At 49.6% G+C, this 129652-nt stretch overlaps 2 protein-coding genes across 4 annotated transcripts; one reads left to right on the forward strand and one right to left on the reverse strand.

The window, feature by feature from the left end:
• Positions 1-15072: 15072 nt before the first annotated feature.
• FAM151A (family with sequence similarity 151 member A) lies at positions 15073-28633 on the forward strand (the record flags this gene model as incomplete). Its single annotated transcript, XM_081306894.1, has 8 exons — positions 15073-15199; positions 16846-16989; positions 22377-22529; positions 23544-23703; positions 25579-25803; positions 26561-26700; positions 27359-27502; positions 27960-28633. 8 exons carry the CDS (start codon positions 15073-15075, stop codon positions 28631-28633), a joined length of 1767 nt encoding a protein of 588 aa, XP_081163020.1.
• ACOT11 (acyl-CoA thioesterase 11) lies at positions 28619-73371 on the reverse strand. 3 transcript variants are annotated; one of them, XM_081306889.1, is made up of 17 exons: positions 67248-67269; positions 66437-66570; positions 49586-49793; positions 48547-48616; positions 42841-42901; positions 41810-41908; positions 41305-41440; positions 38796-38952; positions 37541-37660; positions 36764-36908; positions 35589-35644; positions 34029-34095; positions 33631-33714; positions 32877-33010; positions 30473-30604; positions 29756-29882; positions 28619-28911 (listed from the first exon to the last, which is right to left on the reverse strand). In XM_081306889.1, exons 1-17 carry the CDS (start codon positions 67252-67254, stop codon positions 28756-28758), a joined length of 1893 nt encoding a protein of 630 aa, XP_081163015.1. In that variant the 5' UTR covers positions 67255-67269; the 3' UTR covers positions 28619-28755. The 3 variants fall into 3 exon arrangements, with proteins under 3 accessions (XP_081163015.1, XP_081163016.1, XP_081163017.1); XM_081306890.1 differs by lacking the exons at positions 66437-66570; positions 67248-67269 and adding an exon at positions 72952-73371; XM_081306891.1 differs by lacking the exons at positions 66437-66570; positions 67248-67269 and adding an exon at positions 72553-72573.
• Positions 73372-129652: the final 56281 nt, after the last annotated feature.

Here is a 129652-nt window from a genome sequence, read left to right on the forward strand (position 1 = left end):
TCACAAGTTCAAAGCCAGTCTAAACAAATTAGAAAGATCCTCAGCAGCTTAGTGAGACCTGATCTCAAACTAAAAAATAAAAAGGACTTGAGACATAGGTCAATGGTAAAACACCCCTGGATTCAATCCTCAGGACAAAAAAAAGGTAAAAATATTTGTACATCAAAAGGCACTGTCCACAAGTGAAAAGACAATCTACACATGGTAGAAAATGTTAGTAAATTATATATATGATAAGGGTATAGTATTCAGAATATATAAGGAATTATTACAATGCAATAACATAAAAACCGACAACCCACTTAAAAATTCGACTAACAGGGCTAAGGATACAGCTCAGTAGCAGAGCTCTGGCTTGCATGTGCAATGTGCTATTTCCAATCTCCAGCACTGGATAAAAAAGAGAGAGAGAGATATACACAGGGAGAGAGAGAGAGAGAGAGAGAGAGAGAGAGAAACAGAGAAAGAAAGCAAGCAAGAGCGATTGAGCAAACAATTTAAATAGCCATTTCTACAGAGATGAACAAATGACTCATATGCACATGAAAATATGTTCAAAATCATGAGTCATTAGAAAAATGCTACTCAAAATGATATGGAGCTGCATGCAATGGTGCATACCTGTAATCCCAATGATTTAGGAGGCTGAGGCAGGAGGATCACAAGATCAAGATCAGCCCCAGGGGCTGGAGTTGTGGTTCAGTGGGCAGCGTGCTTGCCTAGCATGCATGAGGCACGGAGTTCGATCCCCGTCACCACATAAAAATATGCAAATAAAATAAAGGTATTTAAAAAAAAAAGATCAGCCCCAGCAACTTAGTGAGTCCCTAAGCAACTTAGAAAGACCTTGTCTCAAAATAAAAAATAAAAAGGGATGGGAATGTGGCTCAGTGGTTAAGCACTCTTAAGTTAAATCCCCAGTACCAACAACACACACACAAAAAAAAAACTATAATGAGATACTATTTCACATCCACTAGGATGGTTATAAATTTTTTAACAGAAAATAACAAGGGTTGATGAGGATGTGGAGAAATTAGAACACTCATACATTGCTGGTGGGGTTGTAAATTGGCACAGCCTCTATTAAAAATCAACTTGGTGATTCCTCAAAAAGTTGATCCAAAATTTCCATTCTGAGGTATATAATCAAAAGAATTAAAAATCTGTGTTCCAAATATATACAAGTGTTCATAGCAGCAGCAATATCCACAAAAGCCAAAGGTGGAAATAACCCAAATACCCATCAACTGATGAACGGATAAACAAATATGGTATGTACACACAATGGATTATCAGCCATAAGGAGGAATGAATTCCAAGTGCATGCTAAACAGGGATGAATTTTGAAAACATGCTAAGTGAAAGAAGCCCATCACAAAAGACCACATATTATGTGACTCCATTTGTAGGAAGTATCCAGAATAGTCAAATCTATAGAGACAGAAAGCAGATTCAAGCCGTCAGAAAGAACTGCCAGGGCCCAAGGAAGGAGAGAGCAGAAGTGACTGCAGAATGGGTATGGGGTTTCCTTTCCCGAGCGCAGATACGTTCAGGAACTAGGCAGTGGCGATGGTTGCGCGACTCTGTCAACACACTGCATGTCACTAATGGTAACTCCTATGCTGTGTGTTGTACTGAAGTGCACCCCCTTTCTCCACAGAAAAACCCTCTTCACCACGGCTGATTTTAGACTGTCAGCAAAAGAGTCTCTGCAAAAGAGTCCAGTGTAGATAAACTTCCTATTTTCGTGTCACCCTGTTTACTTGGCCACTGGCCGAGAAGATACCAGCACTCCAGGTGCTGGACACCCCCTTACTAGTTTTCACAAACGTATCCAGTATAGTACTTTGAAGAAATGTGCAAACAAGGCCTCTGGCCTTGAGCTGGGCTTCACAGAGATGTCTACATTTTTAAGATAAGTTACAATTGGGCTCCATGGTAACAGCTGGCAGGGGGAGGAAAGAAAGGGGAGAAGAAGCTCTCCCCTTCTCAGGTGTTGTCCTTGAAGGGTTAACTTGCCCAGAGCAATGAAAGAAAAAGCTGCTTTTATGTGAACTTCTGCAGACTGTGAACTTCTGAGTCCCTCCTCTTACATGCTGGATATAAAATTCTGAAACTCCCTGAACTCGGGGTTCAGGGGATTAATTGATTACAGCAAAAGCTGTGCCCTCTGAACCTGGCTGCAGCCAAATAAAACTGTTTCCTGTTACCTTCGGTGCCTTGCCTGGTTTGTCCCTACTACAGTACCACGTTTTAAAAATTACATGTAGTAGACAAGAGGGTGTAGAGTCGCTTTTCTCTGCTTCTCCCTTCTAAAGACAACTAAATATTCAGGAAATAGTAAAACAGACAACCATTAAAAACAACAACAACAAAAAAAAAAAACTTTAGGGGCTGGGCCTGGGGCTCAGTGGCAGCACACTTGCCTGGCATGTGTGAGGCCCTAGATTCGATTCTCAGAACCACATATAAATAAATAAAATAAAGGTCTATCAACAATTTAAAAAAAAAAAAAACTTTAAAAGCTGAAAAGAATACAAAGGATTGAGTTGGAGGATGACACTATGGTGCGTTCCTTGGGGTTTTGTTGTTTTGGTTTTTTTTGTCTCGAATATATCCCAACTGGACACCAGAGAGGTCTGCAACATGGACCTGCCAAGAGCATAAACAGACGTGTTTTTGTTTAAGTCTCCAGACAAAGAACAAGGAAAGGGGAAACCCAACAGGGCATGCACCGCTCTGGTCCCCAATCCCTACTCCATACCTGGAGCAGTGGCAGGCCATGTCAACAGAGCTCCACCCTGTGGCAGGGAACTTACCACACTCCACAGCCCCTGGCCCTCCCAGTGGCAATGGATGGCCCAGGGGAAGTGACTTCGGTCCCTGCGTGCAGCATCCCCAAGAATGATCAAGAGCCACAGCAGTGCTCCCCAAATTAAGCAAACCAGGGCGCTATATACTATCATTGAAATCTCAGTCCACAAAAGTAAACACTAAACCTTTACAGGTTGACTGTCTACTAAAATAGAGGATTAAAGTAGGAGCAAGAGTATCTTAATATAGTCAACAACAAGTGCTGGCGAGGATGTGGGGAAAAGGGTACACTTGTTCATTGTTGGTGGGACTGCAAATTGGTGCAGCCAATTTGGAAAGCAGTATGGAGATTTCTTGGAAAGCTGGGAATGGAACCACCATTTGACCCAGCTATTCCCCCTTCTCGGTCTATTCCCTAAAGACCTAAAAAGAGCATGCTACAAGGACACTGCTACATCGATGTTCATAGCAGCACAATTCACAATAGCAAGACTGTGGAACCAACCTAGATGCCCTTCAATAGACGAATGGATAAAAAAAATGTGGCATTTATACACAATGGAGTATTACTCTGCATTAAAAAATGACAAAATCATAGGATTTGGAGGGAAATGGATGGCATTAGAGCAGATTATGCTAAGTGAAGCTAGCCAATCCCTAAAAAACAAATGCCAAATGTCTTCTTTGATATAAGGAGAGTACTAAGAACAGAGTAGGGACGAAGAGCATGAGAAGAAGATTAACATTAAACAGGGATGAGAGGTGGGAGGGAAAGCGAGAGGGAAGGGAAATTGCATGGAAATGGAAGGAGACCCTCAGGGTTATACAAAATTACATACAAGAGGAAGTGAGGGGAAAGGAAAAAATAATACAAGGGGGAGAAATGAATTACAGTAGAGGGGGTAGAGAGAGAAGAGGGGAGGGGAGGGGAGGGGAGGGGGGATAGTAGAGGATAGGAAAGGCAGCAGAATACAACAGACACTAGTATGGCAATATGTAAATCAATGGAAGTGTAACTGATGTGATTCTGCAATCTGTATACGGGGTAAAAATGGGAGTTCATAACCCACTTGAATCAAAGTGTGAAATATGATATATCAAGAACTATGTAATGTTTTGAACAACCAACAATAAAAAAAGAAAAAAAAAGAGTATCTTAATATGATATTCTAAAATGTCCAGGATACAGTTAAAAAAAAAAAACACTACCAAAAACAAGGAAAGTCTCATCTTGAGGAAAGACTATTAACTAACATTAACACTGAGATGAATCAGATGTTGGAGTCTGTGACAAGGATTTTAAAACAGTCATCATAAAAATACTTCAAGAAGCAATTACAAATCCTCTTAAAACAAATAAAAAAATAGAAAATCTCAACAAAGAAATAGGAGTTGTGAAAAAGAACAATCAGTACTATTTGAGAGGCTGAGATAGGAGGATCACAAGTTCAAGGCCAACCTCAGCAATTTAGTGATGCCCTAAAACACTTAGTGAGATCCTCTCTTAAAAAATAAAAAGGGCTAGGGGTATAGCTCAATGGTAAAGAACCTCTCTCTGGGTTCAATCCCCAGTACTCAAAAACATAAAATAAAATAAATTATATTAAAAAAAATTAAAATATTTTAAAAGGATGGGGGACGTAGCTCACTGACAGAGCACTTGCCTAACATGCACAAGGCCCTGAGTTCAACACCAGACTGAAAAAAAAAATAACTGAAACTAAAATAGAAATTATTTTAAAATACAATAACTGAATTTTTTTTTTTGGCTTTTTTGAGATATAATTGGGCCAGGCATAGTAGCACACGACTGAGGAGGCTGAGGCAGAAGGATCTCGAGTTCAAGGCCAGCATCAGTAATATAGCAAGACCCTGTCTCAAAATTATAGCTCAGTGATACAGCACTCCTGGGCTCAATCCCCAGTACAAACAACAAAAATGAAAGAGGTATAATTGCTATACAAAAACTTGTACATACTTAATATGTATATTTTAAAGAATTTAGGTATATACATATATCCATGCTACCATCATCACAACTAAAGTATGAAATATTGTTTCCAATTTTTTTTCTTGTGTTGTTTTATAAGTACTTGAGAACACTTTACCTAGATCTATTCTCTTGACATATTTTACATCACAAATTATCACAGTGTTAACTCTAGCCACTGTGTTATACAGATCTCCAGAACTTACCTATCTTTTCGTAAGTGAAATTTTATACCCATTGAACAACAGCTTCTTACTTCCTCCTCTCAGGAATAACTGAATCTTTTTAAACTTGCTGGATGGGCTCAATAGCAGAGTGGAAGACAGTGAACTTGAGAAAAGATCAATAAAGATTATTTAAGCTAAACAACGGAGAAAACAAAAAATGAACAGAACCTCAAGGATCTGTGGGGCAATTACAAAATATCTACAATTTTATATCATCGGAATCCCCAAAGGGTAGTACAGATACACAATGAAATATTATTAAGCCATATAGAAGAATGAAATTACGGCCTTTGACAGTATGGCACCACCTGGATGGAACTGGAGGCTATCATGCTAAGTGAAATAAGCCAATCCCCAAAACCAAAGGTCAAATGTTCTCTCTGGTATGCAAATGCTGACTCAAAATGTGTGTGCATGTGGGAGATGGATGTTCACCAGATTGGGACAGAGGGGAATGAGGGGAAAGAAGGGAAAGAAGGGGGGATGGGAATGGGAATCAGACATCACTTCCCTACGTTCATATATGAATATCATGTACAACCACATACATCATGTGTACATCATGTTCACATCATGTACAACCATAAGAATGGGAAGTTATATTCCATGTATTATGATATGCAAAAAATACAATCTACCATCATGTATAACTAAAAAGAAAAAAAAATTTTAAATGCAATTTAAAAAAAAAAAAAAACAGAGTCCCAGCATGGTAGTGCATGCCCGTAATCCCAGCAGCTCAGGAGGCTGAGGCAAGAGGATCTCAGTTCAAAGCCAGCCTCAGCAAAAGCAAGGCACTAAGCCACTGAGTGAGACCCTGTCTCTAAATAAAATACAAAATAGGTCTGGGGATGTGGCTCAGTGGTCGAGTGCCCCTGAGTTCAATCCCTGATACAAAAAACAAAACAAAAATCCCAGAGGGAGAAGAGAAAGGGTGCTGGAAAAATATTCAAAATACCAATAGCTGAAAACACCCCAAATTTAGTGAAATACATAGATTCAGAAAATTGAGTAAACTGATAATGGATAAATGTAAAGAAATACATGCCAAAACACATCATGATTAAACTTCTAAAAACTGAACACATCAACAAAAATATCTGAAAAGTAACCAAAGAGCAATACATACAGGCAAAGAGCAACTCAAAGGACAGCCGATTTCTTATGTGAAGCCATGGAGAGCAGAAGGAAGTGGCCCACGTTTTTGAGCACTCAGAGAAATGAAGTGTCAATCACACATTCTAGATCTGGGAAACCATGCTTCAGGAATGAAGAGGAAATAAAGAGACCCTCAGATGGAGGGAAAACGCATATAAATCCAACAATCACTTTCCCCCATGATAACCCCCCTGCGAGGACTCAGGAGTTCTCAAATTGCGGGGCGCAGGTGGAGCTGATATTTTTAAAAAGCTTGATCCCAATCATCATGCTCAGACTCCTTTGGGTAGCTCAGGACCAACTTTTTATCAAACTCTCCTCCCTCTTTCTCCAAAATGATTATTACGGAGCTGGTAGACCAGCCATGAGCGGGGACACCGGGGTCTGTAGGCAGATGTCTCTGTTTCTTTGACTCCAGTCCTCAGCCCACAGCACTGTCCCCTCCATCTCTCCAGCTGCATCCATCCCTGTTCCTGGCCTTGCACCCCATACCTGAACCACTCTTTCTCCCAGCTCCACCTCTTGCCTCAGGGCCTCTGCTAGGACTCTTTGATCTTCCTGTAAACTTCCCCAAGACCACCGATCCACACTTCAAATGTTTCCTCTCACATCAAACCTAGTCACATTTCAGCACTATGTTAGATGTCCCCACCTCTGGGAAGTCTTCCTGGGACCCCCAAGTGAGGCGCCTCTCCATGTGATTACTTGATTTACTTGTATGTTTCCACTCTAGAAAAATAGGCCTGGTGAGTGTCTGACTGCCTTGTTATCTGTTTTTCCAAGACATAGCACAGTGCCTGGCATAAAAGGGAAGCTCAGAAAACATTCGTGGAAGGAATGAGTGAATGAATGACAATTCCCCAAGGTAAATATCATTCTCCTCATTGACTAGCATGTTAATTTAGACTGCTCATAGCTCTAAACTGATTTTTGTCAAGTCCCCAGCAAGTGGCAGAAGCAGGATTCAAACCCAGCTCCACTCAACCCAGATTTCCCCATGATACCTAAGAGGTTCCCAAGACATAAATCACAAAGGAAGGGCTGGGGATGTGGCTCAACTGGTAGCGCGCTCGCCTGGAATGCGTGCGGCCCGGGTTCGATCCTCAGCACCACATACCAACAAAGATGTTGTGTCTGCCAAGAACTAAAAAATAAATATTAAAAATAAAATTCTCTAAAAAAAAAAAATCACAAAGGAAGCACATCTTCTTATTTCTCATTTCCCATCCCCTCTGCCACCCTTAGGTCCTCAGAGAAAACAGTCAATGAAAACAAGCCAAATTGCCTAAATCCCTGCTATAATACAAAACTCCAGAGATTTGGAATCAGAACTGAATTGGAAACCGATCCTGTCTCTCTCCAGCTATGTGGGGCCTGGACAGGCCACCTTGTACTCTAAGGACCCATCTCAGGTCCATAAATGGGATCAGGCACATGAAATGATGACCACAGAGCTTGGCCCACAAAAGTCCCCCACCAAGTGTCCACCTCCACCATCCCTCCCTGCCTCTGAATGGAGATGGTGGGGGACTGGGAGAAAAGAACAAAGTCGGTTTCTAGGTTCTCTGCCTTCTCCTTCCCTCCCCCTGGGTCTTCTCACCTCCTTCCCCCTCCCCCAGCTCCCACCCTCCCTACTCAGAGGATGCACTAGCCTACACTCTGTGAGCCTCAAGCTGTTGATGTCAAGTTCAATGTGTTACCTCCACCTGGGGCATCCACATGGTAACAGAACATTCAGCTTTAAGCCAAAGGTATGAAGTTCTAACTGGGGAATTTCAGCCAGAGGGGGAAGTTTTACCCAGGGGGGTGGGGTCTAGGTGGTAACTGCCTTGTGGAGGCTTTGGAGGCTGACCCCACCCCTGGGACTTTCTCTAAGCTTCCCCTCAGCTTACCTAGGCTCCCCCAAGCCCAGGCTGGTCTGCGGTCTTTGTGAGGTCACCATGATCTGGAAGCTGTCCAGCCAATAAGACCTCTGCCTACACAGTGGGGAGAACCAAAGGAATGTCCTTTCAAAAAAAGGCATGTCATTGGGCATGGTGGTGCATGCCTGTAAACCCAGCAAGTCAGGAGGCTGAGGCAGGAGTATCCCAAGTTCAAAGCCAGCCCCAGAAACTTAGCAAGGTCCTAAGCAACTCAGCAAGATCCTAAGCAACTAAGCAAGAACCTGTCTAAAAATAAAATATCAAAAGTGCTGGTGATGTGGCTCAGTGGTCAAGTGCTCTGGGTTCAACCTCTAGTACCAAAAAAAAAGAAGGACCTGTCTTCAGGCTCCCCACAGTTACTGGGAAAGGATCTCACTTATGAAGACTTGTAACAGTGGTCTGCTTTATGCTTTGAATATAGCCCTTGCTGCTCTGTTACTGTGACTTCTTTTAAAATGGACCTGTTTCTCTTCCTGTGTCTCAAATCCTCCCTAATCTTTCCCCCTCCCTAATCTCAGGGGGAAACAGGATTGTCTTTCTTCCCTATCCTAGGCAGAATTATCTGTCCTTGAGTGCACACCCACCACAAGACGGAAGTAATTCAGATGGCACCAGAAAACCTAAGAAATGATTATCTCCCAAATGAACAAGTGAATCACAACTCTGAGTAGCCATTGAGTCACCTCTTTAAAAATACCGTCTCCCCACCATGGGCAAAATCACAGCCTCTGAGACAGGACTGTGTTTCTCCTTTATTAGCAAAGCAATAAACCTTCTTTTTCCTTTGTCTCAAAACCGTGTCCTTGTTATTGGATTGGCATCGAGGACAAGGATTTCAATAGCAAACTCAGCTTCCCATGGGCATCGAAGAGTCTCCATAAAAACCCCTCACCGTCTGATCTCATGTCTCTGTTTATCTTGGGGGAAAAAAGGTCTTTTGAACTAGGTAGCTCGTGGTAAGGAAATTAAGACTCTTAGAGGAAAAGTACTGGCTCAAGGTCAGAAGCCAGGAGGACTGCCAGTGCAAGTCCTTGATCTTTGCCCTACTCCACCCTGCCTCCTCTGCCAGGTGCAGATAACAGTGTGGAGCAGGGTGAGTAGGGCCAAGCCAGGCCTCGAGGTGCAGAACTGCAACACCTAGATTCTTGGATAAGGAAAGGACCTGCAGCTATCTCCCTAAAGAACATCATTTAATGATAAGCAATAACTAAGATAAGAAAATTATAGTAACTAGATGGAAAAACTGCACCATTTACAAAAGGAGAATGAAGCTGTCCGGATTCTTGTTTTTCACCCAGATCAGTCAATCTTGGGATATTCTCAGATATGAAAAGTAACATGTTCTGAGACATGCCGCCTAGAAATCCTCAGACTCACTCCTGACCCCAGACAGCCTGATAGCCCTTGAGAGTGACCTCACACAGCAGCTGGTGATGGGCAGAATCATGAATTCCCTCCCATCCACCTTGAATCTCGCCTTTCCTGCCTCCACCCCTTGGTCCTTCATCACTCCAATGCATTCTTGGTCCCTGCCTACCAACGCCGCCTACAAACACTGCCAAGTTCTCTCTCCTAGCAAAACTCCTTCCTACAAACTTGCCTCTTCCCCCAGCAGCCCCTCACTATTTCTTGAGCTATAACAAGCCATGACAAGTGACTCTCGAGGACCCTTTGATTCTTCCCTCTCCTCCCAGGTAAATAACAACCAAGTCCTTCCAATTTTACTCCCAAGTCTGCCCTGTCCCTCCAACCTCATTGGGATCCTATTATGGGAGCCCCAGATATTGGCCAAGTCTTCTAGGAAATGTCCTCCAGGGCAGGTGCAGCCAGCCTTCTGCATCCCCCCCATGAAGGGAGCTCCCTGCAACTCACTTCCTCTAACACCTTCAACATTTCCCCACTGTCTGCGAAGGCACAGCCCAGTCCCTGGGTCCCTTGGCATTGAGGCTGCTTCACAGTCTGCCCGTCTACCTTATCTCTGCTCCCATCTCGGATTTTTTAATTTGCATGGAAGATCATATATATGCAGAAATTTGCACGTGCATTAATTCTCACCAAGAGAGCACACCCATGTAACCAGCGCCTAGATCTAAAACATTACCACAACCCCAGAATCCTCCTCCCCCTGCAATCACTGTCCCCCACAAAGGTAACCACTACCCTGACTTCCAGCACCATGGTTTAGATTGACTCGTCTCTGCACTACATAGAAATGGCATTAGCACACAATCTTGTTTCTGTTACCTTTGGTTCAAATTTGACCTAGTTTACACCTGGTAACTGTTCCTCCTCTTCCTCCTTTTTCTTATCACCAGTCCTTTTTATTTATTTAGAGACAGAGACTCACAAAGTCACACAGGGTTACTCAAACCATTTTAACATTCATACTCCAGTTATCAAAGTCTAAAGTTAATACTGTTATCTTCCTTTAAACAAGCAAACATATAAAAAAAAAAAACCCACAGGGACCTTATAAGATTTTAAATCCAATCAGCCACCTCCAATTTCTATGCTGCTGTTTTTCCTTATTTTAGTTCTCCTCTGTTTTTATTTCATTTGCCTATTAGACTTTATTATTTTTCTTTTTTTTTTTCAGTAATAAAAAGAAAAAAAAGTATTGCTAGGCCCAGTAAGTGTGTGTTATATGTTCATGAGCTGGATTCTGGAACAATCAATCATTTTTTCTGACTACAGTGACTCCGGCTGCATTTCCTAACTGTGATGGGCTTCCTTCAGGGAGAAGGGCAGGTGGGGACACTGTCTCACAGAGGCAGAGCCTCTTACATTAGCAGCTTGTTTTGATTGTTTTATTTTGTTTGGGGGATCATGGATTGAACCAAAGGGTACTTGACCACTGAGCCACATCCCCAGTTTTTTTCATTTTTTTATTTGGAGACAGGGTCTCACTAAGTCATTTAGGGCCTCGCTAATTTGCTGAGACTGGTTTTGAACTTGCAATCCTCCTGCCTCAGTTTCCCAAGTCATACCTAGCCTCCAGCCTTTTTAGATTTTAATTATTTTGAGACAGGATCTCACTAAATTGCTAAATTGCTGAGGCTGATCTCAAACTTGAGATCCTCCTGCCTCAGCCTCTCAAGTAACTGGGACCACAGGCATGTCCCATCATGCCCAGGCAGCAGCAGTGATTAAACAGCTAGCTGCTCCACATCTGCAGTGCTGGAGCCTCCCAAGCACCTGCCTTCTCCTCTATTTGTCATGGGGTAAGAGTAGGAGAGTATCAAAGCAACCCAGGTAACAAAGCCTGAGGCTCAAATTTCCATAGGTCTTTGGCTGTTCTGGGTGTTGTAATGTGTGACAACACGTTGCTTTGTGGCAGTGCTAAACCTGGATGCCTGGGTACTAGGGACATCTGGCCTTCTCCAGCCATTTCTCATACCAGCTTTAAGAATCACCCTCTCAGATAGAGCTGAGCACCCTCCTGCTCACCCCACAGGTGAAGGACCCATCCTCCACACTGAAAATAAGTTTTTTGTTTTGTTTTGTTTTGTTTTGGGGGGAACCAGGGATTGAACCCAGGAGTGCTTAACCACTGAGCCACATCCCCAGCCCTTTTTATTTTTTCTTTTGAGACAGAGTCTCACTAAGTTGCTTAGTGCCTCTCTAAATTGCTGAGGCTGGCTTTGAACTCAAGATCCTCCTGCCTCACCTTCACCACCACACCCAGCTGAAGTGTAGCTCTTTACCAGGGGCACCAGGCCCTGCCCACCTCCCCAGCCTCATCTCCCAAACTCTTCCCCCATGTCCCACCTGGTGCTCAGGCCAAGCTGCACTGCACATATCCTCCAAGATTTTTTTTTTTTTTACAGGGTACATAATTGTTATCTATAGTCCCTACTGTGCAAAGCACACCAGAACTTCTTGCTCCTGTCAAATTGTAACCCAGTATCTATCCATCAGTGTTCCCTCTCCTTCTCTCTCCTGTACTCTCCCCAACTCCTGGTCCCCACCTTTCTACTCTCAACTTCTGTGAGATCAGCCTCTCCAGATGCCACTTATGCGTGACGTCATGTAGTATTATCTTTCTGTGCCTGGCTTATTTCATTTAATATAATGATCTCCAGTCCCATCCATGTTGTCACAATGATGGGTTTTTATTCTTGTTATGGCTGTATATTTATTTATTTATTTTTATTTTTTTTTATTGGTTGTTCACAACATTACAAAGCTCTTGACATATCATATTTCATACATTAGATTGAAGTGGCTGGCTTCACCCACACACTGCTCACTGTGCCTGAACATCCCTCCTGGTTATCCCAGCCAGCTTGGGCAGTGATTCTTCCCATAGGGTCATGGCCCATGAAGGAAGTTGGGGCTCTTCCCCTATCTCCTGCATCTCCAGATCCCACACATCCAGTCCCATGCCCACTGCCACTTTCCATGCCTAACATCCTTACGGTGGTTTGTGTGCCCCCTCCTGCACACCAGCCCTAAAACAGCTGCTCCACACCTGAAATGCCCAAATCTGCAGACATTTCCTCTGCTACAAAACGCTGTGAGTGGGTCCCAGAGCCTAGTATGAGGCCCGGCACTGAATGCACACTCAGTGACTTCAAGTTGTTACTTAATCTCACAAGAGATAATCACAGACAGCAGAGGAGTCCTTTGAAGCTTCTTCCTCCTGCAAAAGCCAGAGCTGGATGAAGCCCCTCTCCACCCAGATGCAGCCTGCAGAGCCCCCAGGTGGAGAAGCAGCCAGGCCCAGGGCCTCCGAGCTCACTGCCTGCTTCTCAGGGAGGGTGGGATGGGCCGCATGGCCTGCTGCAAGGGGTTCACACCCCAGCCTCGGAGCCCTGGATTAAAAGAGGAATGATGAGGCTTCCCCCATGGATGTCACTGTTATGCTCAAGTTCAGGACCCCCAAAAGACCACCAGAGACCAAGATCAATGTAAGCAGCTAGCTTGGTCCTCCACGCACACAGCAACTAGTGACACTGAGAGGCCCCAAGCCCAGAGTTTGCAGCAGTTTTATACACTCTTTGGGGAAGGCAGGGACTTCACATACATCATAGCATCTCTTAGCAAATCATCACACACCGCAGGAAAATCATAAAACAACTCTAATACGTGATTAGCACATTTCCTGGCGGGAACAAGTTGGGTAAGGGTGATTGGTTAGTACAAGAGGGGGATTTGTTTGAACTGATTGGTTTAAGCCACAAGGGGTGTACGTGCTGAACTACATGGTTTCCCAACATGTTACCAACCACCATAAGCTACTGGGAGGGTCATCTGGCATCCTAGGTATTTCCCCTATATCATGCTGATGGGTGATGAGGTGACTTGGGACAAGTACTGAGCTCTCTGAGGTTCAATATCTTCTCCTGTATCGTGGGGACACAAGAACCATTTAGCAATGTTGTGACTGTTAGAAATACTGGGGTGCCACAAGAAATCAAAGGCGAGCTCAAAAGTAGTTCTGCAAGGCAAACTTACTTCTACAGAAGTGCATACTACCCAACCTGGCAAGCAAGCACACCTGGGCCACACATGGGCCACACATGGGCCAGCAATCCCCCTACTAGCAGGGGATTGATAGCAGGAGCTTGGGGTTGCAATCTATGTGATTGGCTCATTGTAAAAATAGGGCGGGTGAAGGGAAGGGCTGTAGTCAAAATGGTTACAATTGGATTTCAAAATAGCTATGATTAGATCTTACATCCCAATTAAAGCTAAACACTATATTCTGAAAATGGATCACTGAACTTTCCATTTCTTACACAATTAGTATATGAAATAAAGATGTGACCTGGGTGCAGCAGCGCACGCCTATAATCCCAGTGGCTTGGGAGGCTGAGGCAGGAGAATTGAGAGTTCAAAGCCAGCCTCAGCAAAAGCAAGACGCTGAGCAACTCAGTAAGACCCTGTCTCTAAATAAAACATAAAATAGGGCTGGGGATGTGGCTCAGTGGTCGAGTGCCCCTGAGTTCAATCCCCTGTACCCAATAAATAAATAAATAAATAAATAATAAAGATGTGAAATACTTTATAGGATATCAATGAATAATATATTTTGTTACTGTTTGTAGTAATGAAAGCAGAAAAAATGGGAACCAAACCAGCTCAGACTCCTTGCTCCTAACCTACTCACTAATCAGTCACCAACTGCCCCCTGCTGGATTTCTTTATCAGCCTCTGCACTCTGAAGCCTGTGCATGCTCATTACAGGTAACTCCTGGATTCATTTAAGTTCCAGCGTCCCTGAAATAGGGGCAGTCTCTAAATTTGCTTCGCATCCTGGAGCCCCTAGAGCTCCCTCTGCAAGAGAAGGGGACCCAGCCCACTGCCCATGGACTTCCATGCAGGAAGGTGCAGGAGTGTCCTGCAGAACTATCAGTTTTGATCCCAGTTCAATCTACCAGCTGTACTCTTAGATAAAAGGAAAATTTATGTCACTCGGGCAGATTTAATCTCTCCTTGTCACAAACCCTTCCCTGACCCAGGGATTTTCTGGGGCAGGGCAGAAAGTCCTAGAGTAAGAAGAGAAAAGGCCATTACGAATCACCACAGGGACAGAATGAGGCCAGGAGCAGGACAGATGTTTGCCCTAAACCACCAGGAAAACTAGGTTGAGCTGGACTAGATCTCTGGCCTTCCAACCCCTAGGCAGGAGCCACAGGCAGGGGTGAGGGCCCAGGCCATGTCCTTCATTACCTATTATTGTGCTCAAAGTTCATTTGGGGGATGGCAGGATTTTCTGCTTGACCTGTTAAGATGCAGGGAGGGTGAGGGGAAGAGGAGTAGGGCGGGGAGGGAGGAGGGATTTAAGGAGCTGTCTCCAGGCTGGGATATCCAGGACTGCAGGAGCCGGCCAAGTCTGGAGGAGCATTAGGTGCTGTTGGATCTCCTGCCTCCCACCCAATCTCAGCGGTGGGGAGTCTCAGGGACTCTGGGCTGTGAGGAGTAGGGAAGGGAACACTCTCTAGAAAGGGTCAGCATGGCCTGCAGGAAGAGCTGCTCCGAGCATCCGACCAAGTGGGTCCTTGCCGGCAGTGCCAGTGTGGCTCTGCTGTTCACCATTGGGATGGTCCTGGGCTTCACCCTGCAGCGGGGCACTCGGTCAGGTAAGAGTCATCCTGCAGCCACACAGTTGGTCTCCCCATTGCTGTCCTTCCTTGTTCCCACCAAGGCTGTCCTACCAACGGCTGATCAGATCTTTTCCTGTCCCTTATTCCAACTAAACTCACCCCCACCCACAGCTCTAGCTGCCTCTTCCATACCCCAGCCCTACCAAGACTTCAACCCTGGTGGAGGGTCCCACTGATTTTCTTTCCCCTGAAGACCACCAAACCTCAGCCTTCAGCCCAGACCTCCCTCCTTTGCCCTCAGATGTGTATTCCCTCTTGGGAATTTTGTGGGCTCCTCAAACTCAACAGTCTGGGCTGAACTCAGCCTCTCCCTGCCTCCCTCCCTCTCCTTATCCCTTTCTTGGTGAACCTGGGGGAGCCTCCACATTCTCTGAGCCTGGTGCCCATGCCCGGCTCCTGAACCTTGAGGGCTCTGCCTTCCACCCTCTACCCTCCCCGCAGCCCCGCCTCTGAGACCTCTGATCTCCTGGACCCTGCAGTGGCCTCCCCTTCCTACGAAGTCCCTCTGCCACTAGCTTGCTCTTGCCAGTACCTGTCCCTCTCTGCAGCCAGCAAGCTTTTTCTTTTTTCTTTTTTTAATTTATATATGACAGCAGAATGCATTTCAACTCTTATTACACATATAGAGCTCAATTTTTCATATCTCTGGTTGTATACATAGTATATTCACACCAATTCATATCTTCATACATGTACTTTGGATAAATAATGATCATCACATTCCACCATCATTAATTACCCCTGACCCCTCCCTTCCCCTCCCACCCCTCTGCCCTATCTAGAGTTTGTCTATTCCTTCCATGCTCCTGCTCTCTATCCCACTATGAATCAGCCTCCTTATATCAAAGAAAACATTCTGCATTTGGGTTTTTGGGATTGGCTAACTTCACTTAGCATTATCTTCTCTAACTGCATCCATTTACCTGCAAATGCCATGATTTTATTCTCTTTTATTGCTGAGTAGTATTCCATTGTGTATATAGGCCACATTTTTTTATCCATTCATCTATTGAAGGGCATCTGGGTTGGTTCCACAATTTAGCTATTGTGAATTGTGCTGCTATAAACATTGGTGTGGCTGTGTCCCTGTAGTATGCTGTTTTAAGTCCTTTGGTTATAGACCCAGGAGAGGGATTGAGCCAGCGACCTTGTTCTAAACAACCCACTCACTCCCTGCCCCCCAGGACCCACCCCACTCCTTTGCTGGCATCTAAGACCTTTCACCACCTGCCTGTAGCCCTCTTCTCCAGCCTTCCTGGCCTGTCTCCATCTGTAGTAGGCCAGTGGCCATTCCTTTAAACAACCATGCTTTCCCATGGCCGAGCCTTCATGTCTGTTGTTCTTTCTGTCTGTTCTTTCCCCATTTTCTGTCAAACATACATCCATCCTTCAAGGCCCCTTGAATGTCCCCTTCTCTGTGAACTCCCTCTCTCTCTGCCCCAGGCAGCACCAGAGCCTCCATGGCCCCAGAATCCTGTGCCTTTCCCTCTCTGGCAGCACCAGGGACTGTGTGCCTCACAGTCCCCTGCAGCACATGGTGGGAGTCCAGGGAGGGTTGGGGGTGACAGGTGTGTTGGGCTGAGGCTAGGATAGACAGTAACAGCTCCTGGCATTCACTCCAGGCTGTGAGCAGGACGTCTGCCGCCCCGACGCGGACATGCTGGAGTACCTGCTGAGCCTGGGGCAGATCAGTCACCTGGATGGCCTGTCAGTCACCTGGTACCACGCAGCCAACAGCCAGGAAGAGATGAAGGCTGCCCTGAGCAGTAAGTCCAGTTGCCAGAACTAGGGCAGGCCAGGGGGGGCACGGTGGAGGAAAGGGAGGAGGGCAGAGGGGAGGCTGAGAAGCCATGGTCACTGCGGCCTTAGAATGGCCATCTTTGTGTTCTTGTCATACTCCACCTGGGGAAGTGGGGCCCTGGACACTGAGGAACTGGCTCCAACTAGTGCAGCTCCAAGCCTGGGATTCGGAGCAGATGTCTGATTCCAAAGTCTCCACTGTACTGCCCTCTGTCCCTTGGCCTGTCAGATGCCCCCTCCTAAGGAGGCCTTTGCCCTCAAGTCTAAGGAAGCCAGAGATCTGAATTGGAATCCTGGAGCTACTAAAATGAATGGTGAACACCTGAGCAGCTTATGTGACTCCTCTGAGTCTCAGATGCAAAATGATTATGGGTGACCAGTCAGCTGCCACTCAGGTGGGACCCACATATCCACATCACACAGGGGTTCTCCAGGGAACACTGTGCAGCCCTCTTCATGGGCACCATTTTATAGAAGAAAAATGGAGACTCAGAGAAGTCCCATGACTTACTCTAGTAAGTCCCATGACTTACTCTAGGCTGTGCTGTCAGAAAGTGGTTAGGGAGTGGAGGAGCCTGGGGCGGCAGCCCCACAGGGCATGCCCAAGCCACTGTACTTGATCCCTGAGTCAACGAGGAAACACTCTCTGTCCTTCAGGACATTTTGGGAAGCTCAATAGAAAATGTTGTCAAAGTGCTGGTGCTTTAAGCTGTAAGAGATGAAGTCTTCAGAAGACACAGGGTACTGACCCGACCCCCAGGGTTTCTGACTCAGTGGTTCTAGGGTGGGGCCCGAGAAGTTGCCTCTCCCACAAGTTTCTAGGTGAGGTTTTTGCTGTTGGATGCAGGACTGCACTTTGAGAACTGTGGCCCAAGAAAAACCTTCCAATTTCAGATGAGGAAACAGGTGTGGAGTGGGAGAAGGTCTTGTCCAAGGTCACACAGTGGGTCTGAAGCAGAGTGAGGCCTGGAGCCAGCCTCTAATGCCTGCAGGTTCCTCACGCCTGTGGGCTTAAGATTAAAGCCTGGGAAATGTTTAATGAATGAATGAATGAATGAGGAGAGGTGGGAAGGGAGGACTTTCCAGATGAGGCAGGCTGGGTGGGGAAGTTTGTGGCTGCTCCCAGATCTTCTCTGTCCTGGAGGCTAATTGCCACTCCTTGGTGACTAGGAGAACAAAGAGCCCTCTGCCCTGAGATCCAAGCCAGAGAAGTACTCATCCAGGGAGAAAAATACTGAGGGAATGGAAAAAAGGACCTGCCACCCCCAGGTTCTTCCCCGCTCAGCCCTGGCACTGGTAGGAACCATCAAGGCCCCGCCAAGGCAGGACCTTAGTTGACAAGATAGCCAAGCGCCCCAAGCAGGCCCTGCCACCAGCAGGGAATTGCACAGGCTCCCCTTAGCTTAGCTCCAGGGGTCCAGAGAAGCCCCAGGCCTCCTTTCCTCCCGAGGATTCTGCCAGGTCCCTGCGTAGACCTCTGGAGGAGGGTATTGCCTTCCTAAAGGGGAGCTGCTATAGAGGTGGGCTGGTGAAACCATCTTGGATGTAACTGGTCATCTGTGTGGAGAGGAGACCTGGAAGGCAGGCAGAAGTGGGCTCTAATTTTCCCTTGGCCATTTATCAGCAGAGTGATTTGGGACAAGTGACTTCACTAGTCTACAGCTAAGCTCCCCACTCTGTACAGTGTAGGCCCATAAGGTGATCATCCAAGCCAGGGCACGTTTGGCTGCGAACGAGGTCAGGATTGGGAATTATGCTGAGCAATAGAAGTAAACCAGGGGGTCCCAGGTTACCTTAGGTAAGTGAGCTACCCTGTGCAAATAATAATTAACACTTGGTGAACACTAACCAGGGTCATTTTACTACTTAATTCTTATAGATGAGGTAACCAGCTCAGGGGTCAGAGAAACTGCCCAGGGTTCCACAGCTGGCCAGTGTGAGGGCTGGGGCTGGAAGGCAGTGGTGTGGATTGGGGGTCTGCACACCCAGCCGCCATGCTGTCCTTCCTCAATGCCTAACCCTCCTGGCCCAGGGAAGGTAGGTAAAGGACTTGAGAACTGCAGGTCCCCTTCCCTCTGGAGAGCAGCATCCTTCACTCTGATGGCAACCCCCTGAGGACCCGGGGTCCTACTGTGGCCACAGGAACCCCATCCTGCCCTCGTCTCTCTTGTCCCTTTTTGTTCCCACTCCCCAAGCAAGACAGCCCTTGGAAAGCATGACACAACTTTTTTTTTTTTTTTTTGGTGGGGGCAGGATACCAGGGATTGAACTCAGGGGCACCTCCCCAGCCCTATTTTGTATTTCATTTAGAGATAGGGTCTCATTGAGTTGCTTAGTGCCTCACTTTTGCTAAGGCTGACTTTGAAGTAGTCATCCTCCTGCCTCAGCCTCCCGGGCCGCTGGGATTACAAGAGGTATGTCACCGCTCCCAGCCAATTTTTAAGGGAGAAGATTTCTCAGGAAGAAGCTGGTCCAGGCAGTGATTACGAGGAGGCCAATTAGGTTCAGAGTGCAATTTCCACCAGTATTTTGTCCCATCTGCTGAGTATTTGTGTGGACCCGACCCGGAGGAAGAATGAGGAGTCAGCCATGGTCTGTCTTTAAGATGCTCCTGGGGTCTCAAGGGAAGGTCACTGGGATGCAGAAACATGGCTCCCCCAACCCTACCCTGCTTCCTCCTATGGCACCTCTACTTCCACCAGACCAGAACTGGCCCCAGTGAAATAGGGGAGGGACCTCGGTGCTCACCTCTGAAGCCATCCTCTTATCTCCAGGTGCACCTTGGGCCTGGCTTCCCTAGGCCTCATGGAGCCCCAAAACCTTTGACCCCTCTCACTGCATTCCCAAGTGGCCAAAAGTTAAGATACAAAAGGACTTTGTGTTTCCGTCACAAAGTCCATCTTCACAACACTCACAAAGCCCTTCACAGATCCTAATCAGCTCTGGGGCCATATCTTGTGTTCTGGAGCTGGGAAGTCCCTTCTCACTGATGAGAGCAGCAGGGTCCTAGTCACCTCGAAGCACCAGGTATAACTCAAGGATGGAATGGGCTGATGTAAGAAGTGCTGGCAGCAGCCCATGGTCAGTGACCTCCATCCTGGAAACCTAGACACCTGGTTTAGACAAATCTGCTGAAATTCTCCAGGGCATTGGGTGACCTCTCTCGCATCTCCCTGGGCCTGGGCAGGCTGTTCTTGACTTTGCCATTAATGCACTCAGCCCGTCATTCAACACCCATCTTTGAAGCACTTTCTTAGTCCTGGTTCCCTCTAGGCACCAGGAATTCGAGGGATGGTCAGTTCCCACCCAGACCCTGTTGTCACAGAAGTGATACTCAGGAGGGCTGGCACCGGGTGAGCAAGAGCACCGCCCTGGCTGAGCACGCAAAGGAGAAGGTGGTCTTCCTGGCAGCATGGAGCAGACTGGGGCTCCCTGAGGAAGTGATGTTTTCCCCCCACCCTGGGTGAGAGGTGTGGAGGGAAGAGGGTTGCAAGGTAGCAGCCACATCTAAGAACCCAGAGACGGGAAAGACGAGACAAGCTAGAGTCTTGCCACTCAAAGTGTGGTCCAGGGACCAGCAGCATGGACCTCTTGGGGGAGCATGTTAGAGATGCAGAATCTTGGTGCTGCCCCACATCCACTGATCAGAACCTACATTTTAACAGTTCCTGGATGATTTCTGTGCATGTTAAAGTTGGAAAAAGTGGAGTGGCTGGAACCCAAGGCAAGAGGGAGGGAGAGAGACCTGAGATAAACTGGAAAATGTGTCAGGGTCTGGTCATGAAGGCTGCAAAGATGGCCTTACAGAGTTTGGATCTGAATCTCAGGAATATGGGTGGATTTTTAGTGAGTTTTTTAATTTATTTTTTATCAGGATGATGATGTGGTCAGGTAGGTGTTTAGAACACTCTGTAGAGAAGAGGCTTGGAGGGCTGGGGTTGTGGCTCAGTGGTAGAGTGCTTGCCTAGCATGTGCAAGGCCCTGGTTTTAATCCTCAACACCACATACAATAAATAAAATAAAAGTTTGTGTCCAACTACAACTAAGGAAAAAATAAATATTAAAAAAGAGAGAAGAGGCTTGGAGCCATGCTAGAGGGATCAAAAGCAGTCAGGCTCAGTACACTGGAGAAAGGCCCCTGCCAACATTAGTTGCCTGTGATATTGTGGAAGCTGGACTTGAATCCCCCCTCAGTCCACTACACTTCCCAAACTCAAGCACCCCTTGCATGGTCTTCAGAGACTTTTAGAAAGGCCTGAGCCCCTACTAGATGAACTCTCAAAGACAGGGATCCGAGAATATTCTCCTGATGGAGTTAACCTTGTGAAATTAAAAGATAAAAATAACAATGCTCAGTGCTGATAGGTATGTAGGTGAGGGAGGCCATCTCTGTTCTCTAGGTGAAACATGAAGCAGAACAGCCTCTCTGGAACGTAACTTGATAATATGGTCTTGTAAATGATCCTTTATTGGGCTGTAGCTCACTGGTGCTTGCCTAGCATTTTTGAGGAACCAGGTTCAATCATATATATTTAAGTATCTGGCATTTATATATTATATATGTGTGTGTTTGTACATAGGTGTGTGTGTGTGTGTGTGTGTTTATACCAGATATATATATATATATATATATATATATATATATATATATATATATCCTGTTTTATCCTGTTTTGGCCTGCACTCAGATCCTATAAGGAGGGATCAGAAAATCTTGGCAAAAAATTAGAAACAATCAAAATGATTCAGGGGTGGGGGGGATGGTAAATCACATCATAGTGAATACCCTCAACAAGTTATTTTGACTAGTTTTGTTGTTGCTTTTGTTTTTCTTTTTTTGGGGGGGAGGGGAGGACTAGGGATTAACCCAGTGGTGCTTTCCTACTGAGCTACATCCACAGCCCTTTCTATTTGTTCATTTTTATTTTGAAACAGTCTCACCAAGTTGCTTAGGGCCTCTCTAAGTTTCTGAGCTTTCTAAGTTGCTCAGGCTGACCTCCAATTTATAATGCTCTTGCCTCAGCCTCCCGAGGCTCTGGAATTACAGGTGTGCACCACTGTACCCAGTTTTGTTTTAATGAGATGTAAAGAAGATTGTGAAAATATCTCATAATGTTACAAGAAAAAAAAAAACCAAAAATTATAAATGCAAGGTAGTTTCAACTTTGCAAAAATTACCCATAGGCAAAAATGAAAGAAAATCCATTAAAACATGAACTATGATGGAAATGTGGCTAACTATTTCCCTCTGCGGTTTTTCTGTATTTTCAAATGTTCTATAACAAATGTATAATGCCCTTATGATGAGAAAAAATGTTTTTAAAAACTGAATTGTGTTCTGACCCTGAAACAGGCAACGCCATGGTCTTGGAGGCAGATGTTACTGTCCATGGGCTCAATACCGCGAATGAGACAGGGGTCCCCATCATGGCCCATCCCCCTGCCATCTACAGTGACAACACCCTGCAGCAGTGGCTGGAGACAGTGCTAGCCTCTTCCCTGAAGGGTATGTGCACCCTGGACCCCTCCTCAGCACCCCAGCACTCTGATCCTGGGGAGGGGTCCTCACAAGTTGCTCAGTGAAGACTGGGTGAGGTGGGGAAGTAAAGGTGCATGTCCAGGTGTCCTCTCCTGGACACACGGGCGAGATGAGGTGCCAGAGCAGTGCAGAGCAAACTACAAAGTGCCCCTTGTGTTCAGGGCATCCCCTCCTGTATCCACAATACTGGATGCAAGATGTTCAGAGCTGAACTTCACACCTGCCCCCATGTCACAGTGTCAGGTACCCTCAGAACCCAGGCACCCTCCTAGTGTCTCCCTCTCCCCCACCCTCCACTCAGCTGCTGCATCTGCGAATTTGATCTCCAGCCCCAGCCCTGTCATCCCTCTCCTGGACCTCCTTCCTCACTGGTTCCTGTCCCAAACTCAGTCCCTCTGGCCTTCCCTTGCCTACTGAGTGCTCGTGTGCACGTGCATGTGCGCTCTCTCTCTCTCTCTCTCTCACACACACACACACACACACACACACACACACACACTGTGACCATTCCAAAAGGCCAGTATTTTCATAACATTTCCCTGCTTTGACCCTCAATGGCTCCCCATTATCTTGGCCTGGCTTTCAATATCTTTTCTAATTGTCCAGCCCCACCTCCTCACCACCCTGAATGAGATGGGCTTCCATTTGCATTGCCTGACGGTGCCTAGATGCTCCCTCAAACACCCCTCCTGGCAGCCACGCCACTTCCCTGCAGGCCCTGGTAGTTCAGAGCCTCTGAGCCTGTTCAGGAATCCCCAGGCCCGGGCCTTAGCTAGCCTCTGCTTCCGCCCCACAGTGGGTGGGACTCACTGCTCTAGAGGCGAGCCCTTCTCTGGGTTGGCTCTGTTTAAAAGACAGTCCTCACACCCAGCCACCATCTGCCCTGTCTTTCCACCTTCCCGAACCTCCACCACACACAGACCCTACCTGCTGGCTCAGCCACATCTTCCAGTTCCCCAAGCCCTTGCCTCCTCCTCACAGGTATCAAACTGGACTTCAAGAGCCTCAAGGCCGTGGGCCCCTCCCTGGACCTCCTACAGCAGCTGACAGAAGCCGGAAAAGTCCAGAGGCCCGTGTGGCTCAATGCTGACATTCTAAGGGGCCCCAATGTGCCCCTCCCAATAGAGGTCAATGCCACACAGTAAGTGTTCACCTCTCCCCCAGCTGCATCCAGCCCTCTTCTGTCAACACCTTGCATGGAAGGAGAACTTAGGGAACCTTCCTTGAGTCTGCCTTCAGTCCACCATGTAATCTCACCTGAGTCTTTGCATATGTTCTTCCCTCTGTCTTGAGTGCCTTTCCCCGTTTTTGGAAGAACTTCTGCCCAGTCACTACCATCTCCTGAAACATACCTGACTTCCCAGGCTGCTGAGAGGCTTCCTCTGGGGCCCACAGTTCCCAAATTTCTTCCTAACACAGCCCCAATCTCATTGGGTGATCACCGTTCACAGGTTTTCACCCCCACTGTGGACTCCCAGGGGGCAGACAGGGCCAAGCTCAGGACTTGGCTGCAAGAAAAGTATAAAACATTGGCTCCATCCTAGTCCCCCTGCACCTCCTTCCACTAACAGTCCTGGGTCACCAGCTGCAGAGTGTGCAGTGGGTTGCAAAGGAGGTTTGTGTGGAAGGAAGGGATGTCCTTAACTTGGTCCTTAAGCAGGCAGCACTGCTAGGTGAGGAATGGGTTTTCCTCCCCATTCTACAGATGTGAAAAAAATCACAGAAATTGAGGCTCAACTTGTTGAATGTTTATTGCACATCCCAGGCACTGTTTTAAGCACTTTACTTGAAGAATACCACTTAACGCTTGCAATGAGAATGAGGTAGGTGCTATCGCCTTGGGTTTACAGACATAGGAACTATCTTATGGAAGTCAAATGACCTGCCTACATCTATTAGTAGCAAGCAGAGATTCAAACCTAGGCCTTTGTCGTTCTAAGCTCCATGCTCTTTACCTTCCATTTCTCTCTCACCCCATCTGTGCATCTAACCATCCATCCAACGTTTATAGTATGTCTCCAACTGGGACACTTGGAAAGTAGCAGTTTGAAAATGTAGTCAATAGACCCAGAGAAATATGGTTAGTCTTCTTGGAGTGTTGATTTTACTCATGATGTGGGCGGGGGGAGGGATTGTTTGCATGTTAAAATTTACATAAGAGCATTTTTTTTTGTACCAGGGATTGAACCCAGGGACACTTCACCACTGAGCCACATTCCAGTCCTTTTTATATTTTATTTGGAGACAGGATATAATTAAATTCCTGAGGCCTCACTAAGTTTCTGAGGCTGGGTTTTTTTTTTTTAATATTTTGTTTTTTAGTTGTAGTTCAACACAGTACTTTCATTTTATTTTTATGTGGCGCTGAGGATCGAACCCAGCGTTCTGCACGTACTAGGCGAGCACTCTACCGCTGAGCCACAACCCCAGCCCCCTGAGGCCGGCTTTGAACTCACGATCTTCCTGCCTCAACCTCCCAGTCTCTGAGATGACAGGCGTGTGCTACCACACCTGGCTTAAAAGCAAAATTTGAAAAAAATAAAATAAGTCTGAAATTTGCCAGGTGTTGTGACATATGCCTATAATCCCAGAAGCTCAGGAAGCTAAGCCAGGAGTATCACAAACTCGAGGCCAGCCTTGGCAACTTAGTGAGACCCTATCTGAAAATACAGAATTAAATTAAAAAGGAAAGGAGATGTAGATGATTGATTGAGAGCCCCTGGGTTCAATCGCGAGTACAGAGAAGAAGAAGCCCTTCCTTTTCAGAAGTGAGGCTGTTATTTGAGAATCAGAGGTTGACCAGCCCCAGGTCAGAGTCAGGGCCTGAGCCCAGACTTCCCTGGCTCCAGAGTGCGTGCCCCACTTGTGGGTCTGTGAACAAGTCACTCTGTTCTTCAGGCTCTGCAGCCGCCCTCCTGTCACAGGCCCCGCCACTTCCTCTCGCTGTGATGAGGACACAAGAGAAGAGGACAGGACCAGTGTGGCTCTGAAAGACCAGTGTCTCCCTTCTCTGCAGGTTCCTGGCACTGGTCCAGGAGAAGTATCCTCAAGCCACCTTGTCTCCAGGCTGGACCACCCTCTATGTGCCCCTGTTCCCAAACAGCACCTACACCCAAGCCATGGTGGAGAAGATGCAGGAGCTGGTGGGAGCGCTGCCACAGAGGGTCACCTTCCCTGTGCGGGCTGTCATGGTGCGGGCTGCCTGGCCCCACTTCAGCTGGCTGCTGGGCCAGTCGGAAAGGTGAAACCCTATAGCTGCTCTCACGCCCCTGCTGGTTCCAAACCCACCTCCGGGATTAGATGCCGGGGGAAGATCCCTGATCCCGACCTTTAGGCTAGAAAGTCCTAAAGATCATCTTATCCAACCCTACTGGTGCTCCCACCTACAATGTCCCTGTCTTTTATTTGTATACCTCTGGTGACGGGCTGCTCACTACTTCCTGGGGGTGGGGAGGGCAGGTTTCCATTGGTGGGTAACTGTCTGCCTGTTAACAAATGTTTATTCTGAGATGAGACAGAATCCATCTCCCGGCAGCTTCCTCCCATAGGCCACCTATGCCCCTGGGGCTGCAGAGATTACACCTACAACCTCTGCCCAGAATAGCCCTATAGGGCTCAAGGGACCTCCCACCCTACCCTGCAGCCAGCTCTCAGCCACCCATCCCTCCCTTTCTCAGCCCTTCCCCACAAAAGTCCCAAGGTGGCCCACTTCCCTCTTCACACTTGACCTCCTCCCCACACCTTGCTCTCTGTCCTTGTCTCTTTCCTAAGGCAGAGCTCGAAAATAGGCACTCTGAGTGGACAGCTCCTCTGTCCTTCCAGACTTTGGCTTGCAGTTACCCCCAGGAATGGGCAGTGCTCAGGGAGGAGGGGCTGTGTGACACTGGAGGACTGATGCCCCACCCTTGGGCCCAGCCAGCCTCTGGTTCTGAGCACAGGAGGGGAGCCAAGGGTCTTGCTGGGCCCAGACTGGCACTGAGCCAGCTGTCTGGGCCCAGGTACAGCCTGACACTGTGGCAGGGCACCTCCGACCCCGTGTCAGTGGATGATCTCCTCTACATCCGGGACAACACGGCCGCCCACCAAGTCTACTATGACCTCTTTGAGCCTGTCCTGTCACAGTTCAAGCAGCAGGCCTGTAAGGAAGGAGCCTGGGGAGGGTGGTGTGGGTTGTATACTGCATAGGGCAGCCCCTGGGTGGGCCCTGGAGCAGAGCTGGGGGGAAGTGACATCAGAAGGTGAAGATCCTGGGTGGAATAGGAGGAGAGATTCTGCTATTGCAACTTAGCCCCGGGATGGCATTCTATTTAAGTGTCATATTCATGAAGCCAGAGTTCCAATTTATAGGTAGGGAAACAGGTGTAAACAGTTACAGAGTTTATATGTCATCAGATCTTATCAAGGCAGAGCTCTTATCAGAACTCAGCAAATTCCAACCCTATAGACTTTCCATGTAGCACAGTCTCTCTGTGGGTGAGACTTAATAACCCAGATGCTACTGTGCATATTTGCTCCCTTGACCCTGCAGCTGAGTGGTCACAGGGGGTCCCATCAGTCCACATTCCCACTGTGGGAGCTACCTAAGTGAGAGGGAGGATACGAGCTGTGGGTACAGCTAGCTCTGGTTCCATCCAGTTCCAATCCAGTAACCGCTGAAGGACCTTGGGCAAATCACTTCTCCTAGTCTATCAAAGCGGGGAGATGACAGCAAGAGTCTTGGAATATGGTAGAATCAGGGCATATAGAAGGCACTCTGAATGGTTGCCACTTCATCTCAACAATTTTGGACCCCACAGTAAATACCACAAGGAAACGAATGTACTACAGCGGGAGCAGCCTGATCCCTGTTCTCCAGCCACCCGCGGGTGATGGTCTGGGCGTGGAGTGGCTGCTTCCAGAAGTGCAAGGCAATGGCAGAACAGCAATGATCACGCTCCCTGGTAAGTCTGTCTACAGCCCTGGTACCCCTAGCTGACCTGCAAGGGTGTCCTTTACCAGTGGACCTTGGACCTCGGTTACCATGGCAACATGGGCCCTTGTAAGCCACACACTGGATACAAAGTAGGGTGGGGCCAGGGGAGTGCGGTAGTCTCAAGAGCACCAGCTTCCTGGCCTTCAGACCAGCGCTCTTGAGTCCTCAGTCACATGATGTTAGAGGAGGAGCTGGCATCTGCCCCAGGTCTATGTCACAAGTAAAGGCCAAGAGCTGAGCTGGCAGCTTATCACTTTAGTCTTGACAAGTACCCGACACCACAATTGGAACCCAGAACAAGGTTAGAGGATTCCACAGAGGCCAGGCCGTCCCCATAGCCACACCCCCACCCCACCCCGTGCCCTTTTAACAAGAGATTCTGGCTCCCGTGGGAATCTGAGACCAGCCATGGTTGCCTCTTCCAGACAGAGAAGGCGTGATCTTTCTGGACGTTGGTCTCCAGGGAACTGCAGCCGGGGACCCTGTGCCCATCGTCCATGCCCCAAGCAGCGCTGCCCTGACACTGGAGTCATGCCTGCTGCAGCTGGCCACGCGCCCTGGGCGCTGGGGCCTCCACGTGCACATAGCAGAGCCCGCAGCCCTCCGTCCGTCCCTGGCCATCCTGGCACATCTCTCAGCCCTTGGCCACCTGCCTCGGCCTGTGTGGGTCGGGGCCACAATCTCATATGGGAGTTTTGTGGTCCCTGGCCACACGGCTGGCAAAGAGTTCCTGAAGGCTGTGGCTGAGGTGTTCCCCCATGTGACCGTGGCACCCAGCTGGCCCGAGGAGGTGCTAGGCAGTGGCTATGGGGAACAGCTGCTCATGGATATGCTGGAGCTCTGCCAGGGACTCAGGCAACCTGTGTCCTTCCAGTTGCAAGCCAGGCCACTGGACCAGAGCATGGTGGGAGCCGTGGCCAGGCTGCTGGCAGCCTCCCCCCGGGCCACCGTCACAGTGCAGCACAGCCCCACTGGGAGCAGCTGTTCAGCTGTGTGGGCAGGGCTACTGGCAGCCAGTGGGGTGGACAGGACCAGAGTCTACTGCAGGCCCCCCCAGGGGTACCACAAGGACTCGTGGGCAGATGTTGGCAGAAACTGACCACCCAGTGGTCCTGGGCCAGCCAACTCCTAGGTCCAGGCTTCACTGCAGGAGGCAGGAGGAATAAATGCCTCTGCCTTCCTCCACGCACGGCACAGTCCTCGGGGCAGCTGGAGGGGAGCCTAGAGGGTCTGGAGGCTGGGGGCCAGGTCATTGCGATTGTCCAGGAGGAAGCGTTCACAAGCCTTGAAGGTGGTGTAGAACTCAGAGGAGAGGCCGGACACGTTGGTGGTCACATAGTTGAGGAAGTCTGGGCTGACCTGGTTGTAGTAGGACACCTGTAGGGTGGGAAGCCATGCTCAGGGAAGCAGAGAAGGGTGAGGGGCATGGCCTACCCCTGGGCATGAGGCGGGGGTGGGGAGAGTCGCCTTCTGGGAGAGCAGCAGATACAGCCCAGCTCCGTGGAGTCTTGAAGGTCAGTTGATAGGCATGACCTTCTCCAGCCGGTTTCCCCTGACCCTTCTCAGGGTGCTGACAACCCTGGCTACCAGTCACCACCCACTGTACTGTCATTGGGCATCTTTTCCCTCAGTTATGTGGCATTCAGGGAAGGGACTAGGTCTCCAGAACCTCCTACAGAATCCCCCTTAAATAAAGGTGCTCTGGGGCTGCAGAGAAACGTTGGACTTCGGCCTGGAGCATGGCCCCCCTGAGTCTGTTGGCTCAAGTGTGTTGATGTAGCCAACAATGGCTGAGGCTCACCAGACTGGAGCTGCAGGGCCCCACAGGAGCTGGAAGCTGGTGTGGGAGCTTCAGTCCCCCCTTTCTCGGCCTCCTCCTCACCTTTTCAATTAACGCGGACTGCCTTGCTGAGTTTTATGGGCCTCAGAGCCATATAAAGCCTTCCCAGACAAGAAGTATACAAGTAAATAAATAATGAGATGAATTTTTAGATCAGAACCCAGCCTTCTGCTGTCGGCATCCTGAGCTTTCTCCAGGCTCTCACTTAGTCGCACCCATCAGATCTTAATGCAGCTTCCTTTCCAGCCTCCAATACTCTGAGGCTCCCCCAGGTTGGGAGAGGGAGGATGCTGGAAGGGGACCCAGGTCTGGACTTGTCCTGGCCCAGCAGCATTGAGCTCAGTATAGTTCAAAAAAATGCTGTTGGACGCCAGGCCTCACCTTGGTCAACTGGTCCCCCTCGCGCCAGAGGCAGAAGCCTGAGCAGAGGGTCTCCGCACGACGGTACTCTGGTGTCTCGCAGTGCATGGGCAGCGTGACTGACCTCATCGCAATGACATAGGGGTCCCTGGAGTGGAGGGAAGCGGAGGGGGCAGAGATCAGCCACAGAAGGGAGGGTCCACCCCATCCCCCAAGCCTGAGCTTTGGCTCCAGGCCAGGCTGGGGAGAAGAGGCAGCTACACCACCCGCTGGGGGGTCGCCTGGAAAAGTCCCTCCACTGTGGACAGGCAGGGGGAGAGCCGCATGTGATTTTATTCATCCTCCTGCCCCTGTCTAGAGCAGAAGGGATACCACTATCTTGGCCTCCCCACCAGTGGCAGAGCTGACAGGCTCATGGCCCTCCAGTCACAAAGAGGAGAGTCCAAGGAGTGCGTGTGAGAAGTGCCTTGTCCAGAGCCTTGAGTGTGGCAACTTTGGCCACCCAGGCCACAGAGGGCCCTGCTTTAGGGCAGAGGTGACTCAAGATGAAGTGTGGGCCTTCATTTCCCATCTTACCCACAGTAAAACCATGGCAGCCCAGAAAAATCTAGTGGGGCCTGGATCCCACAACCAATGGGAAGCAGAGTCTAACTCCAGGATGATGCTCCCTCCCCAGGGAGGGGGACGAGGCCTCCCCAGCTGGCCTCCTTATTGCATCCCCAGAAGGTAGGCACCTACCCATTGTCACAAGGCTTGCGCCGTGAAGCCAGGATCACAAAGTCCTGGGGCTTGGCATCACGACCAAGGGCAGGGCTGATGATGTGGTAGATGGCATCGTCCTCGTCCACCTGTTGCACTAGTTCCACGCTCCTGGGGGAGGCCAGAGCTCAGGGCCCAGGGAGCCACACCCGCTCCCATGGGACAGTGGGTCTGCTGGGCCCCACATGCCACAGCTGCCCTCAGCACCATCTGTGATGGAGAATTCTTTCCCTGCACTAGTCAGCAGGACCCAGACAGAGGGCCTGAAGGCCTAGCCAAGGACACATGCAGGCACAGGCACATTCACACAGACACACAAGCAAATACACAGGGACAAAGCCACGTATAAACCCATTCACACGTGACAGACACGGGTAGATAACTGAACACGCATCTGTTTACATCTATATGTCCCACAGAGGTATGAAGGCTTGGTAGTTGTGGTTTATTTTTAGTGTGTACCCACTGTGTGCCAGGTACTATTTTCAGGGATACATGCATATTATGTCTCTGGCATAGCCTTGTGCAGTGGGCACCCTCAGAATCCCCACGTTATAGACGAGGGGCTGAGACAGGACAATCACCTGTCCCTAACTGTAGAGCTAAGAGGGACACAGGGCTGGGATGTTCAGCCTCCAGGCAGAGAACTGTAACCCCAGGCATACGGCACACACATACCCAGGTACATGCATACAGGCTCACGTCAACACACAGGAGAACCACACAGATATGTACAGCCATGTCCAGACCGGCCACCTCCCTGGCTCTCCCCCTACACTGGGAGGCTGTCTTGGGAGTGGGATAGCTGTGGGCAGGGGAAAGGGAAACAGGCTGGAGATTCTCTTTACCCTCAGGGGACTCTCCACCCTGACCCCAGATGCCATCAAGTATCAAGATTCCATATGATCACTAGCCCACCTCCTCCAACACCCCACCTCCCCACATCCACCACCCACCAGCTCTCAGTCTCCCAGAGTGCACCCAGCAGGCCTGGGCTCTTTAGAGTAGCACTACCCTTCCCGTGAAGAGATCTTCAGCAGGTTCGATGCTGCCAAGCAGGCCAGACTGGGGCAGGCAGACCAGGTAGGAAGGGGAAAGCCAAGTTGTCTTAAGTCAACTGTGATAGGTACAGCTCAGTGGTAAAGCATTTGCCTAGCATGCATGAGGCCCTGGGTTTGGCCCCCAGCATCAAGAAAACAAAAAATCAACTTGCCAAATGACAGTTCCCTGTATTGCCAGACACACAGACCCTCCTTATGGAGGCTCCTCATGTAAGTCATTGGAGAGGTGACCAAAGACCCCCAGACCTAGGGTGTTTGCATAACAGAAAATGCTTTGAGGGTCTTGAAGAAAACACAAGTTTAAACATTAACTTTCCTATATTGAGCACTGACATTTTGGCTATTTTCCTAAAAAATATTTATCTTCCCTGACTAAATTCAAGAAGATATATAAAAAATCAGGCACTCTTGCCCCTCCCAGGAGCCCTGCACTAGGAGTTCTAAGTCTTTTTCTCACCTTCCTTTTTCCAAAAGATTCCTGCTTGCTTGAGGGGAAAAAAAAAAGATACACGAAGAATCAGTAAATTTGGGGAACAAATGTATTCAAAGGAATAACATTCATAGTCAATCACTATATTTAAAAGTAACATTGGTAAGGCATGGTGGTGCACACCTGTAATCCCAACGGCTTGGGTGCTGAGGCAGGAGGATCGTGAGTTCAAAGCCAGCCTCAGCAACTTAGCAAAGACTTAAGCAACTCAGTGAGACCCTGTCTCCAAATAAAATACAAAAACAGGGCTGGGAATGTGGCTCAGTGGTTGAGTGCCCCTGAGTTCAATCCCTGGTGTCAATAAATAAAAGTAACATTCACATACATACTTAAAAAAATTGACAAACTAAATTCTGCAAGTTGGCCACTTTACTTAGATGGTCTAAACATGGGAGGGAGCCCCACCCACCCCTCAGCCTCCCAACCTCATTCCAAGCAATCCCTGGGCCCCTTTGGAGCAGAACTCCACAGAATGTGGTTTGAATATCCTCTGAGTATAAATCCATGATTCCCATTCCAAGTACCCATATTAAGAGGGAGGAAACTGAGGCCCAGAAAGGAAATGGGTCCCCAAGTCACACAGCTAGTTAAGGCAGAAACAGGACTTAAATCCAGGCCCCCAAGTCCAATCCCAGGCTCCGTCTCTTCCCTGAGAGCTAAAAATGCCTATGACTCTGACTCTACCTAACATGACTACAATCTCCCACCACACCCCTAGTTCCCACTGAAGGCCAGCAGGGGGGAGCATGAGGTGGGACAGCTCCACAGGAGATACCATATCCCACCCCAGTCCTGAGAAGGGACCCAGCCTGGCTAGCTCCCAGGCCCTCACCGGTAGTGCTTGTCCCACTCCGGCCTGCGCTGCAGGTCTGAGAGCAGCAGGAAGGCCTGGGCTGCATCCACGTGCACCACCATCTCCAGATGGAAGGAGAAAAACTTGTCTTCCTCCAGGCTATACAGGCGGACCTGCATGGACCAAGGGCAGCCTCAGCCCTGCACCTCCTCCCCAGACTGTGCTGGGTGATAGGGTGCTGCCTGGGATGCTGGGGGCAGGGGCTGAAAGCTCAGGGTGGCCACTGACTCGCTGTGTGACTGTGAACTGGCGCTTAAACCTCTCTCAGCCTCAGCTGCATCCCACAGAATGGATCCCTGATCAAAGTCAGCACAAAGGGACCGAGTGCCTGAGGCAGCAATGCAGGGGCTCCTCAGAGCCAGGTGTCCCTGTGACTCCTTGCATCACCGGTGGGCAATTGATTTGTCCAAGGTGTAGGTAAGTGTGGCAGAGCTCAGATGCTACTCCACTTCCCTCATCCCCGCGGTGACTCACTATAGAAGGGGCAGAGGGAGGGAGGGGTGTTGGGTAGAGAGCAGCAGACACGCAGGCAGGAGGGAAGGGCTGGGGCTTCTCTGCTCCAGGCCCTGGGGACAGGCTCGTTTCTAGAACTGGGTTGGTTTCATGGTGTCACTGAATTGCTTTGAAGAAATCCCCTTCTGCCATAAGTGGCCTGAGAGGTCCTGTCACCAGCCACCAGCCTCCTCTGGCCACTCAGAAGGGAGAGAAAACATGGGTGGGCAGGGTCAGCTACCTGACTGATCTCCGAGGACAGCACCCAGTCGTCCTTGGCCATGAGCATCTTCAGGGAGGACACGTTGTTGTAGCTCAGGTACACCTAGGAAGAGCACACAGAGGCTGCCCTCCCCTCCTGAGGCTCCTGGGTCAAGGCTGCACTGGCATGGGAGAGCCTGAGGAGAGCCTGAGGCCTTGGGGAAGGAAGTGCAGGCTGGTTCTGACCCAGACAAGTTGCTCTCAGGCCTCAGCACCCTTCCTCCAAGCAGGGCACCTAGGCAAGCCCCTCGAAGACCATCCCTCTGAGCAAGGCGTCAGCCTCCCAAGTCCCTGTTCCCTTCAGGTCTCCTTCCAATAGGGAGGGTGAGGGGACCCTGGTGGGCCTGAGGGCTGTCCTCTTGGAGCAGAGAGCCTTACCTGGTTGCTAGGGTCCCAGGGAACAGAGAGGGGCATCTCCGCCTGCTTGCAGGACACAATGTACTTCCTGGGAGGGAGGGAAGAAGAGGCCATCACCCTCCACAGACTTCATAGCCACCTGCCAGGCCCTGTGCAGAGCCCAGGGGGTCAGGCACTCCTGTCCTGTCTGGCTAGGGAGACTGGACTGTGCGTCACCAAGACAAGAGCATCCGAGAGCTCAGGACCTCAGCCAGGCCCCAAAGAGCTAGAGGGGACCAGGCTGTGAGGGAGAGCAGGGTTTAGGGCTCTGTCCCCATGTCTCTGCTGAGCAACTCCACCCTAGGCCTCTGTGTACTCCTCTGTGAAATGGGATCAATAGTCACACCTGCCTTGTGGGACTTTACAGGAGAACATTGGCATATGGCGAGCATGCCACCAAGGGCCACTTTCTTATTAGCCATGGCCTGTGACCCACTTGTGACCTCCTGGCCTTACAGCACTCAGTGTATAAAGTGCTGCTCTGCAGGCAGTCACACCAGGGTCCCGTCACTAGCAATGATGCCCCCTCTCAGAAACTTTTTTTCTTTCTGTTTTCTTGCTTTCTTTCTATTTTTTATTTTTTTCCAATACTGGTGATTGACTCCCAGAGCTCTCTACCACTGAGCCACATCCCTACCCCTTTTTTATTTTGTTTGTTTTTTTTTTTTTTTATTTTGGGGAGACACTGGGAATTGAACCCATGGGGCACTCAACCACTGAACCACATCCCCAGCCCTATTTTGTATTTTATTTAGAGACAGGGTTTCACTGAGTTGCTTAGCACCTTGCTTTTGCTGAGGCTGGCTTTGAACTTGTGATCCTCCTGCCTCAGCCTCCCAAGCCACTGGGATTATAGGTGAGTGCCACTGTGCCCAGAAGGTTGTGTTTTGTTTGTTTGTTTGTTTGTTTGTTTGTTTTGGTAATTGAACCCTGGGGCTCTCTACCACTGAGCTATATCCCCAGTCCTTTTATATATATATATATATATATATTTTTTTTTTTTTTTTTTGAGACAGGGTCTTGCTAAGTTGCCCATGTTGGGCTCAAATTTGAGATCCCCCCAGCCTCCCAGTCACTGGGATTACAGGCATGTGCCACCATGCTCAGCTAAATCTTTCTTCATCTGACACACAGGCCTCAGGGTTGATGGGATGAATAAAGGATTTAAAATCATCCAGGCCTGGGGCTGGAGTTGTAGTTCAGTGGTAGAGTACACTTGGTTAGATTCTCAGCACCGCATATAAATAAGTAAATAAAATAAAGGTCTATCAACAACTAAAAAATATATTTTAAAAAAATCACCTCAGGCCTGGCTAGGTTCAAATGCAGACTACAGTGGCACCTATCTCTGTCCCTGGGATCAAGCCACCTAACCCCTATGTCCCCAATGTCCTTACCCCTACAAAAATGGGTCATAAGACCACTATATAAATGAGGCCAAAATAAAAGCCTTAGCCCATGAGCAGCCTTGAGGGAAGTCAAGTGTCCTGGGGTCGGTGGAGCAGCACAGAACCCTGAAACTTGCCAGGAGCGCCCCCTCACCTGTCCAGGCGGATCTTCTTCCTGGCACTGGCCTCTCTGTACCGTCGCTCGCCCTCCTGGGAAGGAAGCAGGGACAGGTGTGGGGTGGGTGGCACAACCAGCTAACCCCAACTCTGCCCCTAACTGTCCCCAGGGCCAGGAGAGGCCTTGGAGCCTAAAGTGGAGCTCATGTCTCACGGGGGCAGCCAGAATTAAAAGATCGTAGCCAGGAAAGTGAGAGGGCACTGGGCCGCAGCTCCAGGCCTCCGTGAATGGCCTTGGGGACGCCATCTCCCCTCACTGGGCCTGTTTCCTCCTCTGGGAGATATGGATCCTTAGAGGGCACCTGCACTGGTCACGTTTACTGGGTACTTGCTGTGAACCAGCTGCTGGCCCACAGACTCTCCCTGCAATGCCATCCACTCTTACAGCAGCCCCAAGTCCACCCATTTTACATAGGAGGAAACTGATCCTCAGAGCTGTGTGGCTGCCCACGGTCTCGGGATCCGGGGAGATCAGAGCTCAGATGGCTTGCCCTGGAGCCCACCTCCTAAGTCCCCACTCGTGAGCACCAAAGGCCGCAGCCCCCACCCCAGGCTGGACCCCCACCCCCAGCTACTCCTGCCTGCCTGCTCCCTGCGGCAGGGGACCTTCTTGGAAAGACCGGGTGGCCACTACAAGGTCACCACCTGGTCCATAAGAAGCACAAGCAGCATTTTTGGACAGCCTTTGAGCCCAGGCCCCTGACCCTCACTCACCCTGTGCCTCTCACTCCCCTGTCCCCTCACCCTGACATCTCTGAATACTTCCAGGCTTAGCCAGGCACCCTGTGAGCCCCACAGCCCTGGGAGGCAGGGAACACAGACACACCCATTTTATAGATGGGGGCTGAAAGCTTAGGAGGCCACCCATGAGAATGTGACAAGGTGAGGTTCTGACCCAAATGCCAGGCCTCTTCCCAATTCTGCAGGCGCTTGCAGGACCATGAACACCTGACACCAGCCAGACCCATACACCCAATCCAAGTCCTGCCCAGTGTGCCTTTTCCTCAGGGACACCCCAGAGTCATGGCCAGGGCGCTCAGAGCTGGCTGGGCCCCAGCAGAGCACCAGGGCCGGGTCCCTCAGTCCCCAGGCCTGTCAGAGGCAGAGAAGAGGGGAGGGAGCTCATGGGGGGCATGGTGCTGCCCAGCTTACCCCAGGCTGAGGCCGAATCCAGGGCAGCATCTGGGGCTGGTCATCTGCGTCCAGGACCACAAAGGTCATGAAGGCGCTGTTGATGTGCCGCCGGTGGGTCTCAGCCTCCTGGCGATAGGCCTCCACGCACACGCCCACCTCCATGCTGAGGGGGAAGGGTCGGCTGCCATGCTGGACGGAACTTCCCAGCCATGCCCCTCCCCAGCAAGTGCGCATACACACACACACACACACACACACACACACACACACGGTGCACAGAGTCCCACTGGCAGGAACCTAGAAGTGTCCCCTTCCATCACTGATTACAGAGTGTTTACAGGGCACAGAGCACCGGGCCCAGCCTGTGAGACACAGAAATGGACAGTCCTGTCCAGTCAGTGCCTCGTGGGCTCACAGCAGGGGAGGAGCCTACAAACACAGAAGCAGTCCTAAAAGGTCACGTCAGACCTCAAGGGTCAGTGTGAGAGGTGGAGATGGATCACCTCGCTAGAGGAAATGCCCATTCTACAGATTTCCCAGGCGTTCTTGCAGCCAGGCGCTACCAGCTCAGTCACTGCTACCCACGTGCTGCCCAGGACCCTTGACCCTACAGAGTGGGCAGCAGGGGAGCTTCCAGAGGAGGGAACACTGGCACTACACTTGGGTGAGGTGGAGGGACTGGCAGCCAGGTAGGGTCTAGATCCAGTTCACAGGGTGAAAGTCTTGGAAGGTTTGCACGAAGCTCCTCTGTGGGGTCAGGGAGCACCCTCAGCCCCACCCAGCCCAGCTCCTCACCTATGCTTGAAGGCGTTGTTCACGATGGCCTTGAGCACCAGACGGTCTCCAACCTGGGACGGGCCTCGGAAGTGGAACATCTCGATAGCCTTCAGTGTGGGGTGCCCACGGCAGAGCCGGCTGAGGGGCAGGGAGTGAGGAGACAGGAGACATGTCCCTCAGGGCTTCAGCCACTGGCTTGTGCCAGCCTGAGCACGTCCCCACACCCAGACTCATCCTGGGACCAGAGTACCACCCTCTAACCCAACCCAGAGACAGTTCTGCACTGAGTTCCATTTCACAGCTTAGAATACTGAGGTCCATGTGAGTGGCTGGAAGGAGCTGAGTTTAGGAGATAGAAGAAAGCGCCTTCCTCATCTTCCTCCCAACATTTACCTTAGTACCTGCTAAGCCCCTCTGTCCCAGAGTTGTCATTCAAGAGTCCACTAAGGCACTCTTCCTCCAAGAAGCCCTTCCTGACCATCCAAACTCTCCCTCTCGTCTGAGACCTCATTGCACTCAAAGTCAAGAACTGTCCCAAATGGTACCGCTTAAGTACCTCTCCCCCCCAGGTTAACACAGAGAAGGGCCACCTGAGCCAGGTTCTAAGGATGAGGAAGAGTCAGCCTGGGGGAGGGCATGGGCTGGGAGGACACTCCTGGCAGAGGGGACAACAAGTATGTTCGGAAAGATATGAGGGTGTCCACTAGTGAATGTCAGTTACCAAAACTATTAAAAAAAACACACACACACAAAATTGATATTTAGAGTAGAACAAGCCCCGGGAGGTACAGGGGTTACAGGAGACAGCAACTGTTATCACCACCAGGAAGAAGGAAACAGGCAGAGGTGGCTTTGAGGGGGAGGTGGCAGGTTAACAAAGCACCATGGGGGCTGTGTGGCAGGAGGCCACACCAGGATTGGAGCCAGGGGCCAGGAACGCGGAGCATGGGAACAGTAACAGCGATGGCTTGATTTAAAGGGAGTGGAAATTGTTGGGAAAAGCGGGCAGGGCCAGACCAAGGGGAGGCTGCTGGGCCTGGCCAGGACTGGTGTCTCCCAGGAGTCCAGGGGGAACGAGGTGGACTCTATGAGTGGAGGAAAGAATGGTCAGCTCGCAGGAAACCCTTTCTCTCTGGTTCTCCAAAAACCCTGGGTCACCCTAATGAAGAGCCAAGCTTCTGAGGCCTTGCTTGGCAGGGCCAGCAAGTGTCCCCAGCCAAGGGAGCATCAAGGGGAGAAGGAGCAGGGAGGCAAGCAGAGCCCAGGCCCCCACCTGGCTGCAATGGTAGCCACATTCTCCATCCAGGCCATGATCTGACCCCCAAAGGTGTTGCCCTGGTGGTTGGCATGGGGGGGCAGAACCAGCTCCACACTCTCCACGCGGGTCTTCTCAGCCGGCACCATGCAGCTGCAGTCCCTGCTGTCCAGATCTGGCCAGGGAGTGGGCAGGGGGAAGGAGGCAGGGAGGTGAGGAGGCCACCAAGACGTACCCCTGCAGCCCTGGGATCCCCACTCTACCCTGCTGCAGCCACCCAGGATCTTTAATCTGTTTAGCAACAGGGAAATGGGTGCAGGTGTTCCTGGGTGAGAGGTGGAAGATCACTGAGGTCACTGATATGAGCCTGTCTCAGGGAAGAGACCGGAACACCTGGTCTGAACCCCACACCCCACACAGGCTGTATGACCTTGGGCAAATCAAGGACCCGCATGGACCTCAGCTGCTCCATCTGTGAAGGGCAGGTGTCAACCCACCCCACCGTCTGAAGGTGAACTGTGATGGTGGTTATAAAGGGCTCGGCTCCAAACTCAGTGGATACACCTCAGAAAGAGAAGCTCTTCCCACCTCTGTCCTGTCCATTCCCTGTCCCTTGCAGCCACAGCCTTAGGATGCCCTCAGTAGCAGGGGCCAGAGTGTGAGGGGGGCCTCGGGCTCCTGGGCTTGACACGCCCCTCCCAGCCCAAGGTGGTGCCATTTGTCCCCTGTGTCCTATGGAGAGAGCCCTCTGCAGGGAGGGTCCATAAGAGGAATGGCATTTCACTTGACTGACACATTTTCCAAAATGCCACCAGCGGGCTGGGGGGCAGGGGAGCAGGAGCTGAGGATGACCCAGGCCCAGATCTGGAGGTGGGATAGGCAGGGCACTGGCAGGATGCAAAGAGGACTTTGCTTAGCTGGAGCTGGAGCAAGCAAAGCGACTGCACCAGATGGGGCTGCAATCAGCCCAAAGGCCCGGATGTCAGGCAAAGGCATCTGGACTGGCCCGTGGGGAGAAGGCTGTCAGGTCAGGAGGGGTCCAGGAGGCTGAAGTGGGATGGATGGATGGATATAAGGAAGCCAATGGGAAAAGCTGGGAATCCCAATCTCAGTGTCCTGCTTTCGCTGGGGTTAGCGACTTCTACCTGCTTTCTCTCTACCCAGGCAGCCGAATCACCTTATATTTGTCCTCAAATCCCTTAAAGACCTTGCACTTGAACATTCTAGAGATTGGGAAAGAAATTCAATGTTGCCTCCAGGCCTTTGCCAGACTGTGCACTCTGTCAGGAACACCTTCCTTCATCTCTCCAAGGGAGGTCTTGGTGTGCCGATATAGACTGACCTCCAGGGATTTTAGAGACATGGAGCGGGGGGAATCAACACCAGCACAATATGTCCCACATGTTCCCTTTTTGGTAAATTCATGGTGCTAAATAATGCACACTATGCTTAAATATGCAGGGAATACTTCTGGAAAGGGATTGAAAACCAGGTAACAGGCTGGCTGGGCTCAGGAGGCTGAGACAGGAGGATCGAGAGTTCAAAGCCAGCCTCAGCAACAGCAGGGCGCTAAGCAACTCAGTGAGACTCTGTCTCTAAATAAAATACAAAATAGGGCTGGGGATGTGGCTCAGTGGTTGAGTGACCCTGAGTTCAATCCCTGGTACCAAAAAACAAACAAAAAAACAAGTAACATCTAGGCACAGTGGTGCACACCTGTTGTCCCAGCAACTTGGGGAGGTTGAGGCAGGAGGACCATAGGTTCAAGGCCAGCCTCAGTAACTTAGTGAGACCCTATTTCAAAAAAAGGGCTGGGGATATAGCTAAATGGTAGAACCCCCCTGGGTTCAATTTCCAGAACCTCAAGAAAAAAAATGCCTCCTGGAAGGTAGCCTGGGTTCTGGGTAAGGAGGGAGTCTTGGTTTTTTATCTATATCCTTTGGGAGATGAAAAAAAAAAAATACACACATACACAAGTACTTTTTTAAAATCCTACAGTCTTGGGCTGGGGGTGTGGCTCAAGCGGTAGCGCGCTTGCCTGGCATGCGTGCGGCCCGGGTTCGATCCTCAGCACCACAAACAAACAAAGATGTTGTGTCCGCCGAAAACTAAAAAATAAATATTAAAAATTCTCTCTCTCTCTTTCCCTCTCTCTCTCTCACTCTCTTTAAAAAAAAAAAAAAATCCTACAGTCTTTGAGTCCTAGCTCAATACTACCTTCCTAAACACCTTGGTTCCTAGAGATTCAAAATGCATTTTGTGGCCAACAAAGGGATCTCTATGTATCCTATGGCCCTCTCCATGGCTATTCGGGGCTCCCAGACTTTGGGCTTCTGTGTACTGGGGTCCTGGGCACTGGGTAAGAGGCTCGAGAATTTCCTTTCTCTGGAGGAGGCCAAGAAGGCTAGACAGGCCTGAGGCCACCAGGGCAGAAGTCCCTAGGAGGATCCCTTCCTCTCTGCCCAGTGGGGGCCAGCACAGGGATATGCAGGACATGGGCCGCCATCCCTCTACGTGGGCTGCTCACCTTCCTGGATGGCATAGTTGGCCAGGAGGCCCTTGATGGTGTCGGCATAGACCAGTCGCATGCGCCGGCGCTCAGCTGCCACACTGTGCTCAGTTTTCTCCTCCTCCGTCCGTGGCGTGATCTGCTTCAGCTTCACCTGTTGGCCAGGGCACAGGGGGCAGGTGCTCAGGACAAGGTCTGTCTCCCAGACCACGGCATGCCTGAGGCTGGCACCGGCTAGGCTGGGATGCTGGTGGGTCCCGAGGCAGTCTCCTCTCCTGGGGCTCACCTTCTTGCCTCCACCTTGATGTCCCCCCAGATCCCCTCTTGGGCAAAGTCCCATATTACAGAGGGGTCATTGTGAACATGAGAAACGCTGACGAAACTTCTTTGCATGAGATGTGCAGAGAGGGGTGAGGAGAGGAGGAGGAAGTAACCAGGGTAGGATGGCAATGAGCCTTCCTCCCGGGGCTGTGGCCCGGATCCGCCATGACAGGCAGCACTATGGTAGGGAACAGGCACCTACCTTGGTAAGTTCCCGATGGGCCACAAAGGTGGCCAAGGCCTTGCACACATTCCACTGCTTCTCAGAGCACAGGTCCTCAGAGGCCACCTGGATACCCACCTGGAGAGGAAGAGTGGGATGGGAAGAAATAGCCCATCAACTCGAGGCCCTCATCTGGACAAGACAAGAAGAGCCACTCCAAACTGGGCTTCTGGGGTTCCCGTAGCCCCCACCAGGCCTAAGCCAGAGGCCTGTGGCTGGTTCTGACTCTGCTCCTGGCTCCCTGGAGAACCTTGGGCAAGTCACTGCTCTTCTCTGAGTCTCGGTTTCCTCATCTGTAGAATGCGAGTGATCAGAGCTACGCTCTCAGAACTACTGAGAAGACTAAAATGAGACTGTGTCCACAAAAGGTAAAATGTTGGCCAAATTCAAAGGATGGACACCTGGGGGTTCCTGGGCAGGACCTGGGCACTTAAGGAGTGCCCAGGGGCATAGTCAGGGCTCTGCTGTCCTAGCCTTGATGGCTCAGCTGGACAAGGTTGCCTGGGCCTGCAGTCCACAGGGAGGAAGCAGAGTTCCCTGCAGAGCACAGGGCCCTGTGCATCACCACACAACACCCCTGCCCACCACCCCTGCAACACAGGAACCATGTTCCCATTTTACAGATGAGGAGACAGAGGCCAGGGGAGGTAAGCTAATGGGTGGAAGCCCTGCACTCTTCCACTGTGGCCCCTGTGCCTCTGGGATCAGACACAAAAGCTGTCTTCCCTTGATCCCCACAACCACCCGGCTGCCAAAGAGGGCCTGGGCCACACTGGAAACCATGTGGCTCAGTGATCTAAGGCAAGGCCCTTCCCTCTGCCGGGCCTCAGTTTTACTGTCTGTGCTATGGGATGTTAGACAGGAAACTCTTAGGACCCTCCTATCCCTGCCAATCAGGTCTGATTGCTGCCCCAACCAGGTCTCTGCAGCTAAGTGTGCTTGGGCTGGAGCTAAGAAGAACGGGAAGGAGGAAGGCCCACCCTAACCCCAGGCAGTGCCCACCCACACACCTCCATGCTGGAGTTGAAGGCCCGGTTCACCTTGGCCTTGATATTCACCACTTGTCCAACACTGGGGAGAGGAAAGCAGGAGGTGAGCCTTCCAGAGGGGACAGGGGAGGGAACCACAGTAGCTCTGCCGGGGGGAACTGGCAAAACAGACTTCAGGGATCGCAGGAGGTATTCCCATCTGTAACGTCACAGAGTCCTCAAAGCAGGCCGGGGAGGCAGTGTGGGCACCCACTTCGCAGGTAGGCAAGCTGAGGCCAAGAGAAGTGGCCTGGGGTCACTGTCTCCCTCCTTCCCCCAATCCCTTGTTCAGTTAGAGCCGAGCTTCTTTCTACTCTTAGCTCTGTGGCTTGCTCTATGGGGCAGCCCTCCCTGCCTTCCAGTCCCCATGAGGCTCATCCTCCAACCCCTCCCAGTGGACTAACTACCTCCCACAGCCCTGAAGCTCTACTGCGGAAAGAACCAGGTACTTCTGTTTTGTTTTGGCTTGGTTGTATGGAGCAAGCGCTCTACCACCAAGCCACACCTCCAGCCCCAGGGGCCTGTGTTTTCCTCGCCATTGGCTCTCCAAGGCCCGGAACAATGCATAGGGTGGGTCCTCAATAAATAGTGGCCACCTGAATTAATAAATTCCACATTTATTGAATGCCTACTAAGTGCAAGGGGATATCCAGAGAGGGTGGATAGGGAAATGGAAACATTTAAAGAATGAGTGCCACGTGCCAGGCACTGTGCATTACCTGGTTTGAACCTCAACATAAGCCTTGCAGGTAGGTTTGGGAACAACTGAGCATCAGAGAGGTTAAGCCATTTGTTCAAGATCACGCACCTAAAAAGTGACGGGGCCAGTATTCTAGGTGATTGTGTTGGCTGCCCAACCCCACTTTGTCCAAATGGAGCCTATCCTTCTGGAATGTTTCCCATGTCCAGGTAAATCCTCAGGGGAACCACCCAGCCTGCCCTCTGCCCAACTGGAGACAGCAGTGAGGGGCCAGCTGATGGGCTATGGGGGTGAGAGGACAGGAGGCTGGAGAGCTGGCCCTGGCCAATCACAGTGTGACTTCGAGAAGTCCTTTTTACCTTTCTGCACCTCGGCTCATGAACATGGAAAACACGGTGCTAACTTCAGATTACACTGCCTCCTGCCCAAGCCTGGGATGAGCTCACTCCAAGACACCTGCTGGCCAAGGGCCCACAGTGAGCACAATGAGAAGCTGACTGTCACACTGCCAAGCTATGTGACCTTGGGCAAATCACTTCACCTCTCCGAGTTTGAAGTATGGGAGTGTGTGTCTACTGCCTGTGCTTCTTAGGGTCAGAAGAGATGAAGAGTGGGCCTGACCGGCCACTGAGCACTGCATGTGCTCAGGTGCTGCATGTTTGACTTCTGTTCATGATTCACATGGGGGAGGGCCATGTTAGGAGGTACCTGCTGACAAGGTGGGAAATAAAGTGAATAAAGTGGCATGATGTCTGTGCAACCCTCTTCAAATGGCTCAGAACCAAAAGAGAGAGAGAGAGAGAGAGAGAGAGAGAGAGAGAGAGAGAGAAGTTTGTGTCTTTATTTATCCATGTCTAGTTAAAGTAAATGTAGCAAATGTTAAGTAATGGATCTTGTAATGGTGACCATTTAGTCAGATTTCTACATGTTTTTCATGATCAAAAATTAGAAAAAGGCTGGGGATACAGCTCAGTTGGTAGAGTGCTTGCCTCGCCTGCACAAGGCCCTGGGTTCAATCCCACATGCCCTCACCCCCCCCAAAAAAAAAAGAAAGAAAAAGAAAAAATTCAATTTCCTCTGGTCCCCAAAGTACAGCAGTTCCCCTCATCCATGGCTCATGTCCACAGCTTGATATCTATAGTCAACTGCACTATGAAAATGGTAAATGGAAAATCCCAGATGTAAACAATTTATAAAGTTTAATAACTTTTATTAAAGTATATTTTTATAATTGTTCTATTTTATTATTAGCTATTGTGGTTAATATCTTACTGTGGCTAACTTATGAATTAAACTTTATCATATGTGTGTATAGAAAAAAACACAGTTTACGTAGGGTTTGGTACTGGCCACTGTTCCAGGCATCCACAGGGGCTCTTGGAACATATTCCCACAGATAAGGCAGCACTGATGTAACTACCGCTGTGGCTCAGCGGTAGAGTGCTCACCTAGCAGGTGTGAGGCCCTGGGTTCCATCCTCAGCACCACATAAAAAGAAGTAAATAAAATAAAGGTATTGTGTCCAACTACAACTAAAAAAATATTTTTTTAAAAAAGTCTGTTTTCTGTGTAAGAGGACTGGGGATGTAGCTCAGTGTAGAGGACTTGCCTAACATTCATGAGTTGCTGTGTTCGATCTCCAGAATCTCACAGGCGCCAGGATAATTGTACCCAAAGAAAGAGATTTGTGATTCTCTCCACTCCGCCCTGTCCTCCTCCCCAGCTCACCCAAAACCAAGCAGATGCCACTTAGACTTTGGAGCTTGTTTTCCTCCCAACTGTCCTGCATCCCAGCACTCAGACTATACTGGCTCCTTCAGGGGCCCCCACAAGCCTTCAGTTCCCTGACACCCTCCAGGTAGTCTTCACAATGCTAAAGGGTGGCTCCCCATAAACTAACCTGAACCTGTAAGCCCTTCTGCAAGACCAATTACTCTCAGCAGACAGAGGAAAATGTTAAAGTATATATTCCATGGTGATGCTAACAGCAAAACCCAGAAAATGGAGAACTCTAGGGGGCAAATACCAGGTTCCTCAACAAACAAATGTCAAGGGAAAAAAACAGAGAGAGGGAGGGAGGGAGAGAGGAGAATCACAACTCAAGGCCAGACTCAACAACTTAAGGGGGCCCTGGTGTTAGGGATGAGCAAGTACTATCTAAAGATGTTTTTAAAAAGTGACCAGGTGTGCTTGCACACACCTGTGATTCCAGCTACTCAGGAGGCAGGAAGATTGCAGGTTCAAAGCCAACCTCAGCAACTTATTAAGACTCTGTTTCAAAATAAAATTTGAAACAGAGATGGGGATGTAGCTCAGTGGTAGAGCATTCAAGGCCCTGGATCTTTTCCAGGAAGACCCCTTAATACTGAAAAAGAAAAGAAAGGGGTGGGGGGAATAACTTGGACTGGGGCTTAGCTCAGCAGAAGAGCACTTGCCTAGCATGTGTGAGGCACTGTGTTCGATCCTCAGCACCACATAAAAATAAATAAATAAAAGTATTTTTAAAAACCTCAAAAACTTATACATAGCAACTGGACTTGCAAACTTATTTGCATCCTGACTTGAATGACAAAGATAAAGCAAAAAAATAAAAATTAAAACTAGGTGGGGCTGGGGATATAGCTCAGTTGCTAGAGTGCTTGCCTCGCATGCACAAGGCCCTGGGTTCAATCTCCAGCACCACCAAATAAATAAATAAACGAACTCCTGAGACAGTGCGGGCATCTGAATACTGATGACATTGATATTAGTGGGATATTACTGTTCATTTTTTAGGTGTTGTAATGGTGTTGAAGTTATGTTTTAAAAGAATACTGGGGCTGGGGATGTGGCTCAAGCGGTAGCGCGCTCGCCTCACATGCATGCGGCCCGGGTTCGATCCTCAGCACCACATACAAACAAAGATGTTGTGTCCGTCGAAAGCTAAAAAATAAATATTAAAAAATTCTCTCTCTCTCTTAAAAAAAAAAAAAAGAATACTTAGTCCTTAGAGCTATATTTGGAAATATTTTTAAATGGCAAAAGTAGAAACAAACCAAAACCTTCTCCCGCTTTCCTCAGGTGCAGCCAGGCCTTTCCAGGCCACCAGCGGTGCTCCAGACCCCTCCCCCAGACCCTCCCCACTTTCCCTGCCACCCACAGCCCCCTCCACCAGACTCACCTTCACTTGGCTGGGCCCATAGCAAGTCCATTCTTTGTGCTCTCTACCCCCAGCCCCTCCAGGGAAGACAACCTGTATCAGCAGCAGGGACCCAGAGTAGGCCAGACATGGTCACAGGCCTCCAAAGCATTGCTCTATACAGAACTGACAGTACTGCAGCCAGCTCAGACCTCCAGGAAGACCCCTTGACTACCCTCCATGGCACCATTCTCACCCACAGACATGGGAAATGTAGCCCATTGGTCGGAACAAGGACTTGGGTCAGACCAGCAGCCTGGTAGTATTTCCTGGGTCCTCCACCAGCTGTTCAACCTTAAACAAATTACCTCACTTCCCTGTGCCTCAGTTTCCTCCTTTGAAAAATGAGGGTACTAATAGCCATGACCTCATAGTGTTGTTCTGAGGATTAAATAAATTAACATATTAAAAAGGCATTCCAAGCTGGACACAGTGGCGGATGCCTATAATCCCACCAACTCAGGAGGCTAAGGCAGGAGAATCACAATTAATTCAAGGCCAGACTCAACAACTTAAGGAGGCCCTAAGCAACTTATTGAGACCCTTCCTCAAAATAAAAAGGGATAAAGGGATGGGGATGTGGTTCTGTAGTTAAGTGCCCCGGATTCAATTCCTGGTACAAAAAAAAAAAAGAAGGCATTCCAAATAAGGTATTGATGATATGGGTTCATTAATTATGACAAAGGTGCCCTATAAATATGTTACTAATCAGGGAACTGGGTGTGGGATATATAGGAGTTCTGTATTATATTCAGAGATATAACCTTATGGTAAATGTAAAACTATTCTGAAATTTAAAGTATTTCAAAATGTATGATAAGCATCTATATATCAGAATTCACATTATTAGTGTGGAACTTTCTATTTTTCACAATGTCTTTGTGGAGCTGGGCCCCACACCCACTTGGAATGGAAATTGTTTCTGCATCTGCCTCCCCTGCAGTCTGGGAGCTCCTGGGAACAGAGATCATGCTCTAATGGACTCTGTGTCCCCAAACCCAGCATGGCCCCAGTCCAACTAATATTAAGTATGTAGTGAATGACTAATGAGCACTGGGATGGCCAAACTTCTCCTTAACCGGGACACACCAAGCACCAGGCAGTCCCAAATAAGCCCTTGGCACTTGGCACTTGACTCCCTAGGTACTGATGGCCAGCTAGGAACGGGCTGGAGACAGAGCTGTGTGGGCAGCCCCTGCAGCCTGTCCCAGTAGAGGACTCAGCATGCTCCTGGAGTCCCAGAAGCAGGCCAAGGACCAACAGGAAACGTCATGCAAAGACAAGCTCAGAACGGTGTAACCAGGACATCATTAGAAAGAGAAAAAGGTCTCCCTCGGGTAATGAGCACCTTATCAACCTGGGCGTGTGTGAACACAGGGAGATGGGCCAAGTTTCCAGCTCAGGCTTTGCCAAGAAACTTGCCTAGGGGCCTCCCTACAGTACAAAACCAGTGACCACAGAGAATGTCCAAGCTCAGAAAGGCATTCACTGGTCAAGCCTAATGCCTTCGATATTCAGATAAGAAAACCAAGGCCCAGAGGGAAAGACTGATCTCCCTAGAATGACATGGCTCTTGAAGGACTACAGTGATATCTCAGCAACGCCCAACTCCAAACCACTTCCCGAGCCCCACCCTGGCAGAGGGACCCAGCCCACTGCTGCCCAGAGACCCGGCAGACAGGTCCTTGCCCCCAGAAGCTGCCCTCCTTCTATATTCAAAAGCCTGATAGACTCCAGGCAGGGTCATGGGGGAGTGGCCATGGGTTTGTGGCAGGGAGACTGGAAGGACCTTGAAGCAGGAGCTGCTTACCTGATGGTGTGCTCAAAATAGATATCGTCCATGGAGGCTGTGACACAGGGGCAGCCAGCGTGCCTCTCCGCTGGCGTCAGAAGAAGAAAGCCAGATGTTAACAGGCTTCCCACGTCACTGGCCTCCGATCAAATGTCACCTCCCCAAGAGGTTTCTCCATCTGCCCAAGCCGAGGCCACCCAGCCTTCTCCCAGACCCTTCCCACCATTACCACATTTTGACCCTGTTTTATAGATCTGGTTCCCTGTGTCTAGTGACCTGCTAGACTGGGAAGTACTTGAGGGCAAGAATTTCTACCTGTCCTGCTCATCGCTGCACGAGGCTCCCAGGTCAAAACCCTGCATAGACTCTCAGGCCAGCAGCTGCTGAATGAATGGGGGTGACCACGCCACGCTGTCTAGCCTGACTTCCCGAGCACCCACACCTCACCCACCTGTTCCCTTCCCTGAGCCTTCTCACCCTCAAGACTTGCTTACTTGCCTGGCATATGTGAGGCACTGGGTTTGATCCTTGGCACCACATCAAAATAAAGTAAACAAAGACCTGCTCAGGTGCCCTAACCCCTCAGAAACCCCTCCCTGTCCCCAGAGCTGGGTCAGGGTCTCTCAAACAGGCAGTGGGGTCCTCCTGCATGCCCCCCCCCCCACCGCTCCACCAGGCTGGGAGCTCCCAGTGGGCTGGAGACACCATCACAGCAAAGAGAATGAAGCGAGCTCTGCAGCTCTGCTCAACACGGGGACCACTATCAGCAGCCTGTCGCCATCGGTGCTCGGGGCATTTTCAAGCGCGTGGTGAAGCAGCCCTGTCTATGGCTGCACTGTGGAAGCAGGGGCCTCAGGGCACGACACCAACACCCAGGGCTGTGGGCCCTGGGGGAGAGGGAGGGCTGTCCTGAGCACTGGGAAACTAGGAGAGCACTTCAGGCACATGGACCAGCAAAGGAGACACTCAGGGGACAGTCATCATCTCTGAATAGAGGCCCCTGCTCTGGGTCTGTGGGGCCCGTGGCTGGAGATGGCCAGGCCAAGCGTAGCCTCACCGGAAAGACAGGCCATGGTGTCGATCCACTTGAGCAGCTGCCCGACACTCAGTTCCCCACGATGGTTGGTGTGGCAGGGCAGCACCAGCTGGCTCATCTGCACCTCCGTGGGGTTCCGGTATCCCTCACCCTCTTCCATGTCGTTGTCGTCCCCAGCACGTGAGACTGACTTGCGGGACGTGCGGCTGGAGAACACAGAGGCGAGGCCCTGGAGAACACGGAGGCAGAGAGATCAGCTCTCCCCAGGGTTCTTGGGTCTGCCAAGCCCTGAGACCTTATGGCCCCAGGGAGAGGAGAAGCAGCCCAGGGCCACCTCCCACCAGCCCCACCAGGAGAGAGGTGAGCACCCTCCAGCCCATGGTCTCAGACCCCAGAGGCTCCTTGGAAGCCACCTGTGTTGTTTCTTTTTGGCCAACAAATCTGAGCTAACACAACTTTGGACCTGAGAAAGGGGGAGAGAAGAAGAATATAGAAACTTCACTTCCTCACTTCTGCCTGTGGGATAACTTTTGAAAAGTTTTGCTTTTTTTTTTTTTTTTGATATGAGAAATTGACCCAGGAGCACTTAACCACTGAGCCACATCCCCAGCTGTTTTTATTTTTTATTTTGAGACAGGGCCTCCCTAAGTTGCTTAGGACCTTGCTAAATTGCTGAGGCTAGCTTTGAACTTGTGATCCTCCTGTCTCAGCCTCCCGAACTGCTGGGATTACAGGCATGGGCCACGGCACCTGCCTAAGAAAGAAAATTCTTATACATGCTTCACAATGGATGAACCTGGAAGACACGCCAGTCACAAAGGGACAAATACTGTGATTTCATTCAAAGGAGGCCCATAGAGTAGTCAAATTCAGAAAGACAAAAGAATGACAGCAGTCAGGCGTGGTGTCACACACCTATATTTCTAGCAACTTGGGACTCTGATGCAGGATGATTGCAAGTTCAAGGCAAGCCTGGGCAACTTAGTGAGACTGTTTCAAAATAAAAAGGTCTGAGAATGTAGCTCAGTGGTAGAGCACCCCGAGTTCAATCCCTAGTACTGTAAAAAGAAAGAAGAAAGAGGGAAGGAAGGAACAAAAGAATGAAGGACAGACAGACAGGCTAGGGAGGAAGAAATAGGGAGTTACTGTTTATTAAGTATAGAGTTTCAGTTTGGGAAGTTGAAAAAGATCTAGAGATGGTTAGTAAGAATAGTTGCCTGATTGAAAATGTGCTTAATGCCTCTAAACTGTACACTTAAAAATATTTAAAAAGGCCGGGTACAGTGGCACATGTCTGTAATCTCAGTGGCTCAGGAGGCTGAGACAGGAGGACTGTGAATTCAAAACCAGCCTCAGCAACAACAAGACACTAAGCAACTCAGTGAGACCCTGTTTCTAAATAAAATACAAAATAGAGCTAGGGATGTGGCTCAGTGATTGAGTGCCCCTAAGTTCAATCCCTGGTACCAAAAAATATTAGGGGCTAGGGTTGTGGCTCAGTGGTAGAGCACTCACCCAGCATGTGTGAGGCCCTGGGTTCAGTCCTCGACACCACATAAAAAGACAAATAAATAAAGGCATTATGTCCATCTACAACTAAAAAATATATCATATATATTTTTTAATGGTACATTTAAAAAATGTAAATAATGCAAACACTCCAATTAAAAGGAGGTCATAAAGCAAGAACCAATAATGAAGACAAAGAAAAGGGAGAGAGGGAGCGAGGGGACTGACCCCACTCTCTGCAGGGAGGCCTAGGGAGCTAGTGAACCTGCAGTAGTCCAGCTGAGAATTGTTCCCATAAAAGTGCTTCAGGAAGCAGCTCTGATTTCATCCCCTCAGGCCCTTTCTTGAGCTCCTGGGCTCTTCAGTTGGCATCAGGAGCCTCCAGTGGGTGCTAATGCCTTCCGGCACTCGGATCTACTGACTGGGAGGGTTCTGGGCAGTCACTGAGCAGCTGTCTGATCCAGGGCAGGACCACAGCAGCTGCCAACTGGAGAATCAGCAGGGAAGGTCTTCAAATGCACTCAGGAGAGGTAGAGTCTCAAGCTTGAAGCCCACCCTGTCTTATTCTCCAGGCAGGACAGGGGGCCATGCCCATCAGCCCCTCTGATGGGGGCTAGGGAGGCAACCTGCCGTCCCTTCTCTCTGGGATACCCTCCTGGGTCAGTCTGTGAACTCAGGATCTGGGCAACCCTGTGTGTGAGAAAAATGAGAGGCAGGCACATGGTGCCAATTGTCACAGCCAATGCCAACTCTAGGGGGGTGATGACAGACACAGCTAACGTTTATACAGCATTTAAGTGTCCACATAATCTGCCTTAGCAGATTATTTTACGTGTATTAATTCAATTTTACGTGTATTAACTCAATTCCATTTGTACAACAAACCTGTGGGACAGGTATGTTATTATCCTCATCTTACAGATAAGGAAACTGAGGGTCAGGGAAATAGCAGAGCCTGGCTCCCATCCCTGAGATCTGGAGCGGTCTGAGCTCCTTCCCTCCACACCAAATCCCTTGCAAGGTTTCCTAGGCCAAGATGAGGAGTCAGGGTCCTGGGCCTCAGATGTAGCAGCAAAGAGCATCCTGATCAGATGGCGAGCCTGCCACAGCTGCAGGAGGGAGCAGTGCTGGCTCCTGTGATGGGGGTCTGTGTGTCCCGGATAAGTCCCCCCACAGGCAACCCTAAGCTAATTCCATAAATTCAAAACCTACCAACATGACTTGTTTAAGCCACATTGAACATGACTTTGACCCCTCAAGTGATAGAACCAGGATTTGAACCAGGCCTGTCTGACCCAGAACTGCTTGTGGTTCCCAGAGAAGCAGCTCATTCCCAAGAGCCACTGGGTAGTAAGCACAGGGCTGGGAAAAAAGAGAGCCACAGCCCAGAGACCTCTCAGCCTGAGCGGAGGCCCATGGAGTTGCCAGGCTGACCAGCTTTCTGGTCCTCACAGTTGGCTTGAAGGCACTGTGGTCCACACAGCAGGACCCATTGCCATGGTAACCATTGCCAAGGCATCTCCAGTCTGGGCATGCACTGGAAGCCTACATGGATGCGGGAAGCCGGCTTTCTGGGAGCTGGGGCAGGGAGAGAGGGAGGAGGCAGGAAGGGTCCATTTACCCACACTCTTTCCAAACCCCTCTCACTGCCAAGAGTTCTGGGAAGAACAGTCCAGAAAGAAGCCTGGAGAGAACTGAGGAAATGTGGGAGGCAAGAGGCAGAGGACTGGTGGGCAGAATAAAGGGAGTCAACCATCTGAGGTTCCTAGGCAGTCTGGACATGCACAGAGGGAAGCCCCACACAGGGCCCTGCTCTATCCCACCCACCACCTCACCCAGCCCTCACAAAGCAGGCAGAAAGCCAGGACTGTCAACCCATCTTACAGATGAGGAAACTGAAGCTGGACAAAGCCCTGGGCCAGGAGTCAGACTGCTGAACTCCAGTTCTCTCCCTACTTCTCAGCGGAGCGGTCCCTATCCCTGACTGTCCTGCTTCCTGTTCTGTGGAAAGGAACCCCGCCTTCCACTAGACTCTGTGTGCCTGGAGACAGGATCTTTGCCTCATTCATTCATTCACCAAACACCTTCTCTGTACTGGACCCTGGGCCAAGCACCAAGAATAAAATGACAACTTGAACCTAGAGGGGCCTAGCACACAGTAGGACCTCAACAGAGGTTTTCAGAAGGACAACCAGAGACAGACTTAAGTGCAAATTCTAGCTTGTCCGTCAGGCGCTATGTGATCATGAGCAAGGCCCCTTTCTTCCTGAGTCATGCCTGCCAGCCCCAGCAAAGAAGAGAACTGCCACTCCCTAAGGTACAGAGCACTGGCTCCAGGATTCTAGGGTCTAAGCCCGCCTGGGGCCTGGCACCCCCAGTGGGATTCTCAATCAGGAAGCTGCAGAGCACCATCACCCCATCAAACAGAAACACTATGCTCCTCCAATCAGGGCTAAGCCCTCCACCCTGAAGCAAGCTGAGGACCTCATTGCTGCTAACAAGAGACTCCTCTCACAGGAGGGGTGCAGAGATGGGGTGGGAGCAAAGGAGGTGGGGTCAGAGCAGCCCAGGCGGCCCCAGGCACAGTCTCTCAGACCCCCCACCTCCTCCCTTGGGCTCTGAGGCAGTCTGCCCACATGGGGCAGGCCAGGCCTCCCTCTCAGGTGGGCAGCCAGCCAGCCCAGGAAGCAGGGGTGTGTGCAGTCAGGCAAGGTTTAGCCAATGGGACCCCAGACTGGAGCCACTCCTCTCCAGAGAGCAGAGGCCTGGCTGGAGTCAGGACCTGGAATAGCCAGGCAGGCCGGGCCAACGCAGCTGACAGGGCCCAGCTGCTGTGAAGGGGAGGGCACTCAGAGGTCAGAGATGTGCCCTCTCCGATAGTAGCCATGCCAAGCACTGGCCCCAGGCCATAGCCGACCTGGCCAGATTCCATGATCCTAGAGTAGGCCCTGGCTGGTCACACCGTGGGCTCTGTGTCTGTCCTCCTGACCAGTCACATCACAGACCTGTTGAATCAGAGCAGGAGAGACCACCTTACTCAGCTGGGGGGACTAAGGCATGGAGGGAAAGACTAGTCCAGTGTCACCCAGATGAAAGGGCAGAGACTGGCCCTCCTGGGCCAGGTTCCTGTTGGGCAATTTGACAACAGGCTAAACCGTGATTTCCTCTCTCCCCCGAGTGTCTAAATCCCAATAATCCCACCTTCTTAAACACTCAGCCTCCCCTGTCCTGACTAGTCCCACAGCCTGTCCACAGGCTCCAGCCACTCCATCTCCCTCCAGCCTCCATACAGCACCAAGGGGATCTGTCCCCAAAGAAAACCCAGAGACTCGACCACAGCTACTTATTATGCCCTGCCTTGCAGGAAGATCTGGTCAAGTCCTCAGAACTCCTACAATGGACTTCATGCTTCACTCTGACCTTAGGACCACAATGACCTTTCTCTTTTTTTTTTTTTTTTTTTTTTTTTTTTTTGGTACCAGGGATTGAACCCGGGCCACTGAGCCACATCCCCAGCCCATTTATTTATTCATTCATTCATTCATTTATTTTGAGACAGGGTCTCTCGAAGTTGCTTAGGGCTGCCTAAGGCTGGCCTTGAACTTGCAATCCTTCTGCCTCGGCCTCCTGAGCTGCTGGGATTGCAGGAGTGCAACACTGTGCTCAGCTTACAATGACCTCTTTAAAGAACAGTTCTCACCAGGCACTACCTGCTCAAGACTCTTTGATGGCTCCCATGGTTGTCAGGAGCAAGGCCCAGCCACTGCAGCTCTACACTAGCCCCAGTCCCACAGCTCCCAACCACGTGCCTTCCTCAGAGCACTGCTCCCGCTCCTGCTCTTCTCCCCCACCACAGGAATACTGCTTCTGCCAGAGCCCCTTCATTTGCCCCTGTCCACCCTGTCCACCTTCTCCTTTGCCACTTTCATCCTCTATCCACGCCCCTCATCCACAGGGAGAGTCAGGGCTCCCAGGCTCCTGCTGTCTCCCTCACAGCACTGACCAAGCCCTGCCACTCCCATCACTCCCACAGGACAAGACCCAAGCCCAGCACAGAGCAGATGCCAAACGACTGCCAGTGGAAGAGAGGAAGGAAAAGACGAATGACAAGGCAGCCTTAGGGCTGAGACTCAAGACAAGAGGCGTCTGTGTGAGCTGCCGAGAGGCTGTGGGGAACAGAGGGGCAGGGAACAGCAGCAGCTCTGGTAGTGTGGACATGGGGCAAAGCACGCTGGTGGGGAAATACCGGGCACACCTGCTGGGGTGGAAACAGGAGTGGGCAGCATCAGGGACCTGGTGAGCAGACCCAGAGTTCCCAGAAACCCTGGAAGACTCCTGGAGAAGGGTGTGGCCCACAGTGATCAGTCAGGGCAGAGATCACAGTACCTGCAGGTCCCGTTCAGAATAGCAGGTCTAGTGCAAAGGACAGCACCTGCCCTAGCAGGAGTCACAGGCTTGAACAGCCTCTGAAGAAGCCCACCATGACACCAGCTGGGCACAGGCATTGGGGTTGGCCCAGCTTAGGTTCAAGTCCAGCTCTGCTACCTCCCCATGAAACCTCAGGCACACTGTTCAACATCTATGGGCCTCAATTCCCTTACCGGTAAATATGGGATTATGATACCTACCTCCACGTGTCACTGTGGGATGAAATGAAAGGAGAGCGAGTGTATAAAACTCCTACCCTATGGCTAGCTCTTACTGATCACTTACTGTTAACTTTAGAAAGCTGAGTTTGAGTTTCCTACAGAAATAAAGCCAGGAAAGACCCAAACATAGTTGACGCTGGTCTGTTTACATAGTACTTTCTACCCATAAGCTCACCAGAACCCAGCCACAGCCCTGTGAGGGGCCAGATTATGAGCTCCTTTAAGCGGTTCTGGGACAATTTATAAAGCCAGTGATCCCGGGGCAGGACTTAATCCCAGCCAAATACCACGAAGCCAGTGTTCCCCCACCCCCAACCCCATCTCTCCCAAGAGCATGGGGTGGGGCCCCGAGGCAGTCCCTTGAGGGGGCAGGGAGAGAAGGCCTCTGGCCCACCCTTGGAGCCATGGGCAAGGCCCCATGAAAGTCCTCATTGTCCTAGCCAGGTCAGGCTGAGCAGCGTGAGCCAGGTTCCTAAACTGGATGCCTGTCCCCACCAGGGAGGCCCAGCCCTTTTCCAGCCTCTTTGAAAGACCAGTGCAATCAAGGGCAGCCTCCGAGCCATTTACCCACAGGCCAGAAGCTCCCCCTCAGGCCTATTCCCTACCTTCTTCCCAAAAAAGGCTCTGAGGTGGACTCTACACACCCACAGGGGACACACACAGGATACACATTCACTGGGCCAGAAATGCAAACAAATCCAGTTAAAGAACCAAATAAGGGAGGAAAAGATTATGGTAGGAATCCAGATCCTGCCATTTGGACTTGAGGTTCCAAGCACACAAGGCAACAAAGGGTAGCAGAAGATACCAAACTCCTAGGTAAAACAGGGAGCACGCATCCATGAAGATATCCTGAGCCTGGGAAGGGAAATACCACAGGCTTCTGATTACCTAAAACATCAGATTGTGCCAGGCACAGTGGCACAGACCTGTAATCCAGATGGCTCAGGAGGCTGAGGCAGGGGAATTACAGGCTCCAAGCCAGTCTCAGCAACTTAGTGAGGCCCTAAGTAACTTAATAAGACCCTGTCTCAAAATAAAAATAAGTAAATAAAAAGGGCTGGGGATGTGGCTCAGTGGTTGTGTGCTCCTGGGTTCAATCCCCAGGACAAAAAATGAATGAAGAAAACATCAGATGGTATCTCCACTTCTGTATGCCTGCTCTCCCTGGCTGCATTATCTCCTCCCCACTTGAGCACTCTGGCACCCGCCATGTGCCTCACCTCTGTCGTGCTCTCCATTGTGACAATGCCCACTTAATCATGGGTTATTTGATGGACACCAGAATAGAATATCCACAAAGCAGGAACCGTCTCTCCACTCCTGGTGCCTATAGGGCCCCAGAGCACAGAGTGTGGCTTGTTGTGGTCCAACTATATGCATTTGTTCAGTGGGTCCCCAGCTCTCCTAGTGTCACCTCACATAGGCAGGGAGCACACACATCACGAGGCCCCATTCCTATCCCTGTCCCCTCAACCCATTCTAGAACAGAGAGCCAGAACATCACCTGCCTTCCTCCACCCCCAAGGGTAAAAATATCCTTGTCTGAAATCTGATGCCTACCCTCAGCCAGGTCAAGGTCATCAGAACTGCCAGGGCCCACTGAGAAACTGGCCAGGAGCCAGAGCAAATGGAGAAGGCGTTTCCTGAATGCCACTCCATGCACATCTCATCTGACCCAGGAGCAAATATTTGAGGCCCTACCACTGACAAAGTATTCAGGGACCCTCGCTCAGTGAAGTCCCAGATCCCGCCCAAGCTGCCCAGCTCTGGCTTGAGCACAGGTCTCTGGCCTCTGTCTACCCTGCAGACCTTTCCTTGGCATCATGAGTGAGAAGGGCTTGGAGACTGATTACACCTGGATGGTTGCATGGATGGGGAAACTGAGGCACAAAGGCTCTGTCCAAGGTCTTAAGCAAATGGGCTGAGAGTCAGGCAGTCCTTGGGCAAGTCATTGAGTTGTTTCCTCCTTGGGAAAAACGGGACAAGCAGCCCACCTCCATCCAAGGGTAGGACGAGGATCAAAGCAGATTCCTACAGGCGCAGCGGCGCACAGCCATAATCCCAGGGACTCCAGAGGCCGAGGTAGGAAGGTTGCAAATCAGCGACTTAGCAAGGCCCTCAGCAACTTAGTGAGACCCTGTCTCCAAATGAAAAATGAAAAGGGCTGAGGATGCAGCTCAGTGATAGAGTAGTAGGGACTGGAAAAAAAAGCAGATCCCCAAAACTGAAGGCAGCAGCTAACTGTGAGGTGCTGTACACATGTGCAGGAGCATCACTCAAGGAGACTGCAGAGCAGGGGGCCGTCGGCTAGATGGGGCTCACTTTTCTCAACCATCAAAGAGACAGCAGCCTTTGTTTCTCACTTGGGGAAACAGAAACATGGAGAAGGGATGCAGCATGGAACAGGGGGTCCTGGAGTTCTGGAATCCCAACCCTACCTCAGCAGCAGGGGGGCCTCAGGCAACGTCTTCCCCTCTGTCCTCTCAGCTATTCATTCATTCATTCAACAACCCCTGGGGTCAGTTTCCTCACCTGTAGGTCAGGCCTACCCTGGTGAGCAAGCCTGAATTGGGGGCCACCTTCACAGGGTCCAGATGGGAAGCTAGGCATGGAACCAGAGGCATCCTGGGAGATGCTGGTAACCCAGGGGCTGGGGCTGCAGGAGTGTGTGCGGCCTGAGCCTGCGTGGGGGCTGGCGGCCGAGACCCGCAGGACGGGGCATAGTCTGTGGGGGCTGGGGTTCCGCTTAACCTCAGCTAGCCTGACCTAGCCTTTGGATAAGAGCATGAAGACACGGAGGACAGCCTCTGCCTTTGCCTGTGTTCTCACCTTTGTGCCTCAGGACCACTCTGAGTATTTAGGATTCTCACTGTACTGGTCTCTTCTCTGTACTGTTGGGCACTATGCCTGCAAGGTGCCCAGAACTAACGGCCTGTGGGACGTGAGCAAGTGTTTTAACCTGTCTGGGCTTTTTTCACAAGCTTCTTTTGTTCATAAAATTGAAGAGGGTATGCACACAGAGCAAGATGGAGAACAACGGCTCTCCCTTGAGGATTTACTGAGTACTGAGGATTTCACATGCAGTTTTAATCTTCGCACTTTTATCTTTTAGTCTCCACACAACCCTGCTGTTACTAGTCCCATTTTACAGACGGGGGAACAAAGGCCCAGGGAGGGTGGGTGCCTTGAATATGCACACACGAAATCATGCAGCCAGTAAAGGGCAGAGGTGGGACTTGGGCCCGAGTCTGTTTAACTCCAAGGCTGAGGCTGCTTGGCCCCTCTGTTGTAACTGCCTGGCAGACAGAGTAGTCACCGCTGCCTCCCAGGCACTTGTGACAGCCTTGGAGACAAGACTCCCTAGAAGCTCCCCATCTACTCTCATGTCCCCTGCCGAAAGACCTGTGGTGTCAGTACCCTTCAGTCCAGAGTCAAGGCACTTTCTGGAACACTGACTCAATGAGCCACCACCATTGAGGAGACTGTGCGCTCTCTGTGAGCTGAAGGTTGTACTTTGCAAATCCTCTGCTCTGAGGAGAAGTCACCTCATGCCAGATGGGCCTCTCTCCAGAACAGCAATGCCACCTGCCTTACCCCATCCACTGACTGTCCAGTATGAGCTCGCTTGCTCCCTTGGACCATGGGCTCACTCTCTCCGACACAAACCCTTCTACTGAGAAGCGCATCTGCCTGTCCAGGTCTCTCAGCACCCAGCTCACCTCCACCCCTGCTGCCTCCCTGTGGCTTTCTCCTTTTGTACCCTCTGCCACCTTCCACTCCCTACTCCAGCATCCCCAGAAAGAGGCCAGGAAGGTGCTGACCCCAAGCGCGACTGATCTCTGCCGTGTGCACCTCAGGGGACTCACCAGGACAGCACCCAACCTAGCACCCACATTCACAGGCAGTCACCTCATGAGCCCTGGCAGCTAGGTGGCCATTCAGAGGCTGTGAAGGACAGACCTGGCCTCACCTCATCAGAGCCTTACATGCCTTCCCTGCCAGACAACCAAGGCTGCTGCCTACCACCGCCTCTAGGTCACCATGGCAACAGGCAACCAGGCAATAGGCTCAGGCCCTTCCATCCTGCAAACTGCCTCATTTACCCTGGAACTGGGCACTGCAGCTCCTGGCATCACAACTCCCCTCTAGGAGAGAGAGGGAGGGAGGGAGGGAGCACAAGCAGGAAGGGGGAAGAAAAGAGAGCAGCTATAGACAGAGGGGGAAAACAGTTGTAGAGAGAGAATGGAACAAAGGGAGAGGAGGGAAAAGAAGAATAGAAAAGGGATGAGGTCAGGGAGAGAGAAAAAACAAAAGAGGCTGACAGGGAGCCCGGCAAGCAGAACGGACATGCGCACACACACGCTCACACACACACACACACACACACACACACACACACACACAGCAGAGGGAGAAGCCAGGGAGACGTGAAGGGCCCCTCCCACCTCCCCCTACCACACCACACACCACACATTCCTCTGGCTTGAGCTGCTCTCAGCCTGGGGATTCTGGCAGCCGCTGGGACTTCCTGCCCCAGGAAGTGGGCAGCCTGGTGGGCCCCTCTTGCTGAGGGCTGTGTCTTGCCTTCCCCAGCAAATGGGGCTCTTCTCCCAGCCCCTCAGGCCACACCTCCCCACTGGGCACCCCGCAGGCCCCCAAGGTGCTGGCCTCAGAACTCCCCTACCGCCTCCGCCTCCTCCTTCCCACCTTACCCACCTTACCCCCTTCCCCAGCACCACACAACAACTCATTTCTCTCTAAAATGTTCAGGAAGCAGGGCAGAGCGGGGCGGGCAGGGGGTGTGACTTGTCACCAAAGACATTCCCTTATTAAGCAGTGCAGGTGGAGCAGGCCTCAGAAAGAGACTTACAGAGGGACACCAACCCCGTGGGGCTGCTTCAAAGGCCTCACATTGGCAAACCTGAGGGTCGAGAGGCAGAGGCTGCGGAGCAGACAGGGCGCCACGGTTCTTTCCAGGCACAGGCTGCACACGGCCCTCTTCCCTCAGCCTCCCACTCTGGGCCTGCAACACAGCTTTAACCTGTCCTAGCCCCGCGATACCCCACTGTTTCCCACACTCTCAGAGGAATCTGAACCCACAAGAAAGGCTTACTGAAGAAAAAAAAGGGGGTGCAGGGAGAGAAGAAAGAAAAGCACAGAAAGGCACCGGGTGAGCAGAGGTGGAGGCCTGTCTCAGCAGGTTCAGACTGTGCTGGCTCCTGCCCTGCCTGACTGGCTGGATAACCCTAAGCCATTTACCTAAACCACTCAGTTTCCACATCTCTAAAATGGGAACAGGACTGTCACAAAGAGGACTCAATGAGATTACATGTGGGGGCTGGGGATGTGGCTCAAGCGGTATCTGGCATGCGTGCGGCCCGGGTTCGATCCTCAGCACCACATACCAACAAAGATGTTGTGTCCGCTGAGAACTAAAAAATAAATATTAAAAAAATTCTGGGCTGGGGATGTGGCTCAAGCGGTAGCGCGCTGGCCTGGCATGCGTGCGGCCCGGGTTCGATCCTCAGCACCACATACCAACAAAGATGTTGTGTCCGCCGAGAACTAAAAAATAAATATTAAAATTCTCTCTCTCTCTCTCACTCTCTCTCCTCTCTCACTCTCTCTTAAAAAAAAATTCTCTCTCTCTCTCTCCCTCTATCACTCTCTCTTAAAAAAAAAAAAAAAGAGATTACATGTGGAAAGAACAGGAACTGACCCACAGGAAGGGCTCCCAACACTCAGATCTTTGTGTTGTTAAAAAGCTGGGCAGGGGCCTGACACAGCGGCACCTGTCTGTAATCCCAGCTGCTCAGGAGGCTGAAGCAGGAGGATTGCAAATTCAAAGCCTCAGCAAAAGCAAGGTGATAAGCAAGTCAGTAGACCCTGTCTCTAAATAGAATACAAGATAGGGATGGGGATGTGGTCACTGGTCAAGTGCCCCTGAGTTCAATCCTACATACCGCCCCCCCACACACACACATAAAAAAAAGCCAGTTTAAAGACACAGGAAACTGTCTAGAGAGGAAAGGCCTGAGCAGGGCCCTGGGTAAGGGACATCTGATGAGACTGGTCAAGTGGCCTTTGCAGAGCATGGGTCAGCTGGGGCCTCCTAGCCCCATTCCTATGACAATCATATTCATTTTTCCCCCCAGTACTGCCTGTTGAACACAAAATCTTTCTCCCACCAGGGCTTCATTTCAATGAAGAATCAGGTTTGAACAAGATGGAGTCCATGGCCCTTCATGAGGCCTCCCACAGATGTCCACACAGTCCAACACTTGGTTGCTTGACCATTCCTACTTCCCAGGCCCCTAGAAGGCTCAAGACCCTCAGGGTACTGTACTTGGCTTCTTTTTGCATTCTACTGTCATATATACCTAATTAAAATAATTAACTAATTTTTTCAAAAAAAGAAGTACCCCATTTGCCTGTTCTCATATTAAATTGAAACTGAGAGGCATCTCCAAAGGAGTACCCCATTTGCCTGTTCCATTCAACACCAGATTAGATGGCTTGAATGAAATCACCCGTTCATGGAAGGCCATCTGAAAGTCTATAACATACAAGACCAAGCAGAAGAAGCCAAGTGGGGTGCGGGGGAATGGGGGCAGGAAAGATGGTGGAATGAGATGGACACCATTACCCTAGGTACATGTATGACTGCACATAGGGTGTGATGCTACATCGTGTCCAACTAGAGAAATGAAAAGTTGTGCTGCAATTGTGTACAATGAATCAAATTAATTAATATTTTTTTAAAAAGAAGCCAAGTACAGTGGCTCATGCCTGTAATCCCAGGGCCTTGGGAGGCCTAGGCAGAGGATCAAAAGTTCAAGATTAGCCTGGGCAACTTAGCAAGACCCTCTCTCAAAATAAAAAAAAATAAAAAAAAAATTTAAAGGGATGTAGCTCTGTGATAGAGCGCCCCCAAGTCCCAACCCCAGTACTAAAAGGGAAAAAAAGACCAAGGAGACCCAGGAGATGAAAATGGAAAAGGCTCACTTTGCTGGCCTCCCTTGAAGTGTTTCTGCCACTATCCCTTTTCTTAAGTTGTTTGTGTGCAAGGGTGGCTCTAGCTTAATAGCTTTTATGTGAAAACAGCCTCATGATTTAGTCTGTCCACAAACTCAACAGTGACAATCCTGCTGTAACCCAAACCCTGGCCCTGTGGCTGCTGAAGACTTACCGCTGCGGTGGGGGTAGGTGGTGAGGGGTCCCATTTAGGGAAAGAGTGACTCAGTACAGAGAGGAGACAGCTGGGGTTTTGCAGCAGCATGAGGCCCAGCACTGTGAGGGGGGAAAGAGAGGGGCCAGGACCAGGAAGGACAACCAGGCTGCAGGAGGAACTATGGGGTGAGGGGGAGCCAGGCTGCATGAGGGACTCTGGCTGCAGAGTGGACGGCCTGCTGGGTCAGAGAGCAGGAGACCTAATAAGGTATAAAATCCAGATGACACAAGGATAAACAAGGTTAGAAAGAGGCCAGCTCTAGCAGGTGTTTCTCTCTGTTAAACTCCTATTCCTTACTTGCAGGAGCTGGGAACACAGGATGGCACACAACAGCCTCATGGACAGACAGTAAGCAAAAAGAAACAAGGTCATCTTAGAGAATGGACCGTGCCAGAAGAGAGAAAAACAGGGATGTCATTATCTATTTGGTACCAGGGATTGAACCCAGGGGTGCTTAACCACTAAGACACATTCCTACGTTCCTAGACTTTTTTTTTTTTTTTTTTTTTTTTTTTTTTTGAGACAGGGTTTTCACCTGGTTGCTTAGGGCCTTGCTGAATTGCTGAGGCTGTATTTGAATTTTCAATATTCCTGTCTCAGTCTCCAGAGCCGATGGGATTACAGGTATGTGACACCACACCTGGCAAGAATTAGACATTCAAAGAGAGGTGTCAGAGAGTTCCAGGGCAGGCATGGTGGCACATGTCTGTAATCCCAGCAACCCAGGAGGCTGAGGCAGGAGGATTACAAATTCAAAGTCAGCCTTGTCAATTTAGTGAGAACTTGTCTCAAAACAAAAAAATAGAACAGAACTGGGCACACATCTGTTAATCCCAGCAGTTTGGGAGGCTGAGGCAGGAGACTCATAAGTTCAGAGCCAGCCTCAGCAATTTAGTGAGGCCTAAAGTAACTCAGCAAGGCCCTGTCTCTAAATAAAACATAAAAAATGGACGGGGATGTGGCTTAGTGGCTAAGTGCCCTGGGTTCAATACCTGATACCAAAAAAAAAAAAAAAAGGCATGTGAGTATCTGCAACTTTGTGGTCAAAATGCAGCTGATTTTTTGCTACTCCTGCTGAGAGGTAGAATGGAATCCCTGTAGAATCGAATCCCCGCCCCTGGATCTGATGCATCTTTGGTGACATTTCAACCAGTACCTCTAAGACCAAATCATGCGAAGCCTTGCTGCTTCCACCCAGGCCTTAGGGACCTCCTACTTGTAGTCTTCTGCCAGGTTGGAAATCTGACTCCCCTGAGACTGTCACACTGCAGAGGTCATCTGTGGCTATTCTGAATGACAGTCCCAGCTAAGCCCAACCTTGAAGCCATCCCTACTGAGGTGCCAACAAAATCAGTTAGCTCATCTTCCAACTAAAAACCACCATGTTACCTCCACCAGTGCCCCACAGGGCAGAAGAATCACTCAGTAGAACCCTGATCGAGCTCCTGGGCATCAAGATGTCATAAAGAGTTGTTTTAAGCCACTAAGTCTGAGGTGGTTTGTTTTGCAGTCTTAGGACTAGTACAAACAAGACCCAAGGAGAGAAGGTAGCCAGAGATACCCAACTTGACACAGGCCAGTAGGAAGGAGGAGCCTGGAGGGAGGCATCAGCCAGGTGGGAGCAGGCCCTGGGGAGGGTGGCTCTCCAGGAGCCACAAGCAGAGCTGAAGCAGATGGGGAGAGAAGCTCTCCCAATTTAACCACAGGAAGGGAGTGGGGAGGGAAAAGGATGATTCCATCAGAATGACTTAGGGAAAGGATGAGAGGTAACCAAGTGGAAATGGGATCACAGAAAACTCAGTGATTTTTAAGGAGAAATGGAGCAAAGAAACATGGTAGCAGTTGAAAGGGGACATGGGGACAGGAAGGTCCTAGATGTTAGATGTTAGAGCTCCTTCCATGCTAAGGAACAGAGCCTGTAGGAGGGTTCCCACGGAGCCAGAGTGCTGCCCACAGGTCAGGAGCTGCCCAAGAAGTGACCTAGCAGAACCTCAAAGACTGCTTTTAAGAACCACAGTTTGGTGGCACATGCCTATAATCGCAGCGGCTCAGGAAGCTGAGGCTAGAGGATCACAAATTCAAAGCCATCCTCAGCAATGGTGAGGCACTAAGCAACTTAATGAGACCCTATCTCTAAATAAAATACAAAATAGGGCTGGGGATGTGGCTCAGTGCCCCTGAGTTTTATCCCTGGCACACCACCCCCCCCCCCGCAAAAAAAAAAAAAAAGATCGCTTTTAGAAATCCAAGGCTACCACTTGTCATGCAGCCACTGTGTGCCAGGTCCAGTCCTTGGGGATCCTTAAATTTTCAACTCCACTGTAATCCCAGCAACCCAGGAGGCTGAGGCAGGAGGATTGCAAATTCAAAGTCAGCTTTGGCGACTTGGTGAGACCTTGTCTCAAAACAAAAAATAGAAGCAGAAATCCTCACTTCACAGATGAGGAAAACAAAATTCATCAATAAAAGATCCCTCCAAGGACTCTTGATCAGTAAAAGGCAAAGGAGAGGTTGAACTGAGTCCTGACTCCAGAACCTAGCAAGGGCTCTCTGCAGAAGGAACACCCCCAGAAGGAGGTCAGGTCACCAGTCCATGGCACTCCTTTCCTCTGGATTTTTACAGGTGCTAGGGATCAGTCCCAGGGCTCCTGCAAAGCCTGGCAAATGCTCCACCACCAAGCCACATCTCCAGGCCCCTACCCTCGGCACTTCAGACTCTCCTCTCTTGCCTCCCCACTCCCTTGCCCTCCAGGCAATAGGGGAACACCACTGACTGGGGAGGTGGTCTCTGAAGAGTGGATCTTACCTGGGCTGTGGAGGGATCTCTGAGGTAAAGACCCTGGCTGCCACACCACACCACCACTCCCTGTCCACAGGGCCAGCCTGGCCAGCTCAGAAGTCCCTCCCACTCACCTGTTTGCCTAGCTAAGAACCAGTTTCCCCAAGAGACACACCTTTCTTAGACTTGCTGCCTAGAAGCTCTGCTTTTATCTTCAAAATCAAGGGGAGGGTAGGACTGGAGCAGCTCAGAGTCCCAGGAGGCCCTCAGGGTGGGGCTGGGAAGCAGTGCTGGGCTCTTCCCCTTCTGACTCTCTTCCCGGACAGACCATCCCTCCACCCCATCCCTACTCTAAAGTCATTTAACCCTTGGCCCCTTCCTCTCTCGGGGCCCACCCTTTCCATGAACCCCATTGCTTGCAAAGCCTTTAGGCAAGCAGACTGATCTAACATTAATTTCTTGGTCAAGCTCACGGTGTGAACCTGCTCAAGTGACAGGGTCCATCATTACCCTGTAGCCCTGCCATGCGGAAATGAAGCTGAAGCTGAGAAACAGCTCATCAAGATCACAACAGGGTCTTCTGGCTCCAGACCTCCCCTCTGTCCCTGCCAAGGCTCACTGGGGCTGGATCCCTGGAGAAAAGAGAGGTACTAGGTCTCTCCACAACCTTCTCAAGGGATCAAAAGAAAACATGGACCTACCTGGTACAGAGGCCTGGAGGCTCCTGGAAACCAGAGGCGCTTTAAGAGAGGCCAAAGGGCCTTTAACAATCTCTGACTGGGGACCAAGATCACACCTGGGCCAGGCCACACCCCAGGGCAGATCACAGCCTGTTCTAGGGTCACAAATAGGACACAATTTAGGAGTGGAGAGACCTTAGAATTGGCACTGCTGCCCCCCAGCAAACCCCCAGAGCCCGGATTCAGCCTGGGCCCAGCCCAGCTGCTGACTCACTGGCTCTGAACAGCCTGATTTGATAAAACACGGACAGCACATTCTAGATGGCAAAGTGCACATGAGGAGCCAGGAAAAGCCCCAGAGCAGGGGCTAGTGCACGTGTCTCTCTGAAGTCTGGCATCTGGCTGTGACATTCTACAGCAGCTCTGCGTGATTCCATTTACTCCTCACCTAGCCCTTCGAGGGACAAGGAGCCGTGCCTCTGGCACAGGAGAGGGAGCCAAATGAAGCCTGGTTATCAGAGGAGCTGAGGGCTCTGTGCCACTGAGTGGTAGAGCTGAGATTCTGCTTTCTCCCTGCTGGAGCGGTTCTGCCCACTGGGTAAGACTCTCCAAAAAGCCTTACCAGTTTGTGTCTACTGACATTAATGAGTTAATGTGTAATTGGCTGAGGGCAAATTATTACCACTGAGGAAGACCCAGGCAGGAGATGCATATGTATATCTCCTGCCCCCCCATACACACACATATTACATGGTCAAGGGGGGCAGAAAGAGTGTCCTCAGGGGTCCCTGCTAAATTCCTTCATTTTCTTGTGGAACTGGCTCTTTCCTACCTCTCATGTACAGGTGCCTCTCCTAGACTGCACTTCCTAACCCAGAAAAGCTCTCCGGGCAGCCAATCCATCACCTCCTCCACGGAGCCTGTCCTGACCCCTCCCTGAGCTGGTAAAGACCACCTCAAGGCTTTCATCTGCCCCAGCTTGGCCACTTTGTGCTACCATCATCACATGATCCTCTCTATCTCCCCATCATCTGGGGCACCTGAGGACAGGTCCAGTCTGACTCATTCCTGCATCCCCAAAGTGCCAAACTCTGGGCCTATTGCTGTCCTGATACCACCTCTGACCTGCAATGAGGCTGCTCCTGGGAATGACAAGGGCACAGGCTTGTAGCCAGGGAGCTGGCCAAGAACCCAGCTAGTAGCACCACCTGTGCCTGGAACCACGGGACAGAGCAAGTACAAGGCAAATATGTCAGTTTCTTGGCTCAGCCAGGTCAGACCAGAACAAGGTAAAGAGCCTTGGTACCCAGGATCCCTGCCCAGCTGGAGCCTAGGATCAGGCAAGACTTCAAATTGTCTAACTAGCTCAAAGTGACTTAATGCCAGAGCCTTGATCTGAGAAGCCAGTTGAGCCAGGATGGTGGTGCATACCTATAATTCCAGTGACTCAGGAGGCTGGAAGGATCAAAAATACGAGGTCAGCCTCTGCAACTTAGTGAGACCCTGTTTCAAAATAAAAATAAAAAGGGCTGGGATGTAGCTTAGTAGTAAAGCACCCCTGAGTTCAATCCCCAATACCAAAAGAGGGGGAAAGAAAATTGCAGAGCTGTTAGGACATTTAAATATGCCTAACACTTAGTAGGTCCTCAACAGAAAAATTAACTCTTACCATCTCAGTAGACCAACCAGCCCTGCCACTGGGCCATTGAGGAAACTCAAGTCCAGATGAGATGGGGGAAAAAAGGAACAAGTACTAACCAAGGCCAATCCCATGCCAAGTTCTACAGTCCTCCAATGGCTAATTCTATCAACAACCTGGCAAGTTTGCTTCATAGATCAAAAAGCTGGAGCCTACAAAGGCAAAGTAAGTAGGCAAGTCTCTTTGGACCCTTTCGCTGTCTGGCAGAGCAGTGAATAGCTCTCCAAAAGTTCCAAGATGCCAGCACAGTCCCACTACCAGCCCAGGCACAGGCCGGGGTGGTGGTACAACCTTCCCTAGACCCCGATATATGCATGGGAGGATCAGCTCAGACAGCCTCGGACTCCAAGCCCACATTTTCAGTGTGCAAGCGTGGGCAGAGGAGGCTGGATGGGGTAGGTCCAAGGGTGATGGGGGCCACCCACTGGGTGCACAGAGGTTCCAGATGCTTTCCTGCCAAAGCAAGACCTGGAGAAGGGTCCCAAGCTAGCAGGTGGGTCTTGAGTCTCTCTGGCCAGTTTCAAGAACCCAGGGACCTCATCTCACTTCTTTGTGCCTCATCTGTGCAGGGGGCTGATCCTATCCCTGCCTCCCTGCTATGAAGAGTTGGAGTCATTGGGAAGGCAGTTGGGACCATCAGAGTGCTAGCCACACAGAGAAGCAGAGTCAGGAGGATTGTTCCCCTGGGTCCCTGAGTCCATCTTGCAGGGGCTGTGCATCTTGTACTAAGCCTGGGGACCAGAGAGTCTTTAGGAGCTCACAGCACACCAAACCCCCTCACCTACAAGGCCCAGATGCACAGCTGCAGCATCTCAGAGCCTCATCTCTGCCTCTTCCAGCTGTTCTGCCCCTGGTTATCCCCACTTCAAGCCACCTGGGCTCCATTCAGCTGTCAGACACACCAAGCTCCCACACCTCAGAGCCTACAAATGAACACTGCTCCCTCGGCCTGGAATGCTCCTCCCAGATCTTCCCATAGCTGCCTTTGCTCAGCCACTAGATCTCTGCTCAGCTGTCACCTGCTCAAAGAGCTCTCCCCTGACCTCCCTCTCTTTTCTCTCAGATCTCAGTGCTCCAGACAGCCTGGTAAGCCCTGCAATGCCACCTACTAGCTGTGTGATATGAGAAACAGTGCTTACTCTCTCTGTCTCAGTTTCACCTTTAATATGAACACAATAACATTATCCACTTCACAGAGTTGTTACAAGGAATAAATAAGTTATTGCATGCTTGATGCATAGCTCGCACAGGGCAATGACTCTTTAGTCACAGTACTTAATACAAATTTTCGTTGGTATTGATTTGACTACCATTTTACCATCTGTCCCCTGTTAGCTGTCAGCACCCGCCACATGTTAATCCTCTGGAGTTAAGTACCTGTAGAAGGAACAAGTGAAGTGGGTAGCACATCCTGAGCAGAACTTATTTACTCTGGGGCCAGGTAGAATGGGATTCAAATGGGAAGCGATGGCTGGACTTTGAAGGATAGGAAGAGTCCTCTAGACAGATTAAGAACACTAAGGGCGTCTACCCATGACCAGACTAGATTTCACACACCGCTCCTGAAGAGGTTGATAATGATTGTTCAAGTCTCACCTCTTCCTCTGGGATCACCTCAGCCCACTTCCGTGGTCATTCAGTCATTTCTGAACCCTTGCTATGTGATAGGCACATCATTCTATGTCTACAGGTCTCTACTTCTCCATCATTCCTCCTCCTCCTCCGGGGAGACCAGCCCCTGCCTTTCTCAAGACCACCCCCAAGGTGATACATAGATCTGTCACAAATGTTCAGGTTTCCAGATGTCAAGTTAGGGAACCTCTATGATCACCCAACATGCTGAGACCCAGAGAGAGGGACACCTGGCCCAGGTCACACAGTGAATATGGAGTGAACCTAAGATTCTAATCCAAATGCCCTATCCTAAACCTCCCCGCATCCTGGGCCAGACCCCTAACAAGGCTGGGTGGGTCAAGTTGGGACAGAAGTTCCTCCAGCTACCCTCAGGTTCACAGTAAGGTAGCACAATCATGCTATATATATATAGCCAAGCAAATAGGTCTATGAACACAAGCACAGATACACACAGATGTTTTCAAGAGAACTGGGACAAACATCCCTGTCACTATTTCTGGAGTAAAAAGGTTGTACAGGGAACTGACTGTCAGGAGTGCAGGACTCAGTTCTCAGTATAGACTGACATTTTGGATGGGGAAAGAAGAGACATGTATGAGTCAGGACAGGGAGAACTTTCCAGCATCCTCGGATCCACACACAGCACCCTGCCTGCCACCAGGCTTGGTGGCACTCACAGCTTCAGTCACTCACTCAGTCACTTATACACACCAAATGTTTGCTCGGTACCCAGTCATGAGTAGGAGCCAGAATTACCAGACTTCAACACTCACTCTGTCTGCAGTGCCTTAGGGTACTGGAAATTGTCCCCAAACCATGCAAAGTGGGACTTGTGAAACAACCCCCTACTTCTGTTCCCAGTTTAATCTGGCTTCTTCGTACCTAGTGAAAATACTTTGGTGGGGTTTTTGGGTTTGCTTGCTTTTCATTAAAAACAGCTTTGATACCAAACCAGAAAACATCTCTCCCAAATCTCCTGAATTCAAGAAGAGCTAAGGGAAGAGGCAAGGGAAATCCAAGAATCTCTGCCAACCAGGCACAAGTTCAAAGGTAGCAATCAAGGTCACAGTGCTTTTAGCTGATGTGAGGTCCCTTGTGTTCTCATGAGCCCAGTTTCCACATCTACACCCTGCTCCATTCCAAGAATCAATGGAGGTAGTACAGGGGAACCAAATGGTGGATGGGCTCAGGACATGTGGGTTGAATGTCATTTCTGGACCTTCATCTGGCTGTCTCAGGTTTCTCTCTCTCTTTTTTTTTTTTTTTTTTTTTTTTTTTTTGTACCAGGCATTGGACTCAGGGGCATTTAACCACTGAGATACATCCTCAATCCTTTTTATTTCTTTATTTTTTTTTTTTTTATTTTGAGACAGGGTCTTGCTAAGTGGCTCAGAGCCTCCATAAGTTGCTAAGGCTGGCTTTGAACTGGGATTACAAGAGTGCACCACCATTCCTGACTCTGTCTCAGGTTTCTTAAAAGCTCAAACTGTGGAGTCAGGACCACTGAATTCAAATTCCAGCTCTGCCACTTCCTACCAGTGTGATCTGGGACAAATCACTTCACATCTCAGAGCCTCAGGTTCCTTATCTGTAATTTGGGGGTGGTAAGTGTACCTCCCTCAGAGAACTGACTGAGTTAACATGTGCCTGAATTTGGCTTGGTGCCTGGCACAGGCAGCACTTATGGGGATCTGCTACTATAAAATGACACTACTCTTACCCACCCGCTTGTCCCCAGTTACAGATAAGGATTAATGGGAAAATAGTCCTGAAGGGTTAAATACGACAGGGACCAAGAGAAGACACAGGCAGCCCACCTACCTGGAAGACCCTCTCTCTGCCCCCTGGGCCCTGCTGTTCAGATCCCACCTGCCCTAGCTGAGAAGTCGCCTGTTCTCATTCATTCACTAATCATTCCCTGGACTCCAGCCAGGCCAAGCTCTGTCCTGGGTCCACCAGGAGCAGCTGCATGGAGCTCACTGGCTTGTGGGAGAGGTGGACATGCGAGTCAAGCACACATTCCAGTATAAGAAGGAGCTCACATAGCGGTGCACAGTGATGTGAGAAATCTGGGAGGGCTTTCCAGAGGAGGCAGCATCTGAGCTCAATCTGATGGCTCAGGAGGAACTTGCCACAGAGGCAGCTTAGGGGAGGCACGGGAAGGCTGGGGTGACTGCGAGAAGGCACAGCATGGACACCAGCCTGAAAGAGAGACCACAGGGACACTGAGACCATGGAAAGCAGGATAGTGGGCTGATGCCCAGAATGCAGAGGGGCAGGATGGGGGGATGAGAGGGAGGCATGCACAAGCCAGGTCACCAAGATCCCCAGCAACAGGTAAGCAGTGTGAAGGGGGTTGGCTGTGGGAAGACAGGTGCACTGGGAGGGGCAGGAGGCCAAGTTGAAAGGTGGCTGTGCAGGTGGAGGTGGGGGATAAATAAGATATTTCTTTATTCCCTCCGGTCCCTTTTTAAAAGTTTTTTTTTTTTTTTTTTTTTTTTTTGCTGAAAATGTCCTCAATAGACAGCCACTATATGCCCAGCAAAGCTCTGCCAGTCTGTCCTGAGCTCTTCTCCATGCACCAGGTCAAAGATCCCTGCCAGACACTGAGAGGCACTTGAGTCTGCCTGGGGCCTCAACATGAAATTTCAGCTCCAAAGTCCCTGTTAGGAGGTTCTAGGGGAAAGTGCTCTTCAAGGTCACCTCACAGAACACTTTTCCACATGGCCTTTCCCTCACATGGTCCTGCGATTGCTCTCCCGTCCTTACCCGGTCACGCTCCGTGATTGGAGGGTGTACACACCTTCATCCTGTAACTTCCATTGCTCAAAGGGCTTTGAGCGGGGAGCTGGAACACCACAGAGCCAGCTCAGATGGCCAGCAGAAACACACACACAACTGCGCCTGCAGAAATGTACAACCCCACAAGAATTCCAGAAGAACTCGCTGCCAGTGATTCCAAACAGCCAGCCCTTGGGGATCTAGTGGTCCCTAGGGCTTGTTTGGAAATTGCTGCTTATAATTAAACAGCCCCGGGCTTCTGCAATTTCTTTCCAAAGAGAGCTAGAAAATGGCCCATGGAAAGTAAAAAAAAAAAAAAAAAGAAGAAGAAGAAGAAGAAGCAGAAGAACTTCTAACTTCAAAAGCAAACGTTAATCTTTCTGGGTCCCCAGCCTCCCGCGCCCCAGCCCACTGGTCATACCCTTCGCAGGTGATTGCCGACATTCTGGATCATTGCGGCCGCTAGCAGTGTGGACCAGGCGGTGGGGAGCAGCGCTCTCCCAGAGACAGCCGCAGGTCACCTGAGCCACAGCCGGCTCGGCTGGGGCTCCAAATGCAGCCAGCGGCCTCGGGCTCCTCCTCCCGAGCTCCCGCCCTCCGCAGCCAGAACTTCTCGCCGCGTCCCGGCCTCTCCGCAGCCGCTCCTGCTCCCCTCCTCCCGGAACCCCTGCCCAGAAGGGTTCTCAGGGGCTGCCAACTGGGCACCGCCGCTTCGGGAGCCAGTCCCAACTATTGGACACCCAGCCGGAAGCTCACTCGGCTTCCAACCCCAGCCAAACTCCAATCACCCCCATTTCCAGCCCCCACGCCGGCTCCGTCATCCTCCCCACGGGGACCCTAGGCTCCAGAATGGTCCCCAGGGGCCGGAGATTCAGCTCCAGGTCCAGATTTCCATCCGTCCACAAGGGGTCAGGCTGCAGCATAGCGGGAGGCCAGGGCGCTGCCAGCCACCTTGCAGAGACAGCCGACCCACCTGCTAGGACTCTTCACCCTGGAGAGAGCCGCTTGCCTGCTCCACCCATCTAAGCTGTCAAGTCCAGCAGCTGCTGGCCAGAGGCAGGGCACACCACTCACTTCTTTAACTTGGGCAGTGAGATTCCTCTAAAAGTGGCACCTGCCAAATTCCACCTGATGGCCATGCAGGATTCAGCCCCCTGTAGTCACCACAGGATTTTCCCCTTCTACCCCTGACTCCTGCAAGAAGCTTGACCAGGAAACCTTGACACTCAAGTTGAAGTTGGGACAGTAAAGAGCCTGGAAGGTAGAAAATAAAAGGGTGAGGGAAGGGATCCAGGCAAGAGAGCTGCGGTAGACAAGTGGATGGGGGAGATAACAAGCACCCCATAACAACCAGGCCCCTGTTGTGAGCCAGGCACCCACCCAGGTGGTACAACCAATAACTACAAAGCACCTGCAAACCAATCAGGCCAGCTCCCAGCTCTCTGCCCTCTCCTCTGTCCCTCATGCTTCTAATTCATTCACTATAAGCTCAATACTGTCTCTTCTGGGCATGCTTATGAGACCTGGATTCTGCGTCTGGTTCTTTCACTAATGTGCTGTGTGACTCCAGGCAAGTCCCCTCCTCTCTAGGCTTCCCTGCTCTGGGAATCAAGGACTATAATGTCCTTCCCTGTGAGCTCAGGCCTTGCCCTCAAAGAGTTTGTATTTGTCAGAATTTCTGTGTCTAGAAATGAGAAATTAAAATCAGCAAGACCTTAAAAACAGCAAGATGGCCCACAGATAGCACTGGCACTGAAGACTGGGGAAATCCAGGTTGCTTTCTGGCAGTGCCAGAGCTGGCCTGAAGTTTGAATGGCTCTGGATAGACTGAGAAGAGGAGTGAGGTGGACGGCCTAACAGGAATAGAAGAAGATGCAGGGCTCTGAGGAGCCTCATCTTGCAGGGCCTCTGATGCCAGGTGCCTCTGGGAATGATGAACACACCCAGCATGATGAAGGCCATATGAGTTGAAGAGGTCTCACGCAACCTGCCTGGACTGGGAAGGAAACAAGCCCCAAGAGGGACAGCTCATCTCACTCGGTCCCTGAGGTAACTTGATATGCAGGCAGCCAGGGCAATTTCAGGGCCCTCAACTATATAAAGGAAGGAATAGAAACCCAGAGAGCTTCTGGCCCCCAGCCACCCTCTCTCCAAAGGAACACCATGTCTCAGCCTCACTGGATTTAACCCAGCGACCCTATCTTAGAAATGGACAAATTGAGGCCCAAGGACGGACAGGAAGCCACCCAAAGTGAGGACATTGTCTAGAATCACCACTCCTGACCACTCCTGACCTCAAGTCCAGAGCCCTGTCTGCACAACCCCACAACAAGGCATAAGGTAAAAGGCTTCGGTTAGACTTATAAGAGGATTTCCAGAAACAAGCAATGGAGAGCTAGATCTTTCTGCAGAGACCCATCCAGCTCACAAAGATCTCCTCTTCCCCATGTTATTTATTAAAGGATTAGCTCCTGTCTCATTGCCTCAGCAGCTCTGCACCATCCATTCCTGTAGAGAATATTCCCATGGGTATCTGCATCCCCTTTCCAACTCACCCGGCAGCCCCCTGAGGGCTGAAACCACATCTTACTCATCTCTGTTCTCCCTGCCCACCAGCACCCAGACCAGGGCCCCAAATGCAGGAGGCATGAAACATGTGCATGTATCATACATAGTCCAGAGAAGCCCGACTTCAGCCTGAGTCAGGACCACCTGGAAGGCTTGTTAAAACAGATTGCTGGGCCCATATCCAGAGTCTTTGGCTCAACAGGGCCAAAAAAGTAGGGCCCAAGAACTTGCATTTCTAATAAGCCCCCCAGTGATGCTGAAGCTTATCACCAGGAACCTCACTTTGAGAATCAGTGACCTAAGTTAGTCCTTCCATGTTATCACTGGGGAGATCGAAGCCCAGATTTTTTATTTAGTTATTTATTTATTTAATTTTGTGCCCGGAATTGAATCCAGGAGAATTTAACCACTGAGCCATATACCCAGCCCTTTTTTATGTTTTATTTTATTTTGAGATAGGATCTCACTTGAGTTGCTTTTGGCTTCGCTGAGTTGCTGAGTCTGGCTTTGAACTTGTGATTCTCCTGCCTTAGCTTCCTGAGCTGCTGGCATGACAGATTTGTTTCTGTTTGTTTATTTGGTACCGGGATTATGACAGGTTTGTTTTTATATTTGTTTTGGTTTGTTGGATACTGGGGATTGAACGCAGGGGCACTTGACCACTGAGCCACATCCCCAGCCCTATTTTGAATTTTTATTTAAAGACAGGGTCTCACTGAGTTGCTTAGGGCCTCACCCTGCTGAGGCTGGCTTTAAACTCTGGATCCTCCTGCCTCAGCCTCCCAAGTTGCTGGGATTACAGGTGTGCACCACCATGCCCAGCAACAGATTTGGGTTTTTTTTTTTGTTGTTGTTGTTGTTGTTATTGTTGTTTTTTTATTTATTTTTTAGTTGTAGATGGACACAATACCTTTATTTGTTTTTATGTGGTGCTGAGGATCGAACCCAGGGCCTCACGCCTGCTAGGCAAGCGCGCTACCACTGAACCACAACACCAGCTCATCAGGTTTGTTTTTAATGTGGAAAGAGCTTGTAATGTCCTCAGCCCAAAGGCCCAGTCTTCCAGTGAGCCTCTGGGACATTCCTTGTCTGCAGAAAGCCTACTCTGGAAGCTCTGTGAGCCCAGAGTATTTTCTCCTCCAAACATTCCTTTTCCCACACTGTATCCTTCTTCTCTGGCCCCACAATTGGGCCTTCCTGGATGGAGCACAAATGTCTACATTCATTTTGCAGGTCCATACCCTTTCTCCCCACCCAGTGACAAATCACAGTGCCACTGAGTTGTCACTGTCAGGCCTGGGTCCATCTTTCCCATTTGACTCACAAGCACAGGGACCTCATCGGAGTCATTTGAGTCCCCAGTACAGGCCCTGATATTACAAAGCGATAGATGAATGGATGGATGAATTGAATGAATGAATAGGTATAGAAGTGAGTGAGGAAATGAATGAGAGAATAAATAACCAAACCCCGAGAAATTCCTTCTGTTGGGCCTTTAGCCTTCCATATAGGACTACAGATTCCCTGGGCAGGAGGACCTCCAACATCATCCGCTCCAACTTCCACTTTTCAGTATCCTCCGTGGCCCAGAACCTACAGCTCCATGCCCATCCCTAGGATCCCAGCCTCCACTTGTATACCCCCTGGATTAAGGGTGAACTCCCTCAAGGCTGCCTAGACAATTAGAGAGTTTAACAGCCACTCAGAACAAGGCTGCTCCCCTGGGGCCTGAGATAGCCACATGTCCCGTCCCATGCGAGGCCTCCCTGTTCAGGCTTTCTTCTAATCCTCTCACGCCTAGAGCTTGCTTCCCACGGTTTCCTCACACACCTAGGGTTTCTTTTTTTCTTTCCGTTACCTCCACCCCATGGTCCAAGAGTAATGAAGAGTCTACATCCAGACCTTACCACTCAGGCACAGCTGAAATGCCACCACCTCCAGGAAGCCTTCCTTTCCCATCCTAAGTGGCACGCACAGCACACACACTTTGCAGCCCTTTATATCTCACAGTGCTTCTTCTCTTAAATTCAGAAAATTTGTGCTAATATCCCCTTTTTGACCTTAAGTAAGCTAGCAGCAGAGATGGAACACAGAGTATCCTGACCCACCCACATACTCACACACCCACACACACCCGTGAACACTCAGTCTTATTTGGGGGGGATATTGGGGATTGAACCCAAAAGGACACTTAACCATTGAGCCACTTCCCCAGCTCTTTTTCACATTTTATTTATATTTTATTTCCATATATTATTCATATTTTTTTAGAATTTTTAATATTTATTTTTTAGTTCTCGGCGGACACAACATCTTTGTTGGTATGTGGTGCTGAGGATCGAACCCGAGCCGCACGCATGCCAGGCGAGCGCGCTACCGCTTGAACCACATCCCCAGCCCTATTATTCATATTTTAGAGACAGAGTCTTGCTGAGTTGCTTAGGGCCACGCTAAGTTGCGAAGGCTGGCTTTGAACTCACAATCCTCCTGCCTCAGCCTACTGAGCTGTTAGGATTACAGGATGCACACCACCACCTCCGGCTCACTCAGAGCCTTAAACATAGTAGATGTTCAATAAGTGTCCCCAGAATGAACGAATGAGTGAATGGGAAAGAACAGGGGCTGTGTGAGCAAGTGGAAACACATGCATGCATGAACACATGATCCAATGAAGGCCAAGTGTGTTTTCCTCAGTCCCCTCCTGTTCCCCAGGCTGAAGACTCCAGTTCCTTCTCAGGCATGGCAGAACACAGGAAGCTGTGGGATGAATGAAGGGGTGGGCAGGGGCCCAAGAAGGAGGAAGAGGTGGAGGAAGGGGGTAGTGATACCAGAGGAAGAGGAAGTGGAGGTGGTTCAAAGCCATGCCCCTCGGATGCCCAGCCCTTTCTGGAGAAGAAGCGAGGACAAGTAGAGCAGTGAGAAGCAGGCTAAATGGTCCAACAAGGTGCAGATGGAGAGCGGCACGGTCAGCAGGTCATGAAGGCAGATCCAGGATGAAGGAGCGAGTGTCGCCAGCCCCGCACTCCATCCTACCTCTGGGGTCTCCCAGCTGGAATACCCTACTGGGCCCGACTTCCTTGCACAGGAACTGTTCAGCAAGAGGGCTGTCCTCCCGGGCCCAGCACGTCCCCAAGTGAGTCAGCACTGGCTGCACCCTCTGGATTCGGAATCTCAAGTCCCCAAGTTCTCCCCGGGCAGCCTCTGAAGTCCTCCCGCGTCCTAGCGAGAGGCCCGCCCACCCCAGCTTCCCATCCCGGGATGCTTCAGGCCACAGCATGCCCAAGCAAGAGGTCATCCGGCACCACCTGGCCGTCCGGAGGCCAGTTCGGGAAAGAGGCTCACCTGCCTCCGGGGAGACCTGCGGGGAGGAGGAACCTGGAGGGAGGGACGTGGCCCTTCCGGGGCGTGGGGGATGGGCTGGCGAGTGGAGGGGAGCTTACCCAAGTACTGGGACACTCTGGAGCTACCGTCTGGCTTGCTGGGCAGAAGTTGGGGGAGCGTCGGAGGTGCCAGAGCAGAGGCTGACCGCGGAGGCTGGAGGGAGGCGCGGAAGCGGCGCCAGGCAGGGGAGAAGGAGGGAGCGGTCGGGGCGAGTTCCTGGACAATAAGGCTCGGTCCCTCCCCTGCCAGGAGCGGGTGGGGCGGCCCCGGTCTGCTGGGCCAGCAGATCACAAAAGTCCAGGCCTCCTGGCCGGCGCCAGACTCTCCAGCCCACCCAAGGCTTCAGTTCCCGGGCGCTGGACGGGGGCGGAAATGCTGGCACCAGGTCCAGGCCCAGTGCAGCTGGCGCTGGGGTGTGAAAATTGCCTCCGTTATCGCTAAACCAACCCCTTATAGTCTTCAACAGGACTATCTGCTAACCAACCTCACCTTTATAGAAAGCCTGCTATGGGCCCAGCCCTACCTGTGCTGGGATGAGGTTCTGAGTAGGACATACTGTCCTTGCCCTTATGAGTATTGATAGGGAAAAAAGGGACAAAAATGGATGGTTCCAAACAGTGCAAAGATAATCAATGCCACCCAGGATCTCTTCACCCAGGTGAACCACTGTTAACATCTGGGCTTCCAGTTAGGCTAGAGCTGAGAGATGTAGGCATCTCTCCAACCCTCAGCTTATGTCTTTATGTTGTATTATATATGATATGAACTATCTGATATAGGATATGCTCCTAGGATAATGGACTCATATGACATTTGCCTAGACCTGCAGATGTCTTATGGGTAACTGAAAGCAGGATACTGCTTGGCATCTCTGCCTTCATTTTATGTCCATCTTCTTTATTATCTTAAATGCTGTGACCTACTCAGCTCCACACATCGGCATGTTAATCATCCAAGGGGTGTTCATCTAAAAACTGGTAACTCAGTTTTATTAGCTCTAACTTTACCTTTGACCCATCTCATTCCCCTTCAAGACTTAGCCAAGATTTGCAAGTGAGATAGAATAGAAGAAATAAAAAATAGAAAAAAGCCAGGTGAGGTGGCACAAGCCCATAAGATCAGTGACTCAGGAGTCTGAGACAGGAGGATTGCAAGTTCCAGGAGAGCCTCAGCAACTTAGTGAGACCCTGCTTCAAAATAAAAAGGGATTGGGGATAAAGTTCAGAGGTAAAGTGCCACTGGGTTAAATTCCCAGTACCAGTGGAAAAAAAGAAGAAAGAAAAGAAAGAAATAGGGGACAGAAAGAAAGGACAAGGAAATGAAATTTTGATTCAGAAGTTCCTCATACGCTTCCAGACCTGTCATTCCCAAAACCAGTCTCTCTCCTAAGGCAGTCACTCCCAAATTCCTGGGAAATCTACAAATTTTAAAGTTAACTATAAATCTATTCACTTATGATAATTACCGTGAGCACTGTTAAATAACCCTCGAACTAAATAGATTAAAAGAATTACCATATTTTGAAAAACCTATAAGTTAGGGAGATTTCCACCACTATATATTGATTATATAATGAAGAAAGAGCACGTTAGCCTAAAGATCCGAGATTGACCTGACCACCATAAACTGCCTTGTGATCACTAGACTGATATTATCCCTACATACTTTCTCACACACACCCCTCTCCAAGTTGCCTCTCTTTATTGACTTACTATTTTTTTTTTTTTTTTGTAATACCAGGGATTGAACTCAGGGGCACTTGACCACTGAGCCACATCCCCAGCTTTTTAAAAATTTTATTTAGAGACAGGGTCTCACTGAATTACTTAGTGCCTCACAGTTGCTGAGGCTGGCTTTGAACTCATGATCCTCTTGCCTCAGCCTCCCAAGCTGCTTGGGTTACAGGCGTGCGCCACTGCACCTGGCTGAACTTACTTATTTTGTTTACTTTTTCGTGGTGCTGGGATTGTATCCAGGGGTGCTATACTACTGAGCTATATCCCCAGCTCTTTTTATTTTGAGACAAACTCTCATTATGTGGCCCAGGCTGGCTATGAATTTTCAATCCTCCTGCCTCAACCTCCTGAGAACATGGGATTACAGGTGAACACTACTGAACCAGGCCCAAATTCCCTTTTAAAAGAAGAGCCAGGCCAGGCACAGTGGTCTATGTGCCTGTAATCCCAACAACTCAGAGACTAAGTCAGGAGAAAGATCACAAGTTTAAAGCCAACCTGGGCAACTTACTGAGACTATCTCAAAATAAAAAATAAAAGGGCTGGAGATGTAGCTCGGTGGTAAAGCATCCCTGGGTTCAATTCTTGATCAAAAAAAAAAAAAAAAAAAAAAAAAGAGCCAGACAAAATCTCATCTCTGTCTTGAGATTGCCCACATTCTCTCTTGAACATGTATCTACTTTCCTAAATAAACCCCTGTCTATGCCTCTGGTACGTGCTGAAATTATTTTTTCTTATGTAAGCCAAGGACCCTGCTCATCCTGAGCTAAGTTACCCCTTCTCTCTGGGAACTTCTTGGACCCTTCTCTGGAGGTACCTCATCTCCTATGACACAAGGACATTCGACTGTCAGCCTCCACATCATCCTGTCTCAGACCCCTGGGATAGCACCTAGAAGTCTTCAGTTGTTGCCTAAAACCTTTCAGGAATAGTAAATGTTGCAGGCAAATCACCCGTGAGACTGTCCCCCTAAACAGAAGCAGTCGTCCCATGGTAACTGAAATGCCCCCTCAAGTCTTAGGACTTCTCCAGAGCCACCTCTCTCTCTGCAGAACTACAACAGAGACCATGATCAACCAGACCACAATTTGACCAAGACTCTTCAATTCTGCCTGCCTCTTGCCCCTACCCCAATTCTTCATCTAAAACTAAAGTTCATATGAATCCCCCAAAGGCAGGGCTGAGACACTGGGTCTCACTTTACCTTCCCAATACAGCCATATTAGTTAAAGTTCCTTTCCTGCTTTTTGCTAGTACTTTTTCTGTTTGGTCTTTGGGGTGAGTGGCTATATCTGGTTTGGTGGAACCCTGGGAGTCAGTCATCTGGTCTAGGACACTAGCGGTCATTGGCTTGGAGGGACCAGCTAGATAGATAGATGGAAGAGCCACTGTTGGGACACATGCTCATCTGGTAAACTGAGAAGAGACTTAACAAAGTACAGCAGCGATCCCCAAAAGAAGATGCTTCCAAGGAGGAGGAGTGTGGCACTGGGAGTATATTCCACACCAGGACCAGGGGCTGGGCATTCCAGGCACCCACAGAGGCTGATGCAGGAACTCATCCTGCCCAGTCACTGTGGGGAGAAAGGGACAGTTGGTAGAAACAGAGCTGCTGTGCAACTAGCCATACCTGAGGCCCACGTGGCCTCCTACAGGGACCTGCCATGGTAACAGATGATGGTCTTCTCCTTGCCACTGGCTTCAGCCATATTCTCAGAGCACCCAAAGGGTGAGACCTTCAGGGTCAGAATCATGAGCATCTCATGGGTGGGCCTGAGCTGCAGTCTGGGTGCCAACACAGGCCATCTCTGGCTCAGCAGGCAACATTGATGCTGAACCTCAGCTCAGCAGGGTCTCTGGGTGTCAGCAATAGCAAATGACATCCAAGATCTCTTTCTAAGTGCTGGTGAGTCACATCTGAGGACACATAGAAACCTAAGGGATTGGTGGACTTTGCAGAGAAGAGGAATTCCCACAGTGACAGGAAGGATGGTTGGGGTAGCACAAACCATGGTGGTCCCTTTGTTTGTTTTGGCATTACTGAGGATTGAACCTGGAGGTGCTCCACCAATAAGCTACAGCCCCAGTCCTTTTTATTTTTTATTTTAAGACAGCCTCTTGCTAAATTTCCATGATTAAACTTGAACTTGCAATCCTCCTGCCTCCACCTCCTAAATTGCTGGGATTATATGTATCACCACGCCCCGTTTAAACATGAATAAATTTTGAGGGCGTTTTGCTCAGGAAATAAGCCAATCACAAAAAGAAATACTGTATGATTTCACTAAATGAGTTATCCAGAGCAGTCAAATTCATGGACAAAGAAAGTTGAATCGTAGTTGCCAGAGGAGGAGAAAGAGGGAAAAAGAGAGATTGTTTAATGGGTTCAGAGTTCAAGTGTTTTGTTGTTGTTGTTGTTGTTTCTTTTTTCTTTCTTTTTTTTTTTTTTTTAGGATTTTTTTCACAATGCCTTTATTTTATTCATTTATTTTTATAAAAATGTGGTGCTGAGGATTGAACCCAGTGCCTCAAACATACTAGGCAAGTGTTCTCCCACTGAGCCACAACCCCAGCCCCAGAGTTCAAGTTTTGCAAGAAAAAGTTCTAGAGAATTTGAATAGATTTTACACTACAGAACGGTTACCCTTAAAAATGGTTTAATCTGGCTGGGCTTGAGCTCAGTGGTAGAGTGCTCGCCTCGCACATGGGAGGCACTGGGTTCGATCCTCAGTGCCACATAAAAATAAAATAAAGGTATTGTGTCCATCTACAACTAAAATATATATATTTTTTAAATTGTTTAATCCTCAGGAGGCTGACGCAGGAAGATTTCAAGTTTAAGGCCAATCTTAGCAACTTAGTGAGGCCTTGAGTAACTTTGCAAGACCCTGTCTCAAAAAAGTTTTTTTTCTTTTTAATTAAAAAAAAAAACTTAAAAGGCTGTGAATATAGCTCAGTAGTAAAGCACACCTGGGTTCAATCTCCAGTACCCGCCAAAAAAAAAAAAAAAAGTTTAGATGGCAATTTTTGTTATGTACAATTTATCACAATGAAAAGAATTTTAAATAAGAGTTCTTTATATATTTCTATATACAAGTTATTCTTTGTATATCTTTTTTTAAAGAGAGAGAGAGAGAGAGAGAGAGAGAGAGAGAGAATTTTAAATTTTAATATTTATTTATTTTTTTTTTTTTAGTTTTCGGCGGACACAACATCTTTGTTTGTATGTGGTGCTGAGGATCGATCCCCGGCCGCAAGCACGCTACCACTTGAGCCACATCCCCAGCCCCTCTTTGTATATCTGTTTTGCAGATATTTTCTCCAAGCCCATGGCTCATGTTTTCCTTTTCATAATAATATCTTTTGAAAAGCAAAATTATTTAATTCTGATAAAATACAATTTATTGATTTTCAATTTCACAGTATAGGCTTTTTTTTGTGTGTCCAATTTAAGACATCTACCAAATCCAAGGTCACTGAGATTTTCTCTTATGCTTTCTTCTAGAGGTATTATAGTTTTGGCCCTTATATTTATATTATCATCTTTTTAGTGTTTTTGTTTTGTGAGAAGTGTAGGTAGAGGTGTTTGGGTTTTGGTTTTGCTTTGCAGTACTGGGGATTAAACCCAGGGATACTCCGCCACTGAGCTAACTCCCCAACCCTTTTGCTTTTTTATTTTGAGACAGAGTCTCCCTAAGAGCTTTGCTTCATTGCTGAGCCTGGCCTCAAACTTGAACTTTTCTGCCTCAGCCTCCTGAGTTGCTGGGATTACAGGTGCGCACCACCATACCCGGCACAGCTGACTTTCATTTTTTTAAACATAATTCACCAGTTGTTCCAGTGCCATTTGTTTTAAGACTATCCTTAGCCAGGCACGGTGGCACATGCCTGTAATCCCAGCAGCTCTGGAGGTTGAAGAGGGAGGATCTCAAGTTTGAGGCCAGTCTCAGCAACTTAGCAAGACCCTCAGCAACTTTGAAAGATCCTATCTCTAATTTCATAAAAGACCAAGGAGATATTGGGGATGTAGCTCAGTGATAAAGTGTCCTTGGGTTCAATCCCCAGTAACAAAAAAAGAAAGAAAGAAAGAAATGATTTTTAATATTAAGTATGTGTCTTGAAATTTATTAAACTCACTCAGTTTTAGTGGCATTTTGTATGTTCCTTAGAATTTTCTTTGTAATGATCAGCATGGTGTCTGCAAATAAAGGCAGTTTTCAGTTTCTGATCTGCATGCCTTTATTTATCTTGATTTCTCCCAACTTAATGCTCCCACCTCACCCCCACCGCACCTTCTTCTGGATTACAAATCACAATTCCAAAAAACCTTATGCTCTCTGGAGGCTCTCTCTCTGACCTGAACCCAAGAAAATCCCACAACTCCCTGTAAAAGAAAACTAGAGAGCCCTGGCTGGAGACTCAGAGGACTTTGTTATTCCCCAGCACTGAGCAGGGTCTCTGTGATGTCCTGGTAGGCGGTGCTTACAGAGAAAGACTCAGAGGACTTCTTGGTTGGATAAGCATGCGCCTTCCATCCATCTTGTCTTACTGCGCTGATGACACTCTCCAGCACACACTGAGTAGGTGTGGTAAAGGCAGGACATCCTTGCCTTCACATTCCTGACATTCAGTCTATCTCTCTGCTGTGCTAAGTATGACATTCGACCTGAGTTTTTGCAGATGCCCTTTATCTGGCTGAGGGAGTTCCTATCCTTCTATTTCTAGTTTCTGTGAGATTTGTTGTTTTTGTCGTTGTTGTTTTGGTCACTGTTGTTTTGTTTGCTTGTTTCAGTACTGGAGACTGAGCCCAGGCTCATCCTACCTCTCAGCTACATTCCCAACCCTTTTGTTTGTTTATTTATTTATTTGTTTGTTTGTTTGTTTGTTTGTTTGTTTATATCTTAAGACAGGTTCTCAATAAGTTGTCCAGGTTGGCCTTGAACTTGCCATTCTCCTGCCTCAGCTCCCAAGTCTCTGGGATTATGGGGTACCCCACCATGCCTGGCTAATACCAGTATTCATCATAAACAACGTTGGATCTGGTCAAATATTTTTTATTTCTTAAATGGTAGAATTCACCAATGAAGTTGTTATATGACGTAGGCTGTGTAAGATGTTTTAAAACTACATATCTACATATTCAATTCCTTCCTTCCTTCCTTCCTTCCTTCCTTCCTTCCTTCCTTCCTTCCTTCCTTCCTTTCTTTCTTTTCTTTCTTTCTTTCTTTTTTTACCAGGGATTGAAGCCAATGTGCTTAACCACTGAACCACATCCCTAACCTCTGCTGAGGTTGGCTTTGAAATCATGATCCTCCTGCCTCAGCCTCCCTAGCTGCTGGGATTACAGGCATGTGCCTCCATGCCCAGCTTCAATTTCTTTAATAGATATTGAGCTGATTAAGTTGTCTATTTCATCTTTTTTAAATATTTTTTTTAGTTGTCAATGGACCTTTATTTTATTTATTAATATGTGGTGCTGAGAATCGAACCCAGCCAGGCAAGTGCTCTACCACTGAGCCACAATCCCAGACCTGTCTATTTCATCTTAATTGAATTTGGGGGCGCTGGGGATGTGGCTCAAGCGGTAGCGTGCTCGTCTCCTATGTGTGTGGCCCGGGTTTGATCCTCAGCACCACATACAAAACAAAGATGTTGTGTCCGCCGAAAACTAAAAAATAAACACTAAAAAATTCTCTCTCTCTCTCTCTCTCTCTGTCTGTCTCTTAAAAAAAAAAAGAATTTGGGTGCACTCTATTTTTTTTCTTTTTCTTTTTTTAATTTTTTTTGGTAGATATAGATGGACAAACCTCCTTTATTTATTTATTTATTTATTTTTATGCGGTGCTACAGCTCGAACCCAGTGCCTCACATACATGCCAGGCAAGTGCTTTGCCACTGAGCTACAGCCCCAGCCCTACATTGTATTTCTGTTTCATCAAAAAGTTCAGATTTATTGGCCTGAAATTATTCATAACATTCCCTTATTATCTAGTTAATGTCTATCAAACTGGCAGCGCTCTCCCCTCTATCATTTCTGATATTGGTGGTTTATGTCTCCCTTTCATTTTCCGGATCAGACTGGCTGGAGGTTGATCAATTTCATTAAACTTCTCAAGTACCAGATTTTTTGTTTCATTGATTTTTCTTGCTGTTCCTCTGTTTTATGTTTACTAATTTCCACTGTTATATTTATTATGTCCTGTCTCCTCCTTAGTTCAGTTCAGTTTGCTCTTCACTCTCTAGTTTCGTAAAGGTGGAAGCTTAGGTGATTTACAAAAGAGCTTCTTGCTTTCTAATACAAGTGCTTAATGCTGTATATTTTCTTCAAACACTGCTTTAGTTGCATCAAAAAACTTAATATTGCATAGTGGCACACACCTGTAATCCCAGCTGCTTGGGAGGCTGAGGTAGGAGGATTGCAAGTTCAAAGCCAGTCTCAACAAGAGGCACTAAACCACACAGTGAGACCCTGTCTCTAAATAAAATACAAAATAGGGCGGGGGAGCTGGAGTTGTAGCTCAGTGGTAGAGCGCTTGCCTAGCATGTATGAAGCACTGGGTTCAATTCTCAGCACCACATATAAGCTAATAAATGAATAAAGGTCCATCAATAACTAATAAAACTTTTTTTAAAATAGGGCTGGGGGGCTGGGGATGTGGCTCAAGCGGTAGCGCGCTCGCCTGGCGTGCGTGCGGCCCGGGTTCGATCCTCAGCACCACATACAAACAAAGATGTTGTGTCCGCCGAGAACTAAAAAATAAATATTAAAAATTCTCTCTCTCTCTCCCTCCCTCTCTCTCTCTCACTCTCTCTTAAAAAAAAAATAGGGCTGGGGATGTGGCTCAGTGGCTGAGTGCCTCTGAGTTCAATCCTCGATACCAGCCCGCCCCCCAAAAAAGAAACTTAATATTATGTTTTCATTTTCATTCAAATTGGAATCATTTCTAATCTCTCTGTGACTTCTTCTTGACCCATAGGTTATTCAAAGTGTACTATTTTATATTAGGTACAAATTTAACTGAGGATATAAAAGAGCTATCCACTAAAAAATCCAAAACACAGATAAAAGAAACTGAAGAATATACAAATGAATGGAGAGATATCTCGTATTCATGAGTTGGAACGTTAAAATATTCGTACAACCCAAAGCAATCTTCAGACTCCATGCAATTCCTATCAAAATTCCAATGACATTTTTCACAAAAATAGAAAAAACAATCCTAAATTTTGTGTGGAACCACAAAAGATCCCAAACAGTCAAGGCAATTTTGAGCAAAAAGAACACAGCCAGCCAGGCACAGTAGCACATGCCTGTTAACACCAGCTACTTGGGTTTGGTTTTGTTTTGTGTACCGTGGATCAAACTCAGGGGCACTCGACCACTGAGCCACATCTCCAGCCCTATTTTGTATTTTATTTAGAGACAGGGTCTCACTGAGTTGCTTAGTGCCTCACTAAATTGCTGAGTCTGGCTTTGGACTCACAATCCTCCTGTCTCAGCCTCCTGAACCGCTGGGATTACAGGCCTACACCACTGTGTCTGGCAACACCAACTACTTGGGAGGCTGAAGCAGGAAGTTTGCAAGTTCAAGACCAGCCTCAGTAATTTTGCAAAACCTTGTCTCAAAATAAAAAATAAAGGTGGGGCTGGGGTTGTAGCTCAGTGGGTGAGCGCTAGCCTCCCATGCATGAGGCACTGGGTTCGAACCTCAGCACTGCATTTAAAAATAAATGAATAAATAAAATAAAGATATTGTGTCCAACAACTAAAAATTTTTTTTAAATAAAATAAAATAAAGCTGGGCTCAGTGGCACACTCTGTAATTCCAGAGACTCCAGAGGCTGATAACAGGATGAAGACAAGTTCAAAGCCAATCTCAACAACTTAGCAAGTTCCTCAGCAACTTAATGCAATCCTGTATCAAACAAAAGGGTGGGGGGAATGTAGCTTGGTGGTAAAGCACCCATAGGTTCAATACCCAGTAACCCAAAAAATAGCAAAATTAAAAAGCTGGGGATATATAGGTAGAGCACACCTGGGTTCAATCCCAATACCATAAAAAGAAAAGGAGAAAAAAAAATCCAGAGGCTTCACATAATCTGGTTTAAAATATATTACAAAACTATAGTAATCAAATAGTATGGTGCTGGCATTAAAATTGACACATAGGGGTCTGGGGCTGTAGCTCAGTAGCAAAGCGCTTGTCTAGCATGTGTGAGGCACTGAATTCCATCTTTAGCACCACATAAAAATAAATAAAGGCATGCTGACTATCTGCAACTACAAAAATTTTTTTAACTTAAAAAAATTGACACATAGACCAATGGAACAGAATAAACAGCCCAGAAATAAACCCACATGTTTACATCCAACTGGCTTTCAGCAAAGACGCCGAGAATACACAGTGGGGAAACTGACTTTGCAGACAGTCTCTTTAAGAAATGGCGCTGGGAGCTGAGCACGGTGGCACATGCCTATAATCCCAGCACCTGGGGAAGCTGAGGCAGGAGGATTACAAGTTCAAAGCCAGCCTCAGCAACTTAGCAAGGCCTTAAGCAATTTCATGGGAACTTGTCTTTAAATAAAATATAAAAGGGGCTGGGGATGTGGCTTGGTAGTTAAGTGTCCCTAGGTTTTATTCTTGGTGCCCAAAAGAAAAAAGAAACGATGGTGGGAAAGTGGATATCCACATGCAGAGGAATGGCAGTAGACCGCATCTCACACTGTATACAGAAGATCAGTCCAAAACGGAGTAAAGACTTAATCATAAGAACTGAGACCGTAAAACTACCAGGACAGAGCATAACGGAAACACCCCACGACACTGGTCTGGGCAATAACTTCTTGAGAGATGACTCAAAAACACAGATGACAGAAAAACAAAAATAGACAAACAGAATTACATCAAACTGAAAAGCTTCTTCACAGCAAAGGAAACAACCAAGAAAGTGAAGAGACAACCTATGGAAGGTGGGAAAATATTTGTAAACTATGTGTCTCATAATATATGAATCAAACAACTCAATAGCAAGAAAACCAATAATACAATTTTTTTAAATGGGCAAGGACTTGAATAGACATTTCACACACACAAAAAAAAAAAAACATAAAAATGGCCCATACTTATATAAAAAATATTCACCATTATTAATCCTTAGGTATTATTTAAAACCACAATGAAGGACCAGAGTGTAGCTAACTGGTAGAATGCTTGCTTAGCATGCACAAGTCCTAGAGTTCAAGCCCCAGCACCCAAACAAACCCACAAGGAAGATCACCTCACACCTCTTAGAATGGCTATTATCAAGAAGATGAAAGCTATAACTCAGGAAGCTGAGAGAAAAAGATCACAAGTTCAAGGCCAGCTTCAGCAACTTAGTGAGACTCTGTCTCTAAAGAAAAAAAAAGAAAAAGGACTTGTGGTATAGCTCAATGGTAGAGCACCCCTGGGTTCCACCCCCAGTACTCCCCACCCCAAAAAAAAAGAGAGAGGGAGAAAAAATATGGGGGCTGGGAATGTGGCCTGCCTAGCATACACATAAGCTCCAACATTATTTTATTTTTTTAGAGAGAGTGACAGAATTTTTAATATTTATTTTTTTAATTTTCGACGGACACAACATCTTTGTATGTGGTGCTGAGGATCGAACCCTGGGCCGCACGCATGCCAGGGGAGCACGCTACCACTTGAGCCACATCCCAGCCCCCCAACATTATTTTAAAAAACAAAAAAATATAAGTGTTGGTAAGAATGAGAAGAGGGAACCCTTGTAGACTGTTGGTGGGGAGGTAGGGATACAAATTAGTACAGCATAGGGAAGACAGTATGAAAGTTCCTCAAAAAATTAAAAATAGAACTATGATATGATTCAGCAATCTTACTACTGGGTATATATCCAACAGAGATGAAATCAGCAGGTCAAAGAGATGTGTGAACTTTCATGTTCACTTCAGCTAAGATATAGAACCAATCAAATTGTCCATGAACAGAAGGATGGAGAAAGATAATAGAAATATATATATATATATATATATATATATATATATAGAGAGAGAGAGAGAGAGAGAGAGAGAGAGAGAGAGATGGAATACTATTCAGCCTTCAAAAAGAAAGGAATACTATCATTTGCAACAAACAGATAACCCCAGAATATTTGTTAAATGAAATAAACCAAGCACAGAAAGAAAAACACTGCATGAGATCACTTATATATGGAATCTAAAAAAGTCAAACTCAACAGAATGGAGGTTACCAGGAGCTGAGACCCAGGAGACTTAGGTCAAAGGCTACAAATTTCTAATTAGATTGAGATCTATTGTGCAACATAATGATTAGAGTTGACAAAAAATGTATTATGCACTTGAAAATTGCTAGGGATTGAACCCAGAGGCACTTTATCACTGAGCCACATCCCAAGTCCTTTTTATTTTTTATTTTGAGACATGATCTCATTAAGTTGCTTAGGGCCTCACTAACTGCTGAGGTTGGCTTTGAACTTGTAACCCTCCTGCCTCAGCCTCCCCAGTCACTGGGATTACAGGTGTGCATCTCCAAGCCCACCTCATGGTTAGCAATTTTAATGTTTTTTAAGAACTACCCGAAGTCAAAAAGACCTTCACTTATACTTTCTTCTTAACATTTCCAAGTATTGCTTTAGGCATGTAAGTATTTAACTAATTTGAAATGGACTTTTTTTTTTTTTTTTGGTATAAGGGATTGAACTCAGGGGCACTCGACCACTGAGCCACATCCCCAGCCCTATTTTATATTTTATTTAGAGACAAGGTCTCACTGAGTTGCTTAGCACCTTGCTGTTGCTGAGTCTGGCTTTGAACTCCACCTAACTAAAATGGACTTTTTTTTTTTTTTTTTTTTTTTTTGATGCTAGGGATTGAACCCAGGGGCCTTGCACATGCAAAGCAAGCACTCTACCAACTGAGCTATATCCCTGGCCCTGCATCTTTATTCTTGTACATGTATTTCAGAATCGGTATGTCAAGTTTCACAGAAAAACCCAGTTGAAATATTAAATTGGAGTTGCATTAAAATATATTTATACATTAACATATTCATTTGGGGAAAAAATTAATACTCTTATCAATGCTAAGTCTTTTTCTCCATTTATTTAATTTTTTTTTTCAGGACTTGGGATTGAACCCTGGATGCTCTACCACCAAGCCACATCCTGAATGCTTCCTTTTCTCTCTTTTTTTTTTTTTAATTTTGGACAGGGCCTCACTAAGTTGCCTATGCTGGCCTCAAACTAGTGTTCCACCTGCCTCAGCCTCCTGAGTTGCAGGAACTACAGGTGTGTGCTGTGTTATTTGTCTTTATAAATCTCCCTCAGTTAAGTGTTAATTTTTTTTTTACATGCTGGTTTTGCACATCTTTTACTCTTAGACACTTTATTCCTTAGGTACTTCTTCTACTAAAAACAAGGTCTTTCTCATTCCATTTCTTTACCCAGGGCCCACAGTTTCCAGTACATCCATGACCAGGCTCCAGGGGTTCTGTGAACATTCAGAAACTGTGTGTTTTGTGAAGGAGTTCTGTACTTCTGTCAGATTCTCAAATAACAATTATCAAAAGTACTAAATGCCTCTCATGGGACAGGCGTTCCCCTGAGCACTCTACAAAACCCACAATCACCCGAAAAGTAGATGCAATTATACTCCCCATCTTTCTGATAAGGACACGGGTGCTCAGAGAGGTTAAGTGTTTTGTCAAAGTTACACAGGAAATTAATAGCCAGCATTCAAGCCCCGGTTGCCTGATCTCAAAACCGTACATTTAACCTCTGTACTCTATAGCCACCCATAGGGTTCAAGGGGCCCTGCTCCAGGTCTGGCACTTGGCCTCTCCAGCAGGAAAATGAGGATTCCTGCTCTGCCTCCCCCCAGGGCTGTTGGAGGGTGGTACAGACAAGCATGGAAAAGAGTTTCTGTAAACTGTGAAGTGCACCACCTGAGGCAGTCTGAGGAGCAGAGTAGGCGGAGGCCCAGCCTGCCCACTCCGGGGCGGTGGCGGACACCCAGGCTGAGCCGGGAGGGTCAGGAGGGTCATCCTCCCTCAGCCCCATTCTGCACCAGCCCCTGCTGAGCAACTCATAGAATCAGACATAGAATCAGAAATGGCCACAAGAGGGAAGGACCCTATCCAGTGGGTGACCTTGACAGGCCATGCCAGCAAGAGGTGAGGTGCCATGGCAGAGTCAGGCCTGGGGGTGGCAGCACAGAAGAGCCCGGGACAGCCTGAGATGCTGGGACAGCTTCCTGCTAGAGGTGACCTCAGCACTTCTTACTACCCTGGCCAGGCCGTCCCCTAGACAACCATCTCCCGGCCTCCCTGGGGACTCCTCCAGCACCCCCCTGCCGCAGTCTGGCTGGGCACAATTCAGGAGCCACTTGTCAAAAGAAACGAACTTTATTTTTAGAACCACACAAGCCAAACAAAACAGCTCCTCAGGAAAAACCCTCAGAGCCCAACTGCCACCACCGGCTTCCCACAAGCCTCTCCACCTCCCCCACTCCTCCTGCTCTTGAGGACGATTGGCTGGGTCGCATGGGCGGAGCCAAAAACGTCCCCCAATGAGCAGCTCTGTGGTCTGAAAGGGCAGGGAAACAGCCCAATGAGCATCACCGCAGAGGAACCAATCAGTTGGCAGCTAGAAGTTGCTGGGGCCGCTGTGAGCCAATCATCAGCTGGCAGCTGGAAGTTTGCTGGGGCCCCTTCAGCTGTGGCTCTCAACACCCCCCTGCCCCAGGGAGTGACAGGGCAGCTTCTGAAGACACTCATCTGCTGTGCCACCCTCCTGTCTAGAAGCCCTGAGTAACCTCTATAGGGCTTACAACAAAATCTACAGTCTTGCCAAGCACAGTGGCACACGCCTGAAATCCCCGCTAGTTGGGAGGCTGAGGCAGGACCACAAGTTCAAGGTCAGCCTGCACAACTTATGTGGATCCTGTCTCAAAATAAAAAATAAAAAGGAGTGAAGATGTACCTCAGTGATAGAGCACCCCTAAGTTCCATCTCAAATACCACAGGAAAAAAAAAAAAAAACAGAAGGAAAAAAATCCTGTCAAGTGCAGTAGCAAACACCTGTAATCCCAGTGATTTGAAAGGGGGCTGAGGTAGGAGGATCGCAAGTTTGAGACCAGCCTCACCAATTTATTGAGGCCCTAGGCAACTTACCAAGATCCTGTCTCCAAATAAAAAATAAAAGGGGCTGGGATGGGCTCAGTGGTAGAGCACCCCGGGTTCAATCCCCAGTACAAAAATAAAAAATAAATCCATCATCTCCCCACAGTTTCCTCACTCCTCCCAACTTGCTCTGCTGCCTTTCCTGCGCCTCAGTACCTCCGCTGCTGTGCTAAGCCCTTGCCCTGCTCTCTCCCTGAGTGCTCCTTCTTACCCCTTAGGGCTCAACTCCAACAGCTCCTCCTATGGTTGCCCTTCCCAATTGCCCATCTAAAGACGATCTCCCCAGGCCTTCTGTTCCCCATCTCAGCTCCTTGTTAACTTCTTTCTCAGCTTTTATTCTAATTTCCAATTGTTTTTTCTATTTCTTTTTCTCCCTCCTTTCCCTTCCTAGTATAAACACTGGGGACTGAGCCACACCTGCTTATTCTCAATAGTGTCCTCAGTGGCTACCCACAGCAAGCATTCGATAAATATTTACTGGCCTGGCACAGTGGCACACAATCCTAGTGACTGGGGAGACTGAGGCAGAAGGATCTCACATTCAAGGCCAGCCTCAGCAACTTAGCAAGGCCCTACGCAACTTAGGGAGACTGTCTCAAAATAAAAAATAAAAATGGCTCAGTGATTAAGACCCTCTGGGTTCAATCACTGGTACCAAAATAAATTTTTTGTTGTTGTTGGACGATTAAATGAGCTAATTAATTGAATCTTAAAGAATCTCCAGTGAGCTGTCCAATATAATAGTCACTAGCTATATGTGCCTTTTCAAATTTAAATGAATTAAAAGTAAATACATTTAAAATTCTGCTTCTCATTGTAGCAGTCACATTCACACTCAATGGCTACAGGTGGCCTGTGGATACCATAGGGGACACAGATATGGAGCATGTCCCTCATTCCAGAAGGTTCTGTTGGGTATGGCTCTGGATGATCTTAGGTGAACACAGGCATTTGGAGACGAGGGGGGACATGTAGCACCTGGGTGCACCACCCATCTTTGTATGATTCTGTTTGTCATCAGCAAATTCAGCTTGAGGCAAGGAAGGATATCAGAGGAAGGAGAGTCCACAGAGACCAGCTGATCCCATTCATCTCCATTGAAAGCAAAAACTGTGGCCCAGAGAGGGAAAGGGCCCTTCCTAAGGTCACAGAGGAAGTCACAGCCATGGCACCAGAACCCAGGCCTCTCGACTCCCAGTGCATGAAATCAGTTTTCCCCTCCCAGGCTCCCAGGCACCCCTCCTTCTGGGCCCACTCCCCCCACAGACAGGCCATCAAGCTCACAGAGCCCCCCCAGGCTAGTCCTGGCACTCACACTAGCTGCTCTTATCTCTTATTTACCCCCTACGGTCCCCCCTCCGGCATCTGACCCTCAGAAATTTTAGACATCCCAAGGAGAATAGCTGCTTATAACCATTTGCTAATTACACGTATGGATGTCAATTAATTCATTTAGCTAATTAGCCACTCGATGAGCACCACGCACCAAAGAACTGTAAAAGACAGGCATATGGTGAGAAAGGGGATGCTCATGAAGCATGCAGGGACCGGGAGGGTGGTGGTGGCTCCAGCCCCTCCCATCCCACTCGAGTGGGGGGAGGCGACCTAATGGCTGGGGGAACAGTGCTGCTGTGCTACTCCTGCCATAAAACGTAATTACAGCTTTCACTGACACTGCCAAGAAGACGCGTGCATGCATGCCATCATGAGCAGATAAGCATGCATGTGCACATACGCATTTGTTTACACACATCCACCCTCAGGTGCACACAAACAGAGCACGCACACACCCATGTGCACAGTGCACACACATGTGCACACACATATGTAGACACATAGGGTCCTGTGAGATCAATCCACAATCCACAGAAATATCCTTAAACCAGGGATACATTGGTGGAGGTTGGAGGAAGGCAATTTATATTTTATATATAATATATATTTAAAAATATATATATTTTTTAAGATGTGCTGGGGATGGAATCCAGGGCTAAGGAGGTGCCCTCCCCTGAGCCACGCCCCAGCGAAGGCGAATCTTTCATTGCACTTTGTGCTGCGCTCTGTGCTCAGCCCCACCACTTACAGTATCATTTAATCTTCAGACAATCCCAGAAAGTGAACTATCCTCACTTTCCAGATGAGGTAACTGAGGCCCAGAGAAGCTAAGACATTTGCCCCACCCAGATGCTCAGTGGCAGAGCTGGGACTCATTCCCTCACCTGCATGGCATGGAAGGGAAGGGGGGTTGTCATCTCCTTGCAGTTAGTAGGCTTAGAGGAAAATCTCCTCTTGGGGGGACCACCTGCTTCACAGGCTTCACTCCACAGGGATTAGAAGAACACTGATGAGAAAGGATTGGTAGGAGGAGATATGCAGTGGGACTCTAACACAAATGTCAATGTCACTGGGAAAGGAGTCTCCCAGTCAGCAGGGGCTTCATCCTGAGTCAGCTCTGACCCTGCCTTGCACCAGGCATGGACTCGGGACATGGGGTGAATCAGATCGGAGCTTCACGCAGACTGACATGGGCTGGGTCACCAGAAGAGCAAAACTTGGAACAGGCAGCCAGATGGCAAGCCCAGGCTCCTCCCTTGGCCATGAGCCTCTTTCTCCCTTGTACTTGGAAGGGTCTGGGCTGTAAAATGCAAGACAGACCGGCAACCACAAATGACCAGTGGGACGTGGAGGGTGAAGACCCTGGCTTCCTTGCCTCTTGGTGGGATTGCAAAATGGAGCCTGTCCCCGGCCCCATGCCCATGAGAACCAGCCTGACAGCACACCCTCTGACCTTCCCTGCCCCTCCCCTGCCTCCTTCTGTTCTTGCTGGACCACCTTTCAAACAGCCTATGTACCAGTCCTTTGGGATCTGCTGATGGGAAAATAGAATTTGAGGTGCCCCCAGTCTGCTATAAAATGGAGGAGGTGGGCAGTTTTGCTCATCACTTCTTCCCTCTCCTGACATCCAGCCCTTTTCCTTGTCCCCCTCAAGTCCCAGATGTCCCCAGTCACCTTAGAGTCTTATGAATTCCACAATCACAACATCTTGTAAGTCAAGGCTTTCTCTGCTCCACCAGGTAGTGTGAGGGGAGGTGGAGGCTCTGGGTCCTACAGGGAGGGAGGCCTCATGGCGTGTGGTTTGTTCTCTCCCCATGCATCTAAACAGTAAGACACGTCCCACACCTCCAGAACTGGGTTCCTGTGGAAGCCTCACTGTTCACACACTCCTCTGGTAACCTACCGTGGGCCTCTTGGTGCAGCAGGGCCCGCCCTGCTCTCTCTGAGAAGCTCTGCCGTGCTCTCCTGCAAGAGCCCTTGAATGGGAGCCAGTTGAAGGGCTTAAGGGCTGCCTGAGCCCTGGGTGTCTCCCCTTCTCTGGGAGGATGTGGGAGGGCTATCTATCTCTCCAGCTGCTTTCATCTGTCTCCCTTTCCAGATCATCTTCCCAACCCAATCTGGAGGATGTGGAGATAGGGGTGCCATATCTGAATGTTTGTGCTCCCCCATTCATGTATAGTAACCTAACCCCAATGGGTCATATTGAGGGGGGGGGCCTTTGGGATCATGAGGGCACTCATTAATGGGATAAGTACCATTCATGGGATAAAAGAAGTCTGAGGGGCCTGTCTGTCCCTTCCACTATGTGAGGATGCAGCAAGAAGGCACCGTCTGTGAAGCAGAAAGCCCTCACCACACACTGACCTTGCTGGCATCTTGATCTTGGGCTTTCCAACCTCTAGAACTGTAAGCAATAAGTCCCTGTTGTTTATAAATTACCCAGCCTCAGATATTTCATTCTAACAGCCCAAACAGACTAAGACAAGGAGGGATCCAGTTACCAAAGGTTGTGCCAGAAATTATGCCAAAACTTAGCCATGAAGCTGAGCTTACAAATTGTGTGAGTCAGTGTTTTAGTTAGCTTTTTCGTTGCCGTGACTAAAATAACCAGTAAGAACAATTTAAAGGGGGTAAAGTTTATTTGGGGCACATAGTTTTAGAGGGCTCAGTCCATAGATGGTCAGCTCCATTGCTCTGAGTCTAAGATGAGGAAGGCCATCATGGGGGAAGGGCCCATCTCTCACAATTCAACCATGTCACCTCTGAATCAGAGCTTCAGGGTGGCGGGGCGGACACCTCATATCCAAACCATAACAGTCAGGAACTTCAGGGAACTGGGTGGTCCTCATTTGAGGTCTCTCCTGTGGCTATAGTCAAGTGCCTACTAGGGTTGCAAGTATCTGAAGTCTTGATCTGGCCCAAGGTCAAGCACTATTTTTTTCCCACAGTACTGGGATTTGAACCTACTGAGCTGCATTCCCAGCCCTATTTACTTACTTATTTACTTATTTTTGCAGTACTAGGGATTGCATCCAGGTGTGCTCTACCACTGAGCTACATCCCCAGCCCTTTTCATTTTTTATTTTGAGACAAGGTCTCACTAAGTTGTGATCCTCCTGACTCAGCCTCCCAAGTCACTGAGATTACAAGCATATGACACGGCACCCTGCTCAAGGGTGCACTTCTAAGCTTTCAAGGTGAGCAGGATAGGGATTAGGAGACCTCTGTGAGCCACTCTCCTGGAAGGCAGGCTAGAGCTGGCTTCCACCAAGGACTTCAGCCCCTGTTCACATTCCTTCTCCCAGGGGCTGCTGGGATGTTCTCACAGCCTGGAATCTGGTGTCCCAAGAGTAAGAGAGCAAAAACCCAAAGCAGGAGCTGCAATGCCCTTTACCATTCAGTCACAAGAGTCACTTGTCCTCACTTTCCTTGCTGTCTTGGCCACAGGAGGCCAGCTCCAGTTCAGTGTTAGAGAGAGCCAGGAGGTCCAATCACTGAGGCCATCTTGGAGGCCGGCTAGCATGGGGAGCTTGGTGTACACAGGATGCAGTCTACACTGCCTGCTTCCTCAGCCCTGGCCCCACCCTGGAGCACCTCTCTCCCTCCACACCACCTCCAAGTCCCCACTCACACAAGACAATTGTGTATAGTAGTGTGCACCAGGAATCCAGGGCACCAGAGGTGTGGGGCCCAGAGCAGGAAATACCTGCCAACCTCTTGTCCAATATTACTGTCATGAACACTCATCCTCTCTAGCCTCATCGTGTCCCCCTTTCAGGTCATACTCCTCTCGAAAGCCCACAGGGTTTTCCTATCTTCCCTCCCTTATTGGTAGGAACCTCAAAAATTCTGGGAGCGTCAGAGTGAAAAATCGGCTTTATTACTGGTCAGGCTCAATTGGCAGGGAAAAGGAGGGCTTCTACCCACCACAGCTGCTGGCAGACCCTGTATGATGACAGGCCTCTGACCCCAACAACAACAATCAAAAACCAGAGCCAGGCACAGTAGAAGACCACCTGTAATTTCAGCTACCCAGGAGGCTGAGGCAAGAGGAGTACAAGTTCAAGGCCAGCATCAGCAACTTAGTGAGACCCTGTCTCAAAATAAAAAATAAAAAGGACTGAGGATGTGACTCAGTAGTCAAGCACCTCTGGGTTCAATTCCTGGTACCAAAAATAAGGTGAGGGGGAGGCTGGGGATATAGCTAAGGGATGATAAAGCACTTACCTGCCAAACATGAGGCACTGGGTTCAATTACTACTAGAGTAAATAGATTAGATAGATAGATAGATAGATAGATAGATAGATAGATAGATAAAAGGCAAGAAAGGAAGACCAGCTCCAACTCTACCTGCAGCTCACCCAAGGGACGCAGTGCAGAGAGGGCCCAAGCCAGCAGCTCCACATAATTTGTGAGCAGAGTGCATATTTCTTATGCCACTAAGTTTTGGGTTAATTTGATACACATAAAATAGATGGACACCCACTGTCTCCAAATATACTGCATTTTTAAAGCAGTGATTTTATACCAGGCTTACCAGGCTCCCAGTGATTTTATCCAATGGATCACCCCTCCTCCTCTCAGATGAAATAAAGTAGAGAAGTGGAGAGAGAGGACAGAAGTGTTCACCCCACACATCTTCAACTAGGGCCAAGAAGGGGAAACAGAGGCAGGAGGAGACAGCCCCGTAACCCCCCACAGTCCTGTGTTCTTGTCCCAGGTCCTGCTGCTCTTGCACGCCCTTTAGCTCTTCTTCCTCCTCTCCCTGACCCCAGGCCTCAGGCCAGCATCTCTAAGAACACAGGGCCCCAGTTAAACACAAAGCCTTCTAGCACAACTGGCTTCGGGCAACGGGAAGAACCAGCAGGAGATGAAAACTTATAGCTTCTTAAATGAGAAGAGCAGGTTGCAGCCCAGAACCAAGCCTGGGGCAGGGAACGGGAGACTCCAGCCTCATCCACCACCGGGCTGTGTTTCCCAATGCCCTGGGACAGGGGAGGGCATTTGTGGGGGGATATCAAGCACTGGTTTCTTTTCTTCCAATACGACTGCACCCGGAGGGAAAGCTTCCCCTTATTTTTAAGTAAAAAGGGGGACTTCTTGGGAGGTCACTAGGATAGCCACAGAACAGAAGCCTTTGGCAGGAATTGGAGGGTAGCTATGGGGCCCTTGGAAGTAGAACATTAGCAAACTTTTAACAATGATCATGGCCAGGCAATGAAATTGTGAAGGACTATGCTTCCTCCATATTTGGATTTCCATCTCCATAATCATATAATCAACAATATGACATTTCTATTTAGAGAGAGAAAAGCAGTTTGGAGTGTGTGGGAAACGCAGGGAACCTCACTGCCCTGCTTCCCCTTTGCCCCCTCCCCAGAGCCCCAGGCCACCTCCCCGGGATGATTTATTAAGACTTCCAGCTAGATTTATTGTCCTGTGCTGCAGAGTCTGTACCGGTACAAGGTGTGGTCCCAGCCTCACTTGCCCCAACCAGGCCCAGGATGGCAGCAGCTTCTCAAGGCCCACGAGGCCCTCACCTACGGAGACCTGGGTCCCCACTGCTGTCTTGCACCTGCCGAAGAAGGATGCTGACTTTCCCTCTGAGCTGTGACTCCAGGACCCATCCGTCAGCCTCCCAGCCAGTGCAATCGGAGTTTAATAATGTCATGATAGGAGTGATTACAGTTGTTAATTACCTCCCAGCCATCAGCTGCTTCTGTGGGCCTTCAGCCTTGCAGCGGACACCATCCTGGCCTGTGCATATTACACCTGGCCTCATGGTCCATCCTGCTGTGCTTCCAAATTCCCTAGGATAGGACATGGCATTTCTGTGGGATTTCAAGGCATCAACACCTCCCTCAGACCCTAGGACCCTGAAGGCCTGTTTCCCCCCTGCTATCCCCAGCCATGCCTGTGCTTTCCTAGCTCCATGCCTTTGCCACTGCGGTCTCCTCTGCCTGGAAAGCCCTTCACCCATAGCTCCATGCCTTTATCTGCTACTGGTTCTTCCAAGCTGGCATTAAAACTCTGCAGAATATGGCCCAGGGCGCTCTCTGTGGCTCCATAATGGGGGCCCCCTGGATCTCCTGTGGCACTTTCTGATCCTCCTCACACTCAGACGCCAAGAGTAGCTGAAGCTTATGGGTCCTGTCTGTACCACAGGGAGCTTCAGAGGAGGGAGTGAATGTGCTGCAGGAATGGATGACTAAGAAGAAGGTCCAGGAGGCAGGAAACAAAAATGGCCAGAGCAGAGGGCAGAGGGGGCCAGTGCGTCCTCCTTGGGGAATTCTGCCCCCAAGTCCAGGTCCTTAACACCTTACACAGGAGTAACTGCTCCTTGCTAGTCCCCTTGAAGTGGCACCCCCTTTCTCCACAGAAAAGTCTTAACTGGGCCTCTCCAAAAATCTTCACCATGGCTGATTTTAGGACCGTCAGCAAAAGAGTCTCTGCAAAAGAGTCCAATGTAGATAAACTTCCTCTTTCCGTGTCGCCCTGTTTTACTTGGCCACTGGCTGGGAAGATACCAGCACTCCAGGTGCTGGACACCCACTTACTAGTTTTTCACAAACGTATCCAGTATAGTAGTTTGTAGAAATGTGCAAACAAGGCCTCTGGCCTTGAGCTGGGCTTCACAGAGATGTCTACATTTTTAAGATAAGTTACAATTGGGCTCCATGGTAACAGCTGGCAGGGGGAGGAAAGAAAGGGGAGAAGAAGCTCTCCCCTTCTCAGGTGTTGTCTTTGAAGGGTTAACTTGCCCAAAACAGTGAAAGAAAAAGCTATTTTTATGTGAACTTCTGCAGACTGTGAACTTCTGAGCCCCTCCCCTTACATGCTGGGTATAAAACTCTGAAATTCCCTGAACTCGGGGTTCAGGGGATTGATTGTTACAGCAAAAGCTGTGCCCTCTGAACCTGGCTGCAGCCAAATAAAACTGTTTCCTTCTATCTTCAGTGTCTTGCCTCATTTGTCCCTACAACACCCTGGGTCCTCTCTGGCCCCTTCAGCTGACCTCCACCCTGAGCAAGCCATCAAAACTGCCAGCTACTGGGCCAGAGAGGCTGGGGCAGGAGGATTGCAAATTCAAGGCCAGTGTGGGTGACTTAGGGAGACCCTCAGCAATTTAGCAAAACCCTGTCTCCGAGTGAAAAATAAAGAGGCTGAGGATGTAGCTCAGTGGTAAAGTACCCCTGGGTTCAATCCCCAGTATAAAAATAAAAACTGGTGGCTCAGGAGGCTAAGATAGGGAGATTATGAGTTCAAAGCCTGCCTCAGCAAAAGGGAGGCACTAAGAAACTCAGTGAGACCCTGTCTCTAAATAAAATACAAAATAGGGCTGAAGATGTGGTTCAGTGGTCCAGTGCCCCTGAGTTTAATCCCCAGTCCTCCCCCAAAAATAAAAATAAATAAAATAAAAAAGATTAAAAACTGCCAGCCATGAAAACTGCAAATGAGATTCTGCTACCCAGCTGCTTGAAACCCTCCTCACCCCGAGGAGAAGCCCAAGGATAAGTCCATTAGTTTGGTGTTCAGGGTCTTCATTTGCTCAACTCACTGTCACCACTTCTCCAAAGGCCACACCCCACACAGAGGCCACATCCATAACTATACCCTACACACTCTTCCCAGTCGCAGAAGATTGTCTTTCTTACCCCGTGAACACAGGTTCCCAGATGTGGGACATGTATAAATGCCCATTATCATGCACTTGGAGCCCAGAAAATATCGAGAAAACTGGGCTGCAGAGAGGACAGAGGAAAGAAAGGAGTATGAAGACAGAAGATCCCAGGCAGCTTTGCAAACTTGGCCACCCCTTCAGCAAACCCAGTCCTGCCAGGCCCAGGACAGGTCCTGGCTGCATACACAGCGCTTTCTCACACTGCCTTTTGTTAAATGATTAACACAATGGAGGAAATTTTGTTCTTCCAATCGTGTGGAAAAAGCTCTTTGGAGGGGCCAGGGATGGAGCTCTTGCCTAGCTTCCATGAGGCCCTGGGTTTGACCCCCAGTGTTGAAAAAAAAAAAAAAGTTCTTTGGGATGCAGGGTGGATGTCAGGAACAAGTTAAGTTCCAAGTCCTCATTCCACAAGGTGGTGGGAAGCTGCCCTCTGAACATCAGGCAGGCACCCATGCTGCTCCTAGGAGTCTGGGTGGGGTAGCAGGCCAAGAACCAACATCTGGGTTTAACCCCAGCCCTGCCAAGTATTGGCTAGAAGACTGGGCCATTATTTCCAGCTTGAGCTTCTGTAAAGTGGGGATGATGAGGACAGCACATCCTCCAAGGGGCCGCTCCAAGCACTGAGAGTTAATACCAGGAAGGCACTCATGGTGCTGGGGACTAGCAAACACAGACGTGTGTTAGCAAAGGCTGACGAGTGGGGACACACACCCCTGGCAGCTGCAGTCCTAAGGGAAATACAGGTGTGCACATTTGGAGCCAGGTGCTGAGGCCCAGGCAAATCTGAAAAGAAAGAAATCCACTACCACCATCAAAAACAGCCCCACATTTTTTTTTTTTTTTTTTTTTTTTTGAGACTGGGTCTCATTGTGTTGCCCAGGCTGGCCTTGAACTCCCAAGCTCAATTGATCTTCCTACCTCAGTTTCCCAACTATCTGGGACTACAAACACTTGCCACTGTAAAAAGGATTTATATATATATATATATATATATATATATATATATATATATATATATATATGGCATTGAACTCAAGGGTGTGTAACCACTGAGCCACGTTCCCAGGCCCTCTTATATTTTGTTTTATTGTTTTATTCTATTCTATTCTATTCTATTCTATTTATTTATTTGGTACCAGGAATTGAACTCAGGGGCACTCAACCACAAGCCACATCCCCAGCCCTATTTTGTATTTTATTTAGAGACAGGGTCTCACTGAGTTGCTTAGCACCTCACTTTTGCTGAGGCTGGCTTTGGACTTGGAATCCTCCTGCCTCCACACCTAGCAACAGGAAACTTTCAGATGACTTCTACAAAGACACCCAAATGCCAGCAATGTGACATGTGACAGGGACTGGCTGTAGGACTTCTCTGGCTCAGGAGGCCAGGCAAGGCCGCACTGAAGAAGTGACTGAGGTCTACTGCTCACAGGAACCAGGCGACAGAGGGTCGCCACCAGGGAGGGAACAGCACAAGCAGAGGCTGGGCGGGACGAGGCCACCAAGGTAGGCAGTGACGGGCAAAGCCCCCGGAGCAGGCAGCCGGGCAGAGGCTTAGGAGAACAGCACATCTGACGTGGTTCTCGCGGGTTCTTTGCGGAAGGCGTGCGCTGAAATGGCCTCGCCTCCTCTGCTTGGATCTTCACTCATCCCACCTGCTCATTGGTGCTTTGGGGAGGCTCAATTCCCTTGGGGAGGCAGGTGGATGCTGGGAGATTCTGAATTTGATGGGGAACAAAAACCAAGACAGCAGGTACAGGGGGCCAGGGGGGTCCTAGGCAGTCCCCCACCTCTTCTACTCCACACTTTGCCTTTACTGAAAAGATGCCACCCATCTGTTCATGTCCACCTGGAGCCAGGGTCTGCAAAGCCGTCCTTGCAGAAGGATGTTGGGAACTTGCCTTTGTCCTGAGGGACACGAGGGCCTGCTAAAGACCCAGAGGTATCCCCAGTGATCTCCAGGGAAGAGAGGGAGGAATGTTAGTCTGAGGTCAGTTGAACAGACTGCTTTCCGTCTTTGCTCTGCCATTTATATCCTAGGTATCCAGACAGGTCACCCAACCACCTCAACCTGACCTACTCAGTGGGGTAACATCTCCCAGGGAGGGCAAGCAGCCCTTGGCACTATGTGATAGGGAGCCACTCTTGTCATTATTTGTCTCCTCCAAATTTAATCCCCAACCAGATATGGTGGCACACATCTGTAGTGCTACTTAGGAGGCTGAGGCAGAAGGATTGCAAGTTTGAGGCCGATCTCAGCAATTTAGTGAGACCCTGCCTCAAATTAAAATTTTAAAATGGGTTGGAGAAATAGCTCAATGGTAGAGCACCCCTGAGTTCAGTCCCCAGTCTTACCAATCATCATCATCATCATCATCATCATCTAATTCCCATTGTGAGAAATTTAATTTGACAATGGTGTGTATAGGGGAGGTTTGGGGGCAATTAGATTAGATAAGGTCATCAGAGTCCCTACAACTGAATCCTGATGTCTTTATTTATTTACTTGCTTATTTTTGCAAGTACTACGGATGGCACTCAGGGCCTTGCACATGCTGGGCAAGTGCTCTGTCACTGAGCTCCACCCCTGACCCCTCCTGGTGGCTTTATAAGATGGAACAGAAAATACAGGCTCACTCCCTGTCTCTTACCATATGAGGCCCTGCACCACCTCCGGACTCTGCCCGGAGGAAGACCAACACCAGACGCAGCCCCTCAACCCTGGTCCAGAACTGTAAGCCAAAATCAACCTCTTATCCTGGTAACTTACCCAGTCTGGGTACTGTGTTATTGGCAACAGAACACAGACTGACAGCTCTCCAGAGGCCCATGTTAATCCCCCTGGGTTGCCTCGCAGGAGTCAGTGAGACAGCATTTTCTGCAACACCCAGAGCACCGACAGTCACTCACTCCACGAGCACCTTCTGGGTGCCAGGCGTGTGCTAAAGGAAACGAGCAACGAAGATAAAATACCAAAAAGTGCACACCGATCAGAATGGCATCCTGCCAGCTTACCACCAGTCCAGCAAAGTGTAGGCAGAGTGGGGGCTTGGTGAGGAAAAATGAAGGGTGTCTCTTAAAACCAAAATACCAAGAACTGATAGGAGTGGTGGCCCACACCTGTCATCCCATGATTTAAGAGACTGAGGCAGGAAGGCTGCAAATTCAAGGCTAGCCTGAGCAACTTAGTGAGGACCCGTCTCAATTCTTTTTTTTTTTTTTTTTAAGGGCTGGGGATGTAGCTCAGCAGCAGAGCACCCTTGAGTTCTATCCCCAGTATTAAAAAAAAAAAAAAAAAATGCCAAAATCTGACTATGCTGGGCAAAGCCTCTGGGTGGGCAGGTCAGCAGGTGAGTGCTCTGGCCCCAGGTGATAAGGCTGCAGTTACAGGTGCCCTCTCTGGACTAAGGTGTCCAGGTGCCTCCCCCCTGCACATGATGGGCTGGTCTTGCCCAGGAGGTCTACAGGGGCTATCAGAGCCCCGCAGCATTATTGTTGATTTTCACAACAAACCCACAAAAATCAGCTCCTCCTCTCCATTTTAAAAAGGGAAATTGAGGCCCAGAAAAGTCAAGGATTCCCCAGAGGTCACAGTTAGAAGGTGGTTGGGCTGTCTGGTTACAAAGGACATAACTGTCCCATCAAGCTATAGGCGTCCTAACTATGGGGAGGTGGCAGGCAGTCTGAGCTCGAAATCTGCAGAAGTGTGAGTGGCAAGAAGGTGACACAGGCCTGTAATCCCAGCTGCTCTGGAGGCTGAGGCAGGAGGATTGCAAGCTTGGAACCAGCCTGGGCAATTTAGGGAGATCCCAACTCAGAAAGGTTTGGGGATGTAGCTCAGTGGTAAAGCGCCTGCCTGGCACATGTGAGGCCCTGGGTTCGATACCCATTGAGGAGGAGGAGGAAGACAGAGGAAGAGGGCCAGGGTGTGGGTAGGGGGTCCTTGTCAGGCCTCCTGAAGTTGGTGGGAGAAACCTGGGTTAGCTCCCAGGCGGCACAGGCAGGCGGGCCGGCCTCCCGCCTCCCTCCCCAGGCCCCGACTGTGGGCGGCTCTTCAACCCAGACTGTGCAGCCTCACCCTCCCCGGGCGACCAGACTCCCCAGCCTCCCGCAGACGCCCGCCGGCCCTGCCTCCCCCGGAGCGGCCGGAAGCCGCAGTCGCTATGCAGACACCCCCTGGTGGAAACAGCTCATTACGGGACGAGGAAAATGTGCTAGAACATTAGCTTAATAAATCAAACGCTCCCGCAGCCGCCAGCCTCCGCTGCTCGGCGAGGCGGGGCCGCGGCACCCACGCCCGCTGGGCTGGGCTGGGGGCAGGCGCAGGCCGCCAACCCCCTCCTGCCCTGCGGAGCCAGGCGCCGCACCCCGCCCCGGCCGCCTCCGCACCAGCCCAGAAACCTGTGCAAGGACAGGCCCCAGGATTGAATCCTGGCTCTGGCACTTGAGGCCTGAGACGCAGAACTGGAGTCTCCTCGGAGCTTCAGTATCTTCACCCCTGCCATGAGTCAAGAACGGATATTATTGATTGAGTGCCAGCTAAGAGCCGGTGCCATCCCCAACGCACCGCAGCCTTGTGAGGTCCATTCTGCTGTGCCCGTTTTTTGTTTTTTGTTGTTTTGTTGTTGTTGTTTTGTTTTGTTTTTGTTTTTGTTTGCTTTTGTTTTTCAGAAATATGCGCCTTGAAGCCTATGACTATTTCCAGTCCTGCCTCCCCTCTGCCCAGTCAGTACCGAGTTGGTGGCCCCCCACCTTCGCCCCTAGAGGGTGCTCTAGGTGAAGAAAGGCTTGCTAAGTAGCCAGGTCCTGTAAGGTGGCTGGACCGGCAAAGCAACAGGCTTGCCTCCTGGGTGCCACTCTACCAACTTCACCTGCTCCCAGCCAAAGAAACCCCCATCAGTGTAGTGGGAAAGGGGCTGCCTGCTGCGTGGGACCCGTGAGCCACCAGGTTTTCTGCAACTAGCTGGAGCCTGTGCCCCTGCGAAGCACTAATCCTTTCCCAGTCCTGTTCCCTGCCTTCCTGGGACGCGTGGGAGTTGGCCTGGGTGGCCTTTCTCTTGCAGCCCTGGCTCAGGTTCTAAGGGCTGAGCAGTTGTGGCCAATCTCTACCCACGTGCCTCAGTTCTCCGCTCCACAAGGCTTAGCTCCATGGATCCAAAGGCTGCTCACTTGCTGCTCAGCCCTAGCTGGCTAGCCTAGGCAGGGAGGGGATGCAATTACCAGGGCTCTGTAAGCAGGAAAAGCCACTGTCTCCAGAGCTATTCCTCCTGCTCTCTGGGGGGCAGAGGGAGGGTGAGAGGAAAAAATTCAATTACCAGACCGTCTATTTGTCAACTCCTCCCTCCCCATTGACTTAATTTTCTCCAGCCAGACCCAGAGTCAGAGGAGACAGCAAGAGTGAGCCTCAGCTCCAGAGGAGGGAGAGAGGGGTGGGAAGAGGGATACGGAGGGGCCTCAGACATGGAGATGCACCTGTAGGACACACACCAACCCAGGAAGCTTCACTGGGGGCAAGAATGAGCAAGCAGCACCCAGAGAGGAGGAGCAGACATTGCCTATGAGCCTAGCCCTACCCAGGGACTCCAAGCAGCATCACTTCCTGCAGGAAGCCTTCCTGGACCTCCCAGGCTGAGGTAGGGATCCCCTCTGGCTCCCACAGTGCCTTGGTTCCAAAATAGCATGCTAACATAGTTGGTTAACTTTCAATCTTTCTTCTTTTCTTTTTGTACTGGTGATGAAACCCAGGGGTGTCTTACCACTGAGCTACATCTCTAGTACTATATATATAATTTTTTTTTTTTTGAGGCAGGATCTCACTAAGTTGCTTACTGCCTTGCTAAGTTGCCGGGTCTGGCCTTAAACTTGTCATCTTCCCGCCTTGGCCTCCCAAGTAGACTCTTCCATGTTTTTGTAAATTCCCCAGGGACTTACTTAAATTTCCACAGTCACCTCTGACTTCAAACTCCTCCTTCTACTGTATTTGACCAATTTTTGGACTCTCTTGTTGACCTGTAGGTGCTAAGTCTGTCACAGCCAAGAGACCTCCACAGAAAATTGAGTCTTTTCCCATTACCACATAAAATCAGCTAAGGCAAATGAAGCTACAGTGGGCTTTGCTGAGGACTTGAGGAGACAAAAGAGTGACTTGAAATTGAATATTAGGACATCCCTGTTCATGGCTTGGATTTATGCCAGCGCCTCTGCTTGGTTTGATATGGGGTATCCCCAGAAAGCTCATTTGTGAGACAAAATGCAGGAACGTTCAGAGGTGAAGTGATAATGAGAACTGTAACCTAATCAGTGGATTAGACCCTTTTGAATTAACCATTTGATGGATTAATAATTTGAAAGGACTTCTGAACTGGGTAGTAACTGTAGGCAGGTCAGGTGCGATTGGAGGAGGTAGGTCTCTAAGGGCACATCTTTAGCATTCATATGTTGTCTCTGGCACCTTGCTCTCCCTGTCTCTCTGCTTGCTGGATGCCCTGAGCCGAGCAGCTTTCCTCTGCCCTTTTGCCATGATGTTCTTTCTCACCTTGACCCAGAGCATTGCAGTTGGCTAATCATGGACTGAGAGCTATGAAACCATGAGCCAAAATTTAACTTTTCCTCCTCTAAGTTGTTCTGGTCAAGTAATTTGGTCACGGCAATCCAAAACTGACTAATATAGAAGTTGGTACCGGGAGTGGGGTTGTTGCTATGCCTAACCTGTCCATGTGGTTCAAAAGCCTTTGGAACTGGTTTGTGGGAGGAGTTTGGAAAAGTTTGGAGATGCATTCTAAGAAGACTTAGAACGTCATAAGTGGAGTTTATTGGGTGATTCTGGTAGGAGCTCAGAAGACGAGACTGCAGATAGGAATGCAGACATTAAAGATTGCTCATGAGGTTTCAGACGGGAACAAGGATTGAACCAGAAGCCATTCATATTACATTCTGGAAAAGAACTTATCTACATTTTGCTCATGTCCTGAGACTGCGTGAGGCTAAATTTAAAGATGATGGACTAATTAATCTGGTGGAGGAAATTTCCCGGCAGCACAGTATTCAGGCAGTAGCATTGGTATTGCTGGTGACTTTTCGCCAGGTTTACTGTGATAATTGGGAGCAGAAAGCAGAGAAGAAATATTTTTAAAACTTGCAGTTTAGCTAGAAAAGTACATGTAATAATGTGGCCAAGGAAGGTATGGTTGTTGAAGGGATTATACTACTAAAGAGAAACTAAGTACTTTGCACAGAAATGGCAGAAAAGATGCTTTGAGGGCATCTCCGGAATAAGCAAGACCACATGCATGTCAGGCTTAAGGTATAAAAATGAAAGCAAAAAGAAACCCATTTAGGAAAATCTGGGGGTGCCTTGCTCATAGAGGGGCGCCTAAAAAGTTGTTTCCCTGGCATTCATTTCACCATGCTAAGCTACCCAAGCACTCAGAGGTTGCGGCAGCTGTGGCCTCAGGTGGGATGGCTACTGCTTGAGCTGACAGTATATCTTGGCATTGACCATGTGGTGCTGGTTCTACGGAATGCAGGATGCTACAGTTAAGGGGGGTCATGGAGGATTCTACCATGTTTTCAAAGGAAGGCCTGGGAGGCCAGGCAAAGTGTCTCAGGGTCAGAGTCCCTCTGGGCAGCCCCTGAGAGGGTACTGCATGAAGCTGTGAAAATAAAGCCAAAGCTGCAGTGGAGAATCCCAGGATTGAGACAACAATAATATGAAACATCTGTGGAGAAAAGCTGCTGACTACAGACGGAGCCAGCCTAAGAGAGAGGCCATCAGGGCTACAACCAGCAAGGTCATAGAGGCAGGGTTGCATGGCCCTTTGGAGATCACACCTCACCACCATATGCCCCAGATGCCAGACATGGAGCTTCAAGGGTTTGTTAGCCAAGCTGGATTTCAGTCTTGCTATGGTCCATCCCTTCTTCCTATGCCCCTACTTCTCCCTTTTGGAATGGAAACGTTTACCCTGTGCCATTATATATTGGATATATGTAACTTGCTTTTGATTTTTCACAGCCAAGAATTTGCCTTGAGTCTCAAATGAGTCTTTGGACTTCGACTTTTAGGTAATGCTGAAACTGACAAGACTGTGGGGACTCTTAGAAATGGACTAAATGCTTTAAATGCTTGCTTTCTTTCTTTCCTTTTTTTTTTTTTTTTTTTTTTTTTTTTTTTTTTTTTTGGTACTAGGGATTAAACCCAGAGGCACTTAGCCACTGAGCCACATCCCCAGCCCTTTTTTTATATTTTATTTAGAGACAGGGTCTCACTGAATTGCTTAGGGCCTTGCTAAATTGCTGAGGCTGGCTTTGAACTCACAATCACCCTGCTTCAGCCTCCTGAGCCACTAGGATTATAGGCACGCACCACCGTGTCTGGTGGACTAAATGCATTTTTCATTGTGAGATGGGGGGAGCCAGGGGAAAAATGTATGGTTTAGATATAAGGCATCCCCAAAGCTCAAATTTTCAGAGGTGAAATTATTAGATTCTGCAAGCATAACCTAATCCATGGATTAAGCTATTTGGTGAATAATTTGAAAGAGTTGCTGTACTGAATGGGCAGTGGAGGGCGGGCATGCTTAGGGTTTATATTTTGTCCCTGAACCTTGCTATCTGTCTGTGATTCCTGGCTGCCCTGAACTGAGCATCATTTCTCCATCACCCTCTTTCACCATGACATTCTGCCTCACCTTGGGCCAGAGCAACACAATTGCCTCACCATAGACTAAACCTCTGATATATATCACAAACCAAAATTAAACTTTTCCTCCTCTAAGTCATTCTGGTGAGGTATTTTGGTCTCAGCAACACAAAGCTAACTAGGAGGGCCTCTTTACACACACCTTGCCCTTTTTTTCTCCTTTCTCTTCCCCCTCCTTTCCTCCCAACTCCAACCTCAATCCTAAATTTGTCAATGGCTTAGTTTAACTGAGCTGAAATTCAGTCCCAAGCACCCTTCAGGGTGCTCAGCACACAATGGGGCCTTCCAGTTGGGAAATGCCTTCCTTAGAAGGTTGATGCAGATTTTATTGATGCAGCAATGGATATTTTCCTCTATTATCCAAGCCAGAACCAGTAGGTGGGAAATATATCATATGTATATATCATCTCACTTAATCTCTGGAGTAATTCTATTCTGTCTCTTCTGTGTCCCTCATTACCTGGTGAGTTCTTAGAAGCAGAAGTAGCCTGAGTCCTTTTGGGTCATTGGGGACCCTACAGGGCCCAATACAGGGACCACACAGGGCCCAATACAGGCACTTAGGAAAGGTTTATGAAAAGACATTGATTCAAATAGCAGTGATACCAGGTGTCAAGGGGGATGGATCATCTGCCAGACCTGAGATCCTTCTGTTCAAACTGTCCTGGAATTTCCACAAATTGGGGTTGCCACAGGCTGTCCTTGATGGTCATTGTTCGCGAAGCACCCAACGGGAAAAGAGACCAGGAAACCCAGCAGAAACACACGTGAAGGACATAACAAGCACTCCTTCAACAAAGCACTGAGCATCTACTCTGTGCTCAGAATGAGCATGCAGAAAACCCCGGGGTGAGGCAGAGCTGGAGTCTCCGGTCTCCTGTGGACTGTGAAACTATGTGGGAATGGACGCTGTGACCAAAGGGAGCACAAGGAACCATGTGAGAGTCCAGAAGAGGACGCAAACCCATGGGCTGGGGATGTGGCTCAAGTGGTAGTGCGCTCGCCTGGCATGCGTGCGGCCCAGGTTCGATCCTCAGCACCACATACAAACAAAGATGTTGTGTCTGCCAATAACTAAAAAATAAATATTAAAAAAAAAAGGACGCAAACCCAGCTTTGGGGATCAAGGAGGGCTTCTGGGAGGAAGTGACATCTTGAAAAATGCCTCTCATGCTAGCTGAATGAAGAAAGGGCAAGAAATACAGATGCTGGGGAGCAGGACCCCAGGCAGAGCAAACAGGCAGGGCCACAGACTGATGGGTGCAGGGATCTGGTGAACTGGGGGAACTAATACAACTTGATTGGCAGAAGGGAGTGAGTAGTTTGGGCTGGGAGGAGTTGGAGGGCCACCAGAGCAGCCCATAAGAGCCTTGAGTGCCACACAAACTGGGGGTGGGGGGCTGACCCCTGAGGATCCCAAGAGCCAGTAAACAGGTGTGAAACAGAGGAACAGGGCCGATAGGTATGTGTTCCAGAAAGTTTCTTCTGTACTCTCCTCCCACTTCCTTGACCCAGTTTATTAATTTTTTAAATTTTTTATTTTGGTACCAGGGATTGAATTCAGGGACACTCAACCAGTGAGCCACATCCCCATCCCTTTTTTGTATTTTATTTAGAGACAGGGTCTCACTGAGTTGCTTAGTGCCTGTAAGTTGCTGAGGCTGGCTTTGAACTCTTTTTTTTTTTTTTTTTAAAGAGAGAGAGGAAAGGGGGAGAGAGAGAGAGAGAGAGAGAATTTATTTATTTATTTTAGTTCTCGGCGGACACAACATCTTTGTTGGTATGTGGTGCTGAGGATCGAACCCGGGCCGCACGCATGCCAGGCGAGCGCGCTACCGCTTGAGCCACATCCCCAGCCCTGGCTTTGAACTCTTGATGCTCCTGCCTCAGCCTCCCGAGCACTGGGGTTACAGGCGTGCACCACCGTATCTGGCCGTTTATTCTTTCCTACTGCAGTTTGCCAGCTCCAAGGCAAGAGCCAAGCCTGATTCTTGTTGAGTGCCCTTTTGTCCTTCATGGAACTGAAGCAGGAATAAGAAGGTAGACTGGGCAGACAAAAGTCGGCATTTCTGCCTTCCCAAGATCCACAGGACCCAACCCAGGGCTCAGAACCTCTGTGATTCTCCAGGACCTGTACTTGGAAGTCGCTCCAGGGGCCAGCACACAAGGACAACCGATCTGCATCTCTCCAGCTTCCTGTCACCTCTTACACCTCAGCCATAGTCTTAGCATTTCCTTGAGTCACTCTCTCTCATAACTTGTGCCTGCCCTGGACACTTCCTCTCCCTGGACTGTCCTCTCCTTTTACCTCTGTATATCACACCAACTGCACCGCTCATGGGACTTGGGCCAAGCATCACCTCCTTCAGGGAGCCCTCCCTGATTCCCCAGCAAGGTAAGAGGCCACTTAGGACCTCTGCCAACAGTCATTCTGTGACTATGCTGGTTGACCCACCCAACACCTGTGACTCTAAAGTCACAGTTAGGGAAAAGCAGGTGCTGTTTACTTTAGAATCCCCCAAGGACTGGCAGGTCCTGACTGACCAACAACCTGTAGGAGCCAGGCAGTATGGGAAGCTTTAGAAGTCACATACAGTGTCACTAGGACACAAAGTATGTGCCAGAGAGGGATCCAAGATGAGGCTGGAGAGGTGGGCAAGCCCCAGGCACAGAGGTATCACCAAGGGAAGTGGGGGGAGGCTGATCCTGAGGGCAATGGAAGGCTTGGCAGGGTGTGAAGCAGGTTAGAGCCTGCGCAAGAAGGCTCAGAGAGGCCACTTACAGCCCTCAGGAGACCAGCAGGCCACAGCCTTTGGATTTGGGCAGCAGCTGAGAGGATGGAGTGAAGGGAGCAGGGAGGATACTTCAGGGGAGAAAGGCCCAGACTTGGTGCCTGATTGCCCAAGGGCGGTAAGGGTGAAGGAGGAGTCAAGATGACTCCTGACAGCTCCCCTGTCTCCAGGGGGAGAGGGAAGAGGCTAGTAGCCAGCTCCGACACCAGTTACCTAGGACACAAATAACCCTCGGGGCCCCTGCCCCCCGCCAGCGCTGAGCTGCAGCCTCCAACAGCGGTCTCCCACCCGGTGTTCCCCAGGGGTTGACTCGACGCTCTGCTGGCTCCCAGCCCACCGCTCCCTCCCGCAGGCAGCTCTGCTCCTGCCAGGCGGGGAGGGAGGGGCGGCCGCAGGAGCTCTGCAGGGCGGGAGAAGGGAGGGCGGAGGAAGCCAGCCAGGCAGACCCCAACCTAGGGCGGAGAGAGAAGAGGGGGCGTGGCCGACACAAGAGGAGGACCTTGTTCCCAACCACAGAGAGGCTAGATGCCTTCCAGGTCCTCCTGCCATCCCCCATTTTATTTTATTTTTTTTTTAATTTTTTTAATATTTATTTTTTAGTTTTCGGCGGACACAACATCTTTGTTTGTATGTGGTGCTGAGGATCGAACCCGGGTCACACGCATTCCAGGGGAGCGCGCTGCTGCTTGAGCCACATCCCCAGCCCATCCCCCATTTTAGAGACAGGGTCATTGAGGCCCCGAGATGGCAGCTGGCTAGAGGCCTAGAACCCAGGTTTTGGCAAACTCACACCCTTCTGTGGGGTGCCCTCCCTCCCTGACTCCAGCCTGCAGCAGCCACCTCCCCTGGTCTGTCAGGGATGGGTGTGGAACACTAGTGTAGGCTCCCAGACAGAGAGCAGGCCTGCTCACTGACCCTAGCCCCAGAGTCCCCGTGGCAGAGAGAGCTGGACTAAAGGACAGGGGACTGAGTTCTCACTCATCGGTCAGAGCCAAGTGGAGCCTCTCTGATTTCTCATTTATAAAATGTGTCCAACGCCTCTCTAACAAGGAGCCATCATCAGGGATGAACTCAAAAACCCAACTGAAAACAGGAGGTCTGGGTTCAAACCCCATGTCCCTAAACCAGCATTACCCTCTCTTGGGGCCAGTTTCCCTAACTGCACAACGAAAGGACTTGATCCAGTAATCTGGAGAGTCCAGACCATCAGAAAAAGGCTGTGTAGGATGCACCCAACTGTCCACCAAAGTTTAAAATACTAGAGGAAAAATACAAATCTACTACTACCCTATTCCCTGAGCCCTAGAGGAAAAATACAAATCTACTACTACCCTATTCTCTGGCCTGGGTCTGTAAGGGATCACTGCAGCCCCTGGCCAGATATTCCCTGCAATGTTGCAGGCAGGGGACCTTGTCCCAGGACTAGACCCAGACCTCAAAACCCCTCGCCGCCCCGCCTGCAAGCCTCGGGCGGCAGCCCCTAGGGGGCAGTGTTGCCCCGAACTTGGGCGACTGCCGCCACTGCCCCCGCCCCGCCGAGCGCCGGGAGAATACTAGAGTTCTGGGAATGTTGGACACCCCCGGCACACACCGCCCCCCGCCGTCGGCCCCAGCCCTGGGGCTCCCGCGCCGCCCGCTCGGTGCGGACTAGCTGCTGGCTCCCCATCTCTCCCAGCAGAATGCACTTCGCAGGGACGGGTTTTTGTTTTTGTTTCTTTGCAGAGGTGGGGGGCAGGCATTCGGCTCAGGCTGCTTAGTGCGGAGTAGGATGTCTGTGCTCAGAGATCTGTGGGAGAAACTGGAGGGGCAAAGGGGCTTGTTCTTCCAAGAATCTGTCAGCTGCTTCGCCGTGGCCCCTTTATCCCTCCCCAACGTCTGACAGGTATCCATCCCGCACCACCTCCCCCAGATCCATCTCCAGGGATCTCCAAACCCCGCCGGGAAGAGCCCCGGGGCTGCAGTGTCCCCGCTTTCCGACCCCGCCACCAGCCTTCACTTCCCCAGCTCAAGCCCAGGCCCAGAGTCCGGACACAGCCAGGACCTGACCGGCTATGGTTTTGGGGTGACTCCTGCTGCGAATTCCCCCCACCCCCGGCTGTGAGCGTAAAGCCAGGGGCTGCAGTGAGGGTGGTAAAGGGGAAACCGAGGGAAAAACCCCATTCAAGTTTTGTCCAACGGTTGAATGGTGGGGCGGGGGAGATAGGAAGAATGTAAAAGCCCCGAACCCACAAAGCCGACTTTTTAAAAAATTATAATTGAAAACATCTCGAAGTAAGGGCCGCCAGGAACGGGCCAGCTCCCCGCCCCCCTCCCCATCCCCCTCCCCTACTCCCCGGAGTCCGATGAAGTCATGATAAGTAGGCTGCAAAAAGAAGAAAAAGTGGGGGGTGGGCTGGGGGGTTGGGGGGCACAGGGGTCCCAGGCTGGGGCCCCGCGCGGACACAGTTTGGATACTATGGTTACGCGATCCGACCCAAACAGCGAAGGCGGACAACAATAGCGGCCGCCAGAGGAGGAAATTCCTTCCGGGGTGGACGGCGCGGGGGGAGGGGCGCCTGGCTGGAACGCTGAGGCGGCGGCTCGGCCAATCAGCTCGCGGCCGCCGGCGGTTTCAAGGTGCCCCGCGCCGCGCGCCCCCACCCCCCCGCGCGCTCCGCTCGGGCGCTGGAATTGCTGAGACGTTTCCCTGCACGCGCCCCGGTAACCCTGCGGGGGCTGTTGCCCAAGCCGACACCCCCCCCCATACGCCCCCACACCCCTCCCGGAGCCCGCCGCCCGGGGAGAGCTGAGCGTTCCGCTGCAGGAGTTGCTTGCACTCGAGGGAGGTGGAGGAAAAAATCCTTACAAACCACCCCCTTTCTATGGGGTTGGTTCCTGCACAAGCCTGTTTTCTATTTTAAAGCATGTCTCAAGAAAAAAAAAAAAATGAGAGGGAGAGAAAACAGAGAAGGTCCACCCTCAACTCTAGAAGCCTGGGAGGATCTGACCCCTGAGTCCCTGATCTCAGGGGCTCTTATGTAATAAGTTGGGTTACTGATATTGGCGGTCTTGCCCTGGCATCCGGGATGCGAGATTCCAAGGGCAGAGCTGCCATTGAGAAGCCCACCACCACCACCACCAAGTTAAAGTGACCTGCCTTGTGACTAGCTAGAGAAACCAAGGGCTCCCTTTAGCCGCCTTCTAAGGGGAGCGGTTATTTATGTGGTGGGCACCTGGGTCACTGCCCCGTCTCCCACACCTGCCAAGGATTCGGTGCCCCAAGTACCCCTCCTTGAGAAGACCCGGACTGCCTCCCAAGCCCCTGTCCCCGCGGCCAGGCCCTCCACGGTGCCTCGTCGGGCTCTTCTCCCCTGCCAACGTGCTGGGCTTTGAGAGCACCAAATCCGTCCGTTCCTTTTTTAAGCTCCTGAACCAGGTTTCCGCTGTCTGATGCCTCCTGGGCACAGAGTACCACTCCGATGAAGAGTACATGTCTTTTTATTCATTGCATATTAAGAGATTCACTTCTCTGGAAGGATCCAACGTTCAAAAAGTATTTCGCCTTTCTCCCACTCTCTCCCCCTCTCTTCCCACATAATGGGGATAACCCTAATTCTCCAGTTCCTCGTGTGTCGCTTTATAAATAAATAATGAGATTTTATTAATTATGCACGTACAGAATCTGCAAGCAGATTGCTGTCTCTTGATGCTTAATAAAAAATAAAAGGGAAAAACCCTCCACACTGACTGGGTGGTTTTTTTCCCCTTGCAAGCAAACAAAAACTTCAAGGGGCCATATGTCCTCTAAGGGGGGAGAGGAAGGCAGAAGTTGGGGAGTGCACAGGGCGGGAGGGATTAGAGGGGGCTCCCTTACAGATTTCCAGGGCAGCTGAAGGCAGATTTCAAGTTGCCTGCTTCACGTTTGTGATTGAACTGCGGTCTGAAAACACACCAAGGTTCGCTGGGGCATCTGTGTGCTAGGCGGGATGGGCAGCTGTCAGCAGTAAACAGGAAACCGGCGAGAAGGGAGTTGGCCGCAGCCCAGTCCCTGTGTCAATTTGGTGCCCCTCCTATGAGCCCCTGGACCCCAAGCTCTCGAAACACACTTAGTTTTTTGAGCATTTCGGTACTGTTTCCTGAGTGCCCACACAATTCCTGGCACAAAGTAAGAGCCCAACAAATATTTACAGGGTAAATGAATGGAGTATGGAAAATATAAAGGGCTGCAGGAATGGCTGCAAAAGTGGCCAGGGCCTAAGTTTGGGGGTACAGGAGGTGCAAGAGTTAGGGCTTAATTCCTCAGACAATGAGGGGGAGTGGGTTACTGAAGTTGTCTGACCAACGAAGCCACAGAGCAGAGCTGAGTGTTTAAAAGCTAAGAAAGGGGCTGGGAGGGCTGGGGATGTGGCTCAAGCGGTAGCGCGCTCGCCTGGCATGCGTGCGGCCCGGGTTCGATCCTCAGCACCACATACCAACAAAGATGTTGTGTCCGCCGAGAACTAAGAAAAAATAAATAAATATTAAAAAAAAAAAAAAAAAAAGAAAGGGGTTGGGGATGTGGCTCAAGCGGTAGCGCGCTCGCCTGGCGTGCGTGCGGCCCCGGTTCAATCCTTAGCACCACATACCAACAAAGATGTTGTGTCCCCCGAGAACTAATAAATAAATAAATAAATAAATTCTCTCTCTCTCTCTCTCTCTCTCTCTCTCTCTCTCTCTCTCTCAAAAAAATAAATAAAAATAAATAAAAGCTAAGAAAGACCAGAAAGAGGTGCAGAAATAAATACAAGGGACAATAAGCAGAGTCTGTGTGGCTAGGGAAAAAAGGACCCAGTTTGGGGTGGGAGTGGCAAGCCCCTGTACCCTGGAACCAGAGTATGATCCAGAGGTGAGCTTAGATCCAAAACATTCAGGCTCCAGTTCTGAGTTCCAAGTCCGCATGAAAATAGGAATTTGGTGGGGTGTAATGAGGTGAACTGGGGACTCCCAGAGCACACAGCACCTTGGGCTACTTCCTGGGTGTTGTTTTGTTTGGGGAGTGCCAGGGCCTTGCCCATGCTAGGCAAGGACTCTACCGTTGAGCTACGCCCCAGCTATGAAATTGTTTAAACAGAGAAAATAAGAGACCCCCAAAGGAGGAGCATAAAATTGCCCAAAGGGTAATTTGTCCAATAGGGATCCAGAGGCAGCAGAGGGTCGCAGCCAACCCAGGGTCCTACACAGCCAGGCAGTGGCAGAGGTGGCATGTCCCCCGGAGTGTTTCTTACTAAGCTCCAGCTCACAGGGGACAAAAAGTGGTCTCACCCAGCCTGGGGTAGACCAAGCTTCCTGACAAAAGGGTTAATTAAACTGGGCATGTGTTACACAAGTCCAAAAAATATATTTTTTTTAAAGGGAGAAGTTTTGGATGCCGTGCCTCCTGCCTGTGAGAGGGCTATATGTCACTGAGGAGTTAAAACATAAAAATAAAATTGTGCTGGCCGTGGTTACCACAGAGCTATCAAGCTGGGTCTTGTTGCTGGAGCCCAGGCATCTGCTGTGTAATTTGGGGGGCACTTAGTCTCCTGTCCGTGGGTGGGGGCGGCTGTCTGCCTTCTGCCTTCTGCCTTTGTATCCTCTTAATTAAAAAGAACCAAGATCCTTTTTTCCCCATGCATTACAGAACTTCTCTAGTACCAAGGAAAGGCAAGGGGATCTAAAGGCCCTGGGTATTTGTTCAGCTCTTATTTGTGGGAGATGGTTTAGGGATGGGTCCACCTGTCAGTTACGCCCTGAGGTGCGACCTGAGAAAGACCCTTTTTTCTGCCCACAAATTAAATTAGGGTAAGGGGAGAAGGGGAGGTTAGTTGAGGATCGAGGATCTTTTGTGGGGCAGCAGTACTGGGGGTTGAACCCAGGAATGCTCCATAATTGAGGTCCATCCCCAGCCTTTTGTATTATTTTGTTTTGAAACAGGGTCTCATGCAATTGCCCAGGCTGGCCTTAAATTTGCCATCCTCCTGAGTCTGGGGTCACAGGAGGGCGTCTCCAAGGATCCTTCTGTGGTTATAAGATAGAGGTCCAATAGGACCTTGGGGTTCTTCCTTATGGTCTGTTGAAAAGCATTATCTGTCCCCACATAGCTGTCATCCCTATACCCTGCCCCCAATTCTGACTGTGGGCCAAGGTACAAATAAACAAACCACCTCTAGACTGCAGAGGTCCTCAAATTACAGATATACTCAAGCTCTGATAGTGTCAGCCCCACCAACCCCATACAAACACACATACACACAGCAAAACCCTGGAGTCAGAGACTGTCCAAGCTGAGAGGTCAGGAAGCCCACCTCACCTGGGATGCACACAGGCCCTCTTCTACACCCCATGTTAGTATTTGTCCAGCCCTTATTTGGATACCACAAGTGACAGGGAGCTCTCTACCATCTATGAACAACCTCCAGGCCAGTACTGGAGATTGAATCCAGGGATGCTCTACCACCGAGCTACATCCCCAGCCCCGTTTATTTTGTATTTTGAGACAGCGTTTTGCTAAATTGCTGAGGGTCTCCCTAAGTCACCCAAGTTGGCCTTGAACTTGCAATCCTCCTGCCTCAGGCTCCAGAGTTGTTGTGATTACAAATGTGCATCAATATGCCCAACTACTATCGATGAACTCTAACACAGCATACTGTGTTCACCAAGATGTCCTGTCAATATCTCAGAACAAGCATGTACCAAGATTGAAATCTTAGTGTTCTCAAGTCTTTCTCTTCCTCCCCTTTCTCCTGTGTCTGGCTTAGAAAGCTGGGCTACATGTCACTGAGCTAGAAGCTTGGGAATTACCCTTGACTTCCCACTCCACCGGCAGCCTGCACATCCTGAGGTCTGACTGCACGTCCTTTCTGCAGTCAGTCCCCACCTCAACCTCCTCATCATCCTAAGACACAGTTGTGTCAGCTTTCTAGCTGGTCTTCTTGATGAATGACTGGTTCCTTCCAAACTGTCCTCTAGGTGGCCTTCCAGGGGGCTCTTTGGAAGCCTTAACCTGAATGTGACATTCCTCTGCTTAGGATAAAATCCCATCTGAGTGGCCCACATAATGATAGTACATCATTCAAGGCCACTCCACATGGCTCACTCTTCCCAGGTAACTTACTTTACACTCCAGCCACTCACTGTCACATGAATATTCTTTGCTCTTTCATGCTCCTGAATCTTTGTACATACTCTGCCCTCTCCTAGGACACCCTTTCACCACTAAAGAAAGATGAATAGTCCAGGGTTCCTGCCTTGGAAGAACCCATTCTAGAGCTCTATCAACCAATCTGGCAAGCGCTCACCACACAGAGCTACTGAGGCCATGAAGTATGGCCAGTTAAAATGAGGGTTTGCTACAGGTGCAAAGACTTAGTACCAAAAGAATGGTAACATAACTTGTTAATAATTTCCTTGTATTGATTACACGCTTATAATATATTGGATATATTGGGCTGGGGTTGTGGCTCAGCAGTATAGCACTCGCCTAGCATGTGCGAGGCCCTGGGTTCGATCCTCAGCACCACACACAAATAAATAAAATAAAGGTAATGTGTCCAACTACAACTAAAAAATAAATATTAAAAAAATAATATATTGAATATATAGTATTTAGTAAAATATATTATAAAAAGTAATTTCACCTGTTTCTTTTTTCTATTTAAAACGTGGCTACTAGAGAATTTGAAATAACAGAAGTGGTCCATATTGGTGACTTGTATTCTATGTCAGTAGGACAGCACTGTGAGGAGTATGGACACGGAAACAAGAAGTTATGGTGATAATGTGGTGGGAGCAAGGATGGTGAGAATGGCGTGGGGAGGGCAGAACCCTGTGGGCAAAGGTCAGCTTAGACTTTCCAGCATGGTCAAGGCCTCCCACAGTACCCAGAGCCAGGTGGCACACAATGACAAGTGCTGCTTGAAGTAATTGCATTGAGGAGGGTCAGGCACACCTCCCACCAACCCTACAGACCCATTTACGGCCAGTAATAGTAATGGTGCCTGGTTTCCTTCATTGAGCACCAACCATAGGCCACTTGATACTTAACGCAGATTACCTTGTTTAAACTTCTCCAAAACCTGCGAGAAAGGTTTCAGATATTCCCATTTTTGTAACAGGAAGACCCACAGGAACCACAGAGGGGAAAAGACTTGCCCAAGGTCACACAGTAGGTCTGGATGGAGTTGACCCTCACAAATCCATGCTCCAGTCTCCAGGCCTTCAGCCTGAGACAGGGTTTCCTTAGGACTGAGTTAACCAAGCCACTCTACATGCTCTCTGTCCTTTCTTCTCCTCCATCTCTCCAGCCTGTGAGACAGCACAGTTTAAGTCACATCCCAGCAGCGGGGAGGGCTCCTTACCCCACACTCTGTGCAGGGGAAGAGCCCCACCACCACCATGTTGCCTAGGGCTAAGCACCCCACCCCCAGCCTGGGAAGGGAGGAGGGAGGAAAAGAGAAACCCACCAGGGCCTCTGGGGCACAGCCCTTGAGGAGCCCCGGTGTTTGGTTTCAATTAGGAGGACAAATTCCAGGAAGCCAGGCCAGTGCTGGGGGGATGGGGGTATGCAGAGCAGGGCTCAGAAAAGAGGAGGCTCCTGGAATCCAGCCTCTGAAAGAGGCTCCCCTAGGGCTGAGGGGCCCCTGAGGAAGATGTGTGGCCAGCAAGGTTGGGTTAGAGTCCTGGGTCATGGTTACCAATGTACAGTGAGTACCGTGACATTTGTAGAGATGTGGTCAGGTGCCCAGCACCCGCTGGGCTCTCTGGGCTCAGTGAATGATGGCCAGCTCATGCTCTGGGGGTAGGGAGGGCTGCCTGGTGATTGACAGTGCAACTCATGGCATAATGAGATGCCTGGAGCTCAGACCTTGTGCACAGCCCAGGAGCTCTAAGCAGGGTGGCCAGCTCAAGGGCAGCACAGGACCTGGGTCCTGGGAAGCCCAGATGAGAGAATGGACAGCTAGGAGGGAAGGAACCTTGCCTATCCTCCTTACCCTGGTCTCCCCAGCATCCAACATGGTGCATAGCATACAGCAAATGCTCAGTGGACACTTGTTGAATTAGTAGTTTCAGGGAAGGCTTTGCAGCAAAGGGGTGCATGTAAGCACAGTTTTTAAAAATGATGACTAAAAGCTTAGAGACCAAGCAAGGAGGAAAGGGCATTCCAAGCAAAGGGAACAGCGGACGCAGAGACCAGGCAGCCTGGAGCGCAGGGCAGAGAATTCATTGATTCATGCATTCAACAAATATTGATGGCACTCCTGTGATGTCCCAGGCACTTCACTCAGCAAATTGCTATGCTGGATTGGAAGAGGGTGAGCTGGGGAGTAAACAGTGGCAGGGCCACCACAGTGAGAAGTGGGGTAGGGGAGGCCTTATGTCTTGCAAGTTAGTCAGGTCTGCCTGCAAGCTGTGGGAGACCCTGAGGGTCCATATCTCCTAGGAAGTATATGGCCATAGAGAGCCAGAGTGGGGAGTCCAATGACCTCATGAATGACCCATGTCACCATATAGAGGAGGGGCCTGAGGCTAGGAGCAATGCTGGGTCTTGCTCAAAAGACATCTAGGATAGGGATAGGCTTCTGTGACTCAGCCAGTACTTGCACCCCTGTGCCAGGTCTTTCTGTTGTCCAAGAGTTCAGCTTCTCTTCAGCCAACATCTGCCTTGGCCAGAAATCCTGGGTTCCTGGGTTGGCTACTCCCTTGCTGAATGACCTTGGGTCTGTCTCCTCCTCTCCCTGGACCGGAAGACTTGGACTGAGAGAAGCAGAATTCCCCAAGGTGTGGGGACAGGCACGTGCAGCCAGACTGGCTAGAAGGTGCAGGAGTCCACGGGCCTGGCCACTCAAACCAGAACATCTACCTCATCTTAATGAAAGTTCTTCATTTTTGGTTCCTTCCTCTGATTAAATCGGGGAGAAGGAAAAAGGCTCCTTAGGGGCTAATATGTCTCTAACGCCTTTCTAACGCTTATGAATCTACCTTTATCACAAAGAGGAAGGCCTCCCGGCGAGCAAGGGTATCAGCTAGGACTGTAGAACTGGTTCATTTTCCTGAATTTATTTTTATCTTTTTTTTTTCTTTTTTGGTGCTGCGGATGGAACTTGCTAGGCAAGTGCTCTACCACTGAGGACATCCCCAACCCTATTTTTATCTTTACCTTCTGTTTTTGGAAAGTTGTACTGGTTTTCCATTTAGAGTACCAATACAGTTTTCTTGTTAAATAAATTTTTGCAAAACTGGATTAATTTACAGAAAAACACCAAGTAGATAAGGTAAGCAACTATGGGGGGGGGGAATCATGGAGGAGTTACAAATGACTGGATTTGGGGAAATCCTGGGTGTGGTCCCCCTCTAAATCTTCAGTTATTCCTAAGCAACTTAGAGTCTCCTTGAATGGGGGGGGGGGGGGGAAGGTGAGCATTTCACTGGGCATTTCATGGTGAAATCAAACTATTTCCCAGAAATTCCCCTCAGCAATTTGTTTTTTTCTTTTGGGGGGTAGGGGTTCCAAGGATTGAACTCAGGGGTACTCAACCACTGAGCCACATCCCCAGCCCTTTTTTGTGTGTCTGTATTTTATTTAGAAACAGGGTTTCACTGAGTTGCTTAGCACCTCGCTAAGTCTCTGAGGTTGGCTAGGAGTGGAACCCAAAGCTTCTCACGTGCTAGGCAAACATTCTACCATCCCCAATCCTGCCAACCTCATTCTTCTGATTCTGGGGTAGACCCTAGGTAAGAAACCCTGGAAATTTTACATTCCAGTCAGTTCAGAGCAGCTGGCAGCAGAATGACCTTGCAACCATTTGGGGAGTAGGGCTGATGAAGACAAAGACTGATGAGGACCCTCCCACCCTATGTGTGGTTCTCAAGCTTCTTCGGGGGTTCTCCCAGTCTACTTGGCAGATTCTACTCGCCCTTCAAGCTCCTGAGTTGACACTTCCGGGAGTCCTAACTCCATCTCTCACCCCCCTGCCCAATCCGAGTCAGTGCTTCCTGCAGGGTTCTTGCTTCCTAGCATCCTAGCCCTGGGCTCCCTGTGTCCTGTCATCCCGCCCCACAGATGGGAGGCAGTATCTATTTTCTAGATCCCAGCACCCAGCACAGGGGCTGGCGCAAGGAAGTGTTCAAACAAGTTTGGTGAATTGAAGAAGGTCTACTTCAGAGCTCACTTTGGCTACATCAGCTCTGATCTTCCAGGAAATCTCATGGGCCTCGCCTTCCTGTAGGAGATGGAAGGTCCTATGAAGAGTTGTGAGAGATAATGGAAAGGCCCAGAGAGCGGACACCAGGTGGCTGGGGTTCAAATCCTGTTTAACTGTTCAACCAGAGTTGATTTAGCTGAACCTGGTTTTTTCTGTGTATTAAATGGTGATCCCAACTCCCTCCATAGAGGCGGACAGGGTGTGATAAATAAATGAGATAATGTGAGAAAAGCAACTTGCACAGGTCAGGTACACACTTCCTTATTAATTACACATGTTCCAACTATAGAAAGTGCAGGAAGCCTTGATGCCTATGGAAAACAGGGACTCATTCTACCTAAAGGAGTGAGGCAGGGAAAGGGCTATAGTTATGAGGGCATTTTTGAGTTGGGCTTTGAAGTATAAACAGGAGTTCCTCCATTGAGTAAGCCACAAGACTTAAGAAATTCCAGGGGCTGGGGATGTGGCTCAAGCGGTAGTGCGCTCACCTGGCATGCGTGCGGCCCGGGTTCGATCCTCAGCACCACATACCAGCAAAGATGTTATGTCCGCCGAGAACTAAAAAATAAACATTTAAAAAAAAAAAAAAGAAATTTCAATGAAGAGGCTAAAAGTCCCCCAGAGAGAGCACTCCCAGTCTATACTTGGAACTTCAGGAAGAAAAAAATTTTGATGAATAAGGAAGGACTTGTCCCAGAGCTTTCGGAAGAATTCTAGTAAGGGAGCTAGCGGGGAGCTCAGTGGTAGAGTGCTTGCCCAGCACACAGGCAGCCCTGGGTTCAATCCCCGGCATTCAAAAGAAAAAAAAAATTTCTAGTCTTTAAAGGTATAAAGTAACCTAAGAAGGGTCAAGGGCCCCTTCATCATAAATCAAAAGGTCACTGGTCCATCCTTATATGGCTAAGCTGCCCAATTACAGTTCCTTTTGTCCCTAAGCCTGCTTCCTTTGTGCTGAAAGTGAGCCCCACCTTGCTGTGGGTGGGGAAGGCTCCCCTCTGATTCTTGGGTTTGTGTCCAACAGGCTGGGCACCTGGCCAAGCAGCCCTCTTCCCTCCCTGTCCAAGAGCCTGACCTGCCTTCTGCGCAGGACTCATTCTTTCCTGCAGCCTTGACCCAGGCAGAGATGCCAAACTGAAAAAGAAGCCCCCTTTCCTGGGCCCGGGGTGGGTAGAAGGAGGCAGGGCCATTTTCTAGGTCAGAGCTCCTTACCCCTGCCCTTCCTCCCCTTGCTCTTATGGTTCAAAACTAGACCTTGGGGAGAGAGGGGGAGGGAGGGAGGGGTGCCTCTGTGTGTGGGGCTGAGTATGGATGTCTGTGCAGAGGGAGAGGGAGAGGGAGGGAAAGAACAGAGCCTGGGAGTATGTGTGTGGAGAGAGGGAGGGGGAGACAGAACAGAGGTTGGGAGTGTATGTGTGTGGCTGTGGCTGTGTGACTGCTTGACTGTGTGCAGGAGAGTCTGGTGTGTGTGTGTGTGTGTGTGTGTGTGTGGCGCTCCAGCAGCAAGCTGTACCTTAAAGGCGCAGACCCTGCCTCCTCCTGCGCCCCTCTACCTCTACCTCCACCTCTAGCTAGAACTGCAGCTTCCTTACTACCATCAGCTGCACTAGGGTGGGGTGTCCCCAGTGACTCCAGCCTGAGGGGCAAAAAAAGCAAGCCCACTACTCTCAGAACTAGCCCTCCATCACAGGGCTTTTTTTTGTATTGGGGGGCGTCGAACCCAGGGCTTTGTGAATGCAATGCAGACGCTTTGCTACTGAGCTACATCCCAGCCCCACCACAGAGAGCTCAGGAATGGGTCCTCCAGGAGGAAGAAGAAAGAAGCTTTATTGCTGAGGAAGGGTGGTCTCCCTTTAGAACGAGGGCCTGCTAGGGACAAGACAGCAAGGAGGAGGGCGCTCCAGCTCTTCACTGACTAGGGCTGCACGCTGAGCCTCCAACCTCCACACCTCTTTACAAGGCTGACAAGGCACAGAGCTGCATAGGAGGCACCACAGGAGACCTTGTAGGGCACGTGGTGGCAAGACAGCCGTGAGAGTCTCTACTGCAGGCAGGAAACCCTTGCCTAGGTTTTGCGACCTCGCTCAGGCAGTCTACCTGCCGATTTTAGCAACTGGAGCTGCAGAACAGAGAACCTGGGTGTTTTCTTCCCCAGCCTCCTGGACCCCCACTGGGAGGCTCAGACCTGCTTTCCCATCCTCTCTGTATGACTGTGGACAGGTCCTTCACCCTCTCTGGGTTACTTCTGCCCTCTCTGTGCGATGGAGAATTTGGGTGTGGAGACTTAGTTCTTCCAGCACACATTCCCAGGTTCTAGCACACATTGCCAGGTTCTAGGTCTAGGACCTCATTGGGTGAGAAAACGCCTCCATCTACGAAGATGATGAGAAATTCCCTAGCCTTCCATCCTCCAGACCACCCCAGAACTAGAAAAAGTAGCATGCTCTGGAAGCGTCCATGGAAACCTCCTAGGCTGGCCCCTCCATTCACGTGGGAGAAACTGAGGCTGGAAAGGAAGGTGGAAGTGGTGAGTTGCTCAAGATGCTCCAGAAGCCGGGTCTGGTCCTGGCCCCAGCCCCATCTCCGCGCCAGCGCCGGGGTCGCGGAAGGAGCAGCAGGAGGAGGCGCAGCCCAGGCCGCCGGCCGCCCGACCCTGAGGGCCCCTTCCGGCCCCTCCCCCAGCCTGCGCACCGTCCCGCCACCTGCTCCCCCGCCCGCCGGGGCGGGGCTGCCGCCCCCGGTCCCCATAGCAACGCGCGCCCCGGCCGCCCGGGCTTCGGTGCCGCGGCGCAGTCCATCTGGCCCCCAGCCCGCCCCAGCTGGGCCGCCCGAGGCCCAGCTCGCCAGGGGCCTCGCAGCCCCGCAGCGGCCGGAGACCAGCGCGGGCAGCTCAGGAGCTGGGCACCTTCCCGGTGCCATGGAGATGGCTGGCGGCTGGGAGCACGAGATGGTTCAGAAGCCACCCTGCCCTCGGGGGTCTCAAATTCTCTCTAATGGCTGAGGCGGAGAGAGACCCCCCCCCAACTGTCCAGGTGGCAGCATTTCAGAATTTTGTGGCCAGTTTTCTGGATATAGCTAGCCTGGGTTCCAGGCCTGAGACGGCATTCTGAGTTAACTATTACCCATCTGAAAAATAGAGGCGATTAGAACCTGCCTCCTAGAATGGTCCCGAGGAGTAAATGGGTCAATAAAGAAAAGTGTGTGGAAGTAGCACTCAGTAAACATCTTTCTGCAGGCCACAAGCACGCACTGCACCGCAGGAGAGGGAGAGGGGAGGGGTCCTGGCCCAGACTGGGGGAGGCTTCCTAGAGGAGGTAATTCTTGTTGGACTCCCAGGAAGCAGAGGTCAGAAGCCTAGGGGAGAGAGGGGACAGTATGGGCAAGGACATGGAGGTGAAAAATAGGATGGGGCCGTAGGGGGAGGGTGCCAGGAGAGTGTAGAAGACCTTGGCTTGCAGTGGAAGGCCTCTAGGACAGGCACTACTAATGGGTTTTGAATAGAGGTGTCACATGCCTCTTGTTTTCCTGGAGGTCACTCTGACTGCCCTGGGTGGAATGGCTTGGAGGGGCCAGTGGTCTTTCTGAAACATGATAAGGCCTGAATAAGAGGAGAAGCAAAGTCCATGAAAGGTGTGAATAGAATCAAGAGCTGGTAAGAAGTAAATGTGGCAGAATTGCACCTATGGAGTGGACATGGTGATAGACAAGCCCTGTCGCGACCTGAGAGCTGCCCAGAATCGGCAGGCTGTGGAGGACCTTCACCAGGCCACCACCGCTTCCACAGAAAAGAGGACAGATTGTCCTTCATGATTTAATTCTTAGCACCTTTTCTCTTGGGTCCCAGTGGGATCTGTCCAAAAGGAATTTTGGAGTTCTGACAAACTCTTTCTGTACTATGATCTCTTTCTGAGCTTTTTGGGGGCTTCCAAGTTTGTTTGGGGATGAAGGGGAGGGGGAAGAAGAATACAAGGAGCTAGTCTGTTATGCTGATTTGTCGCAGTCTCATGTGTGGTGTGTGTGTGTGTGTGTTACTGGGAATTGAATCCAGAGATCCTCTGCCAATGACCTATATCCCCAACCCATCATCATCATTATTATTTTTATTACATTTTTTGGTACCAGGGATTGAACTCAGGGGCGCTTAACCACTGAGCCACATCCCTAGCCCTTTTTTGTATTTTATTTAAAGAAATGATCTCACTAAAGTTGCTTAGCTCCTCACTAAGTCACTGAGGCTGGCTTTGAACTCTGGATCCTCCTGCTTCAACCTCCTGAGCTGCTGGATTACAGGCAAGTGTCACCACGGCCATCCCCAACTCATTATTGTTGTTGTTGTTATTATTATTATTATTATTATTATTTTGAGATAAGGTCTTGCTAAATTGTCCAGACTGCTCTCAAATTTGTGATCCTCTTTCACAGACATTCGAGTGGCTGGGATTACAGGCGTGTACCACTGTGCCTGGCTAGGCTCTGTTGTTCTCCAGCTCTGGGTCTTAGGCAAGTCTTTTCACCAAGCCCCAGTTTCCT

This window comes from Spermophilus citellus (genome assembly GCF_964194105.1).
Source record: "Spermophilus citellus genome assembly, chromosome: 9".
In the NCBI taxonomy this organism is placed as follows: domain Eukaryota; kingdom Metazoa; phylum Chordata; class Mammalia; order Rodentia; family Sciuridae; genus Spermophilus; species Spermophilus citellus.

Bases quoted from the DNA above. Each gene is read 5' to 3' on its own strand.
- ACOT11 (XM_081306889.1), bottom strand. The intron at 49,794-66,436 runs GTAGGTCCATGT...CGTGTTCTCCAG, and splicing joins CCTCCAGGCCTCTGTACCAG to GGCCTCGCCTCTGTGTTCTC. The intron at 42,902-48,546 runs GTAAGCAGCTCC...TCCTCTCCCCAG, and splicing joins TATTTTGAGCACACCATCAG to TGTTGGACAAGTGGTGAATA.